The sequence below is a fragment of the Cyprinodon tularosa genome, unplaced genomic scaffold (assembly GCF_016077235.1).
Source record: "Cyprinodon tularosa strain WSP-4 unplaced genomic scaffold, ASM1607723v1 ctg572, whole genome shotgun sequence".
Taxonomy (NCBI): domain Eukaryota; kingdom Metazoa; phylum Chordata; class Actinopteri; order Cyprinodontiformes; family Cyprinodontidae; genus Cyprinodon; species Cyprinodon tularosa.
In genome coordinates, this window is record NW_024039310.1 from 448,647 (window position 1) to 592,825 (window position 144,179).

The 144,179-nt window shown below is 38.4% G+C and overlaps 2 protein-coding genes across 2 annotated transcripts in view; both read left to right on the forward strand.

Moving 5' to 3' along the window:
- The first annotated feature begins 1,359 nt into the window (after window positions 1-1,359).
- Window positions 1,360-109,419, forward strand: opn5 (opsin 5). Its single transcript, XM_038306109.1, has 7 exons — window positions 1,360-1,717; window positions 25,033-25,179; window positions 61,926-62,045; window positions 98,510-98,680; window positions 100,241-100,575; window positions 101,341-101,582; window positions 108,268-109,419. The coding sequence occupies exons 2-7, from the start codon at window positions 25,047-25,049 to the stop codon at window positions 108,332-108,334; spliced, it is 1,068 nt and encodes a 355-aa protein (XP_038162037.1). The 5' UTR covers window positions 1,360-1,717; window positions 25,033-25,046; the 3' UTR covers window positions 108,335-109,419.
- A 33,171-nt stretch (window positions 109,420-142,590) lies between these two features.
- Window positions 142,591-144,179, forward strand: part of LOC119797163 (piggyBac transposable element-derived protein 4-like) — a 1,732-nt gene continuing 143 nt past the window's right edge. The window contains exon 1 of the mRNA XM_038306121.1: window positions 142,591-144,179. This exon is cut by the window's right edge and continues 143 nt beyond it. Coding sequence (XP_038162049.1) covers window positions 142,591-144,179 — 1,589 coding nt within the window.

Here is a 144,179-nt window from a genome sequence, read left to right on the forward strand (position 1 = left end):
CTCTGTGAAGGAACTCATTTGTGTGCTTTGCTCCCAAGGAAACAGATGAGCTCTTGGATTTTATTCCAGGTTCAGCCTATCTGGAAGCATTATTCCAGTAACCTACCCCCCAACTGCATACTAACCCTTTATTCTTTTAGAGCTCTTGTGATTATCAAGTTTCTGAACCATTTTGTAGCAGATCCCAAAATCATCTTTTCACAATTGTAATAAAATTCTTAAACCCTTTCTGAGTCTCCTGTTAGATGTTCATGCATGTGGATCAGACAGCTTACTAAAACCATTACAATTCTAATAGACAGATTCCATTTTACAAGGTACAAAATGGCAAAAGTCTATCAGGGAGATGAACAGAATTGCCCTAGATGTACCGTAAACAAGTGCCAGCCAACACATCTCATATATTCCAGTCTTGCCCCAGACTCAAGCAATTGTGTCAAAGTCTTAAAACTTTATAAGAAAAACATTGAATCTGTCCCTCTGATAGCCACCAGAAGAAACACAATTAACGACTGCTCAAAGGAAAGCATTGGTATTTTCTTCATTGTTGGCCAGGAGACTGATCTTATTTAATTGGATAAAGGCAGCGCCGTCAACTCACAAACGATAGCTAGAGGAGGTGATGGCACATCTTAAATTGGAACATCTTAGATTTACTTTACAGGGCAATACTAAGAGATATTTCAAGGTCAGTCAGCCTTTTCTTTCCTATTTTGAATGTGAATTTCCATTTTCTCTTTTCCATAATTATTATCAGGGTGTTCATTATTGTCATTGAAATATATGTATTTGGTTTCAACCTAAGAGAGTCTGGAACAGTGGTAGAATCTGTTTTGTTGCTAGTTTGTCTGTTTTTGACTTGTTTTTGTGATGCAAATTTTGAACCTACTATTTTGTTCTGTATGTTTTGGATGGGATGTCTGTTGTTTGAATATGAAAAATCAATAAAAACTTTGATTATTATTAATATTTTAATAGATTCCTGACTCTTTTCTTGCTTCATGATTCAATGATTGTAAAAAACAACATATCTGAAGAATAATCATGTGATACTTAGTGTTTATCTTATTGCATTTGGGATCTGTCTCATGTAATCCATTTAAGTGGGTTATCTAGCCTAAAGTAAACAGTGTTCCATTTTTGTTTTAAACAAATATTTCTGCAGAACATCTGGAAATGGAAAGCAGATCATGTATTTCTTCAAAAGGCGTTATTATTTATATAATTGGCGTTTAAACAGACGTGGTTATTCTCTTATAGGCAAACCTGCTCTGTTTGGTTAGATAATCACGCGCGCGTTACCACGTGAGAGCTATAAATGTAATTTTCTGTTTTAACCCTCCTACGTGACGAAGTAGCAGCAATGATGATCTTTTCCCTTTTGTCAAAAGGAAAGAAGATTTCTACTTTATCGTCTAGTTGTTTGGATTTGAGGCGCACTCAAAGAGATCCGCTCGTCCTGCCCAGTGCGCGCTCCCGACGCAGAGGGGAATCAAACCCTGCCGGGGATAAAACCGCCTGGCGCGGCGCGCAAAGCTCACGGTCCGCTGCCGCTCATCGGTGAACTGCCACGGCGCGTTTTGTGCTCAGGAAGAGTTCCACGGAGATCCTATCACGTCATCCACGCACTTTTCATTTCAGTTTAACAGAGAAAACAGGCAGCCAAAGGGAGGACACTAAAGTTACCGCGGAATGACAGCTGAGCGATGAACAGAGGGTAAGTTATAAAGCCAAACCTTCACTTTTGGACAGTTTTACTCTTTGCTTTAAATCATGCTTTCTTTTATTCAGTTTATGTTTTTTTACTAATTGAGAGAAAAGATAAAGAATATATTATATTTGTTTTGGCAGATAGTTTGTACTGTATAAAACAGAAACATCAGATCACATAATAGACCAAACATGTAGTTGTTTTATTTTTAAAAAGAAACTCTCAACGATTAAATAAGGTTAAGAGTCTCTGTACTTTAAGCTGATTAATTATTATATATTTTTTTGTTATTTGTAAAGACTAAGAAGAAATACATTTTGTAATGCAGCTGTAAAGGACAAAAAGTGCTATACCTTTTTGTCTTCATATGGAGATTCTCTGTATCAACAGAATATTTACTAACAGGTTGGCTTTATGCCATCTGTCTCCATGTTTAATGTTTTGCTGCGCAGCTGGCTGTAATACCTTAAAAGATGATTAGTCACAGTTTTGTCAGTTTGGTTGCTGTTTTTAAGGTTTATTAAAGATTTAATAATATTTGGCTTCAAAAATGATTCCATGTTCCATCGCTAATGATTCTTACGGAAAAAGTGCCAGACTCAGGGGAATTTCCTTCAGCTGTGTGACGGCTATGGTGCACCAGAGGATAAAGTCAAGCAGTGTTCCTGTTCACACACCCTGTCATTATGCACTGCTGGTCAGATGGCTGAAAGAAGGGATCTGCATGTTTCGGATTCATGTTTGAAAGATTTAGTTGTTTGGAAATATAAATACATTAAAGTAAAGATGGCAGATGGTGGGTTGTTGTGTATTTAACTTAAACTGTCTCCTGTCTCAATTCATCATAATGCCAAATCCTTATTCCACTCATGAAAAAGGTCATATTACAGGCATGTGGGAGTTATGTCCTAATTTAGCTAATTTGCGTGATGAATGCTTTAATGCATGTCAGTCGTGTGCACTACTTAATTTGCATCTGCCTGGCAGGAAAAAACTAGGCTACTTAAAATAATAGCTTACTGTAAGATATAAAGCTAAAGTCGACCAGTTACAAGTGACACATCTGATGGACTTGCTTTTTTATTTGCAACCTCTGGAGATTATTTCACAAAGAAGATTTCTTCATAAAATGATGAATATTGTGGACAACAGTGAGCGTCCTCTTCAGAAGATTTTTTAAACAACAAGAAAGTGTCTCAAGTAAGATGCTTCTCTGGATGCAGTGAAAGACAGACCGATACAGAAGATTCTTCCTGCTTACAGCTATCAACAACTGTAAAAACTCTCTGAAAAGAGAATTACTGCAGCAATAAATTCCCCTTTGGGATTAATAAAATATTTTTGAATTTAACTGAATTTCAACTGTCTTTACAACAGCCGTTAACATCCAGAACTTTATTGATTTTTTTTGTTCAATGTCGATATTATACAATCACTATTACAGCGGGTTGCATAACCACACAGTCATGTAATTCGGTGAATAACTAAATAAATGTTTTTTTAATATCAGCAATCCAAATTTGAGATCGAACTGAATGAGGCTCGATCGACCTCGGTTCGAAAAACATTGATTCTTAATCATGGGGATGGGATTCTAATTGATGTTTGACATTTTAATTGATACTAGGGAACTAACAATTGTTTTGCAAATAGATTAATCTGTCGATTATTTTTTCGATTAATCAATTAATAATCAGATAGCCAGAGGTTCCTTAAAGAAAATTTAAATAAACCAGGTGAAACTAAAACTTTTGCACATGAGGAGTTTTGGATAGAGCATATTGATAGAGGAAAACATTTTTTTTTTTTTTTATCTTAAATGCAAAATTATATTTTATTTACAATTTTTATATAATTACTATTCTAAGTGGGTCTCAGCTAAAGGCATGTTTTAGAGTTTCTATACTCCAGTTAACGATTACTCGATTCCTAAATTAGTTGACAATTATTTCAATCGATTAGTCACAATTAATCCAATACATTTTGTTCAGCCCTAATTGATACCTAATCATACAAATAGGTTTGAGGAATGTACATATCTAGCTATATTACAAAAAAAAAAAAAAAAAAAACTGAGATTAGTATAAAGTCAGAAAAGAAATTCAGAAAAACAGTAAATAGTTTTAATCAGACAAATTCCATCCTGAAAACAAATATCAACTGTATTAAACTGACTGGATTTTAAAAGTCAAAGATGTCATAAAGGGAAAATCTTTCCTGTTCACAAAACTTTTAACCTAACTTGAATTCATTATTTATTATGCCAATTCAATTCATTTATTTTTATAGTGCAAATTCACAACACACGTCATCTTAAGGCAGTTTACAGTTCACCAGATCATACAGTGAAATTGTTTCAAAGTTTTATATCTATAGTAAGGAAAACCAGTTGATTGGATCGACTCATTGACTCTTCAGCAATCCCTCACACTAAGCGATGCTTGTAGCAACAGTGGAGAGGAAAATCTCCCATCCAGGAAACACACAGCCAGGCAGATGAGCTCTCATGTCAGAGGATGAAGAGAGAACAGTCACAGTCAGAGAAACAGGACTACACTGAAAAACAGACAAATTACCAACATCTATAAACAAAGGTGTTGATGGCAGCAGAACAGCTGATATTTCTCTCCAGGATGGAGTCACAGCCAAACAGGAACAGACCAGATGAAGCTACTATGAGAAAAAGCAGAGAGAGCAGAACGTTAGAGATTGAACTAACAGATTCTGCAGAGTGGGAGAATAGAGATAGAATGAAGCAGAATGATGAAATAGGGGTCCCTATGTCCTCCAGCAGACTAAGCCTATAGCAGTATAACTATAGAGATAGCTCAGGATAACCTGAGCCACTCTAACTATAAGCTTTATCAAACAGGAAAGTTTTTGCCAGTTTGCCCGATATCATTCTGGAATTTTCTCCAATATCCGGACATATGCAGATGTTGAAATCTGATCAGTGTATCTGGACTGCAGAATAGCAACTCGAGCTGGAAGCCCAACTAATAACACTCCAGATATACGTTAATGCTGCCAACAGCAGGTGATAGTAGGTGAAAATAAATGTTGAGGGTCAGCTTGTACATATCAGATGTTTTTTATAAGCAGGAGCGTTACAGAACTCCACAAAGGTCCTGTAACAGAGAACCTTTGAGAAGAGCAGAAAATGCATTATCAACGCTGTAAAGGGGCTCTAAGAGCTAACAGAGGCTCCTTTCAAAAAAAGAGTATTTAGAAGAATGGAGTCTGTTGCCTAAACCTTTCACATGAGATCCATATGATGAGATAACCCTTTAAAACTTCTAGATATTACTGATCACATTGAAGTGTTTGAATCCACCGGAATGATTTAGGGTCAGGCTGATAGGTGATACCTTCAGTTGAAGCACCGTGTTTTTAAGTTGTTTCTCCGTACGGTGCTATGGAGATTTAGGGAGTGAATTCCATTTCCTTATTTCATTTCAAGGAAAGAAAATATTTTCAAATAGAAATTTGAAAAAAAAAACAAGTGCAATACAGAAATGAAACCTCGAAAAAGGTTTTAATTAAAAAGATTTAAGAGAGCTTTGCTGTTTTTTTCAGATTCTGTTTTTCCAATTTCAATTTTAGTTCTACAAATTGCATTTTTTCCAAATTTTATATTTTCAAAATTAGTTTCTATTAATTTTAGTGGATTATATATTTTCAAATTTTACTTTTTCAATTGGTCTTTTTACAGATTTCATAGTTTCTATTTTTCATATTTCTGTTTTCAAATTGTGCTTTACAAATTGCATTCTTATAAAAATGGGTACTACAGATCACATTCTCTCCCCTGGGGCTGGCTTTCATCTGCAGTAACGAGTTACATTCCTATTGGTCTGCAAGAACGACAGCAACATTTTCATTGTTTAGTGGGCGCGTCCAGAGAGCACATGATTGTATGGGGCTTGAAGTGAAGAGAATGTGATCTGTAAAAGCAATTTGAAAAAAGTAAATTAATGAAAAATGTAAAATCTGTGTAAAGATAAAAAAAATATATATATATAATAAAAAAAATTATGAGAATAAAGTCGTGATCTACGGGAATAAAGTCCTAAAATTGCGAGAAACAAGTTGTATTTTACTCTTACAAGAAGCACTGTCTTTCCTAAAATGAGGAATGTTGAGCATCATGTAAAGTTATACTTTGCCTCTGGTTTCATAAATAATGAAATCTTTAAGCACACCAGCATCAAATTGGGGGAAGGATGTCAAAGTGGACACAGGTTGCTGTTTGGTGGAGCTGGTCGGCCGTCATCTGTTGGTCGGAGCTCAAAGCTTTCTTTCTGGGCCAGGTTGTTGTATGAAGACTTAATTTTCATAAATTGCAACTTTATTCTCGTAATGTAAAAACTTTATTCTTTTAATGTTACGACTTTATTTAAAAATAATAATAATCTCTTATCTGGCCCTAATACTCCATCATAAGATGCTTGCATCAATAATGCAATTAAATTTCACTCCATAGAGTTTTACTGATAGTGGTAGAAAAATGGAGGTAATACAGAACAAAGTGAACCTTCCTAGATGTAGTGATACATCCTGTGACAGCTATGTATTAACCTGAGAGGTGTTCCTGATTGAGGCTTAGTTCTTCAGCTGGAATCAAAAGTAATTAAGCTTTTAAAAACACTTGAAATTGAAGTATTTTGTTTTTATATGGCATTTTTTTATGATTATGTGCTTTAGAAGTCTATGTAAGCACTGAACAATAAATTTGATTGTATATGCAGATCAGATGTTTAGTCCATCTAATAAACACAACCTGCAGTATGTGCTTCTTTGTAATCGGGAGCAAGACTGCATGGCCAAAATAATCATCAACTGGGATTAGGTAAGCAGATAGGTAAGAGTGTCCCAATGGAAAAGTACTGCAGTGATTTCATAAATGCCAGCTGTCAACAAGGTGTTTAGCCCTTATGCATACTAAGGTAGTGAGCTTCCTCTCTAAGCCTTAACGTGTGCAAGGAACATTCTTATATTTTTGGAGGATGCAAGGATAAACACAGCTTTCATTTTTAAACAGTCAGTGTATTGACAGTTATTGCATTGTAGCGGTTATTAGGAAATGTTCTTAGGGCTTTGACTGGTTTAAAAATAGTTGCCTTTTCTGAAAAAATCAACATCTGATTGGACGTTTTATATTGTTTATTTTATCGGAATGATACAACAACCAGTGTATCTGGAATAAAAGCTATGATATAATATGAATGGAAATTGATTATTTTCCTTTTGTGTAAGGGGTTGGTGGTGGTGGTGGGATTTAGTAGTGTTTTTTGAAGCTGGATGTACAGGAGTATATTGTGTTAGAATTAGAAATAGAAAGATATTCCTGCTGGATACATGTAGCCACCACCTGTGGTGTGAACCAAGACATGGGTCTAACCCAATCCTGTCCCTTCCCTGCTGAGAATGATTTCCTGTGTGCAATATGAATGTTGAAAGTCTAAGCTCTTCATACAGTATGCATTAAAGGCCTTCAGAGAGTCTGAATATGTCAACATATTTTCATATAGAAATTCCAAAGGGGTTCATTCGAAGACTTAACTGTTTCCAATTGCCTCAAACAACACTTTGACATGGAAGAAAGATAGAGTAAACCCAAATCATTTATTATACAGACTTGCTTAAATAATATAAAATGCCAATTATTAGTCTTAGTATGTTATCCATGCCTGCGATGGACTGGCGGCCTGTCCAGGGTGTACCCCACCTCTCACCCGTAGACAGCTGGAGGTAGGTACCAGCACCCTTCCTGACCACAGCTGGGATAAAACGTGACAGAAAATGGATGGAATGGATGTTATCCATGCCATTTATTTTAGTTATTAGTCAATTAAGGCAGAGTTTTGTTGAGTTCACACAAAACTTGGAAAGTCTATGGGAGACAGAATAGTGGATCGTCCAGAGGAATGATTTGAACTTTACTATTATTGAGTCCTGCAGCGTTTCCAGCATCAGGAGAAATCCTCAACCGACCCGTGTTCGAATCTGACCTGTGGTCTTTTGCAACATGTCTCTCCCCCTCTCTCATTCCCCTTTACTGTCAGCCTACTGTCCAAAAAAATTGCCATTAGTGCCGTAAAAACCTCAAAAAAAATGTATCCTATATTAATGGCCTACCTCAAAAAACAGGAGGATTGATGCTTTTATGTACAAAGAAAAGTGACAGCTGCGATCATTTAAAGTACACTCAAATATTCTCTTAATGAGCTTTGGCAAAACACTTAAGAATTCCTACATTGACTAGAAATGTCAAAAACCTGCTTGGGAAAATATATATAAAATATATATAATTTAAAATATTCAATTTTATATTCTGGTACTCTCAGTTTTTTTTTACCCACAAACCTTTGAAAAAAGGTTTGTATTAAAAAAAATTGTATATTCCCTTTCAGCCACTATGAACAGCAGTGAGAATTTCCCGACAGACTGTGGTTTTTCTATCTGTGCTTTGAATATAATGGTTTTATATTTACTGAATTACATTTATTTATTTATTTTTTAGTAGAGTCCATTTCATTTAGGTTATATGAGTCTTGTTTTGGAGGAAGAAAATCTCCCCTGGAAATAATAGTTTAGGCCTAAATTTATTGTCAGATGATGCTGAAAGAGAGCGACAGTTTTGATAAAAACCTGCAGATAAAAATGATTTATTTGATAACTCCCTTCCACTGCAGCCTGCCGGGATCTCCTCCTCTGTTATCTCAGCTCTTTGAGTTGTGTAAGGGTTTCCAGCTGTGGCGTAACGACCTCTCTGTCTTTGCCTCTGTAAGTCTCAATTATCAAACCAATAAAGACGGAGTCTGGGATCCCCTTCGGGTTTATTTTGCATTAAATATTTATCTCAAAGTGACTGGGGTTACAATTTTAACGTCATATCAATTTGAAAACAGGAATTGGTCTTCTAGATGTTTGATTGGGGGCTGTGAGCAGTGCCGCGTGCTGCCGCGAGCTGTTAAGCATCAGAGAAGACGCTTAAGAGCCCTCGTTTCAAGCCCACGTGTGTCGACTGGCATTAAATCATACTGACGGAGACATCACCTCCAGAGCAGCCTAATTGATTCCACCGAGGAAAGGCGCTCTATGTTGACAACTGTTGTCACCTTTCCATGAGTTTAAATGAATGTCCTTAATTGAACATCACCTTTAAAACTTAAAGGGAGTTTTATATTAATGGTTTAATAGTTAGGACAGAGATGGATAATTAATCTAGGCCTTTTCTTTATGGGGATGCAGGTAATCATTGCAGTGGTCAAGTTTTGCTTTTTTTTTATTGCACATTCATAAAAAAACAATTACAAGAAAAAGGTCAGCTTCCACATGCAGATAATTTGGTGAGCTAATTGGATAAACAAAGATGTGTTCTTTGTAGCACTACCTAGTTGCTAGTACACAAAACAGAGAGAGCTTGTGTGTTTAAATTATACAGTTATATAAAAAAGAAATATTTGTTTTTTCAAAAAGAAATGTTCAGATTTATATAGCTAATCTTAGCTGTGTTTACCTCAACAAAAGAATAACGATTTTTTTTGGGCAAAATAGCTGTCTGCTATCTGAGGAAGAAATATGATATATAATAAGAACCCTGCTGAGGATTTTTCTGTCAGTCCTCTGCAGCGGTGATGTCTGCGTTTGGTGTGATGATTAATGCCAATTTAGCCTTTAGCCTTGTCCTTACTGAACTGAAGGAAATTCTGTGCTCTTTGTGCTTTTATATTTACTAGACAGCCATCAATTGGCAGCTTATTGAAGCTTTATGTTTAGCAGATAAAGATTATTCGAGACATTGTCCATTGCAACCTGTCCTTCTGTTCTCCACTGTCCTTGAACTAATTTTCCTTCCCACAACATTTGATCACTAGATTTTTTCTCTCGGTTATAGAAATATTCTCTGTTAATCCCAGAGGTGTTAGTGCATGATTTGCTTTGTTCCCTTTTCTGATGCCTTCAAATTTTAGGAAGTCATCTGCATCCCTTTCATATAGCTAAAAATGTTAAATTGCTGCTATATGATTGGTTTAAAGGTGTATAAATATTTCTATACAGAAAAAGACAGAAAACTGTTTGATTGTTATAAAATAAGGTTATATACATCAAGTATCCATCCTGCAATGTGTCATGGTAAAGCGAGTCAAAGACCAAAGTAAGCTCTCACTTTTTTATATTATTTGAGCAAAGATTAGATGAACTGACCTATATTAACAAAGTTCTAGAGAATCCTCCCTATAGCCTCCTATCAAAACTTAAAGGAAAACAAAAATTCAGCATCCTACCAAATTCAAACAGAGAGAAAGCATGGAAGTAAGATAAAATAAATTCATCAGTCTACTGTTTAGACCATAGAGACTAAGAGTGGGATTTTTATCGATAGTATCAATATTAACAAAGGCGTTACTGTATCTATCAACGTAGCATCCATATTTAAAGGCTTTGGTAGCTTTAGTAGTTTCAGGAAACACATTCGCTCATACTATATTCCATAAAGCTGTACCAGTCTAATCCTGTTTGTAAACAACATTTTTTTGGTTTTTTTTTCATAATGGATCTTGAACTTTTCTTCAATATTTGTTACACTTGCGGTTGAGGTGCTAACTGGCTTAAGCTGAGCTTATTTGTTGCCCTTTTCGGGACGATTTTCCAGTCGTACGATCATTTTTTGATCGGTCAGACTTTCAGCCAGATCGTGTGTCATGTAGTGTACAGGGGGAAACGAGGGGCGATCAGCCTCGCATGACCACCTCCCGATCAGGAATTGTGAGGTCCGGAGAAAATCAAACATGTTTGAAATTCAGTCGGCCATTATGGGCAAATCACTCAGTGGGCAAACAAGGATTCTTCTTCTTCTTCTTCATCTCAGATGAAAACACAGAAGCATGACGGGAGTGCGAGTGAAATTGAGTTATTTCTGTAAAATTGACAGACCGTAGTAGCCACGTTTGCTCAGCTATTTCTTCGTCCAAATACGTCATCGCCTTTTCTTCTTTTTAGGGCTTTAGAGCATAAAATTGCACAAATAGCCAAGGCAGTACATTTCACTCTAGTGAGCTTCATATTCCTTTTACTCATTTGGCTTTCGGATAGACGAGTCCGAGTCGCTAATCTGACTCCACCAGATGGATTTGCTCCACATATCCATCTGGAAACCTTCGGTTGAAGTAATTTTGGGAAGGGGCGAAAATACTGGTTAGCTGATTGGCCTATGTTGGTGATAGAAGGGCCAAATAAACCAATCAGATTAACGAAGCATATGACATACTAACAGCCAGGCTACTCTTGCCGAAACCAGTCAGGAGAGGAGGAGCAACAACATCTTTTCCACTGAGAAAAGCCTCTAGAGCAGTGTTTTGCTCTTCTTTCAGTGAAGAAATACTCTGTAATTCCGATAAAACTTGCTCGATAGCCACACTAACGCCATGTTCTTTAGACTGTCTCGTTGCGTCACACCTAAACCCGCCTCAAAGCCAACGCTGATTTGATGTTTATTTGGTGAAGGGCCCCCAATTTTCTTCAAAGGAGAGTCTCCAGACTGATTAGCGAGTGAAATCTTGAAAGCTTGCGAGATCAGGATGGTCTCTTGAGGCTACCGAGTCGCGCCATCTCACTGCGGACCTGAGTCCGATGTTGTTTTTAGACTTACCGTGTGAGCAGGTAGATCGCATCAGAGCGTCGGGCCGCACAGTGAGAGAACATACATTGTAAGCTGTGAACTTTTAAACCCTGTGGTACAGTTTGAGCTGTAGTTGCGTGTAACGATTGAAAATATCGCACAGTGTATGCCCGGCTTTAGTGGGCTACAGTACCTCCTTGTTTACCCCAGTATCTAACATTACCATTGTCGTACCTCAGTTAGTTAAATGTATAGGAAGGACTTTATTTATTTTACAAAAATGAGCAAAATCAAAGTGAAAAAAAAACTAAATGAACAGAAATTGGCTCAGCAGGGTACAAAAAAACTTTGTATATAATCAGTGTGATAATTCTGTCCAGTTTGATTCAAGTTATTCAGTATATTTTTATAGTACCAATTCATCTCACGTTATCTAGAGGCACTTAACAGAGACAACTCAATCAGATCATTTATTAGCATATAGATTTAAAGAATGTTGAATAACTTGGCTTTGTACCCTTTACGACCACTTGGACATTTACCTGATTAGGTGGCCTGTGTGTGTGTGTGTGGCCACTGCAAGTAATAAAGGCTGAAGTGTTACAATTAGAAAGTTAATCTTTAGATGTGCTTTTACTTTTAATGCTTTTCTTTGAGAGGAATAATTTTATTTCCCACTCCCTCCTTCCTACAGTAATTTTGAGAGGACATTGATTACTTGATTGACGTATGCTGTCGGTGCTAATCTATACAAGTCATTTGTATGTCATCATGTGAGGCACTTATGTCAGATCAGGTGCTAGGTAAATTTAGGGGTGTTAGAATAAGAAAAAAGACATGCCCTTAATTACTGTGTGATGACCTTTCAGGTTTTTTTTTCCTTTGGTTTGGTAGAAGCTTGATTATCTACCTTGCACCAGAGGCGTCTGTATTTTAGTCATTCTCACCCCAAACTTTAATTGCCCTCTCCAACAGTTGCACAAGAGTCAGAGAAGGTGTTTGCTGAGTGCTGCTCACTTTAATTAGTATGACAAAGAAAAAGGAAACGTCTGTGGCAAGGTAAATTTTTAGGCTGATATATTTAAAAAGTGACAAACTGCAAGGTGTTTTTACTGATGTCACTTTGACACTTCAGACTTAACTGTATGAATCATACACCCAGAGGGCTTGGGCTTTAATTGACTCGATGAAACTGACATGCTGGCATAAGCTTCAGTGACACATTATGAAATTTACCCCCATTTACCTTCTAAACAGAGATTCTGTGTTGTGTGCTGTTGCTCTGGGAAACACTTCGAAGTTGAGTTCTGTTGTAAAGTTGGTTAGCTGACAGGCAAGAATATGACAATTTTTGCCTTTTTTCGTCAGCTGTTATATTTTTCTTTAACTGTTGTTTTGTGTGTAGTGGTAATTAGGTATAGATAGACAAAACTGAGCAATTCACCTCTGTACACTGTGTGGCATTCCACAGGGTTCAGTTGTGGGTCTGTTGTTATATTTAAGATCACTCTATGAACGTGAATTATTAAATCATTGTCTGATATCAAACAATGTGTTGGTTAATGTTATCAACCAACACATTGTTTGTTTAACGTTCTCAACAAACAATTTGTTTGATTAGGTAATGGCCATTCAGCATTATTCTAGTTTTAATACCACAATGACTATGAGCAAAGCTTCTTTTAAATCTGTTACTCATTCCTGCTTATCTTTTAAGATTTCAAAACTACCATAGAGGTATTCCCTTGTTATATACATGTGTTTGTATATCTCCACTATTATTTACTGTAGCGCCCTAATTACTAGTGTGGACAAATCATCAATATCTTGCCTTCAAGCCATGCAGCATTTAGACTCCTGACCACATCTAGTAAACAAGCTTTCTACCGTCCCAAATACTCAGAGGCGTTTTATTTTTTGTTATGGATCCATTTTAGTATTTTGTACAGATATTTTTTTAGTGACAATTGTTTTAATAAAATGTTGATAAATTTAGCAATTTTTTATTCACCCAAGATTCTATTTTTCATAATTAAATTACATTTGAATATTTCAAATGTTGATGTAATTGATTGATAATATTCTACATTCTACTTGTGTTTGCTCTTCAGATTCTACAGTAAATCATTTTTAAAACACAAAAATTCCCAAAAGGGTGGAATCTCTATTCCCCAATATTAATGTGTAAATGAGAAATATTGAATGTTTTTGAAAAAACTAAATATATTGAAAGAGTTGACACTAGTGAAGAGTCTGGATTTTGATTAACATTTATAGCGTGATCATATGAGACATGGAAATATATGACCTAAAAGGAGGATATTGATCTCATCTCATGATCTCTCGGTTAATTTGTGGATCCACAGGGTGTTATTGAACAGATAAATCTTTACTCTGGGTTTTTCCACAATACTTCACCTCTCCACAAACGCTTAGTGTTTTCTGTGTGATGTGCGTTGCACATAAACAGTCTGGTGGGTACAGATTTTAACTGTTGGCTTTCCATTTATTCCAGAAAAAGAAAATTAAAAACAATCCACTTGACTTTGTTTCCAAGTTTGAAGACGTTTTGCTTCCCATCCAGGAAGCGTTTTCAATTAAAAATGTCAGGAATAGCGTTGAGTTCAAGGTTTTATACAGCAGCCCAACAAAGCCTTGTTTTTGTTTTGAAAACATGCAAATTGTAACAGATGAAGGGGTCCACCCCTTTGGAATTGTCATTTGACTTCTTTGTTAGACTGCAATACCCCATACCCATCTAAGTGTATGAAAGGTCGTTGTTAAATGGGATTGTTGGCCTGGCTGGACAAGGTCCTCCACTCTCCTGTACAGGGGCTGGGGCTGAGATGATAGCCGGAAGGGATCAACTCAATTACTGTATTGTAGATTTTTGAAAGCTGGAACCTGAGTCCACCCACTCTATTTAATCTTGGTTTTTCTTTCTTAACATATGGCTTCCTTTATCCCCCTCTCAAACCACCTATTTTCTTTATCCAAAATGTGAACATTCTGGTCCTCAAAAGAATGTCCTTTGTCCAAAAGGTGAGTTATTTGTGCCAATGAAGATTCTCTGTCATCCAGGTCATAGTCATTCCGTAACAGTTTAAAAACAATCCACTGGACTTGGTTTCCAAGGTTTAAAGACGTTTCGCTTCCCATCCAGGAAGCTTTCTCAGGAGGGGAAGCGAAACGTCTTCAAACCTTGGAAGCCAAGTCCTGTTGATTGTTTTTAAAGTTTTACGGAGTGAGTTATTTGGTTTCTCCAATATAAAGATCAGAGCGTTCCTCACTGCACACACCTCTCATATTTGGTCTGGGGGTTTTGTCCTTAGGATGCACTAGGCTCTGTCTAAGGGTCTTGTTAGGTTCGAAATGTACTGGGATTTGGTGTTTGGAGAAAATCCTCCCAGCAACATCTGTGATGGCGATTTTCTTTTGCGTTTTAACTTCTCACCATTATGGCTACTGTATAAAACTGTTTAAAACCTTGAACTCAACACTATTCCTGACATTTTTAATTGAAAAAGCTTCCTGGATGGAAAGTGAAATGTCTTCAAACTTGGAAACAAAGTCCGAGGGATTTTCTTTATTGTTGAATGACCTGGATGACTGAGAATCTTCACCAGCTTTTGATTTACGATAAAAAAATCTTCATATTGGGCTGTCGAAGGTGCATTGTTAGCTCTGTTGCCGTGTGGAAACTAGGTTTTGAATCCAGAAGTAGACTCTAGGGCTGCAACTAATGATTATTTTGCAAATCTATTAATCTGTATATTATTTTTTCGATTCATTGATTAATAATCGGTGTCAAGCTCAGAACAGAAGGATCCAGTATTCAAGGCAGACAAACAGTTAGATTTTTCAAAACGTTTATTAAAAACTTAACCGAAGTGAGCCTTAATACCTTGATAAGCCCTAAGATATAAACAGTTACACAAAAAAATAAATGAATAGAAAATAAGCTGACTGTCTTTTGATGAGGACCAGATGGAAAGCTCACATTACTCTTATCTCAAAGTCTGACGATTGGCTTCCTGTTTCTTTCAGGATTATTTTCAAGATGTTCTTATTGTCTTAGATCAAAGTATTTGTATTTCGTGTTTTTCAGCAATTCTACTTCAAGACCCCTAAGGTCAGCAGATATGAGTTTGTTTGATCTCCAAAAACTGTGTGGAGAGCATCCTTCAGTCATTCTGGTCCGTGGCTGTAACTGCCTTCCTATTTATCGGAGGGACACAGAGATTTTTCAAACTAGAAAGCAAATTGTGACATGTTGCAAATCCTAATTTTATTTTAGTTTGTTAAATTTGTTAAAACTTAGGATTGTTTATTTAGCCACCAAATTGTCATTCCTGTTATTTTAATTGTATTCTTAAATTTAATAATAATAGTTGAACTTTATTGATCTCACAATGGAGAAAGTCGCTTCTGCATACTAACTCATCCGCTTGGGGAGCAGTGGGCTGCCACTGTGCGGCGCCTGGGGAGCAATCAGGGGTTGAGGGTCTTGCTCAGGGGCCCAGAGTGCAGGCTGTTGGGATCAAACCGAGTACTTGCAAACTTTTTAGAACACAGGCGCACTGCTCTAACCACTAGGCAAACACTCCCCAAAATATTCATTAATAAATAATAAATATTCATTATCTATCTGTTTATCTAAATTTACTTGTATGTTTAAATTCATTCTAATTTATTAATTTGATCTTGCTTGCTTAATTCTTATCAGATGTATTGGGTTGTATTGTTTTATTTTGGCTCCCTTAGTAACCTTAAGTTCGGTGGTTTTTGCATACAGGTGCTGGTCATAAAATAAGAATATCATGAAAAAGTAGATTGATTTCAGTAATTCCATTTAAAAAGTGAAACTTGTATATTATATTCATACATTACATACAAACTCATATATTTCAGATGTTTATTTTGTTTAATTTTGATGATTACAAATGACAACAAATGAAAATCTCAAATTCATCATATCAGAAAATTAGAATATTGTGAAAAGGTTCAAAATTGATGGCCCCTGGTGCCACACTCTAATCAGCTAATTAACTCAAACCACCTGCAAAAGCCTTTAAATGGTCTTTCAGTCTAGTTCTATAGGCTACACAATCATGGGGAAGACTGCTGACTTGACAGTTGTCCAAAAGACGACCATCGACACCTTGCACAAGGAGGGCAAGACACAAAAGGTCATCGCTAAAGAGGCTGGCTGTTCACAGAGCTCAGTGTCCAAGCACATTAATAGAGAGGCGAAGGGAAGGAAAAGATGTGGTCGAAAAAAGTGTACAAGCAAGAGAGATGACCGCACCCTGGAGAGGATTGTGAAACAAAACCCATTCAAAAATGTGGGGGAGATTCACAAAGAGTGGACTGCAGCTGGAGTGAGTGCTTCAAGAACCACCACACACAGACGTATGAAAGACATGGGTTTCTGCTGTCGCATTCCTTGTGTCAAGCCACTCTTGAACCACAGACAGCGTCAGAAGCGTCTTGCCTGGGCTAAAGAGAAACAGGACTGGACTGCTGGTGAGTGGTCCAAAGTCATGTTCTCTGATGAAAGTAAATTTTGCATTTCCTTTGGAAATCAAGGTCCCAGAGTCTGGAGGAAAAGAAGAGAGGCACTTCATCCACGTTGCTTGAAGTCCAGTGTAAAGTTTCCACAGTCAGTGATGGTTTGGGGTGCCATGTCATCTGCTGGTGTTGGTCCATTGTTTTTTCTGAGGTCCAGGGTCAACGCAGCCACATACCAGGAAGTTTTAGAGCACTTCATGCTTCCTGCAGCTGACCAACTTTTTGGAGATGCAGATTTCATTTTCCAACAGGACTTGGCACCTGCACACAGTGCCAAAGCTACCAGTACCTGGTTGAAGGACCATGGTATCCCTGTTCTTAATTGGCCAGCAAACTCTCCTGACCTTAACCCCATAGAAAATCTATGGGGTATTGTGAAGAAGAAGATGCAATACACCAGACCCAACAATTCAGAAGAGCTAAAAGCCACTATTAGAGCAACCTGGGCTATCATAACACCTGAGCAGTGCCACAGACTGATCGACTCCATGCCACGCCGCATTGCTGCAGTAATACAGGCCAAAGGAGGCCCAACTAAATACTGAGTGCTGTACATGCTCATACTTTTCATGTTCATACTTTTCAGTTGGCCAACATTTCTATAAATCCTTTGTTTTTATTGGTCTTCAGTAATATTCTAATTTTCTGATATGATGAATTTGAGATTTTCATTTGTTGTCATTTGTAATCATCAAAATTAAACAAAATAAACATCTGAAATATATGAGTTTGTATGTAATGTATGAATATAATATACAAGTTTCACTTTTTAAATGGAATTACTGAAATCAATCTACTTTTTCATGATATTCTAATTTTATGACCAGCACCTGTATCTTCAGTATTTCATTATTTTAGACAGCTACAATTAGATAGCATTTCCTTTGTGGCCGTAACCATTTGTTAGTCCTTGGGGGATCATGTGAGGTCCATGTGTGTGTGTGTTCTTTGGGGGCACTGACTTTTATGCATGTCACTGATTGGCTGAGAGGTTTTTATCCTTTTTACACAACTTTTGTAAAGTATTAGGGAATGATGTTATTAAATATATGATTGATTGATGCTGTGTTAAATATAAAGATAAGGATTATGAGTTATGCTTTTTGTAAGATCAAAAAGACGAATATAAGAGTATTACTTCGACTGGATCTCCTCTTAGTACTGCATTGTTCTTGTTTTAAAAGAGCACAGTAAAATCATTGAACATCATACTTTATTTAGCCTGAATTCCTGCCAAAACCCAAGGGCAGACCCTTTTAAAAACTGATTGCATGATCATCTAAACCTCCTTTTAACTGTATAATGTTCTCTTCTTCAGGGATCTTTGCACCATCCTTTTTTTAACCCCACTGTCATCTTTTTTAGAGTTAATTTCTGCATGCAAAGAACATTTCTTTAAAATTGAAATAAGAAAAACCCAATACATTTTGTTAATTAAAAATACAGAAACTTTGAGGAAAAACAAAAAAAAAAAGGTTTAAGAAATAACTTTGCTATTTTATCTGATTTCTTTCATGATTTGTATTTCAGATTTACCGTTTTCACATTTTATTATAAAGAAGACAATCTATTTTTGAGATTGAACTTTACAAATTGTATTTGTTTCAAATCAAGATCATATTATCTTAACTTCTGGGGTTGGGCTTTCTGCTGGAGTGACTGTGAATTAGTTTGGCATTGGTATCGGTTCGATTAGACGTTAGACACAGCATTGTATTTGTCAATATGCGCATCAGTAGAATGTGATCCTTAAAACTCAAACTCAATCTAAAAGAAAAGAAATGTGAAAAGAAAAAAAATATATAAAATTTCATAAGCTCAGAATGTTGGACTCAGAATTCAGCTGAGACAAACAGTTGGATAATTCAAAGCATTTATTTATAATATCCCAGGCAGATTAGCATCGACTGCAGAAAAGATCAGAACAGGAAGGCGCGAAGTTCCAGGAGTCCGAGGCGTTGTCAGGGATACCGATGAGAACAGGAACAGGTTGGTTCCAGGAGTCTACAGAGAGTTCAGACGGAAACATTCAGATGGGAACAGGCAAGCTCAGTGGTAGAGAGGCAGAACAGGTCAGGATAACAGGAATACTACGGAAAGCTAAAAAAATGCTCTCTCCACTTGAGCCAAGATAAGAAGAGGGCGGGCTCAGTGGATTAGAAGCAAATCAGAATCAGGAACTCAGAAACAATACGAATCACAAAAAAACCCTCTCTCCACTGGCCACGGTGAACAAGAACATGAACTACCATAGAGCATCAGCATCAATAATCTGGCCCCGATGGCTGGGACAGAGCCGTATATATAGAAGCAGGAGCAAATGGATTAGATGAGTGGAAATTGAAAACTTGCCAGAGCTAGGCAGGTGAATGAAATGAGCAATTAGGCCTGCCCTCAGAGCCATGATCATGACATAAAAGGTATTTGGAAAATATTTTTAAATGATTAAAATTTATGTGAAAACAAATTAAGTAACATTTTAGAAAACAGAGAAGTTACTATTAAAACATTTTTCAAAGTTTAAGTTTTGAATTAGATTTTACAATATGTGCTTTTTATTCATTTACAAAATATGCTCTCTCCTTTCAACAATAATGGAATAATTCACTCCATTTTGGAAGTCTTTTTATGTCTTTTTGACAAATAATACTGTTTTAAAGGCAACTTTTGGTTGGATTATCCACATCTGTAAAGTATTCAAACAGTTTCTAGGAGTCGTTTTTTTTATAATGTCATTTAAAATCAATTGGTGTTGTTCACTACTCAGACAGAGCTTTTCAAAAAGTCAGAAACAGAATGTTTGCAGTAATAGGTTCTTATTCATGAGTCAGCCAGAAACTATTCATATTCTTTCCTTCTGAATTTAATAGACCTAAAAATGTTGTTTACCCCAAGCCACAACAACAGTTATCCTACACTGTTGAGGTCCAATGGAGCAAGTGATGCAAATCTTGAAAACGATCTTATCTAACCCGGTGTTTTCACCAGGAAGGAAAGGCTCATTCCACATGCATCCTCCGATTTTCTCAACAGATTTGCACACCTACATAGCCAGCAAAAGGAAAAGTTTTTCCATACTTGTGTTAGGAAGAAAGTATTTAATGACACAATATATAATAGTTGGTTTTCTTGACTATGACAAGGAAAGCAGAACCTTTACATATTAATGACAAATATTAAGGTATGAACTCAGAGGCCAAGGAATTTGGGGAAATATTTGAATGAAAGGGCAGCGGGTACACCTCATAAAATAGGCAAGACCAAATCACTGACAGATGAAGAGGACTACATTTCTATACTTGTCTATACCTAATTGTTTGAACACATTTGATCCCTCATTGTCTTCACACAGTCCCAACATGTAAACATAGAATAGAATAGAAAATCCATTTATTGTTCCACAATGGAGAAATTCTGGTGTTTACAGTAGCAAAAAGATTACATAAAAAATGGTCATACTTATTTAAAAGTAACTCATGCATTAATTACTTTTAAATGATCATAAAACACCTCAAATACTCAATACTATTCTATCACCTCTCATGGGGTCAATATAGAGCACTATCCAAAGTAGAAAAGGAGCTCCGGACTGATAAATCCAGACTGTCTTTATCTTTACATTTGATTAAGCAACGAAGACACACATGAATGATGCTGATCAAATTGGGACAACAGCCTTCAGGAAAAGAATAACCAAAAATTACACAAATGTAATGTACACTATACAATTTGAAATATACAAAGCTCTGTTTGACCTTCGTTGTCCTCCTTCATCTCTAGCAGTTAACCTCTAGTGCAGAGGTCTTCAACAGAGGGTCCGTGACCCCTAGGGGGTCCACAGAGGTACTGCATGGGGGTTGCAAAAGTTTTGGTTTGATAAGACTTTTTTTTTTTTTTTTATTCCCCCCTGCAATTATTTTCACTACTTTAAATGTCTTTAAATCCACATTAACATGAATTCAACACAGATAAATGGAGGCAGAAGATCAGTCAGTCATCAATGCACACATTCAGCGACACACTGGAGCTCTTTCAAGCTGGGCGCCATTTCATTCACAACACCTGTCCCATCAACCAGGAATCAGAATCAGAAATACTTTAATAATCCCAGGGAGAAATTACTTTCATTACATTATTCCATCTATAATAGAGTGACTATAGGACCAGTTTGATATAACACAATTTCATACAATATGTATAATTAGGGGGTCCCCACTCCATCTCGCTATCAATTTGGGGGTCATTTGCCTGGAAAACGTTGAACACCCCTGATCTAGAGGACAGCCTTAGCCAGTTGTAGCCTCTTCTTGCTTTATTTTCCATGGGGCTTCTCCTTCGTAACGCTATTCTCCCTCTGGTCACCAGCAGCCTTTCCCCCGCCATCAGCAGTGCTATCTGAAGTGCAGACCTATCCGATCTCTCGCTGTGCTCCTTCAATCCTCTGCAGTTTCCCTCTATAGCTAAACCCAGCTTGCCATAGCATCTCCTAGCTCTGCTGCTGTCTCTTCTTGGATCTACTGCTGTGCTCCTCCGTTCACCTCCTGAACTATTATCGGTAAACACAGTCCATAAATAGTTCTACTATAGAGCTTGCATCAAGACTACTGAATTGATATGACATCTACGTGGAAATGCAAGCTGCTGCATGCACATTTTTGACGAGTGCAGGAAAAGTTTTAACGTAAAGCATGCTTTTAATTCCAAAATAATCAGTGTCTCTATAAATACTTGTTGCCCATTGCCTTGGATGCTAATTGTCACAATATGTGTTCATAATTTCTTAGCAGCACATTCTTATTTCCCACTAAAGATAAGCGAAGAATGTAAGTAAGATAAAAACAAAATGTAATAATAGCCACCTTTGTACAAATGAATAACTGGTTGCTTCAGTTGATTACTGTCAGCTGATCACAGTAGGCATGTCCATCTTTAGAATTTATTCTAAAGCATTGCTGTTTGTAAAGTTCACTTTGCAACTTCCTACTCTGACGATCTTACTGAGCTTAAAGGAGAATTCCGGTTTTTAACACTTTTAGCCCATTTTCTGTAGTGTCCAGGATGAAATCGAATGATCGACACCAAAATTTTGACAATTGGTCCTGTCTCTGCTTTTTGGCTCATGCAGAATCCCCCCCTGGCTGCTTCAGAATGGCTTCCATTGTGCATGTCCGATAATGTCCTTAAAACAACCTTAAACGTTCTTTTTAAAAAATATGCTACTCACCGGGTCGTCAGCGCTGTTCAATGACATTCCAAAAAAAGTTTTGTGAAGAAAAACCGTTCCTGTCTTGTTTTATTTAGCATTTTGTAAATCCCAGAACTATTTTTTCCGATACATCACAACCGCTTATAAACTTCCGCTTCCCGTTCGAATCTGAAGCGTTGCACACTCCAGACCACTAGTTGGCGACGGTATCCTCTACCGTCAAACTCAAAGTCCAATATGTCCTCCTTAAGAATCCACCTTTCGTATTCCATTTTCAGAGTTTTTTAAAGTGTTTAACAGAGACGTTAGCACCTCGACGTCGGAGTACACAGAGTGAAGCAGAAACACTTGGGCCTTGCGAAAAGACTACAACTAAGTGTAAACAGGCCCCATTTCCGTTTCCGGTGGCGGAGGGATATTGACTATTCCAACAGAACTCAATGGGATTTACAAAATGCTAAATAAAACACTACAGGAACGTTTTTTCTTTACGAAACTTTTTTTGGAACATCATTGAACAGCGCTGACGACCCGGTGAGTAGCATATTTAAAAAAAGAACGTTTAAGGTTGTTTTAAGGACATTATCGGACATGCTCTATGGAAGCCATTCTGGAGCAGCCAGGGGGGGATTCTGCATGAGCCAAAAAGCAGAGACAGGACCAATTGTCAAAATTTTGGTGTCGATCATTCGATTTCATCCTGGACACTACAGAAAATGGGCTAAAAGTGTTAAAAACCGGAATTTTCCTTTAAAGTATCTTTGTGATCAACCTACAATGCTCTGGACATCGGTCTCAAATCAACTGCCTAAAACACAGTTTAACACAATTATTAAGAAGGATTGTTTTTCTCTTGTATTTGAAGACTCATTGTTGCTTTTAAAGCACTTCTATTCTGAATTTGCACTAGTGTTGGAATCATTGGTGTTAATCTTAGTGTTCAGCAACATGAAGGCTTGGTACATATTGGGAATAAAATCCACCGTGATCCGCCCCTAAATACTTTGAGGTAACCATGTTCCCCACTGACATCATTTAGCTTTTAATTAAATGTTTGATTTGACAAAATTGCCATGTCTGCTTTGCCATTCTAATGCAAAACATTCAACACTGTCAGACAGATTAAGAAACAAAAGCGTTCCTGTAGAGGAGTGCCATTTCAGTATGGTACAAATCATGAACGCTGGTCAATCGCTGAAAAGTCTCCAGGATTAATTGACAGGTGGCCTCACATTAGTTCATATCTACAGACTCTCCCTGTCCATTCTGAGTAAGCTGGAGTTACATTACATTGACAATAGGGCAACAAAAATATTATATATGTGTGAAACTGGTATAAATTTCATTTGAAATATTAGTCTTTAACTGCAGTGAAATATTTGGTACATAATTTTCATTCATTTATGCATTTTGTTCTGTTTATCCGGGGCTGGGATTCCCAGATTTCCCGATCCACACATACTTCCTCCAGCTGCTCTGGGGGGACCCTGAGGCGACACCAGGGCAGCTCAGAGACATAGTCCCTCCAGCGTGTCCTGGGCCTTCCTCCCAATAGGACATGCCTGGAACACCTGCTAAGGGAAGCGACCAGTAAGCATCCGGAACAGATACCCGAGCCAACTCAGCTGGCTCCTTTCCACGTGGAACATAATTTTATTTATCAGAATTTTTGCAGTTCTGCATATTATTTTGTTGTTCTTTAACAAAAAAACTTGCTTGTGATCAATAGAGAATATTGGTCCTTTTCAGAAGCTATCTGGTATTCAGTACATGCAGCCTACTGATTTTTAAATAATTTATTCTTTAAGACACTGTCAGGGATGAGATAGCTCCTTAAGTTTAATCATAAAAGAAGTAATGTGGACACTCGGAGCATTTGTCACCTCATTTAACCCACGAGTTCAACCCAAGAGAGACAAATAGCCAAGACATATTGGAAGGCAAGTCCAGAAGGTGACAGAGTGTATGGGTCAATTCTTATGCAACAGCCTGGGAGACCAGTGTGTGGGAAGAAATTCTCACAACAAGATGTGGGATAACATAGTATGCATATCTGTGTGCACTTATATGTGCACATAGTTTCCAGCATTTGGCATCTGTGATTTCTGCACCCCCCACATGACAGGCCTCTTCACCTTTTGCCCTAGGCTAAACAATCTAACCCGCCTTGAACTCTGCTAAGTGAAGTATTGCACTCTAATGGATACTGTTCTTCAGCAGAACCAACTTTAGTTACACTGATTTATACACTGTATCCAGTGCATTTGTCTCTGGTAAGGAAGGCAGTGTTAGAACAAGCTCCTATTATGCGATGAAAGGCTGCATGAAGAGTTTAACTGCCTGGAGATTCAACATTTTCAAGATTATCTTCATCCAGCCCAAGTAAAAAAAAATTACCACTAACAAATAACAAGCTTAATGGAGCTGAAACATACAGCATTATGAAATTACATACAGTTCCTGTTAATCTCAGAGACAAAAAATATTGTATTTTTTCTTGTGTCTATGGCATGCAACATTTATATTTTCTATAAAAGAAAAAAAAATCAAAAACTCCTACTTGCAGTGATATATCATATCTTCCATTTTACATCTTACAGTCAGTATAGAACTCCTTACAAAGGTTGTATACACCATTTGCTGTTGGGCTGCAAAATGTCAACCTCTTCAGTTTTGCTATATATTGACTGTCCTGACATATGTTTGTTTTTTTGTTTTTTTATGCCGGCTCTAAATCATGTATGATGGATGTTTTCTGAGAGAGAGACAGAGAGAGAGAGTCATGACCCAATCTATGTTTGCCAGAAAAGGAAGTTTTGCTTTTCTGCAACACTTACCTGCTGCCTTGTATCTTTATGAGCTGTTTTCAATTTGAGGAAGCTGTCCCATTGTTTCAACCGTCTTCCTTTCACCTAACAGGATATTCCCCACTGATGGCGGTGATGGAGAACACAACATGGCCATACCCCTCATACGTCCCCCATTATCTCCTGCGTGGTGACCCTTTTGCTTCGAGGCTATCCAAAGAGGCGGACATTATAGCAGCATTTTACATCTGCATTATAGGTAAGTCTTATATAGGTAAGGAATCCATACCTCACATTTAAAACTCATCTTTCACCTGAGGAGACATCCATTATCATACAAGAAAGAGTTTCCACGTCACCTCAGATAACTATGTCAGGCTATTACAACCTTTAGAGTTTTGAATGGTTATATCCGAACTCTCCATAAAGACCTCAAGGTCCAGGAACATTTCCACATTTCCCCGATCCACTTACACAGCCCCCCATTCAACATTCTCTTAAATCCTGTGACCTTATTGTAATACAATTATTGACTGACCTAATTACATTAGTTTTTCAAATAAATCTATTGACATTCGCATATGACATAAAACGCTGAATAGTCTCATTATATTCCTATATAAAAAACAAAACAAAAAACAATTTATCCTTTTACACCAAGTGTCAATCCTGACAGTGCTTCAATTGTCCTTTTTGAGCTTATATAGAATTGAGGCAAAGGGCATGATGGGCAAACATAAACAGACATGTCACAATCTGCTTCCAGTAGCGGAGAACTAACAGAAGGCCAGATGGTAACTACTAAACAACTAGCTCAGTTGTAGTAGGCTGCTTCCTTGTTTACCCCCCGCACACATGTATCGTACCTCCATTGTTTTTGTAAATATAAACTAAAAAAGCATTCTGGGCGCGCAGACCTTCAACAAGAAGCAATTTTTGTCCCAAATTGTGAGTTACAGCTACAGCTAACACTTGCGAATGATATGGAGGATTACCAAATTCAAATGAATTTTTCAATGGCATGAAATGTAACTATGGTTGAAAAAAAAAAAGTCCATAAAATCTTTTGATTGATTGGTTGATTGGTTGACTTTATTGACCTCACAGTGCAGATATTTACTTACATCAGCTCAAATAGTCAAAGACGAAGAATGTGCCAAAGGAAGAAAAAGGTGCATGGGGGGGGGGGTTAAGATGGATATTCATAGGTTGGATGTTCATAAGTTTGCATTTGGTCCTTCTATCAATCCAACAATGTTCCCTTTTCTTGTGTTTTCATCTTCATTAAAATACCTCCAGACATTTTGAGTCTGATGCTGAGGCTGTCAATTATCACTGCTGCCACCCTCTGGTTAAGTGAGGAACTGCTTATTCGGCCAAATATCCCTATCTCACTACGTCAGAGAATGCTTTAAAAAAATCCTGTATCCAGATTATGATCTGAAACATCACCAAAGTTTAATGGATTGGTACTTGGCATTAGGGTCATCTCTAATAAAACTTTCATTAAAATCAGTCTATAACTTTTTAACATAGACAGACAGACAGACAGACAGACAGACAGACAGACAGACAGAAATTCTCATAAAAATAAAACCTTCTTGGCGGAGGTAAAAAAAAAGGGCTTTATTTACTAGCATATTGATCCAAATGGGCATAATGGTCTCTCAAAAAAACTTTGTAAGTTAACAGAATGAGCTACTGGTTTATAAATAAAACAATCTGAAATAACTATGATTATGAACCTTTAATTCATAGTTTTACATTTTTTTTTCAATTGTTCAATGGGACCGGTGCTCATTTGAATTTTGCATTATTTTGTTTATTATTGCTTTTAGTGTTTGCCTTCATATGCAATAAATGCACATCTTCACATTTCAGGGTACATCTATTTTTTTTTTATGGGACATTTGCATTCATTTTTATATTGCTATAATTTGACCCTCCATATATTACAGGAATCACATCACAATGTCTTTGAAAATTTTCTTGTGGCCCCACCCTGCCAAACTTAGTATCTCACAACCCCCACTTTGAGAGCCTCTGTTTTAGATTGCTCCCTTTCCTGGTTTTTAAGCTGGCCTAAGAACCACAAACAGATTCTTCTTTTAGATTCAGTTTCCTAAATTTATATTCAATTCTTTTCCCTTCCACAATTACTATTCTTTCTTTTATTCTGTCAAACTTTACAAAGATACAAAAAGGCTTTCAGCAGCACTTTTTGGCTGTGGCATCGCTATTTTCTAAAACTTTAACATGGCCTTTCCTGCAGCTCCTCCAGAGTTACCATAGATCAGTTTTTTACTTCTTTGATTAATCCATTCCTGACCAGCGACTATGATTGAATAACACTTTATTTTGGTTATTTACAAGGTAACTGCCAAATCTTTAGTTGCACAGGGTTTTATCTGGGTGTACAAGAGGACCTGGATATGGAGAATAGGTTTTATACCAGTCTTGATATTTCATTTTTATGGCCCTCATACAGTTGAAAAAATTCTTGATTTCCTAGAGCAGACTTTTTTTTACACATTTCCTGAGGGTCTATTTCCTTACTACGATCCCTTTTTAAGTGGTTGGGTTAAGGCTAGTTCATGTACATACTATATTGATTCAAGTGGGCTAATAAAGAGGCATTACAGAGTTTCCTAATGATACTGCCACCTGTTGCCAAAACAGAGCTGCAGCAATCTTCTGCTCATTCTCGGAGCTTGCGCTATTACTTAACAAGGTTTCTCTTACTTTTTTCAACTTACATGGAATTACCATTGGTGTCTGGTTTGAGCTGGTTGCCGATTGAGTCTGAATATCCATCTTGAATAGAACCCTTAGATTATGTTTTAAGTAGGAGCCTTTTAACAGTGAAGGGCCTAAAGTCACATCCGTTGAACAGTGCGGGAACTTCAGACTCAAAGTAAATTCAGGAAAATAAGCTACGGGGTTGCATTGGTGCTGAACCACTGTGGAGTCAGCTTGCTCATCAGACGCTGTTTTAGTCATAAAGGGGGTAATGAAAAGGCTGTTATACAGATATTTTTCACCCAAAACTCACATCCTGTTTCTTTAATACTTTAGTGCTAAAAATATTTTGTAAAATAGCATTCTTCTGCCAGGCGAACAGACACACAAGTCTAGCACACATCACGACAATGGAGGCATGTGAACTGAAGTCTGGGAACTTTTAATCACAACCCGTATAGGGTCTTCAAAATCTATGGGCTTAAGCATAGCACCCCTCTTCATTCTGGTGTCTATTAAGTAGCACATTCTTTGTGATATGTTTTGTTCCAGAACCACCTATTGGTGGGTCCCACCCTAACCCCAGTCTCACCGAGTGGTAATGATTCTGGTCCAGAGTATTTAGGTATTCACCTGTTCACTGGGTTAGTTTAACAGTGCATAACCAAAGCTCTATTCCATGTACTATGCTTCAGTCATCTGGTCAGGATGTTATTCTCTACGATAACCTGGCTAGTTGAGTTTCCATCCGTCCATCCATTTTCCATCACGCTTATCCCATGCAGGGTCCTGAGGGGTGCTGGTGCCTATCTCCAGCTCCCTACAGGCGAGAGGCGGAGTACACCCTGGACAGGTCACCAGTCCATTGCAGGGCAACACAGAGACAAACAGGACAAACAACCATTCATGCACACACTCGCAGCTAAGGAGAATTTAGAGAAGCCGATTAAACTAACAGTCATGTTTGTTGACTGTGGGAGGAAGCCGCAGTACCCAGAGAACACATGCAAACTCCATTTAGAAAGACCTCAGGCTGGGAATCGAATCCAGAACCTTCATGTTGCAAGGCAGCAGTGCTACCCACTGCTGCACTGAGCTGAGTTTCCATTTTAGAAAATATCTTTGTAATCAGTGATTCCTCCACTCATAAATTTGTTTGGTTTGGTCATTTGAACATGATCTGAATATTGATGAAGGCTCATGCACAAAAATGGGTTTGCACATGTCGTCTGCTGAAGTGAAAACACAAATTAATTTTGCACCATTATAGAAGCTCTGTTCTGTGTCTACTGTTTGCACCTATTTTAAGGTGCGTTAACATTCAGAACATCAGGCTCTTAATGTATTAAAAGGTAGTTTCCTGATATTTTATCTTCAACCTTGGGATGTGAATGTACTGAATTTAATTTATCTGGTGTATTTTTTAATTATCAGCCATGTTCCCTGATTCCTTACCCATATTCATTACTCAGATCAGTGCAAAATAATCTCACAGACAAGCAGCTAAGTGAAAGACATACCTATGGGGTATTGTCTTTCCACAATAAATTAACATATAACTGGAGATACTATCATAACAAGACCAAAAAAAGGTCTGAGATCCGCTGCGAAGATAAAACTAATTTACTAACAGGAAAACTTCTAGTTTTGATCCTCACAAATCACTTCTTAATTAAGCTTAGAAAAACCCATGAGACCTATTTTTTGTTTTTTTTCCCACCTATTAATAAATGCAACTTGATGGTGGCAGCATCATGCTGCACATTTTGGATAACATTAACTTCACCATCATGCACAATCTTAGTCTCTTTCATAAAATCCAAATTAAAGAAAAAATAAGTGAAGTTAAAACATTGAAAAGGGTTTGCAGTATTTGTAAGACACTGTCAAAGTTTGCAAAAACATGAACATATCAAATCCTCAGATCTCTTTGAAGGTCTGAAGTTTTGAGAATTTAGACGTCCCTGTCTCCCCTCATATCCTGTCAGCGTTCCATTGCCTATGATCTCTCTGAGAAAAAAACAACAACTTTGTGTGGTCAGTAGGGAAGTCTGCTGGGTTCCTGACGGAGTGGAGATTTATTTTGGTGCTTAACTCTTGTGGTAGTGCAAAGAGAACGTTAGTAAATCTAATAGGGAGGGGGGCTAGTTAAAGGGGACAGATTGTAAAAAAGACAACTTTATGTGCAGTTTCAATGCGATGAAGGAATCAGCTGTGCAACTAACTACATACACATATAAAACCCCCACCAAGCCTTCCTACTCCCTCTGCACACTGTTTGTGAAGAAAGATAAATAGGAGAAATGAAATGTGCTCTGATAACATCAGCTAGACGTCCCATGGGACCCAGAAGCCTTAAACTGTATCACAACACATGCTCTGCCGTTAGAGAAAAACCTGCTATTAATACGCCGCGCAGTCGAACAGAAACTGGCCCATCAAAAGAGAAAATTTAAACTTGGGGCATGGAAGCAAGTGGAAACAAGCTGTACACATTTACAGGGTTTGTAGGCATTTGTTCAACCATCCATTGTTCCTCTTGGCAATCTGTGGATTTTTTTTTTCAATCACTATTTCAGTAAACCTGGAGGATTTGAACAGAAATAGGCTTTAACTTTCTGTATTAAATGATTTTTATAATCAAAACGGTATGGCCTTAAATATGAAATCTAAGTTCTTAAAAAGAACTGGTTTTAATACAAACTAAAGGAACAAATTGTACTAATTAGTAGGGCTGTAAATCAGCAAGAATTTGTTGAAAAAATATGTAGCACCGTACATGTGTCACAATAGGATTTAGATACTTTAAGGAAAGATGCAATATTTCTGGATGGTGCAGAGCAGCTGAATAATAGGCACATTGGTAGTGCACTGCTAGCTAGTGGCTGGGTGTTTAAGAGTAGTTTAAAAGTAAGACAGTAAATTGACATCTGCATATAAATACTTATTATCTTTAAGATCCATTGAGCTGTATTTTAACCCAATTCCAGCATCATACAGCATAACCAAATATTGTAAATTTCTTTGTATAATGTTTATAATCATAACAATGGATGTTAAATTGGAATAAACCAAACAATTCATTCTTTCAATCTGGGCGATTAGATATGAACTGAATAATGCTACACAGTAAAAAAAAAAGGCAAAATAAGGCAAGTTTATTTATATAGGCTAATTCAGTACAAGGTGCTTTGAAATAATAAAAGCAGAATAAAAGAAAGTGTCATGATGGGTTCACTGAAGGAGACCCAGTTATGCAGAACACCACTGACGGACAAAAGGATGAAAAGTTTAACAGTTTATTTAAGCACAACACAAAGAATGTACTGATTCTGGTTCGGTCCTGGATTCTGGTTCACCGGAGTCTGCGTGAGAGACAGCACAGTTAGAGACTGCTGACAGGGTTTGATTTCCAAAGGTTCACTGATAGTACCTTGAGGGTTCTTGAGGTTTACTTTGGGAGAGTCACTGTTGGTTCTGGAGAAGAGTTTATCAGCAGAGTCCGTTTGCTGCTTCAGCGTCTCGCGTCTTAGCTTGAACAGACCTTGGCTTAGATTTCCCAGCTCTAGTCCAGAGCTGCTTGGGGGTTCTCTGTGAATCTTCAGGGTTTGGCTCAGAGGGTCGGCTCGGCAGGTTAGCTCTCCCAGAGCTTTCACAGAGGAGGCACGGGTTTCCTGGAAAACAGAGACAGTAGTTAGAATGCAACCTGGATTCAAAGTCATGGAGATACACTGAGGATCTAGGCTTTAGCGCTGACCAACTGGAACAACACTGCGGCGTTGAGGCAAGGTCTGAAGACAGCTTATGTAGTGGATCCTCTGATGATCTTGATGAGCTGCAGCTGTGCAGGAGGCTCCCTCAGAGGATCCACGGCGGACTCTGCTGGAGAAAGATGGGATTTCTCCAGCTCCCAACAGAAAGTAAAGTTTAAAACATGACAAATGCAGTCAGTAAAGAAAATAGAAAAGTTGGACCTGAAACTTAAACAAATAATACCTCGGTTAACAGTTAACAGTCAAAGGCAGTTCTAGAAAATGGGTTTATAACTTTAACTTAAGCACTTTAACCATCTCCTGGGAGTTTCTTCTATAATAGTGGAGCATAGGAACTAACTGCTGAAGACCTGAGTGGTCTGGGAGGTTGATACACTGACAACAGATCTGTTAAGTATTGAGGTACTGATCCATTTAGTGATTTATAGACTAACAGAAGAATTTTAAAGTCTATTCTCTGAGCTACAGGGAGTCAGTGGAAGGACTTTAGAACCGGGCTGAGTGTTCTACTTTCTTACTTCTATTGAGAACATGGGCAGCAGCGTTTTGGATCATCCGTCATATCATCAAGAATTCAGTCATAATCGGTGGTTTCTAGCTGTAGTAGTTGCACCAATGTGCTAACTCTGGATTTCTGCTCCCTTGGTTCAAAGTTTTTTACTCAGTTTTGTACTTAAAAAAACACTTTAAATTCAAATAATTATGCTTTAAAAGAGGCAGTTTTGTGTTTTTAAATGGATTGTAGTTTAATTATACCACTATAGTTTGTTCAACTGTGAAAAAGGTTGGCCGAAGGGGAATGTAAAACATTTTTTTTTTTTAAATCAAAGTGGGACTCACCAACAAAGTGAAATTTCTTGCTGGGCTCCATTGACTGGATGTGTTCTTTCCTTTTATCCAAGGTGATTCTGAATTGATTGTTAGCTTATTTTTCAGTGAATCAGACAGCAAAGAGCAGAAGACAAACCTAAAGAAATTTTACGTGCGGATGGGAATTAGGGACATGTTGTGCTTCCTATTGATTACTAACCCTGCTGTTAATGAACTGCTCACTTTGTTTGATTACTAAAGCTCTAACTACTCCTATTTGGGACCCATTATTTGAGTCTGGAGAGCAAACTTAGTGGTGTATTCATGTGTTGCAGCTAAGGAAAGGATTTCACATTGATGATAGATAGGTGGTTGATGTGGTGTTTCAAACCAGTTAATAAGATAAAACTAGGGACCTATAAAAGAGGCGACTATTGCACAAATGAAGTCTCATCTCATTTACTGTCCTGGATCTTTTTTTTCCATCTCCAGTTCTTTGTTTTTGGGTATACAAATAGTGATTTTTGGGCTGGATAATTTCATTTTCACATTCTTCAAGTGTTTTTGTCATAAACATGAAAGTAATTGAACAGACTGTGTCCTGTTTATCTGTGCCATTGACTTTCACTCGAAGTACTTCTAATGCACTACCATTAAGATCTGGGCCCATGTTTCCTAAATTTTATGAAAAATGATATAATATATATTTATATATATATATATATATATATATATATATATATATATATATATATATATATATATATATATATATATATATATATATATATATATATATATGTATTTGTAGAATTGCATTATTTTGAAACTGAATATACATTGCTAAAAATTGTAAAGGGAGCATGTAAACCACACAATGTAACTTGAAATAATAGAATAGGTCTATGCAATCAAATTGTATACACTGCCAAAAACATTCTGAAAATGAGTAAACATTTCTTAATATCAGTGTTGTTACCCTTAATTTCAGTAGAAAAAACAGATGATCTGCCAATGCAATTAGCATTTTCCCCTTAAAATAAGATAATCAGATATTATGCACTTGTAATAATTAACTGAGAATTGTTTTTTTCACATTTTAAATGTAAATTGTCTTATTCTATTGGCAACATGTCTCGCCTAACTGCTCAATTCAAGAAAAAATGCACTTCTTTTAAGAAAAACGGACCTACTTAGATTTCCATTTTTTGAAGTGCCTTTGAAGTGTGTAAATCGAATAGACAACAGGTGTAAAATATTGTCAAGTAGCAAGGCAAACTCAATAAAGGACTGGTTCTGCAATTGGGGGTCTGTCATGATGGGTTCACTAATAGCGACCCAAGTATGCAGAACACCACTGACGGACACAGGGATAAAAGTTCAACAAGTTTATTTTTGCACAAGCACACAGAATGCTGGAGAAAGGTGGAACTTCTCCAGCTTCCAACAGTACCCCCCCTCAACGACCGCCCCTTGGCGGTCCGGAAGAGGTCGAAGGGCAGGAACGCTCATACTCCTCGATAAGGGCAGGATCGAGGATCTACGAGCCCGGAACCCACTGGCGATCCTCCGGTCCGTAGCCCTCCCAGTCGACGAGGTACTGCCATCCGCGACCTCGTCGACGGGAGTCCACGATGCGACGAACAGTGAAGGCTGGGTGACCGTCGACCTCCAGGGCGGGTGGAGGGGAGTCGGAAGGTGGGCACAGAGGGCTCGAGGTGACAGGCTTGACTTGGGACACGTGGAAGGTAGGAAGGATTCGGAGGGACTGAGGTAGTTGAAGACGGACGGCTGAAGGATTGATGACTCGGGTGATCTTGTAGGGACCAATAAACTTTGGAGAGAGCTTTCGAGACATCCCCTTGAGGGGAATGTCTCGAGTGGACAGCCATACCTCCTGGCCCTCAGTGTACTCGGGGGCGGGACGTCTCCTGGCGTCGGCGAAACGTTTGTTGGACTCTGAAGAACGGTTGAGGGTGGCGATGGTTTCTCTCCATATTTTCTGACAGCGGCGGATGTGTTGGTTTACGGACTGGACCGAAATCTCTCTCTCGTCTGCGGGGAAAAGTGGAGGTTGATAACCGAGACTAACCTGGAAGGGAGATTGACCAGTGGAGGCAGATCTGAGGGAGTTGTGCGCGTATTCGATCCAAGGGAGAAATTGGCTCCAGTCCACGTGATTGTTAGAGGTGAGGCAACGAAGGGTTGATTCCAACTGCTGGTTCATCCTCTCTGTTTGTCCGTTCGATTGAGGATGGTAACCGGAGGTCAGAGAGGGTTTACAGCCAAGAGCTGAACAGAATGCCTTCCAAACCTGGGAAATGAACTGAGGACCCCGGTCCGAGAGGATCTCTTGGGGAATGCCGTGTAAACGGAAGACATGCTTGATGAGGAGCTGGGCTGTCTGGAAGGCCGTGGGGAGTTTCCTAAGGGGAATGAGATGACAGGCCTTCGAAAAACGGTCTACAATGGTGAAAATGGTGGACATACCTCGAGAAACGGGGAGGCCAGTGACAAAGTCGATGGCGATATGGGACCAAGGACACGAGGGAACAGGAAGCGGCTGAAGCAGGCCAGAAGGAGGTTGGTGTGAGGTTTTATTACGGGCACATGTTGAGCAAGCCAACACATACTCCTTGACGTCTCTATGGAGGGTGGGCCACCAGAAGCGTCTTGAGATCAGAGCTATTGTTCTGCTGACTCCTGGATGAGCAGAGAACTTGGCGGCATGCATCCAATTGATGAGACGGGACCTGACGGAAGAGGGTACATAGGTTCGGTTAGTGGGACCGTTACCTGGATCGGGGTTCAGTTGCCAGGGCAGAATTGATGAGGTCAGTGATCTCCCAGTTGACCACTCCCACAGTGCAGGAAGCCGGAAGGACAGGTTCAGGCGTCTCGGGATGATCGACGGAGTAAAGACGAGAGAGAAAATCGGGTTTGACATTCTTGGATCTGGGTCTGTAGGAGATGATGAGATTAAACCTTGAGAAGAAAATGGACCACCTGGATTGGCGAGGATTTGCTTGCTTGGTTGACTGGATGTAAGCCAAGTTCTTGTGGTCGGTCCATACAAGAACCGGATGCTCAGCTCCCTCCAGCCAATGTCTCCATTCCTCCAACGCTAGTTTGATGGCCAACAGCTCTCGGTCTCCCACATCGTAATTCTGCTCAGCGGAGGAAAGTCTACGGGAGAAGAATGCACAAGGGTGGATCTTTTGATCCGTGTCCAGTCTCTGGGATAGGACTGCTCCAACTCCTGAATCTGAAGCATCCACCTCGAGAATAAACTGTTTAGCTGGGTCTGGTTGCATTAGCACTGGTGCTCTGGAAAATAAAGATTTTAATTTATCAAAGGCAGCCTGAGCCTCAGGAGTCCACTGAAAGGTGCGTATGACAGAGGTCAGAGAAGTTAATGGAAGGGCGGTCTGGCTATAGTTTCTGATGAACCGACGATAAAAGTTTGCAAAACCTAGAAATCTCTGTAGCTGTTTGCGGTTCTCAGGAACTGGCCAGTCTAAAACTGCCTTTATCTTGTCCTCAGATGGTTTTACCTGGCCGCCCTCGAGCACAAACCCCAAAAAGGTGACTGAAGGCTGGTAAAATTCGCACTTCTCGGCCTTTACGAACAGCTTGTTTTCCAGCAGTCTCTGTAAAACAAGGCGGACATGTTTCTTATGTTCATCGAGGTTCTTGGAGTAAATGAGTATGTCGTCAATGTAAACGAAAACAAATACATTTAGAAAGTCTCTGAGAACATCATTCACGAGGGCCTGGAAGCAGGCTGGAGCGTTAGTTAGACCAAAAGGCATTACCAAATACTCAAATTGGCCCAATGGAGTCTTGAAGGCTGTTTTCCATTCATCTCCTTCTCGGATCCTAAGGAGATGATAAGCGTTCCTTAAATCCAGTTTCGAGAAAACTGTGGCTCCCTGAACGGGTTCGAATGCAGAGGCGAGGAGAGGAAGTGGGTATTTGTTCTTTCTTGTGATCTGGTTCAAACCTCGGTAATCAATACATGGTCTCAGAGAGCCATCTTTCTTTCCAACGAAGAAGAACCTGGCGCCCAAAGGAGAGGAAGAAGGGCGGATTATTCCTGCACATTCGTTGATGTATTTCTCCATGGTTTCTCTTTCAGGCTTGGAAATATTATACAACCTGCTGCTAGGTAGTGGTGCACCAGGTAAAAGTTCAATGGCGCAGTCATATGGTCTGTGTGGAGGTAGGGACGTCGCACTGACCTTACTGAAGACAGGAGCTAGGTCATGGTACTCGGAAGGAACTGAAGAAAGGTCAGGAGAGTCCATCTCCCCCCCACCTCTAGGAGACCCCACCAAGGGGGCAGCTGAACGAAGGCATGTCTCATGGCATGAGATGGACCACGATTCCAGGTGACGCTCTGTCCAATTAATGTGAGGATTATGCTTCTCCAACCATTCGAAGCCAAGCACCAGAGGGGAACATGCAGAGGGAAAAACAAAAAATGTTATTGTTTCTCGGTGGTTACCTGACAGAAGTAGCTCGAGGGGCTGAGTTTGATGGGTAACTTGATGGAGTCTCTTTCCGTCGATCGCAGAAACACTAAGAGGCTGAGTCAGAGGAATGGTTTCTATTTGGAGTTGTTGGACGAGGTTTGAATCGATTAAGTTCCGTTCACAGCCTGAGTCGATGAATGCAGAAAAGGAGAGGCTTTGGTTAGCACAAAACAACATGGCTGGAAGTAACAGTCGAGGAGATTTCTTAGTGTTAATTTGGCCCGCCAGACTCCTCAGATCCTCTGGCGGGCCCAGGCTTTTGATTTAGCCGGGCAGGAAGCGATGAAGTGTCCACTCTCACCACAGTAAATGAATAATTTGCTTAGAAAACGTCTTTGTCTCTCCTCTGGAGTGAGCCTCGTGTGTCCCACCTGCATGGGTTCGACATCTATTTCGCCCGAATGAGAGGCCTGAATGGGCAACGGTAGAGACTGGGACTTTGGTCTCTGAATGGGCAGCTGCTCTGTGGAGGAAGAACAAACAGTCACGTTATGTGAGGCAGAAGAAAGTGTCCCCTGCTTTTTAGAACTGTTTCTGGCACGAATTCTATTGTCCAATCTAATGGAGAGACGAATTAGATCTTCGAGGGTAGCTGGTTCGTCGAGGGTTGCAAGCTCATCTTTAATGTGCTCATTTAAGGCCATGAAATAGGCTCCCTTCAGAGCGCTTTGGTTCCATCCGGAAGCTGCCGCTTTAACCCGGAAGTTGATGGAGAATTCAGCCACAGAGGAATTTCCCTGTTTTAGATTAAAAAGAGCTCGAGAATCAATGGTTTGGTCTGTTTCTTGGTTGAATACCTGAGTAAATTCAGAGATGAAGTCAGAGTAATAGCAGTTTAAGCTATCGTCGGCGGCAAATCTTGCCTGAGCTCACTCCAAGGCTCTTCCTGTTAGCTGAGAGAGGAGGAAGGTTACTTTCTTATAATCCGTGGAAAAGCTGCCAGGGGAGTTCTGAAAAATCAAATGACACTGAAATAAAAATCCTTTGCAATCTTTCATGTTACCAGAAAATCTTTCTGGAAGACTAGGACGGAACTCTGATGACGTCACTGCTGGTGACCTCGGAGGTGGAACTGGACCCGGAAATGGTTGAGGTGCTGGTGCAGCATTAGCGCTGTTCATGTAATTAGCATAGCTTTGGATAGCTTGATTTTGTCTTTCAATGTGGGAGTTTAACTCACATAGCGCCAGGCCGTGCCCATGGATCTGGGCCGCCTGTTCCTCCAATCGACGGATGAAGTGATCTGCTGGGCCTTGAGTTTGGCCGCAGTGTTCTGTCATGATGGGTTCACTAATAGCGACCCAAGTATGCAGAACACCACTGACGGACACAGGGATAAAAGTTCAACAAGTTTATTTTTGCACAAGCACACAGAATGTACTGGTTCTGGTTCGGGCCTGGACACTGGTTCACCGGAGTCTGCGTGAGAGACAGTTCAGTTAGCGTTGCAAGCCGAAGCTTGATTTCCAGAAGATTACTGATTGTACCTTGAGGGTTCTTGAGGTTAGCTTTGGGAGAGTCACTGTTGGATCTGGAGAGGAGTTCATCAGCAGAGTCCGCTTGCTGCTTCAGCGTCTCACGTCTTATAATGAACAGACCTTGGGTTTGGGTTTTCCAGCTCTTTGTCCAGAGCTGCATGGAGGTTCTCTAAGATTCTTCAGGTTTGGCTCAGAGGGTCGGCTCGGCAGGTTAGCTCTTCCTGAGCTTCACAGAGGAGACACTGGTTTCCTGGAAGACAGAGACAGAGATTAGAATCCAGGCTGGATTCAAAGTCCCAAAGTTACACTGAGGTTCTAGGCTTAGGCGCTGACCAACTGGATCAACACTGCGGCGTTGAGGCAAGGTCTGAAGACAGCTTATGTAGTGGATCCTCTGATGATCTTGATGGGCTGCAGCTGTGCAGGAGGCTCCCTCAGAAGGATCCACGGTGGACTCTGCTGGAGAAAGGTGGAACTTCTCCAGCTCCCAACAGGGTCACACACCACTACTCGGCACCTATGATTGCTGGCTGATGTTTTGGTCACTTTTGAATGTTGGTGGTGCTTTCAAACTTTCGGTAGCATGAGTCAGACTCTACAACCCACACAAGTAGCTGAGGTATTGGAGCTCATCCAGGATGGCACGTCAATGCGAGCTGTGGCAAGAAGGTTTGTTATATCTGTCTGCGTAGTGTCCAGAGGCTGGAAGCGCTACGAGGAGACAGGCCAGTACACCAGGAGATGTGGAGATTGCCGTAAGAGGAGAAAAAAAACAGCAGCAGGACCAATAACTCCAACTTTGTGCAAGGAGGAACAGGAGGAGCACTGCCAGAACCCTGCAAAATGACCTTTAGCAGGCCACTAATGTGCATGTGTCTTCACAAAGGGTTAGAAACTGACCTCATGAAGGCCAAACGTCCAAAGATTGGGGCCGTGCCCAACAATTCATACCGAACGCTTGGCATTTGCCAGAGAACAGGATTGGCAAATTTGCCACTGACGCCCTTTGCTCTTCACAGATGAAAGCAGGTTCGCCAAGCACATTTGACATACATCACAGAATCTGTAGAAAGTGTGGAGAGTGGTCCGCTGCCTGCAACATCTTTCAGCATGACCCGTTTGGCATGGGTTAGTAATGGTGTGAGGTGGAGGCACAGCCCTCCATATGCTCACCAGAGGTAGCATGACTGCCTTCAGGTACCGAGCTGAGATCCTCAGACACCTTGTGAGACCATATGCTAGCCCAGGGTTCCTCCTAATGCAGGACAATGCTAGAGCTCATCTGGCTGGAGTATATCAGCAGTTTCTGCAAGATAAAGGCATTGAAGCTATGGACTGGCCCACCTGTTCCCAAGACCTGAATCTGATTGAGAAAATCTTGGACATTGTGTATCGATCCATCCACCAATGTCATGTTGCACCACAGACTGTCCAGGAGTTGGCGGATGCTTTTGTTGAGAAGATCCCTCAGGAGACCATGGGCCACCTTATTAGGAGCATGCCCAGGTGTTGTAGGGAGGTCAAACAGGCACGTGGAGGCCAAAGACACTACTGAGCCTATGTATGTTTGTACCTTTTTAAGGGCATTACATCAAAGTAAGACTGTAGTCTTATTTTCCACTTTAATTTTGTGTGTGAATCCAAATTCTAGTCTACATTGTTTAATATATCTGATCTCCATTGATGCTTTTTGTGTGATTTTGTTTTCAGCACATTCTACTTTGTACAGAACAAAGTATTCAATGGGAATATTTCATTCAGATCTATGACATGTATAAGTGTTCCCCTTTATTTTTTTTAAACTATGTAATATTGAAGTCATTATCAAATTACTTTAGGCCTCCAGAAAGCTTCTGAACTAAAAAAAAAAAAGAAGAAAATAATGAAGAGGTCAGTGAACACAGGGGTGTCTTAAGCAGAGATGGTGGAAACAGTTCATTGGTAGTTCTATCATGTAACAGTGAAATAAATTAGCAGAGGAATTTCTATAATAATCACACAATTTTTTATATGGAGATAGTTTAAGTGTGCACATTTACCTAAGAAATCACCAATACAGTTATAGATTGATTCCCACATATTATGCAAGGCACCTTTTGATCCAGGGCTTAAGTGTAACAATGACATTTTTAAAACATCTTTTTGCAAACAAAAGAATTTTAAAATTTTTTCACTTATGATGAAGTTTCAGATTATTTATAGCTTTCTTAAAAGAATACTAGAAAAGTACAAAAATCCACATTAAAGTAATTTATTGTGAATAAAAACATGAAAAGTTACAAGGACTTCACATAGGATAAGGAATGTTCAGACTTTACCACATACTTCCAGGGTAAAATAGGTATGCGTATGTATTTTAAAGCTTCTAAAAAAATCTAAACATTTACTTACAAAAAGGAAAATAAGTAAATCTAACTTACTTAGATATGGCCTGCTTTTTAGAGTTTGTTTTTTTTCTTATGTTTCTATATTTCCCAATGCAACAGCTGAAGCATAAATGGAGGAACCCCAGAGGCTAAGCAGTTAATTAATCAGTTTCTGACCATAAATTCAGCTTCTGTGTCTTTTGCTAGTTAAAAAGACTTCAAATTAATAGAATGTAACAGAGCGTCTCACTAGTGCTTGAAGGCAGTCAGGAGAATCACATGATTTTTTTTTTCAGAGCATTGAGCTTCAACCCCAGGTGGCAAAACTCTGTATGTACATGTAAAAAAAACCAAAACAACATAAATAAATGATGCCAAGGTTGAACATTCTGGGGTTTGTGCTCCTGAATTGGGGTAGTTACAGACAGAAACAGTTAAATTCAAAATAGACCAAAAACCAATCAAACATATACTAAGTTATCAGACCAGTATTTTTATGCCAACAACAAAAAACATAATTCTAAGTGATTAAAACACACACACACATATTTATATTTATATATATATTTGAAGTTCGAATTCCGACCTGGGGTCTTTCTGCATGGAGTTTGCACATTCTCTCTGTGCATACATGGGTTCTCTCCGGGTTCTCCCCTCCTGACCCCAGCAGGGATAAATGTGTCAGAAAATGGATGGATGGATATAGGATCTTTCATCAACAATAACTATTTTTTCTATAAAATATTGAATTTAAAACAACGAAACACAAAATTATTTCCGAAAACTGTTTATTGTCCCTGCTATATTAAGTACCGACTGAATGAACTGAAGATGTGGGGTTTCTTACACGTGTTTAATGACATTTTAATAGAATATAATAAAACAGAACTTAGTATGTCACCTTAGAAATGACAAAAAATTAGATGAATAAAAGAAAACATATGAAACACTTATAATCACAGATGAATAGAGATGTAAAACTAACATTCAGAAACAGGATATGTTGCCTTCCTGTTTGTGAAGCAGAAGCTAACTGTGATTTATAGTTAGGCTGCTCCAGTAGATGAACTTTTACCAGCATCCATCCTGTCTAATCATTACATCTTCACCAATAAAGTGCATCTGATCAAAGACCTTGTGGAAATGTGCTAAATACCTAAGGAGGGTTCTTCCTTGGCTGCAGCTCCCTCTAATCATCACATCCTCCACCTTGTCTGCCGACCTCCCTGCAAAACAACAAAGCAACAGTTTCATTATCCCAGCTGCAAAGTCAAATGGAAACAGCAAATGTAATGATGGATAACACAATAAAATGAGATGTTTTAAAGGGATTAAGTGGAAGATCATTTAAAATGTATCTGAAAATAAGGCCTTTATATGTCGATTTGTTACAACGCCAGCCTGAGAAAGGGATCAGAATCAGTGGGTTATTTAAGGACACTGATCCATCAGAATAGCAACTCCCCCCGACTGATAGAAAAGCCCACTTGAGTGAGAAAGCGTATTTTCACATGTGTCCCCCATTAAAACAAAACAAAACACTGCCTTCCCACACCTTCCTAGGTATGCAGTCGTCCTGTCTTTGAAGGACCTTTATTCAGCGGAACAAAGAGCATCCCAACCACCAATGTTTTTTACTCATTAGTCAAGTTATTTAAAGAAAAGTTTAAATATGTTTTTTCTTCATTTTACTTCAGTTTGAACATCAGTCTGGGCAATAATTTTTCAGGACATTTTTCATTGGAAAAAGTGAAGAAATTCTTTCATTCAAGGTCCTGGCTCACACAAAGAACCAAGGTAATAAGCATTGAACGATATGCTGAAGCCTTATTTCTATTTACCCTGTATGAAAAGGACTTTAGATGAACTGTTGGATGAAGATGTGCAACGCAGAAACCCAATAGTCTGACATGAAAATTAATAAACAAACAAGGTTAGTTCTCTGTGACTGGAATACAGAGTTCAAAGATAAGCAGATGTGGCTATACCTCAGTGTGGATTTAAATAAACAGTTTCTTAGAAATCTCGCACTCATACTCTGGTTTGAAACTTTCACCCCCTCGACGTTTGTGTTGTGCTCCTATTTTATTACTTTGTGCAGCCTTCTTGTTTTTGTCTACACCAGCTTTACAAACCAGAGTCTGAATGTAAAACTTGTTTATAGTTGTTAAGTAGCTAAGTGAGGAGAGCAGCTGCAGGCCTCCATGTTCAAGTCCTGGCAGAACAATTGGATTTAGTTTTGTTGTGGTTGTTATAGTTTTCACTATATGTTTAATGTAATTGTCCTGCTGGACTGGGAACCTAACATTTCAGGTCTTTTTTTTAAGCCTCTAGCCAGTATGAAGCCTGTATTAAACTTCATCCATCTTCTGATCGACTTTGACCAGCTTCCATGGTTGCACGGCCGACATACATCCGCCTAGCATGAATATCACACACGACAATCACTTACCTTTCAGTAAAATTATTCTCGACCCTCCTCGACTAGTTTACTCTCATAATTCCTATTTTTCTATTTAATCAGGGTATACAATTTTTTATTTCATTTCCTTTTGCAATTAGTTCATATTTTTAATAAGTTTCTGATTTTTGTCATCGTTGCAGATCTAATTTTTTATAATCAGTCCATATGAGGTGATTCCAAAATTATAGGTGGTGTCAAAAGAGCAAAACTGGGACGTAAGTAGAAAAAAACGCAAATTTTTACATTTCATTCGTTTAGTTCTGTAGGCATTGCCAGAGTTGGCTGTAAAAAAAATAATACTAACCCCTTGGAAGTTTCATTATGTAATGTCAACAACTGCTTTTCTGATGATAACGTTTTATTCCATTATCATATTATTTTCATATATTTGTTGCAAACATAGAACGCATAAAAAAAAGGATTAAAAAAAATCCAGACCAGATCTGTAACACTTTTTTTTTAGAAACACACAAAAAAGAGGTTTTTGAGAGCAACTTTGTTGTTTTCTCAAGTTTTGTTTGTCCAGAAATGTTTTGCATATTTCATTTTTTCCAATTGCATTGGTTAGGTTGAGGTTTTGAGGACCCAAATACAAAAGCGAGGAGGCAGAGATCAGATTTGTAGATTTGATGAAGTACTCACAGGCAACTCAGGCAGGAACCGAAAAATACAAAAAAATGACAAATACAGAAAAAAACAAAACCTTGGAGACATCAGGAAAAACATACATGAGGAGCCAGGAAAAGACGAGGAACCAGCACTGAGGAACTGCACAGGGAGAGTATATATGGGAGACAGAACAAAGACAGGACTAATGAGCTGATTGGGAGCAGGTGTGAAGAGAGGATTCTATAAAGGAGCTAAGGAAAAGGAGACCAATATAAGAGGGCAACAGAGGGCAGGTAAGAAATACCTAGAAACTCAAATACATTCTGTCATGTTTGTCTTCAGGGATCTAACCCACATGCAGAACACTCAGAGGCTGGGAAAAAGTTCACAAAGTTTATTTGAACAGTTCACAATAAATGCACAAATATTTCTGGGATTAATCGGGTCCGGGTCTGGTCACGACTGGTTTCACTGCAGAGAGGGACAGATTGGTTAGCAGTCTTCCAGTGAACTTGCAGATTGTGTGTTTGCAGGTCTATACCTGATCAGAGATTAAGCAGAGCGGTAGAAGGGGTGAACCGGGAGGGTCCAGAGGCTGAAAGCAGGCAGAGGGCTAGGCAGAGGCAGGGCTGAGTTGTAAATCTTACAGAGCAGGTTCAGAGCTTCTCTCTCAGCTCTTTCTGAGAGCGGGCAGGCAGGTATCAGACTGATTCGGATTTCCAAGGTTCTTCAGAGAACAGACTGCTTGATTTCACGCTTGAGAAACTTCCAGGTTTCAGGTTTCCAGGCTGGTTCTTCCTGAGAAGCAGAGAGGACAAAAAACAGATTAGGTTCAGATTCAGGCTTCAGGGGAGTCAGAGATTCAGACAGGCAGGTTGGCTCAGGCTTGCTAACCATAACTGGCAAAACACTCTGGCGTCGGAGTGTTGCTCTGCCTCTCCTAAATGCCGGTCTCCTGATGAGCTCATGAGCCGCAGGTGTGGTGGTCAGCTTCAGCTCCAGGAGACCTAGAACGCCCTCTGCTGGAGAAAGGTGGACAGACCTCCAGATCCCAACACATTCAGAGAACACCACAAAATAGGAATTAAACCAATAAAAGTAGAAAACAAAGAAAACCATGGATCAAAGTGAAACTGAAAACTCAAAAGACTTAAACAAAACCAATTTAAAAACAAATTTTAAAAATTTTTTTTTTTTAAAAACAAAGATTTTTTCATAAATTTTAAAAAAATGTATTTTTAATAATACTTTTTAATTTTGGGGGGGGGGTTTTCCCCTTGGGTTGGGTGAAAAATTTTTTTCCTGTTTACCCATCAACAAAATTTTGGGAATTTTACCCCTGGGGTTTTTTGATTGGGGTAAAGGTTGGGGGGTTTTAACACATTTTTTAAAAGCCCCCCCCATTTTTTTGTATTGCCCCCAAAAAAAGGGGGTTTTAATTTTTATTTTTAACCCAAACTTTTTTTTTGGTTTATGCCCAACAAAAATTACCCACCTTTTCCCCCTCGAGGTTTTTTTCCTGTAGTTTATTGGGGAGCATCACGCTGCAGAGCCTTTTGTTCCCTGTTTTTATTCTTTTTTTTTTTTTTTCTCCGCAAAAAACGGTTTTTTGGGGGCTTCATGTTAAAAATCACCAACTTGGGGCAAAAATTGCCCCCCTAGTGAAATTTAGTTTGTTTGGGAAACCCAAAAGGGGCGGGGCCCAAACCTCTACAGGCCCCAAAGTGATTTTGGGGAAAAACCGTAAGTCCAGAGAAATTTGAGATTGGGGCAGGTGTAGATTTTCAAATCATGAAAAAAGTTACATTTTGGGTTGCTCTAAAACCCAGGAAGACCATTGGGCAAAGGGATTTTTGGGACTTTTTCCCAAATTTTTTTGACCGGAACTTTCGCGAAACCCTTAAAAGTGAGCCATCGGCTTCAAACTTTGGATGAAAACAATAAGGATGTAGATCAAACTTTTTAAAACTTTTGATTTTCCAGCATTTTAAAGGGGGGGTGGCCGGCCCCCGAAAGTTGGACTCCCAACATTTTTTTAAAAAGAAAAAATTTTTCTATGAAACTGAAAAAACACGAAACCTGGTATGTATTTTTGGTTAACAAAAGTATTTAAAATTTTAATAATGAAGCACGCCCCCCGAACCCGGGAAGTCACGTTTTTTTATTTGGGAAGGTCCCTTCGTCCTCTTGACCTCATCAACCCAAAACTGTTCAGCAAAAGACAAAATTTGTCCAAATTCGTTTAAGGCACAAAACTTTAGTCAAATGGGTTGCCGTGGGCCCTGGGAATGGGCGTTTGCCCTGAAAATACATTGGCTCTATTTCCTTTAAAATCAATCTGCCCAAAATCACAAGAGATAACAAATCCAACTCCAAACAGAAAAACCAGAGAATATTTTTTTGGGGGGGGCTTAATTTTTCCCACACGCCCCCCAGAAAAAAAAAATTCAAACACCGCCCCCAACCCTTTTGTCCCAGAATATTAAAATTTGAAACATTTTCTCTCATTAGGCCCCAAATAAAACCTCTTGACCCAAGGCTAAACCCCAAGGGAAGTCGGCCCCTTTTGAATTAAAATTTTTTGTTGGAAAACACGACCTCTTTTCAAAAAATTGTATAAAATCGATTTTTTTCCAAAAAAGCTAAACTTTTAAAAACTTCTTTAAAAGCTGCTGTAAAATTTGGGTTTCAAAGCAAAGGCTTCTTTTAAAAAATCGTCACTCCCGATTTTCAAAAGTTTGCGTTCGCCAGGTTGGGCCCAAGTGAAGATAAAGCCGGGAAAAATTTTCAGCCCCTAGCCTGCTCATTCCCAGGTTTGAAATTTGGAACATCTGTTGAGCCCCCTACCTACAAAAAATTTCATTGGGCCCTGGTCAAACCTTCATAAGTCGGCCATTTTGAACAAACGGACCCCTTTTGAAAAAAGAAACATAGTTAAAATATTTCAAAAAAACAGTCGATTTCTCAAAAAAACTACGACTTTGGAATTATTCCTTAATGGCTTCTTGTTTTGATGGTAAACCAAACTAGTCTTCTTTAAAAGTCCGTCCTCTATTTTCAAAGGGTTTTTGTTTAAAAGGAAATTGTTTTTTTTTTCCCAAAAGTTTTATAAAAAATCCCTAACCAAAATTGGAACAATTATTTCCCTTGTTTTTAGAAAAACTGCCAGTTTGGCTGAATCTATCATGTTGGCATTTATGGGGGTTTTAACGGGCCCATATAGGGATTTAATTTTAAAAATTTTTTTTTCTTTTAAAAAATTTTTTTAAATCATCTAAAAAAAACTAGGACACAAAAGGGTTTTTTTTTGCATTGGATTTTTTTCGGGGTTTTATTCAAATATGGATTTTTAAGATTTTTTTTTTTTTGGGGTGATCGGCCATTTTTTAATTCAAAAAACCTTTGGGGAAACACGGACCTCTTTTTAAAAAATTTATAAAAAGCCTTTTTCCAAATGAGCTAAACTTTCAAAATACGTTCTTTCCAAGCCTGCTGTAAGCTGGGTTTCAAAGCAAAGCGCTTCTTTAAAACGTCACTTGATTTTTCAAAGTTTTGTGTTTAACAAAATTGTTTCCTTTTAAAATGTTTATACAATCGTAGCCAGTTTGGAACATTTTATTTACCATTTTCATTATACTAAAGATTTCCAATTTTGGTAATCCTATGAATGTTTGAGCATCTTATGGGATATTCCACTGCCCTCAGTATATCGGGCATTCAAGTTTAAAGGGGTTTTTTCGTTCTTTTTAAATTTTTATAAAAAATCTCAAACAAATTCTAGGGATAAAACAGGAAGCCTTTTCCTGGGGCAAAGTGTGATTTTTTTTTTCCCTTTTTCCGGATTTTTAAAGCCAAACTATGGATTTTTAATGATTTTTTTTAGTTTTTGAGTAGGGGTTTTTTTAATATTAACCAGGATTAAAGGGGGCTTTTTTTTCTATTTTTTGAATATAAACTTTTTTTTTAAAACCATTGGAAGGGGGCCCTCTTTTTTCCACAATGGATTTCCCCAGGAAAAAATTTTCTTTTATCCCAAATTTAAAAATTCCACCAAAAATGTGTTGTCTCGGGTGGGCCAAGGGGAAGGTGGTTTTCCGTGGCCGGGAAGGGCAAGGGGCGGGTCGCTCCCTCCCCCGGGCGCGATAGCCGAGGGAAAGGGAGGAGAAGAGGGCAGCACGGTGATGAAAGGAGAGGGGGGGCACGCAGGCAAGGGAAGAGCGGGGAAAGGGTGGGAAGGAGCGTAAACCGGGGGTCCCTTTTGGGTTTCCCGGGTGCACATACCAGGCGGGCGGCTGCGAGGGCCGTCAAAACCGCCCGCGGTTTTTAAATTCTATTTTTCTCCCCCAAAAAAAAAAAGTTTTTGGGGCTTTAGATGTTCAAAAATAAAACTTGGCAGTAAATTGTCCCCCTATGAAATTTACTTAAATGGAATCCCAAAAAAGGGCTTTTCAAAAACTCTAAAAAGGCCCCCTAATATTGGGGAAACCCAAGCACAAGGGAATTTAGTTTGGGGGCTAAACCCCCAAACTGAAAAAAGTTTTACAAGGGATGGTTAAAACCCCGGAAGGAATGGCCAGGTCAAAAAAGTTTTGGCACTTTTTATTTTTGTTTTACATCAACCCGAATCCCCTAGGGACGGTAGCCATCGGCTTCCCCTTGCATAAATGAGATAAGGATGGAGTCCAAAATTATCAAACTTTTTGAGTTTTTCCCGCATTTTTTAAAAAAGGGGGGGGGGGCCCGTCAAGTGGGTATCGCCAAATTTTTTAAAAAATCAATAAAAATTTTTACATTGAAAAAAGAAATAAACGAAACCTTATTTTTTTTTTTGTTTAACGATGAGGGGAAGCAGCAGCAGGCATAGGCTGAAGAGCAGGAGAATAGGCTGGGAAGGAGCGTGGAGCCGGCGGTCGCTTGGTTCCCGCGGTCGCGACATACCAGGCGGTGCGAGCTGCGAGGGCCGTCAATACCGCTTGCGGTTTTAATTCATCATTGGAATGGTTCATGCAGGATGATTGTAATTATAGATAAGATAAAGTTAAATTAAAGGCCAAAACCTTCAGATTTCTGTTTGTGAAAAAATGTGAAAGCCATGGATGCTGTCCCTTTCATTTTGTATTTATGCACTTTTCTGTGTCATTTACTCCTATTTGAATGTGTTCCACTTAAGCAATGGTTATACTCCCGCAGCAGTGTGTTGTAGTGAGCTTGTCGCAGATATTTTTCATTTATGCTCAATTTTGAAGTGTGGTCTGCGCTATGTTATTCCATGCCACAACGCAAGAGGGACAATCAGGAATTAGCTGTGGATCTAGATACGGCCGAGGTGGTAAGGAAGTGGGGGCAAGTTTGTTCAACAACGGAGGGACATGAAGTTGAAAAACAGCAGGGAACCACGTGGAAAAAGGGTCCCAGCGTTCTCGCGTACCTCGCTCTTCTAGCTGGTCCAACTTCACGAGTCGTTTTCTCCAATGGCGGTCATACAAACAAAACAAGCCAGTAAGGTACCAAACAGGAGAAACGCATAGTGTATAACGGATGTAGATTTGGCCAATCAGAGGCCTCTTGTCTGCGGCTCCGTCTGCAGTCACCTACAGTTTTGAAGAGGTGCGCCAGAGTGTCTGCGGAAGGGTCACATCTGCTTTCACTGCAACACACATGCAGACGAACTCGTTTCTGAGTATAAATCAGCCTTTAGTGTTTGTAAGAACAAATAAAGGTTTAGAAGTCACTGTTTCTCAAATCACTTAGATAGACTGAAATATTTCCTGATCCCTAAACTGTATTTTAATTATGAAATCAAACTTTTTAACCCATCTGTTTCCTCAAAACCAGACATTATTAACTGAAACAGCATGAGCTCAGGAGGACCGGAGGAAGACTTGGAGTAACTTTCCTTTATATCCGTATCAGTGCGTTATCAGACTCATTAAATTAGCCAAGCTAAATGAGAGGAACAGATGGATAAATGTGGAGAATGTAGATCTTTGGGGGTTTGATGCTGTCTGTGCAGTGTTTATCCATTTTAATAAACAACTTTCACATCAACCCACTGCATTTGGGAATGCTCCCACAGCCCAGTGTTGGCAGAGAGCCTCCATTCGCTATTATGTTTCTTCCTGGTGCTGTGTATCATATGAGTACATGGAAATGGGGAGATGCACAGTCTGCTCATTGTGGTAGTTATTAAATTGATTTCACCGCGAGTGCCCCTATATAGCCACACAGATGAATTTGGTTTGTTTAGTGAAAGGAAAGTCTGTGTGGATGAAAACTGGCTGAATGGGAAGCATCTGATGGGAAACAGGTTGGAGTTGGAGGCTAAATTGCCCTTAACCTGTGATTATGATGTTATCGGTCAACTTGTCTTGCATTTGAAAAGATGTTGGTTCAATTCCAGCACCCTCCTGACCCACGTTGACGTGCTCCTTGGCAGGACACTTGAACCCAAGCTGTTTATCAATCTGTGTGTTGTCATATGGATATATGTATGACTGAGAATAGATGAATTTACAAATGTTGAAATTTAACAGAAAAGGCCTAAAGCAGTTTTTAAACGTTGTCATTTATTCAGGAAAAATGTTGCAACTTTGACATCACTGTGAAGGAAATTTGTACGACTCTTGAATGAATGAATGAATGAATGAATGAATGAATGAATGAATGAATGACTACTTTATTTTGGTTTAAAAACAAAACAAAAAAATAAATAATTTTTCACAAATGAATCCATCAGACAGCTACTGAAAAAGGAATAGGCTGAAGCCCCAGGGCTTATTTTTGTCTATCCTGTATCATCATAAGAATAATTCACAATAAAAAATTATTACTAATTACAAAACACATAATAACTTAAGCTAGGCTGACCAGACGTTCTCTCTTTCCCGGACATGTCCTTCTTTTTATACCTAAAAAATGTCTGTGGGAATTTCAAAATTGTCTGGGATTTTGGTCGACTACAATCGACCGGTCCAGTCCAGTCAGTGGCCCAGCACCTTAATCTCTAAAGGAAGCTTCTTGCTTTCTGTTTGGACCTGTTCACTTCCTGTTTGGATTAACTGAGTGTGCAACTGAGTGTGCAGCTGTTCAGAGGATCTCCATCTGAAGTTAAGTTATTTTCTCTGTGATATCTCTGTATCTAAGTAACTCTAACTGACTACTTTAAAACATAGCACCTTCTGCTGCACTTTTCTACTGAGCACTTGTCAGTTTCACACGGTTTTATTTCTGATAGCAAGAAGTAGCTAGCCTAGGCTAGCGCTAGCTTAGCATTGCTATGGCTTCTCTCTCTCCCTCCCTTGACTCTTTTCCAACTCTTCCTTCTTCCTCTCCTCTCTCCTGCTCTCTGTGTCAGATGTTCAGTTATTCCTCTGCCTCCTTTAGTGATAATGGGATGTGTAATAAGTGTAGTATTTTTGTAGCTTTGGAGGCGAGGGTGTCAGAGTTAGAATCCAGGCTTCAGGCTGTTGAAGTAGGCCCCCCACGTAGCTGTCCTCCAAAAGTGCCTGAGCAGCCAGGCGATTGGGTAACTGTACGCAGAAAGCGTAGTCGTGGATCTCTGCCCACTGGTCACCACCAACCCGTTCACGTTTCTAACCGGTTTTCCCCACTCAGTGACACACCCACTGAGAAGCCCACTCTGGTGATTGGCAGCTCCATAGTCAGAAACGTGGCATTAGAGACACCAGGGACCATAGTCAAATGTTTGCCGGGGGCCAGAACGGGCGACATCAAATCCTACCTGAAACTACTGGCTAAGGATAAGGTTAAATACAGTAAGATTGTTATTCACGCTGGTGGTAATGACACCCGGTTACGCCGATCGGAGGTCACTAAAATTAGTGTTGCTTCGGTGTGTAAGTTTGCCAAAAAAATGTCGGACTCCGTAATTTTCTCTGGTCCCCTCCCTGATCTGACCAGTGATGACATGTTTAGCCGCATGTCGTCATTCAATCGCTGGTTGTCTAGGTGGTGCCCTGAAAACAACGTGGGCTACATTAATAATTGGCAATCCTTTTGGGGAAAGCCTGGTCTGATTCGGAGAGACGGCATCCATCCCACTTTGGATGGTGCAGCTCTTCTTTCTAGGAATCTGGCCACATTTATTAGTCCTCCAAAACCCTGACCACCCAGGGTGCAGACCAGGAAGCAGAGTTGTAGTTTAACACACATCTCTGCAGCTTCTCTACTGTTACCCACTCTTTACTCCATCCAGACAGTGTCTTGCCCACGACCAAAATCTAATAAATTAGCAAAGATTCCCAAAGGAGTAAATCATGATAATCTAATTAAAATCAAAATAACTCCAATTGGGGAAAAAGTTAAAACAATTAAATGCGGTCTGTTTAACATAAGATCGCTTTCCTCTAAAAGTCTACTAGTTAATGACTTGATTTGTGATAATCACATTGACTTGTTTTGCCTTACAGAAACCTGGCTGCAGCAAGAGGATTATGTGAGCATAAATGAGGCAACTCCTTCAAGCTATTTAAATTTTCACATCCCCAGAAGTTCTGGGCGAGGAGGAGGAGTAGCAACAATCTTCCAGTCTGACTTACTGATTACTCCCAAAACAATTAATTCCTACAACTCTTTTGAACATTTAACCCTTAATTTCCCTGATCCAAATTTCAAGGCAAGAAAACCTCTTCTTTTTGTAACTTTGTATCGTCCACCAGGTCCTTACTCTGAATTTTTAGATGAGTTTTCAGAGTTCCTTTCTGATTTGGTATTAAATACTGACAGGGTCATCATAGTGGGAGATTTTAACATCCATGCTGACATTGAAGGCGATAGCTTAAGAGCAGCCTTTAATGCTATCTTAGACACTATTGGCTTTGTTCAAAATGTGAATAGTCCCACGCATTCTCATCTTCATACTTTGGATCTTGTGCTGACATACGGCATAGAATGTGAAGAAATAACAGTATTTCCTCACAACCCTGTCCTCTCTGACCACTTTCTAATAACCTTCAGGATTACTTTAACAGAGTTCTCCTCCCCCAAAAGAAGGTTCAATTTTAGTAGATCTTTATCAGATAGTGCAGTTATAAATTTTAAAGAATCTGCTTCACTTTCTCTCTGCTCTGTGTCACTGAGCAGTGCTGCAGAGTGCAAAAGCTTAGCTTATTCCCCTTCACAGGTTGATGATTTTGTTGAGGGGGTTGCTAGTTCTCTGCGTATTGCCTTAGACAACGCAGCTCCTTTGAAAATGAAAACCGTTAAAAATAGAAAGCTTGCTCCTTGGTTTAATGCAGAGCTGCGTACTTTGAAGCAAAATGCTAGGAAACTGGAGAGAAAATATCGCTCCACAGGCCTGCGAGAGTCCTTCCTAGTCTGGAAAAATGGTTTACTGCTGTATAAGAGGACCCTTTGTAAAGCAAGAGCAGCATACTTCTCCTCATTAATAGAGGAGAATAAGAATAATCCTAGATTTCTTTTTAATACAGTTGCCAAACTCACCCAGAGCCATAGCTCTGTTGAACCGTCCATTCCACCTGCTCTTAGCAGCAATGATTTTATGGGATTCTTTATAAATAAGATTGATCTTATTAAAAATAAGATCATAAGCACTCCTCTATCCGCGATTGTACCTGAGGTAGTCATGGAATCTGAACCGGGTTTAGACTGCTTTGATCCAGTTGAACTCTCTGAATTAGCAAAATTATTGTCTTCATCTAAGCCTTCAACCTGTATGTTAGATCCAGTTCCAACCAGGTTATTTAAGGAGGTATTCCCTTTGATCTCCTCCTCCATTTTAGATGTGATTAATCTATCTCTGTTACAGGGATATGTACCTAAAGCTTTTAAGATTGCTGTAATTAAACCTCTGCTTAAGAAACCGTCTCTTGACCCAGATGACTTGGTCAATTATAGACCTATATCCAATCTTCCTTTCTTATCCAAAATTCTTGAGAAAGTAGTTGCCAAACAAGTTTGCGATCACTTCCACCATAATGAACTTTTTGAAGAGTTTCAGTCTGGCTTTAGAGCTCATCATAGCACTGAAACAGCTCTGGTGAAAGTCACTAATGATATTCTCATGGCCTCAGATAATGGACTTGTATCTGTGCTCGTCCTGTTGGATCTTAGTGCTGCATTTGATACAGTTGACCATAATATTCTTTTAGAAAGACTTGAATATTTTGTTGGAATTAAAGGAACAGCACTAGACTGGTTTAAATCTTATCTATCTGATCGAATTCAGTTTGTTCATGTTAATGATAGATCTTCAACACGCTCAAAGGTTACCTGTGGAGTACCACAGGGATCAGTGCTAGGACCAATTCTCTTTACTTTATACATGCTCCCAATTGGTAGAATTATTAGACAGCATGGGATTAATTTCCACTGTTATGCTGATGATACCCAGCTATATCTGTCTATAAATCCAGATGAAGCTAACCCATTACATAGATTACAGGCATGTCTTGAAGACATAAAAACCTGGAAGACTCTTAATTTTCTGCTTCTGAATGCAGACAAAACAGAAGTTATAGTCTTTGGACCAGAGTCTCTGAAAAAGAAACTGATTAGCCAGTCACTTCATTTGGATGGGATTAAACTGATTTCAGATAATAAAGTAAAAAATCTTGGTGTTATTTTTGATCAGGACCTGTCATTTAAATCCCATATCAAAGAGGTTTCTAGAATTTCCTTCTTTCATCTGAGGAACATTGCAAAAATTAGAAATATCCTGTCCAGGGGTGATGCTGAGAATCTAGTCCATGCATTTGTTACTTCAAGGCTGGACTATTGTAATTCTTTACTATCAGGAAGTCCACAAACTGTAGTTAAAAGCCTTCAGCTGATCCAAAATGCTGCAGCCAGAGTTCTAATGAAAATGAAAAAGAGAGATCATATCTCTCCTATCCTGGCTTCTCTTCATTGGCTTCCTGTTAAATCAAGAATAGAATTTAAAATCCTCCTTCTCACATATAAAGCCTTAAATGGCCAAGCTCCATCTTATATCAGAGATCTGATTGTTCCTTATGTTCCTAACAGAGCACTTCGCTCTCAATCTGCAGGTTTACTAGTGGTTCCTAGAATTTCTAAAAGTAGAATGGGAGGCAGATCTTTTAGTTATCAGGCTCCTCTCCTGTGGAACCAACTACCAGTTTTAGTCCGTGAGGCAGACACCCTGTCTACTTTTAAGGCTAGGCTTAAAACTTTCATTTTTGATAAAGCTTATAGTTAGGGTGGCTCAGGTTATCCTGAGCTATCTCTATAGTTATGCTGCTATAGGCTTAGACTTTTGGAGGACATAGGGACCCCCATTTCATCATTCTGCTTCATTCTCTCTCTGTTCTCCTATTCTGCAGAATCTGTTAGTTCAATCTCTAACCTTCTGCTCTCTCTGCTTTTCCTCAGAGTAGCTTTGCCTCGTCTGTTCCTGTTTGGCTGTGACGTCATCCTGGAAAAAAAACATCAGCTGTGCTGCTTCTATCAACACCCTTGTTAATAGATGTTGGAGATCGGCCTGTTTTCCAGTGTGGTCCTGTTTCTCTGACCGTGACTGAGTGGATGTGCTCTCTTCATCCTCTGGCATGGGAGCTGCCTTGGAGCTCGTCTGCCTGGCTGTGTGTTTCCTGGACAGGGCCGCCTTTTACAGCTGCTTTTTGTATCTCTGCTTCTGTCTCCTTTAACCCCAGTCGGCCTCGGCAGATGGCCGCTCACACTGAGCCTGGTTCTGCTGGAGGTTTCTTCCTGTTAAAAGGGAGTTTTTCCTCTCCACTGTCGCTACAAGCATGCTTAGTGTGGGGGATTGTATTTGAGTCAATGAGTCAATGCAATCAACTGGTTTTCCTTAGATAGAAAACTTTGTATCAATTTGACTGTATGATCTGGTTGAACTGTAAAGTGCCTTGAGATGACGTGTTGTGAATTTGGCGCTATATAAATAAACTGAATTGAATTGAATTGAATTAAAGACGGGCATACAATGTAAGATATTTTTTGGCCTTTTCAGGCCGATTTTCCAGTCTTGCGAGAATTTTTTTCAGTCAGGCCAACTTTTGGCCTCATTGTGCGTCCTGCGTCGTGTAGTATACAGGGGGTAATAAGGGGCGATTAGACTCTCACAACCACCTCAAGATTAGGAATCGTAAAGTTGGGAGAAAATCAAACATGTTTGAAATTCAGTCAGCCCTAGTTAGGTGTTTGTTGACATATCCTGCTGTTGAAGCAGAGCTACGAGCCGATTTACCAGAACCTCGAGGACTACGCACGTGCAAACAAGGGAGATCTTAGTCCTCTTCCAGATTGACCAGTCCGACCAGCACCTTCTCTCAGCGCTGAGTCCGACGTGTTTTTTTTAGACATGCAGTGTGAGCAGGTAGAATGCATCAGTGCGTCGGGCCGCACAGTATGAAAACATGCATTGTGAGCCCTGAGGCTTAAAACCCTGCAGTTTCCTCCTACAATTTCAGCTGTAGCTGCGTACAGCGATTGAAAATATTGCATAATGTATGTCCGGCCTAACTTGCACAGAATATAACATTTAACAAATATACTTAGTTTTTTTGTGTTTAGGTCCACATAATTTATTTCATGTAAAGCCATAACTTCAGGAAATAAGAAAGAAGTGACAGTATCTAAAAGAAAAAAAGTTTTTTAAAGCAACTTTGATAAATTAAAACAACCAGAATGTTTGGGTTTTTACTAAATTTTAATTATAACATTGATTAGTTAAGTAAAAAGTATGGTTCAGCATGAGTTAAGAGTTCTATTTAATTGTTGGTTTTATTTTTACTTCACTCACCCTTTCCATTGTAGTGCAGTAATTGCTAAGAGCAAACTAACAGCATTACTGCTTCAATAATCACTTATGTTTTTTCAGTGCACACTGAAAAGCATCAACATCCATTTACTAAGTGTCAGGCCTTAGATGTAAGCATGAGTGATAATTAGTTGGTCTTGCTGTTATCAGGCGGTTATCCCCTTGAGGCTTTTTACTCTTTCCACTTCAACAACAGCAGGTCTACAGGAAATAAAAGCACGGATATTCTACATAATTACAACAATTTAATCTGGAATTTACGTTCGCTGAGTGGTGTAGACGCGCTGCAAATACATTGATGTGAAAAAAGAAAGAAAAGTTCAGCACACAGTATTGCAACTTGAAAACTCATACAAGAGACATCCATTTAATATATTTACTAAGGGTCTGATCTGTGGTTTATCACACCTGCGTAACTTAAACAAGGTGAAGTTCTGATTATTGCCACAGCTCTTCTCAATCTAGGTTTAAAATATAACTTCCTTAAACAGGTGAAGAACATGTGCTAAAAAGAAGGATTTTGTAATGGTTGTGGTAGAAGTGGTCAGTTGTAGTGCTTAGAAAAAAATTAGTGAAACTGCAGAAAAGTATCTTGAAGTTAGAGATTTAAACTGGGAAAACTGGAAAGCATGATGGGAAAACGAGTAGGACCATCAGAAACTGGCAGAATTACAATAACTTAAAGATAAATTAGAAATCCCGAGGACAAATTCGATTAAATATTTTATATTTATTATGTTGGGTTACATTAAAGAGTTTGGAAAGCTAATTTAGTAATTTGATACATTTATTATTTTTTTTGGGAGAGCAAATCTTGCTTCCTGTTTCCTTGTTTAACTCCTTATTAGTTGGTGGCGGTAAAGCATTTTAACAATTTTGCCAACCACCATAAAAGCTTACATGAACAAGAAGAAGAAGAAGAACATCAAACAATCCTCAAAAGCCAGTCAACAAATCAATATCCAGAGAAAATCAGGACTAATGCTCCTATTGATTTCATTTAACACTTAACTGGGACAAAAATGCAAAAAAAAAACAAAATAAAATGTGTTAAGGATGTCCAAAATTGGGAGCAGCACTGATCGAGAAACAAAACAAGATTAATTAAAAATAATAATTCCCTCCTTAAAAAACTACAATATGTTCAAAGTTTATGCAAGCCATATGAAAACATTAAGTGACGCAACAATGATATTTATGTAACACCAAAAATGTCATGTTTCCCCAAAGCTAAGTAGATGGTTCCTCTCATTCTCTATTTTTTAGCAAAAAAAAGCTTTAACAGAAACCTCAGGCAAAAGAGCCAATGTCAGAATAATCATTTTTTTTAATTCACTTTGTACAGTGATTCTCTTTCTATAATATATTCTTTACATGTAACATGAAATGTCCAGGTTGAAGCCAGATTATTCCCTTGACATCAGCTCAGTGCAGCTTTGCAGCTCCTTCATTTGGTTTCATGGCTCTCTGTTGTATTCCCAAATCTCACAGGGCTCATTAAACCCCTGGTATTTTCAGGCAACAGCAGCTAGTAGAAAGACTTTAATAACCCTTTGTTCATCACACGCCCTCCACTAATTAATGCCAGTTCGTCAATGTGATGCATAAGATTAAGATTCAACTTTATCGTTAATGCATGTCACAAGTGCAGAGCAGCGATATGCAGATTACATCCAACCAGAAGTGTTAAAGCACTGATAAGGTAATATGTAGAGCAGTGGATCAAATTATTTATCAATGTGCCTAAACAAGGGCAGTTACTGTGCATACTGGCAAACTGTGACTAACAGTCATGATTAATTGTTGTTTATACTATAAATGAAGAAAAGAGTGATTTCAGAAATGGATAAATAAAAAAAAAAAATGAGGTGCAGTAAGGTATTATAGTATGTGGTGTTATATTACCTGCTAAAAAACAGGTACATGCCTGTTAAAAAATCAGCAATTATTAAGATCTAAATAACATTTTCTTGAATAAAGTTTGATTTCCTTGATTTGAGCAGATCAGTAATACAATTGGCAAATAGAATAAAATATCCACATTTAAGAGAAAAACACTACATTATCTCATTTCAAGTGCATCTTATGTCAAGGCAAAGAATACTAATTTTATTGGCAGATTGTCTCATTTATCTGCTTAAATTAAGGACAAATTTCCATCCATCCATCCATCCATCCATCCATCCATCCATCCATCCATCCATCCATCCATCCATCCATCCATCCATCCATCCATCCATCCATCCTCTTCCACTTATCCGGAGTCTGATCGTGGGGGTAGCAGCTTCAGTAGGGAGGCCCAGACACCCCTCTCCCCAGCCACTTGGGCCAGCTCCTCCGGGGGAATCCCAAGGCGCTCTCAGGCCAGCCGAGGAACATAGTCCCTCCGCTTGTATGCGGGAACTCATTCTTTCGCTCATGACCCAAAGCTCATGACCATAGATGAGAGTAGGAATGTAGATCGAGCAGTAAATCAAGATCTTTTCTTTATGGCTCAGCTCTCTCTTCACCACAACAGACCGGTACAGACCACGCTTCACAGCAAACGCAACACCAGTCCTTCTATCGATCACCTGCTCCACCTTCCCCTTCGTGAACAAGACCCCAAGATACTTAAACTCCTCCACTAGGGGCAGTACATCCTCCCCAACCCTGAGAAGGCACTCTACCCTTTTCCAGCTCAAGACCATGGTGTCGGATTTGGAGGCACTGATCCTCATCCCAGGTGCATCACACTCGACTGCGAACTGCTTCAGTGTGATGCAGTAGATCATGAAGCCAATAGAACCACATCACCTGCCGATTACAGAGATGCAATCCTGAAGCCAACAAAACAGATCCCCTCAACACCTTGGCTGCGCCTACAAATTCTGTCCATAAAAGTAATTTTTAGTTATGAGTCATTTATAGAACCGTTTTTGTAGTGTAGTTCCACCCTTTCATAACATTGATCCCTATATGAAAAAAGCTGTACATTTATAAACTTTATTTTTTTGGCCATCAGATTGCTTTATAACTGAAAATAAAGGGTGATGTCTCCCTGCTGGGAATTGCTGCCTGATGCACCTCCAACAGTTCCTAGAACATGGTAATTTTTACAACCCGGGGTTTGAGCGAGTCACCAGCTGGGACCACCTGTCATGGATGTTTCACTCCTTAAACCCCAGTACATCTCTTGGTGGTGGAGCGAGGGCAGGGATCTCTCCATGTCACCCCCTGCTGATGCCCTAGGTGTAATGCCCCCACCCTCTATCTCTCCTCATTACCCACAGCCACAAACTGCGTTTTTGTGCATCCTCCACCAATTCCCTGATTGCTTTGCGACGTACATATAGTTTATTAGACAAATATAATAGCTTGGAACAGCTTAAAAAAAAACAGGTTGCATAACTTGAATTCATTTGTCCTTTTTTACAGTGTGGAAAGTTAAATTTAAAATATAGCTGATCTTATATGCAATATTCCTCAGACTTGTTTAAAAAGGGGAGAAAAAAGATCTCTGCACTGAAAAATAGATCACATTTCAATGCTCAGGTTACATGTAGACTATTTAGAGATGAGTTTGTGCTTTACCTTTAGATATAATCTTTCTTAAGGTAGGTAATAATTTTACAGTTTATTTTATGGTGTTATTAGTTGTTTTTATTTGTACCTAGGGTTGTCACGATACTAAACTTTTCAACTCGATACCGATACTAAGGAAAATATTCGATACTCGATACCATTTTCAATACCACAAGGATAACATTTCAACAGAAATATTTTGATTAATAATTAAAATACAATAAATAAATAAATACAATAAACAATAAGAACAACATTTTGAGTTTGTTTGCTGTGCACAGTATTTAGCAAGCTTGATAAAAAAACTTACAAAATTAAAATGAAGTTTTCCTTACTTGGCTATGCTTTGCACACATAACAATGACACTAGCCAAACCAGTTAAGAAACAAAAATAATTCTCAGCAGCTGCACTTCTTACAAAAAAAGTCTGAAACTGAAAAGTGCACAGAATTATTCAATCACACAGTGTTCAGAAAGTGCATTTTCCTCTATTCTGCACTTTAGATGAATGACTGTTTAGGTGCGACTGGTACTCGATACTTTTGAAAATGAGTATTGTATCCGGATACAACGTTTCAGTATCGATACTTTTTTGAGTATCGATACTTTTGACAACCCTATTTGTACCTCTTAAAAAAGTTCCTTCAGGAAGTGCATCCCTCCACTTTGGGAATCTAATTATTAATTAATTTAAAATTTGATTCTGTTCTATGACTCCAATATTGGAGATAATTACCTTTTTACGTCCCAACTGGACTATTGCAACTCTCTCCTTTTTGGCCTTCCTCAAAAATCACTCGATAAACTACAACTGGTCCAGAACTTCCTCTATCCACCACATAAACTTGGTCCTCCGACAGCACCACTGGCTCCCTGTGCAGTTCCGCATTCCATATAAAATTGTCATGTTGAAATTCAAGGCCCTTCACCACCTTGCCCCCCCCCCCCCCATATCTGTCAGGCCTCCTGCATGTTCCCACCCCCTCCCGTGCTCTCAGATCCTCATCTGCTTTACACCTGTCTTTCCCTTCTGCCCGTCTCACCACCATGGGGAGCATAGCATTCAGCCGCTGTGCCCCCCGCCGCTGGAACTCTCTACCACCCCTACTTAGAAATAAAGACTCACTTCTCCATTTCAAATCACAACTTAAAACTAATCTGTTTAAAATTGCCTATTTTCTTTAATATTAAGTTCCCTCCCCCAGCCTGTGTATTTTTTTTTATGTTTATTTTATTCTTATATTCTTAATGTTTTTTTACTCTTTGTTTCTGCCATTGTTTTTATCTTTCCTTGTGTCCAGAAAGGCGCCTTTTAAATAAAATGTAATATTATTAGAATTATTATTATTAATTGTTTTCCTAGTCAGATTGATGTCAGGTGTGTGTTTCACTATGACATTTAGCCTGAGCTAATGCACAGAAGTTGCTGCACATGTTCCTTGCAGGCTAAGGTAGTGTGCATCAAGCTGTTGTCTTCAGCTCTACATGAATGTCCAATCTATGGAAGCCTGCTGGGGAATTGGTCTCCATCTCCATGGAGCATACTTTGGCAGGTGGTTCAGCAGCAGCCCTTTTCTTGTTGTTGTCTAGGTAACAACTTTATAGACTAGGTGTACTTCGACCTTTAAAATGAACGTCAGTCTCATAATTTCTCTTCAATTGATACTCTGAGGTTGGTTCCTATTTATTTAACCCTTGTCTGGTTAAATTGGTGTTTGGGTTTAGTCATTGAAAATGGTTCTTGCTGCATTGAATGTTCTTTTCAAAAAAGTTGCCTTAAGTATAAAAAACATCAATATTGTACAATTTTAAATAAAAAAGTTAATCATACAATGTACAAGAATGAAACCATTGTCTTAAAGCAAAACTGTTTCTTTCTCCTTAACAGGAATCCTGTCTGCTACAGGGAATGGTTACGTCATTTACACGACCATCAGACGGAAGACCAAACTGAAGCCTCCTGAGCTCATGACTGTTAACCTGGCCATCTTTGATTTTGGCATATCAGGTAAATTGAGTCTCATTCAATGCATACATTTAAAACTATCCTAAAACTGACGATTGGGTTCAAGCATGAATGTTTCTAGGGGTAATCTTAAACTAAAACGACATTGTGTATACAGACAAAAATACATCTTTTACAGTTGATATAAAACGTTGGTCTCTTGAAATGAAAAAAGAAGATCATTCCACATTTATTTTGCAAATATTATCTGTTTAACCAAGTCTTTCAATCTTAGATCTACCAGAAGTCTTTTTGATTTTGTTTTGAGATAGATGTACTATTAAAGATTAGATTCTGTTAGATTGTTAATCTTCATTTGAGATAATCTAACTCAACAATAAGTGCAATGATATGCTAGTGCAGGGGTCTTCAACGTTTTCCAGGCCAAGGACCCTCAAAGTGATGGCTAGATGGAGCGGGGACCCCCTAATTATATATAGTATTAAATAGTGTTACATCAAACTGGTCCTATAGTCACTCTATAACAGATGGAGTAATGTAACTAAAGTAATTTCTTCCTGGGATTATTAAACTATTTCTGATTCTGATTCCTGGTTGATGGGACAGGTGTTGTGAATGAAACGGTGCCCAGCTTGAAAGACCTCCTGTGTGTCGCTGAATGTGAGCATTGAAGACTGAAAGACATCTTCTGCCTCCATTTATCTGTTTACTACAGTGTGTTCAATTCATGTTAATGTGGATTTAAAGACATTTAAATTAGTGGAAAGAAATTACTGTGGGGAACATGAAAAAAAAAAATTGAATCAACCAAAACTTTCGCGACCCCCATACAGAACCTCTGTGGACCCCCAGAGGTCGCGGATCCCCTGGTGAAGAACTCCGCGCTAGTGCAACTGATAAGACTTGTTTTGAGAATATACACTCACCGGCCACTTTATTAGGTACAGCTGTCCAACTGCTCGTTAACACTTAATTTCTAAGCAGCCAATCACATGGCGGCAACTCAGTGCATTTAGGCATGTAGACATGGTCAAGACAATCTCCTGCAGTTCAAAGCGAGCATCAGTATGGGGAAGAAAGGTGATTTGAGTGACTTTGAACGTGGCATGATTGTTGGTGCCAGAAGGGCTGGTCTGAGTATTTCAGAAACTGCTGATCTACTGGGATTTTCACGCACAACCATCTCTAGGGTTTACAGAGAATGGTCCGAAAAAGAAAAAACATCCAGTGAGCGGCAGTTCTGTGGGCGGAAATGCCTTGTTGATGCCAGAGGTCAGAGGAGAATGGCCAGACTGGTTCGAGCTGATAGAAGGGCAACAGTGACTCAAATAAGCACCCGTTACAACCAAGGTGGGCAGAAGAGCATCTCTGAATGCACAGTACGTCGAACTTTGAGGCAGATGGGCTACAGCAGCAGAAGACCACACCGGGTGCCACTCTTTTCAGCTAAGAACAGGAAACTGAGGCTACAATTTGCACAAGCACAATAGAAGATTGGAAAAACGTTGCCTGGTCTGATGAGTCTCGATTTCTGCTGCGACATTCGGATGGTAGGGTCAGAATTTGGCGTCTACAACATGAAAGCATGGATCCATCCTGCCTTGTATCAACGGTTCAGGCTGGTGGTGGTGGTGTCATGGTGTGGGGAATATTTTCTTGGCACTCTTTGAGCCCCTTGGTACCAATTGAGCATCATTGCAACACCACAGCCTACCTGAGTATTGTTGCTGACCATGTCCATCCCTTTATGACCACAATGTACCCAACTTCTGATGGCTACTTTCAGCAGGATAATGCGCCATGTCATAAAGCTGGAATCATCTCAGACTGGTTTCTTGAACATGACAATGAGTTCACTGTACTCAAATGGCCTCCACAGTCACCAGATCTCAATCCAATAGAGCATCTTTGGGATGTGGTGGAACGGGAGATTCGCATCATGGATGTGCAGCCGACAAATCTGCGGCAACTGTGTGATGCCATCATGTCAATATGGACCAAACTCCCTGAGGAATGCTTCCAGCACCTTGTTGAATCTATGCCACGAAAAATTGAGGCAGTTCTGAAGGCAAAAGGGGGTCCAACCTGTTACTAGCACGGGGTACCTAATAAAGTGGCCGGTGAGTGTATATCATGAATTGAAAATTCAATCGATGTGAAATTAAGATCAAGATTACTTTTTGACTAGATACAAGATCAATAGACTTGGTTAGATAGCAATCTTTGCACCTTTAATGTAGAATATGGCCTCTTAAACCTAATTGAAAAACAAAACAAACAAAAAATTGTGTTTAATGGATATAAGAGTACAGAATTTTGTGGTTTAATAGGTTTATATACTGTTTACAAAATACCTCATCAGTCATGTGTTTAAAGTAAACTTATTACTTGGTGTTTAATGATGTTTTCCTCATGTTTTAGATTTTATTGAGTTATTCTGTCTTCTCTAGTATTTTTTATTTTTTTGGGTAAAAATCAAACCACAGAGATCTTGAAGAATGAAAGGACCGAAGGGTTTTTTAATCTGAAAAACTCATGCGGAGCGAAAAGAAAAGTGTTATTGATACAATTAATTTAGTCTTTGAAGCGTAGACCTTGGCAGGAAACATAGCGCTGAATTTGGATTGATATCAATGAACAGGAGTGAAGAACAGGACTGGTTCCCCCCCAGGCCTGAAACTGGTGTTATAATGGAGATAGATGAAGTTGGTCAGTCTGTAGACTGCTGGTTAGTGAGACGGTCTGCTGAGCTTTATGGGGAGATCCAGTGGACTGCATGAGCTGATACTAGAGCTTCACTCAGGGAACTGGAAGATGGAAGTCCAGTTGGATAACACAGGCTGAGAGAACCTGTCCATGATGAGCAAGTATGAAGTGACAGTGGAGAGGAAAAACTCCCCATTGGGGACAAACCTCTGGCAGAACCAGGCTCAATATGGCGGTCTTTTTCCAGACTAGTTGAAATGAGACATGGAATGCAGTAAGAGTCCGGGAGGAATGGAACTCTGTTGAAGTTTTAGCTACGATGGTGGAGGAGGGGCTGGAGGTGGGTTGAAACATTGTCATCTGAATGAAGTCAAACTGCGCATCTGCTGCCTGCGCAGCAGGTAACAGTTGTGGATTGGAGGCCTTTGCAAGATGATCTTTGGATGCTAATTGGCTTTTATTGGAGTCGTGGTTCATAGCTGATTGGCTGTGTCATAGGTGGATGAAGACAAGTATTCAGTTTATTCAGTTGTACTTCCACTTAGGCTCCATTTAAAAAAAATAACCTAACCCAGGTCTAAACTTATCCAGTACAGATGATTTGATGGGTCCTTTAATTCTCCTAAACCTTGACATAGATTTGGATAAATTAAAAGGATTTTTGGAACAAAACTTCCAAATAGCAATTGTTTACCATGAACAATTAATAGCTTACATTACCATCAAGGTTGTCTAACCCAGATATAAAGTTTAGGGGGGATCATTTTTTTCAAATATGTTCAGGTTAGTATAAATAATTTTTCTTCTTAATCTTTATCTCTAGTTTTTCTTTCAGCTTTTACCTTCCAATGATCCCTGAAAAGGAAAAGGTTGAATACATGAAATCATAAAAAAAGGCTACAGGAAATCTAGTTGCTTGATATTAACATCTGATTCTGGAACATTTCACTATGTCAAAATACAAAATGAAGGAATATATTTAAGGGGGGAACTATTTTTTCTGATTTCAAAAAGCATTCCCCTGTGAAGGTTTAATATATTCGTATTTCCAGAACACTCAGCGAAACGTTTGCATCACCCAGCTTTCATACTGTGCTGCTGATGAGCTAAGTGGAGACAGCTATGCACTATCATTTACGTAAAGAAATAGAGTGGGACCACAGGCACGCTGTGGAGAAAACTCACACAGTCCCAGGCTCTGGCCAAGAGAAAAAAGGAAATGTGATTTGAACACCTATTGTATTTATAAAAATAGAAAATAAATTGAAATATGTGTGTAAAAAAAACAATCAAAAGAATCAAACAATCAAAGAAAAACGTTTAACATTTTCATAACTACATGAATTTCAGTGAGGAGATGTTTAAAATACATGCACATTTATATCCATTTAAAATGGCTATAACTACTCATCAGTGTATTACATTACATAACCCTATATTTGACCGCCCGCTCGTCTTTGAATGCCCCGTTTTTATATTCCAACTTTTAAAGAATTGTAAAGCAGCAATCTCAAATGTTTTGTGAATTAAGGACTAGCTTCTGTCTTGTCTTAGAGTGTGAACAAACCGAACAGGTTCCAATGTGATTGGAGTAGGTCGTGGAAAGTGCCTGATGAGCCACAGCTGGGCTTTCAAAGCTGTGCCTGAAGAAAATTCTCTGAGTAAAACACTTTACCACATGAAACGTCCAGCAGTCCGGGTAAAAGCTTTGCTGAGTCCGGACCTGGACCAGAGGATGGCAATTGGTGACCCCTGCCCTAGTGGTATGGAGGAGATTTTGGTCCACTAATTTTAAACACATTTTATAAATGCAAGGTTTGGTAACCACTGCATGAGTTTGTTCCCCAGGGACTGGCAGAAATTAAAGTAATTAAAATGTGTGATCTTAATCTTTACTAGATGTTGCAGAGTGACTTAAAACAGGCTTGGGAGCAACTCCATGTTATTAGAGCTTAAGGTGTTGTAGCCTTTTCCTAGCTAGAACAGATTAGTTTAAGGTTTTTTCTGATAAGAAGTAAATTTTTTAAATTTTTGTTCTTTCCCTGTAGTTAAACTGTTGTCTCTTTTAGCGATAAATAGATAAAGGACACCACTATTATAAGATTTCCTTTAAAAAAGCTGGATTTTTAACAGATCTTTAATTTTACACCTGCATCTTTCGTACCCACTGTTAATGATTAAGCCTAATTTTTCAAAACCCTTTCTGACTAAATACATCTGATTCCTTCCTTGAGCTAAGCATCTATGGAGAGCACCTACCCTGCTTAGGCTGCTCTCTGGTTCATTTCCTGTCACAAGCCCTGCTAGAAAGCCCTGGATCCGAAAGAAATTCTGATCCAACCTCCTCTGACAGAAACTCTGTGAGTGACGAGGAAAACGCGTTGGGATTGCTGGACTTTTTTTATGTCCACATTTTTTTATTTTGTTTCGTCAACAGATGACAGACTGTCACACCTTTGCTTAAAACAGGAGAAGTAGTTAAAAACAGCCTGCGCAAAGTAGAAGCGGTCTGCATTCTTATCAAGTCATATATATCTATATATATATATAGATATACAAACCGGATTCCAAAAAAGTTGGGACACTAAACAAATTGTGAATAAAAACTGAATGCAATGGTGTGAAGATGGCAAATGTCTATATTTTATTTGTAATAGAACATAGATGACAGCTCAAAAGTTTAATCTGAGTAAATGTAACATTTTAAAGGAAAAATATGTTGATTCAAAATTTCACAGTGTCTACAGATCCCAAAAAAGTTTTGACAAGTAGCAATAAGTGGCTGGGAAAAGGATATTGAGCATATAACGAACAGCTGGAAGACCAACTAACACTAATTAGGTCAATTGACAACAGGATTGGGTATAAAAAGATCCTCTCAGAGTGTCAGTGTCTCTCTGGAGCCAAGATGGTAAGAGGATCACGTATTCCACCATTGTTGCGCAGAAAGATAGTGCAGCAATACCAGAATGGTGTTGCCCAGCGTAAAATAGCAAAGACTTTTAAGTTATCATCATCAACCGTGCATAACATCATCAAAAGATTCAGAGAATCTGGACCAATCGCTGTGCGTAAGGGTCAAGGCCGAAAAGCTTTACTGGATGCTCGTGATCTCCGGGCCCTTAAACACCGCTGCACCTCAAACAGGAATGCTACTGTTAAGGAAATAACAGAATGGGCTCAGGAATACTTCCAGAAAGCATTGTCAGTGAACACAATCCGCCGTGCCTTCTGCTGTTGCCAGCTGAAACTCTACAGTACAAAGAGGAAGCCATTTCTAAGCAAGCTCCACAAGCTCAGCCATTTGCACTGGGCCAGGGATCATTTAAAATGGAGTGAGGCAAAATGGAAGACTGTTCTGTGGTCAGATGAGTCACGATTTGAAGTTCTTTATGGAACACTGGGACGCCGTGTCATCCGGACCAGAGAGGACAAGGATAACCCAAGCTGTTATCAACGCTCCGTTCAGAAACCTGCATCACTGATGGTATGGGGTTGCATGAGTGCTTGTGGCATGGGCAGCTTGCATGTCTGGAAAGGGATCATACAGGTGCTGGTCATAAAATTAGAATATCATGAAAAAGTAGATTGATTTCAGTAATTCCATTTAAAAAGTGAAACTTGTATATTATATTCATACATTACATACAAACTCATATATTTCAGATGTTTATTTTGTTGAATTTTGATGATTACAAATGACAACAAATGAAAATCCCAAATTCATCATATCAGAAAATTAGAATATTACTGAAGACCAATAAAAACAAAGGATTTATAGAAATGTTGGCCAACTGAAAAGTATGAACATGAAAAGTATGAGCATGTACAGCACTCAGTATTTAGTCGGGCCTCCTTTGGCCTGTATTACTGCAGCAATGCGGCGTGGCATGGAGTCGATCAGTCTGTGGCACTGCTCAGGTGTTATGATAGCCCAGGTTGCTCTAATAGTGGCTTTTAGCTCTTCTGAATTGTTGGGTCTGGTGTATTGCATCTTCTTCTTCACAATACCCCATAGATTTTCTATGGGGTTAAGGTCAGGAGAGTTTGCTGGCCAATTAAGAACAGGGATACCATGGTCCTTCAACCAGGTACTGGTAGCTTTGGCACTGTGTGCAGGTGCCAAGTCCTGTTGGAAAATGAAATCTGCATCTCCAAAAAGTTGGTCAGCTGCAGGAAGCATGAAGTGCTCTAAAACTTCCTGGTATGTGGCTGCGTTGACCCTGGACCTCAGAAAACACAATGGACCAACACCAGCAGATGACATGGCACCCCAAACCATCACTGACTGTGGAAACTTTACACTGGACTTCAAGCAACGTGGATGAAGTGCCTCTCTTCTTTTCCTCCAGACTCTGGGACCTTGATTTCCAAAGGAAATGCAAAATTTACTTTCATCAGAGAACATGACTTTGGACCACTCACCAGCAGTCCAGTCCTGTTTCTCTTTAGCCCAGGCAAGACGCTTCTGACGCTGTCTGTGGTTCAAGAGTGGCTTGACACAAGGAATGCGACAGCAGAAACCCATGTCTTTCATACGTCTGTGTGTGGTGGTTCTTGAAGCACTCACTCCAGCTGCAGTCCACTCTTTGTGAATCTCCCCCACATTTTTGAAGGGGTTTTGTTTCACAATCCTCTCCAGGGTGCGGTTATCTCTCTTGCTTGTACACTTTTTTCGACCACATCTTTTCCTTCCCTTCGCCTCTCTATTAATGTGCTTGGACACTGAGCTCTGTGAACAGCCAGCCTCTTTAGCGATGACCTTTTGTGTCTTGCCCTCCTTGTGCAAGGTGTCGATGGTCGTCTTTTGGACAACTGTCAAGTCAGCAGTCTTCCCCATGATTGTGTAGCCTATAGAACTAGACTGAAAGACCATTTAAAGGCTTTTGCAGGTGGTTTGAGTTAATTAGCTGATTAGAGTGTGGCACCAGGGGCCATCAATTTTGAACCTTTTCACAATATTCTAATTTTCTGATATGATGAATTTGAGATTTTCATTTGTTGTCGTTTGTAATCATCAAAATTAAACAAAATAAACATCTGAAATATATGAGTTTGTATGTAATGTATGAATATAATATACAAGTTTCACTTTTTAAATGGAATTACTGAAATCAATCTACTTTTTCATGATATTCTAATTTTATGACCAGCACCTGTAAATGCAGAGACCTATGTTCAGGTTCTAGAACAACATATGCTTCCATCTAGACGTCATCTGTTTCAGGGAAGACCCTGCATTTTTCAACAAAATAATGCCAGTCCACATTCTGCAGCAATCACAACATCATGGCTACGTAGGAGAAGGATCCGGGTACTGAAATGGCCAGCCTGCAGTCCAGATCTTTCACCTATAGAGAACATTTGGGGCATCATAAAGAGGAAGGTGCAACAAAGAAGGCCGAAGACGATTGAACAGTTAGAGGCCTGTATTAGACATGAATGGGAGAGCATTCCTATTTCTTAACTTGAGAAACTGGTCTCCTTTGTCTCCAGACATCTGTTGAGTGTTGTAAGAAGAAGGGGGGATGCCACAGAGTGGTAAAAATGGCATTGTCCCAACTTTTTTGGAATTTGTTGACGCCATGAAATTTGGAAATAACATATTTTTATCTTAAAATGATACATTCTCTCAATTTAAAATTTTGATCTGCGATCTGTGTTCTATTCTGAATAAAATATTTGTTTTTGACACCTCCACATCATTGCATTCAGTTTTAATTCACAATTTGTATAGTGTCCCAATTTTTTTGGAATCCGGTTTGTATATATGCTTACAGTGGCGGTTCTACACCAAATGTACCAGGGGGCCAGCATTTTTCATGGGTGCAGAAAAGCATGAAATACAAAAACAGGGCAAGGGATTCAAATATATTAAAGGAAAATTCCGGTTTTTAACACTTTTAGCCCCTTTTCTGTAGTGTCCAGGATGAAATCGAATGATCGACACCAAAATTTTGACGATTGGTCCTGTCTCGGCTATTTGGCTCATGTAGAATCCCCCCCTGGCTGCTTCAGAATGGCTTCCATAGTGCATGTCAGATAATGTCCTTAAAACAACCTTAAACGTTCTTTTTTAAAAATATGCTACTCACCAGGTCGTCAGCGCTGTTCAATGACGTTCCAAAAAAAGTTTCGTGAAGAAAAACCGTTCCTGTCTTGTTTTATTTAGCATTTTGTAAATCCCAGAACTATTTTTTCCGATACATCACAACCGCTTATAAACTTCCGCTTCCCGTTCGAATCTGAAGCGTTGCACACTCCAGACCACTAGTTGGCTACAATGTCTCTATATACTCCTCCTCAGTATATTCCGGTTCAAAACGGTATCCTCTACCGTCAAACTCAAAGTCCAATATGTCCTCCTCAAGAATCCACCTTTCGTATTCCATTTTCAGAGTTTTTTAAAGTGTTTAACAGAGACGTTAGCACCTCGACGTCGGAGTACACAGAGTGAAGCAGAAACACTTGGGCCTTGCGAAAAGACTACAACTAAGCGTAAACAGGCCCCCTTTCCGTTTCCGGTGGCGGAGGGATATTGACTATTCCAACAGAACTCAATGGGATCTACAAAATGCTAAATAAAACACTACAGGAACGTTTTTTCTTTACGAAACTTTTTTTGGAACGTCATTGAACAGCGCTGACGACTCGGTGAGTAGCATATTTAAAAAAAAGAACGTTTAAGGTTATTTTAAGGACATTATCGGACATGCACTATGGAAGCCATTCTGAAGCAGCCAGGGGGGGATTCTGCATGAGCCAAATAGCCGAGACAGGACCAATCATCAAAATTTTGGTGTCGATCATTCGATTTCATCCTGGACACTACAGAAAAGGGGCTAAAAGTGTTAAAAACCGGAATTCTCCTTTAAGAAAGCTGCATGAGCTGAAATTTCCATTCAATTGAGTTTAATTAAAATTCTATGTCTTATTAGGTCAATATACATTCATGATTTAGGAATTTTACATATTTTTTCCTTAATTTAAGTTAAAATTACTGTTTCCTATTAAATCTGAATTAGAACTCAAGAAAAACTGATAAATTCCCCTATAAAATGTATTTATTTTTTTCATTTGGTTTAAAAAAAACATTTAGCAGATGAATGGTATCTCAATACCACTGAAGCTATAACCTTATTGTTTTTAAATAAGTAAAACAGAACTTGCAAAGAAAAAAATTAAATAGATACAAAGGAACTATCAGTAACCATGTCTGTTCCAGCACATATCATCATTAGAATTAGTTTGAGTATTATGTCCTCAGGGACAGGGGCCATAACAGGACAGCCAGGACATGTTCGACAGGGGCACTTTATGTATATATACATAAAAAAATTATCTTTTCAATATAGGCTAAGAATGCCCTTTGTATTATCGACCACAGTTTTGCTTAAACTCGATCGCTTGCTCTAAGTAATCTCTGTTTCTGCTCATGAAGGACACTCACAGAATATAATTTACCCTCTTATGCTAATCCTACTGCAGCAAAGGATTTTGAATTTCATAATGACAAAAAAGTTGCTCTAATCTGCTGTTCCTTATGTAAAACACAGAGGGAGTTGAATAGAGTCTGGAGCAGAAAGAAACTTGAATCCAAACAGGATGTGCAAAATTACTTCACCCAAGATGTCTGTAGCTAGGAAATAGATTTATTTTATTATGCATCTCAGCTGGTGACAGCGGTTGCCAGGAGCAGACTATGTCTTGTATTTTTTAACATCCTTTGTAAAAACAATATATCAGATCAGCTTCAGGAACTTTCTGTCCTTTTTTCCCCCAGACGTAATTACTGCTGCAGTAAAATAGAGAGATCTGTTGGTTTTAGGCTTGCAATCACAGTGACCACACAACATAACTTTTGACCAACATCGGCCAGCCTTAATTAAGGGAAATACACACAAACATGATTTAGACATACATACAAAAACTTTCATCCAGTACCTGGACCACTTTTAAACTGTGTTTAGGACTTAGTCATATATCAAATGGAATAAACTAGTTTAAATTAAAACTTCCAGAAAAAACAAAATATTAGAGGTTCACAGTCTAAGATGTATGGAAGAGGATTAGGGCCACTTAAAAAATAAAAAAAATGTTACTGATTTTTTAAATTTGATTTCAGTATAATATCAGAAAAAAGTTTTTTTCTCAGAATTCTGACTTTAATCTCAGAATTCTGACTGAATTCTGACAGCTAACAAACGTGTTAGCATCAAGCTATCCAAGTCTGTTTTAGAGATTAAACCAGCTTTGTGTTTTAATTACCTTCTGCTCTTCCAATTATGAAATAGCATCACCGGGGACCCCTTCGGTACATAAAAAGTTGCCAAATTCCGTCATTTTCCACCAATGTGTTAATGGCCCTCCCAAACAACACACATATTTGTCAGTGGAGCTGAGTGCTTCCACATCTCTTCCTTCATGGTGCCCATCTACAGGTGCTGGTCATAAAATTAGAATATCATGAAAAAGTAGATTGATTTCAGTAATTCCATTTAAAAAGTGAAACTTGTATATTATATTCATACATTACATACAAACTCATATATTTCAGATGTTTATTTTGTTTAATTTTGATGATTACAAATGACAACAAATGAAAATCTCAAATTCATCATATCAGAAAATTAGAATATTGTGAAAAGGTTCAAAATTGATGGCCCCTGGTGCCACACTCTAATCAGCTAATTAACTCAAACCACCTGCAAAAGCCTTTAAATGGTCTTTCAGTCTAGTTCTATAGGCTACACAATCATGGGGAAGACTGCTGACTTGACAGTTGTCCAAAAGACGACCATCGACACCTTGCACAAGGAGGGCAAGACACAAAAGGTCATCGCTAAAGAGGCTGGCTGTTCACAGAGCTCAGTTTCCAAGCACATTAATAGAGAGGCGAAGGGAAGGAAAAGATGTGGTCGAAAAAAGTGTACAAGCAAGAGAGATAACCGCACCCTGGAGAGGATTGTGAAACAAAACCCCTTCAAAAATGTGGGGGAGATTCACAAAGAGTGGACTGCAGCTGGAGTGAGTGCTTCAAGAACCACCACACACAGACGTATGAAAGACATGGGTTTCTGCTGTCGCATTCCTTGTGTCAAGCCACTCTTGAACCACAGACAGCGTCAGAAGCGTCTTGCCTGGGCTAAAGAGAAACAGGACTGGACTGCTGGTGAGTGGTCCAAAGTCATGTTCTCTGATGAAAGTAAATTTTGCATTTCCTTTGGAAATCAAGGTCCCAGAGTCTGGAGGAAAAGAAGAGAGGCACTTCATCCACGTTGCTTGAAGTCCAGTGTAAAGTTTCCACAGTCAGTGATGGTTTGGGGTGCCATGTCATCTGCTGGTGTTGGTCCATTGTGTTTTCTGAGGTCCAGGGTCAACGCAGCCACATACCAGGAAGTTTTAGAGCACTTCATGCTTCCTGCAGCTGACCAACTTTTTGGAGATGCAGATTTCATTTTCCAACAGGACTTGGCACCTGCACACAGTGCCAAAGCTACCAGTACCTGGTTGAAGGACCATGGTATCCCTGTTCTTAATTGGCCAGCAAACTCTCCTGACCTTAACCCCATAGAAAATCTATGGGGTATTGTGAAGAAGAAGATGCAATACACCAGACCCAACAATTCAGAAGAGCTAAAAGCCACTATTAGAGCAACCTGGGCTATCATAACACCTGAGCAGTGCCACAGACTGATCGACTCCATGCCACGCCGCATTGCTGCAGTAATACAGGCCAAAGGAGGCCCAACTAAATACTGAGTGCTGTACATGCTCATACTTTTCATGTTCATACTTTTCAGTTGGCCAACATTTCTATAAATCCTTTGTTTTTATTGGTCTTCAGTAATATTCAAATTTTCTGATATGATGAATTTGAGATTTTCATTTGTTGTCATTTGTAATCATCAAAATTAAACAAAATAAACATCTGAAATATATGAGTTTGTATGTAATGTATGAATATAATATACAAGTTTCACTTTTTAAATGGAATTACTGAAATCAATCTACTTTTTCATGATATTCTAATTTTATGACCAGCACCTGTACATTAAGATCCAAAATTCTGAGAAAAAAGTCAGACATTTTTTCCCCTATTAAACTGAAATATTTAAAAATCAGTTACCTTTTTTTTATTTCTTTAGGGGCTCTAATCCTCTTCCATAAAGATTAAAACAGTTTATAGTTGACAAAAGTTTTGACATGAAAAGGTCATTTTAATCTTTATTTCCTTGTCCAATGTGAGCAGAGCTATATAAACAACAAGGCAATGAACAGCAACAAATTTCAAATAATTGTTAAAACATATTATATGTTACTATATATAGCTGTACAGTTAGAGAGTGTAGTTGTAGAGTATATTTTATCGGTAAAATGCCATCATCTGCTTGCTAGATGTGGAATCTGGATCTGAGGTGGATACTGACCTGTGTATGCCCCGCTGATCCAGACACACTCAAAGTTAAGTCAACAAAGGACGTGTGTGTCCAGAAAGTGAACAAAGCCCGGTCATCAGTCCATGTGTTTCCCCTGCAGCCTCTTCCGCAGCGGCCCAGCTCACAATAAAGGTTTTGAATCCAGGCTGATGTCCTCACATGCCTTGTGACATGAAGTAACGCGTCACACTGTTTTGGAAAAATGCAATGTTTTAATTACAAAACAAATCCTTCCATTGGTTGAGGATTAGCTCAAGGTTCTGAATGTTCAAGGAAAACTGCATCAACCAGCTACGGATTCTGCTGGTTTGATACAACAGCTTTATTGAAAACTAATTACTTCATTCTGATGTTTATCTCTGTTCTTTTTTTGTATAATACCACAATACCATATATAATAAAATGGTATCACAATTCTTCCTAAACAGTTTTCCAACTTAAGGTATCCTCCGGAGCTACATCTAAATGGACATAAGAGAAGAGAATAAACGGCTGATCGGCTTAAAAATGTCTCATGTAAACATACAAGCAGGTAATAGTCTTATCTAAAAAATGATGTTCTTATCCACACTTATTTTCATTTTAGTATTAAAGTCGAGACCAAAATAATATCACAAATCTAAATGTGTATACGTAATGTGTAGAATGTTTCAAGATTTAATCAGAAAACATCAAACACACATCTTATGCCTGGCAGTTGAAACTCATCTCTAACAGACTGCATTCATCCTGCACATCCTATGTATGCTTTAGCTCGTTATTCTGAATATAAGCTGAAATCATTGCATATAATATGGAAGAATAAGGATCTATATCGAAGCTGTAAAGAAACCTTTAGATGTTAATAAAACATTTAACCCTGCTTTATACATTTTAACATTTAGTTCATTGATAATCCAAAGAACCATTGAAAACCATTTTTTTTAAACCCTACAGCTTGTCACAGAAAATTAAGCATAGTATTTCTATATAGTATTTAATATTTTATTCTAATCCACTGTGCATTGAAAGTGATGAAAATGTTTTCATTTTAATTTCTAAGAATGAACAGATTGTCACTTATTCCCCCCTTTAGCCTGAATATCAATGAATGAAATATTTCACCTCTGTGGGGATCTTTTTGTGTCTAATGTGTCTGGAAGTATTTGTGTGTAACTTGGTATGTGAATGTATGTGTGTGCAGAGCCCTATGTTGATGTCAGAACCCACACTGCGACTGGTCAGGAAAAGTCTCTCTTGGAGCATTGATCCTCTTCAACCCGTCAAAACAGTTTAGTGTCAATGTTAAGATATTCTTCAGGAAAGGGTATCTACTATCCCACTGTCACCACAGAAGCTCATCATAGGAGTCTTGGGGCCTGAGGATCTCCACACCCCCTGATCAATAAGTCTTACCTGTGAAATCAGCTGTATAACACAGAGGCATAGAGTGTTGAAAAATGGGAACCTCCCTGCAACTGGGTTGCCATGTTTAAAGGAGATGTCTGGTCATAATCAGAATTCAAACTTATGAAAGTACTTCAAATATAAAATTATTACATACTGTTCAATAAGTTATAAGTGTTTTTAATCAAGAGTAATTTTCATGTGAATGTGCTTTAATGGAGGCATCCATGTTTGTCAAAGAACACTACTGCCACCTACCGGTCTGTGACGTCACGGTGCGGTATCGGCTGTTGATCAAGTCCCAGTGCTATATCTCTACATCCAAATTCTGGCTATATATTACACGTTTTTTTCTCTGCTATGCACATGGGCATTGTCAGTTTCACTATAGCTCTGGTGAATTTCAATGGTGAAGTCCTCGGGAAATCTTCAATAATTGTTGTTGATTGCAGATGTGTCTAGTAGTTCCCATTGATTCTGCTTGTAAAGCGAGGAGAATGGCGCTAGGCTTACCGCACCTTGATGTCACTGCTGGAATATGGCAGGAGGGAGGTGTTACCATATTTGGGCAAAAATGGCCGCTCCCAGACTCTGATCACCATGAAAATTATTATTTTTATTTTTTAACTGATTAACGCTAAATTCATTAAATCACCGCAAAGGTGTTGGTTTTAGGTATAGATAATGATCCATTGATTATTCCCTGCTGACTGGACTTTTCCTTTAAATGTTCCTCCCTTCAGAGCACAGGACCGTACCCCGGTTAGGTTCGCTGTTGAGAAAGCTCTGCAGTTCATAATTCCTGAAACTGTTGAATTCGCCTTCATCTCCTCTATGCAAAGCATCCAGGCATAGCCCATTGAAAATTTTCAGTGTTCTCCAATGTAGAACGAAAACTGTCTCAACATCCGCAGAACCAGTCAGTTGTCAATTCTTAGGACCGGTGCTCTTCTTGTGACCCTCACCAAATGCTGAATTAGATAAACTGCTTGGGAAAAAAATTGCCTTGACACTTAACAGGCAGGTAATATTAGGGTTTAAAAAGTACATACATGAGTAATAAAAAATAATCCTAACACATGCGTACTAGGAAGGATTACAGCAAAGTCACACACATAGGGTAAGTTAATGTCAACTACCATTATGCTCATCTACGAGGATTAGATTTGGCAAAGTTAATGACTTGATAAAATATACTGGGTTTTCTCAGATAGGAACTTTCAACCTTATCTAATTGCATGATTTGATTGAATTGATTCTGTGAAACTGAACTTAATAAAAACAACTGCAAAGTAAAACCATAAGAAACTGATGCTGAATTTGAGCAACTATTTGCTGGAAAAAAAATGCCCCTCTGTATTCAGTGCAAATGACTACAGAACAGAACATGACTGTATGACTCATTCTAACCCTACCTTGCCCTTTGTTGTATTTCTGAACCAAAGACACTTTGCTCATTTGATTTTATGACTTTTTTTTTTTTGAAGAAACTGAAGAAATGAACACAAGCTCACTGTGGCATGTAGCACCTTTTGAACTTTCACAACCTCTGACTTTTGGCTATACTTTTTTTATAGTCAGATTGCCAAGAGTGGCAAAACACATGAAGCTTAGAGATGATGTTATGGGACAATAAAAAAAGAGAATTAACTGTTCAGAGAGTACTAGTTGAATGGGGTGTTCTTAAATGTTACAGCAGGTACAAAATAAATACTTCCATTTGTTTCAAACATCATATCCTCCCAATCATTTTTTGCATGCACTGCCTTTGTATTTTCTGATTATCCTTTTCCTATCAACTTTAAACAATGAGTATTTCCTTACAGTTTGCAATCTGGCCCTGAGTTAAAGTTTGAAGCTCTGTAATAAAAGGTAAAAGATAAGATCACCATACGCAGGGGAAGTTTGTTTATATATCACATTTCAGTAGCAAGACAATTCAATTTCTGTTCATGAAAAAACATAATAGAACATAGTACATTGCAGGGGCATGAAAGTGATTAATTATAAATTAAGAGAATGAAAATCATAAAAAAAATGATAGATAATTATGACAAGGGAGTGATAAAATTCTTAATAAGAAAAGGAAGGAAATGTTGGACAGTGAATTTAGTTAATGATACATAAGTTATTAAAGAAGAATTTAAATCTGTAACTAATTTATAAAACTGTAAATAAATACTGATTCTTTAATAATTACACTCACCGGCCACTTTATTAGGTACCCCATGCTAGTAACGGGTTGGACCCCCTTTTGCCTTCAGAACTGCCTCAATTCTTCGTGGCATAGATTCAACAAGGTGCTGGAAGCATTCCTCAGGGAGTTTGGTCCATATTGACATGATGGCATCACACAGTTGCCGCAGATTTGTCGGCTGCACATCCATGATGCGAATCTCCCGTTCCACCACATCCCAAAGATGCTCTATTGGATTGAGATCTGGTGACTCTGGAGGCCATTTGAGTACAGTGAACTCATTGTCATGTTCAAGAAACCAGTCTGAGATGATTCCAGCTTTATGACATGGCGCATTATCCTGCTGAAATTAGCCATCAGAAGTTGGGTACATTGTGGTCATAAAGGGATGGACATGGTCAGCAACAATACTCAGGTAGGCTGTGGCGTTGCAACGATGCTCACTTGGTACCAAGGGGCCCAAAGAGTGCCAAGAAAATATTCCCCACACCATGACACCACCACCACCAGCCTGAACCGCTGATACAAGGCAGGATGGATCCATGCTTTCATGTTGTAGACGCCAAATTCTGACCCTACCATCCGAATGTCGCAGCAGAAATCGAGACTCATCAGACCAGGCAACGTTTTTCCAATCTTCTATTGTCCAATTTCGATGAGCTTGTGCAAATTGTAGCCTCAGTTTCCTGTTCTTAGCTGAAAGGAGTGGCACCCGGTGTGGTCTTCTGCTGCTGTAGCCCATCTGCCTCAAAGTTCGACGTACTGTGGGTTCAGAGATGCTCTTCTGCCCACCTTGGTTGTAACGGGTGGTTATTTGAGTGACTGTTGCCCTTCTATCAGCTCGAACAAGTCTGGCCATTCTCCTCTGACCTCTGGCATCAACAAGGCATTTCCGCCCACAGAACTGCCGCTCACTGGATGTTTTTTCTTTTTCGGACCATTCTCTGTAAACCCTAGAGATGGTTGTGCGTGAAAATCCCAGTAGATCAGCAGTTTCTGAAATACTCAGACCAGCCCTTCTGGCACCAACAATCATGCCACGTTCAAAGTCACTCAAATCACCTTTCTTCCCCATACTGATGCTCGGTTTGAACTGCAGGAGATTGTCTTGACCATGTCTACATGCCTAAATGCACCGAGTTGCCGCCATGTGATTGGCTGCTTAGAAATTAAGTGTTAACGAGCAGTTGGACAGGTGTACCTAATAAAGTGGCCGGTGAGTGTATATAGGTAATTATATGGACAGCAGTTAAATATATTGAGTTTCTTTAAAGAAATCAGACATAAGGGTGTCTATGGAAACAACCCTGGTTCCATCCACTGAGTTTGATGCATAAATTTGACAGTTAAAGCAATTACCCGATGAGTTTGCTGCGCAGAAGCCATGAAATAGATTAATATAGAGTAAAATAATGAAATGTAAAGATAAATCAAATCATTTAAAAAGAATGGTGTTATTAAATCTTATAATTTAAAAAGTATATTTCTTTATTCCACACAGATTCATTTATTCTATTTAAAATTCTATAACCTAATGGCACATTTAATGGTGCATTTATTCATATCATTTTACATTTCACTATTTTATGGTACATTAATTATTTAGTAATAAATTTACACCTGTTTATTTAATGATACATTTTTTATTTCATTTTTCTCCCTTTACCCTTCAGTAGGTTTTAAATCTTGATTTAAAGCAACTTAGGATTTTGGCACTTTTACTGTTTTCTGCAAGTTTATTCCAGATTTTTGGGGAGCTGCTTTAATAAAAGCTGTTTCTCTATAGCCCTATTTCCACCTCTCTGAAACCATGCCAAGAACGGTTCAATCACGATAACCGATATAACCATTGAGCGTAAGTGGAGCGCAACTGAACTGGACAATGTCAGAGGCAACTGAACCGCGCTAAATCTAGTACTGTTTCAACAGTAGGGCTCGGCACGGATCAGTTGTGGCTCCGTTCTCTGATAGCAAGGCACATGAGCAGAATGGGTCATCTCCTATTTATTGTCAGCTGACTCATTTTGCGCGTTTTGGGCGTGTACGGCTTCGTAATTCACAGATCTCTTCACCTGTTTACGTACAACACAAACTTCTTCTCAGCCTGTTAGCAATAAATGGCATCAAAAGAGCGTAGTGTGTCCCGGGATGATGCTGAGACTGAGGCTCCTATTTAAATTTGGGAGGAGGACTCTATCCAGCCACCTAAGTTCCTGAATGTTACTGGTGCCACCATTTTTGTTCGTGTAATTCCTGCCTTGAGAGCTGTAGTATCATGGACCGCCTATAGGAGGCGAGGAACCATGCTAGCGGGATGTGTAGACGGTTTAAGGAACCAAGTTCAGCACGGTTAACTAATCCAAGCTCCTCTGAACTCAGCACAGAACGGTTTCAGAGTGCTTGTGTAAATGGAGTATATGTTTGGTTCTGGGAAGGCACAGTGAATTTAAACCAGAAGACCTGAGGTCTGGGTGTTTCATCCACTGAACACAAGTTTACAATTTATTTTGGAGCTAAGCAATTCAGTGATTTATAGACCAAAGGAGATATTTTAAAGTCTATTCTGACACACAGAGCCAGTGGATGGACATTAGAACTGAGGCGATGTTCTCCACTTTCCTATATTTAGTGAGGATATGAGCAGCAGCATTCTAGATAAGCCAAAACTGTCCGATCCACTATTTATGAGACCTGTGAAGACACCATTGCCTTTATCAAGTATACTAAAGGTCCTTCAGATATATATACAGGTGCTGGTCATAAAATTAGAATATCATGAAAAAGTAGATTGATTTCAGTAATTCCATTTAAAAAGTGAAACTTGTATATTATATTCATACATTACATACAAACTCATATATTTCAGATGTTTATTTTGTTTAATTTTGATGATTACAAATGAAAATCTCAAATTCATCATATCAGAAAATTAGAATATTGTGAAAAGGTTCAAAATTGATGGCCCCTGGTGCCACACTCTAATCAGCTAATTAACTCAAACCACCTGCAAAAGCCTTTAAATGGTCTTTCAGTCTAGTTCTATAGGCTACACAATCATGGGGAAGACTGCTGACTTGACAGTTGTCCAAAAGACGACCATCGACACCTTGCACAAGGAGGGCAAGACACAAAAGGTCATCGCTAAAGAGGCTGGCAGTTCACAGAGCTCAGTGTCCAAGCACATTAATAGAGAGGCGAAGGGAAGGAAAAGATGTGGTCGAAAAAAGTGTACAAGCAAGAGAGATAACCGCACCCTGGAGAGGATTGTGAAACAAAACCCATTCAAAAATGTGGGGGAGATTCACAAAGAGTGGACTGCAGCTGGAGTGAGTGCTTCAAGAACCACCACACACAGACGTATGAAAGACATGGGTTTCTGCTGTCGCATTCCTTGTGTCAAGCCACTCTTGAACCACAGACAGCGTCAGAAGCGTCTTGCCTGGGCTAAAGAGAAACAGGACTGGACTGCTGGTGAGTGGTCCAAAGTCATGTTCTCTGATGAAAGTAAATTTTGCATTTCCTTTGGAAATCAAGGTCCCAGAGTCTGGAGGAAAAGAAGAGAGGCACTTCATCCACGTTGCTTGAAGTCCAGTGTAAAGTTTCCACAGTCAGTGATGGTTTGGGGTGCCATGTCATCTGCTGGTGTTGGTCCATTGTGTTTTCTGAGGTCCAGGGTCAACGCAGCCACATACCAGGAAGTTTTAGAGCACTTCATGCTTCCTGCAGCTGACCAACTTTTTGGAGATGCAGATTTCATTTTCCAACAGGACTTGGCACCTGCACACAGTGCCAAAGCTACCAGTACCTGGTTGAAGGACCATGGTATCCCTGTTCTTAATTGGCCAGCAAACTCTCCTGACCTTAACCCCATAGAAAATCTATGGGGTATTGTGAAGAAGAAGATGCAATACACCAGACCCAACAATTCAGAAGAGCTAAAAGCCACTATTAGAGCAACCTGGGCTATCATAACACCTGAGCAGTGCCACAGACTGATCGACTCCATGCCACGCCGCATTGCTGCAGTAATACAGGCCAAAGGAGGCCCAACTAAATACTGAGTGCTGTACATGCTCATACTTTTCATGTTCATACTTTTCAGTTGGCCAACATTTCTATAAATCCTTTGTTTTTATTGGTCTTCAGTAATATTCAAATTTTCTGATATGATGAATTTGAGATTTTCATTTGTTGTCATTTGTAATCATCAAAATTAAACAAAATAAACATCTGAAATATATGAGTTTGTATGTAATGTATGAATATAATATACAAGTTTCACTTTTTAAATGGAATTACTGAAATCAATCTACTTTTTCATGATATTCTAATTTTATGACCAGCACCTGTATATATATATATTTTTTTTCTTTTGCAAGGTTCTGCTGAGACAGTAGTCCTTTAATCCTGGAGACGAAGGTATTACAAGGCGAACAAAGATCTGTCTGAACTAAGATTGCTCTATACTGCTAGTATACTGCTGAATGTTGAAAACCCCATAAAATGGGGTTTAAAAAAACAAAAAAAAAACAAAAACAAAAAACCCCACTGAATGTTAATGTCTTGAGAGCTGTACTGAACGAAATTTCTTTTTTTCCCTATACATTCTGTGTGTACAAAATGACAATAAAGTCTGTCTAAGTCTATTCTGAACTTTCCCCATTTATCCTTCCTTGTTATACACCCCTCCAACCTTCATGTTGTTCTCAGACCAAACTAGAGTATAATCTCATTTTATATATAAAAAAGTGCCTTTAGGACATCCTCCGCAACCAGCTGCTGTAATACAACAGTTAAAGAGAAAAAAATCAACTTGTAAATAATAATGTCTCTAACATGAGCTTTGTGGTTTTGACAGTTCAATTACACAGAGATCACAGGCAGTAACTTTAGAGATTTTGGGTAAATTCACTGCTCGGTTTTAACTACCACACAAAGCCACAGTTTGATTCCGAGGAGCAGCTGCTCTTGACCTCCTCTCCTTATCTCCAAACTTCCCAACCTCTCTACATAGGAAGCTAACCCAAGCAGTTGTATCCAGAAACTTGTAATAGATATATTATCTTATGACTATAGCATAGGTTTGGACTTTAAAAGACCAAGAAATCAAGAGGTGTGGCAGAAATCTTTCTTCACATGAGAGACCTGAGAGTCATGTACAAAACAGCAGATGATACCCCAGTCTGTCGATCCATAATCCGAACCATCCTTTTATCTTCCAGACCTGAAGGTGTTTGACTTCCTCAAACTTAGACAGAATGATTCCCCAACTTAAAAGGAGCCCCAGACATTTTTCCATTGAGGAACAATGGCTCCAGTCTTAAAGGAACAACATCATTGTGGATACTCCTGCTCAGCTTTGAACCACTGAAGGCTATGGTATTGACAGGCCACCAGAACCACATCAAAAACCTTTAGATTCTGTCCATTATCTTTCTTTGTTACTTTAATGACTTTATATATTTTTTTTAACGTTCTTCATAAGGTTGGTTTTATGGTAGAGAAAAATACTTGTTTGCCTTTTTTTCCAACAAATCTCTATTGGTATATGTTGACCTAAAAAGCCATAGACCTTACTATAATTACCAATGCACAGTTTAATACATCCATGGGTAATTGTATTGGTAAATCCTCTATTTATATTGGAACACCTTCTGCTGGAGGCATCCAGAGTGCATCCAAAACAGATTTCTGAGCCACTTCAGCCGAAACCTCTAGATGTGGAAGGGAAATCAGCTTTAATCCAAGCTTCTCCTGGTTAGCTTAGCTTCCCACCTCATTATCTAAGGAAGTGCCGTGCCATCCTCTGGAGAAAGGTTGTTTTAGGAGTTGGTATCTAGAAACTAATCCCCCCCCCCACTCATGGACAGGACCCTAAGATACTTGAACTCCTCCACTTGAGGCAGGAACTCTCTGCATACCTGAAGTGGGCAAGCCACTGCTTTTTGGGTCAAGGACAATGGCTTGGTGGAGCTGATCTTTATCTGAGCCAATTTGTCCTTGGCTGCAAATTGTTCTAGTGTATACTGTTGGCAGGAGGAAGCAAGCAGAACCATGTCTTCCACAAAAAGCAGGAACAAGGGGATCAGGAAGGTTAACAGAAATTTGGTGTTACAGAAGTAAATAAACTTTATTGAATAGATGCACAAAAATTCACATGGACACCTTCATCAAAAGACAAGTTATAACCTCCAGATGATCCAGCATGCTTGTACTTGGATTGTGCCTGAAAATGGAATTTATTATGCTCCCTTTGTTGGGATTATGTGGGGTGAGGAGAATATAGCGTTTTACAAATTGTAAAAAAAATTGCAATTTTAATTAATGGACAATGATTTTCCTTCCTACTATTGTTATAGTACAATTCTAAACGTTGTTTTCCACACTGATTATGCAAGATAAAGGATGAATACTTAACTTTGAAAATAATCAATGTTGCTTGAGTAGAATTATGCAACCACAATACTTTAAAAATTAAAAATACATTTCAGTTTCTTCAAACATCCTATTATTCTTTACATCTTCCTCTGTTGACATTTTCTCTCAATAAACCTTTAGAGAGGCCTTTTCCGGATACAAATATACTATAAAGTAAATTGCAGAATGCATTTACATTTTTGTTTTTGTTTAATTCATTTAATTTCAAAATTAAAAATGGCTTTTAGCAAATTATAGAAAATAACTGTCACTTATGCACACTTTGTAGTTGATATAAGCTTAGGTTATCCATAGATGTACAGGATAATCCCGATGTCATGCAGGCTGGATCAAGCTAGATCCAATACATTACCATCATGAGTATTCTCCATTTTTAAAATTAATCTTTGCCCTTTAGATACCCCGAAGACTTGGAGTCAAAACAGGACTGATCCTTTATATCAAACAATGATGGTATTATTCACATTGGTCTACAGCTGTTGCAGTTTTAGTGTTTTCTATAGTGGCTACAGGATTCTTTTTGATTTTACCTTCACTTCATCCATCCATGAAATTGTTCAAAAGCACACATCTATTCACTTTTGTAACACCAGGCTTTTTCTGAGTTTCTCACATTCTTCACCTTATGCAGATTAGTTTCTACCGAGGCTGCAGGTAACTTCAGTTTGAGAAGAGCCCAAAACCAAAATTGATCTCCCCCTTGAAACAACCAGTTTGTATACAGAGTCTGTATAAAAACTGTTTTTTATATACACAATGGCATCCAACCACTGACTTTGCAATAATCCCTCTTCTAGAACATACATGTGGCAATAGTCGATGGTGAAGTTTTTTTACTTTGTAGTATCCCTCATTTCAATCCTTTATATTTTAACAATGGAAAGACATTTTAGCATGAAAAGATGAATTCAATTCAGTTTTTTTATAAGGCGCTGTGTCACAATTTGGTGGTGTTGGTTAGAGAACCCAAATGCAGAGATGAGTAGGTTGAGATGAATAAAGTAATTTAATAGGTAAACAGGCTCTGAGGCAGGAGTCAAAAATCCAACAAAAATATCCTAAGAACCAGAATCTAAGAGTCATCAGGGAAAAAGCAAAAACTAAGAACCAGGAAGAGACAAGGAAGGAACGACAGAGAACTGACCAGAGGTTTGATGAGAAGTAAGACGAGGATCCAGCAAACAAGAACTGAAGAGGGAGGATTTTAAAGGGGACAGAGACAAGGAGAGAGCTGACGAGGAAATTGGCAACAGGTGCTAGCAGCACAGAGAAAACAGCAAGGGAGGACAGAGCAGACAACAGAGCTAGGGATAGAGGACACAAGAGGGCAGCAGAGGACAACAAATGGAAAACTGGAGGACAGGAACTAACAAGAAAACAACAAAATAATAATAAGACATTAAAACAAGAAGCAAAGTAAGACTGAATACTCTAAATAAACATAACAAAACCAAGTCTGTGACACGCTGATTCACAAAAAGTAATCTGAAAGCGGTTGACAGAGACAATTCAGTCAGATCACACATTGGTTAAAAGTTTTCCCATCTAAGAAAACCAGCTGATTGAATTGAGTCTTTAAATTCATAGGATTTGGTTCCCCTGCTTGAGCATTTAGCGACAATAGACATCAAACTGCATTATGTCTTTGACTCTGCAGCAGTCCCTCACACTGAGCATCCAGCGAAAATGTAGAAAAAGAAACTCTTTCAACAGTTATAAACCTCCTACAGGACAAGGCTCATGGTGATCGGCCTTGTGCCGAGGCTGACTGAGGGTACAAGGAGATAGAAGCAGACATACAAAAGACACATTGAAGCACTGATCTATAAACACTTTCTATATTAGAGAAGGTAATAGCAACCTAGCTCCATAGGCAGCTCTGCCTATGAAAGAAACAGTTCAACAGATAAACTATGAGGTGTTATTTATGTCAAAAGATCAGCTGCATAACTAAAAGAGGTCCAATGTGTTGTAGCTTACGTCAGACCTGCAAAGGAAAATGTGACAGCTACACAATGGCAGAGGAGACATTATTCAGATTGATGGAGAAGGAGAGAAAAGTGCTTTAAATTACTTAGAAGATTCCTCACAAACTTTTCTTACAGCTTGAATCTATCATGTGACAGTTACCTATTTAAACTGGACATATTTCCGTACCATAGTAAATAAGGGGAATTTCTGAGAAAACAACATAAAGGATAAAAATATCTTCCTATTTTCCTACATAAAGAAAAAGTCCAGTCAGCAGGAAATAATCAATGGATCGTTATCTATACCTAAAACTAAGATGTTCGGGGTATAATAGGTAAAAAAAAAATAATTATAATTTTCGTCGTGATCACTGAGTGCGATAGAGGCCATTTTTGCCCAAATATAGTAACACCCCACAACTGACATTTTCAGTGACATCACGGTTCGGTAAGCATAGCACCATTCTCCCTGCTTTACAAGCAAAATCAATGGGAACTACTAGACATATCTGCAACCAACAAAAATTTCCTTAGGACTTCAGCATTGAAATTAACCAGAGCTATAGTTAAAGTTAAAATGCCCACATGCATGGCAGTCGGATGTTGTAATACATCGCGTAAAAGTGAAAAAAAATTAGTTATTTCACCTTTCTGATTCCTGATCCTCCACCGTTGGATTGCCAACTTGAAGAAGCAGGATTTGCCATCGAACTTCTGGCCAAAGAAAAAATATGTAATATGTTGCCAACATTTGGAAGCAGAATGTTTAAAAGATGACTTGGATAATAGCGCGTTGTGACAAACACCAGATACAGCACTGGGACTTGATCAACAGCCGATACCACACCGTGACGTCACAAACCAGTAGGTGGCAGTAGTGTTCTTTGACAAACATGGATGCCTCCAGTAAAGCAATTTCAAATAAAATGACTCTTAATTAAAAACACTTAGCATTTATTGAACAATATTTAATAATTTCGTATTTAAAATAATCTCAGAAGTTTGAATCCTGAATATGACCGGACTTTTCCTTTAACAACGTAGATCCAGTTCCTGAATAATCACACAATTGTTTCTGCACAGTCTTTGAGAAAAAAGTTTAGCCCAGACGATGTGCTTTTCTGACCCTTTTTTGAGGGCACAAAGAAAAAAAATCATATTTGTAATGAAATATAACTACTTAATCAATGTCGCAGGATCTGAATGAACGCCAGCAGAGGGATCAGCTGATAACTGATCTGTATAATGAAAATAGCTTTATGAGCTGGAATGGTGAAGAGAGGAGAGGCAAGAATATTTATATTATTATGACAATATGCTCTGTTTACTAGGAGGCAACAACAACTAGTCATAGGTTACTTCAGCGTAGACTCTCCTCTGCTGCAGCATATATTGCATCTATTGTTTCAGCTTTTTGTATCAGAAAGATGGCTACATTTTATGTTCATTACATTTACATAGGTCTTTGTGTGTTACAAAAAGATGACAGGGAACAAAAAATGTGCAGGAGTTTGAGTGGTGCAAAGCTGGAACAAAAATATTCATACAGTAATGATAAACTTCAGCATTTACTAGGAAACAACTAAACAACAATTTTTGGAGTTGTGCCAGCGTAGTCTCTGATTTGCTGCTGGAAAAAAAAATCACCGGACCGGTTGCACACATGCAATGACCGTGTAGTCTGTTTTTACTGATTTAATAAATCAAATCAAATAGTAAAATCATAACTGCATTCCTCTGTAAGAGAAGCAAATAACAGTACCAAACATTTTGTGTTAAAGATGAACAGAAGGTGCAGCAACATGCTGACATTAAAAAACTGCATAGAGGAAAAGAGTGGATCAGTATTATTAATAATACAGAGTAAACTTATTTTTAATTAATGCGGAGGTAGGAAGGAATTACCTCTGGTTTATGGAGAATGCTAAATGTAACAATTTAGTCTAACATATTAAGCCGTACATACTGTAACCCAAGGGCGTAGGTTTGATTTCAACTTTGGTAGGGACACTATTCTTCAGTTTCATTGGTCCTTTGCAAAATATATGCATGCTCTTTTTTATGCTTAATGTGAGTTTCAGGGCTCATTTTGTTAAAAGAGAACAGCAGCATTTCTTGCTACATTAATACAAATCTTATAAGCACTACATGCACTAGATGCTGTTTATCAATATTTAAAGCATCACCGGCTCTGATGAATGTGGAATAAGGACTTTTTCCACTTTGAAAAGGATTGCATTTAAATTTACCTGCGACTAAGACAGTGTCTGTTTAACCAAATATAGTCTAGAATATGTGGATTTATCCTGTGTTTTCTTCTGAAGATATAGAATTGTGCAGAGGTAAAACCCACTCTTTTTTTTTTTTTTATCTAATATGCTCTCTCTGGATCATGCAAAATAATACATTCAAGGGATGGCAAATAAATGTATTGTATTTACATGTGCACTGGAACTAGAAGAGGAACTGACACTGAGCATTTAAAGTATTAATATTAGAAGTTGTACATCTGGGCTGTAGTTACTCTGTGTAGCTAATTTCATGTATTTTATCTATGGCTGAAACAATTAATCATATTAACAAATTATTTAAATAATCGTGAACTAATTTAGTAATTGATTATTTGTAAACTGGAGTATAGGGCCACTAAAATGTGCCTTTAGCCGACAGAGCGACCCACTTAGAGCAGGAATTATACAAAGATTGTAAAAAAATATGTAAACATTTAGCGTTTAAGAAGTAAAAAAAAAAAAAAAAGTTTTTGTCTGTCAATATTCTCCATCCACAACTCCTCCAAAGGAAACGTTTAAACGTTTCTGTTTCACCTGGTTTCATTTCATAAAAGATCTTCTTAAAGGAGCCTTTGGCTATCTGATTAAAAGATAAAATAAAAGAAATCCTAACGTTGTTAACTTACATTTCTCAAGTTCCACAAATCAAAAAACTCTCTCCTGCTTCTTTACAGAACTCCAATCAGAAGCTTTCGCCTGTTTTAGCGTAGATAATATTTTTTTTAATTTGGACTAGTTTCGTAGCCCAATATTTATTGTGCGCGCACATACAGACTAGAAAACTTAAGGCAGAATAATCAGAGAGTTAAACCGCGCAGCACAGTTGATGCGCTGCTATGTGAAAGGGACAGGAAAGAGCAGGCAGCTGCAGCTACCAGGCAGAGAAGCTGCGAGAGGAAAAGAAGCGGCTGCTGTATAGTAAATTATAAACATGTTGTTCACATCCAATTATTGGTAGGGACAAATAGGTCCTTCCAAAATTTTGGTAGGGACATGTCCCTATGGTCCCTATGCAAACCTACGCCCATGCTGTAACCTATATTTGTATCAGCACACATAATATAGACAATGGTTGGATATTATGTTACATCTTTGGCTTAATATACAGTTTGTTTTGTTGTACAAAATAAATGTTATTATAATACTGATGTCAAATCATTTCTTTGTAACTTTCTTAGATGAATTAGTTAAGGATATGATACGATGATTATTTCATATTTTGAGCTTTGCAATGTAGTGTCTCATTGAGAAATAGTTTCGTCTTCCTATCAGTGGACATTATAAATAGGCCCCGCCTTAACTTGCTACAAAAGCAAGGTGGTTATGATTTATTTATTCAGCTAAGAAACAAAGTCTTATATAAAAATCTTGTTGCTCAAGTTGTCTAAATGAAAGATTTAGATAAGACTGCAAGGGATGATGCTGCATGGGCAGTTGATGAATAAAGTCCTTGGAACATGATCTTTTTCCCAGCTTTTATCGTCGTTACACTATCACAAGCACAGAATGTAGTGGGAAAAAAGTATTCAACTATTCACCCCAATTAAATAAACGGAGATCGATGGATTTTACTCAGTCGGCACTTTATTTGTTGTATCTTTGCAAAGAGAGAACAGTTCATACAGCCCTTAATGCTCTGTAATTCAGCCCTGCTCTGCCTGAGCAGAGTGTGTTCCCTTTACTTACAATAATGGAAAGTAGTCAGAGTCAAAACAAATTACAGACACTTTGGTTAAAAGTAACATGTTATGAATAAACCTTGAGAAAGAATCTGGCTTGTTATGCCTGGTCTAAAAACACCCTCATGCAGGGGAATTGTGTGGCCTTGCAGATTTGATTGAGTGAAAACTTTTATAGTATAGTATATAGTATAGTATAGCAGTAGGCTGCCATTGTGCGAAACCCAGGGAGCAGTGTGGGGGTTAAGGGTCTTTGCTCAGGGACCAAGAGTGGCAATCTGTGGGAGTCGGGCTCGAACTCATAACCTCTGGATTCCAAGAGCTATGCCCTAGTATTTTTACCTTTTTTGTTTTTGCTGTGTCAGAAATACCCCCTCATTGTTAAGAAAATAGTTTGTTTCAGCCTTTCTCCAAACTCATGTAGTGGGGCTGTTAGAATCAAAGGACTTTGTATTGTTGTAGGGACAGTTAATACACTGTAGGGAGTGAATACACAAACCTGCAAGGGGGGTGGCTTGAAGGAAAACCTGAAATTCCTGGGACCAGCATTGTAAACTGCTACAAGAAGGGTTGACTGGAGACCAATGCATCAGAGGGAAACCTTGTTCATGCAGTTTTTAGTAAAAAAAAATAAAAAATAGATGGATTTATTTGAAATTGTGTTATATCAGACTGGCCCTATAGTCATTCGATTACACATGGAGTCATGTTACGAAAGTAATTTCAATCTGGGATTATCAAAGTATTTCTGATTCCTGGTTGATGGGACAGGTGTTGTGAATGAAACGGTGCCTAGCTTAAAAGAGCTCCTGTGTGTCGCTGAATGTGTGCATTGATGACTGAAAGACATCTTCTGCCTCCATTTATCTCTTTACTACAGTGTGTTCAATTCACATTAATGTGTATTTAAAGACATTTCAATGAGTGGAAAAAACTACAGGGGGAATAGAAAAAAGGTCTAATCAACCAAAACTTTCACAACCCCCATGCAGAACCTCTATGGACCCCCTAGAGGTCGCGGATCCCCTGGTGAAGAACTCCGTGCTAGTGCAACTGTTATGACTTGTTTTGAGAATTCATATCATGAATTGAAAATTCAATCGATGTAAAATTAAGATCAAGATGACTTTTTGACTAGATATAAGACCCCCTGTTGAAGAGGTCCGGCGTAACCTTATCCTATGAATAACTTTAAGTGTGTGATTGTTTTATTAATTATCCAGACAGGTCTATTTATAGAAAACGAAGACCCTAACTAAGTTACCTGTTATAGCTAAAATAATAACCGTTAATGACCTTTTAAAAATATTAACACTCAACAAAATGAGCAATCCTTCTAAGAGCTGGAGATAAAGCAATGACAGCAGGCTTCATAAGCCTAAGGGTAAACCAATCTCCCTGATTTGTAGAGGGGATTTTGCTGTAATCTAGTGTTTGTACAGTAAAACTCTGTTAAGTCCTTGAACATGTGAGCAATCATGTGCATGTGTATGTGTGTGTTTTTGTTTTTATTACCAACAACCTTCTTTTCAATTCTAATTAATGACTGAATTTGGATTATTAGTAAAAAGAGCAGATCACAATTTCTACGAATCATGTCACAAGGAACATTTAGGTGATAATTGATATGTTAGGGTTCGATTAGGAGTTTGTGAGTAAGGAATACACATCCCTGCAATCTCTCTACAAGGGATATTGGCACAGCTCTGTATCTGTTTTTCTCTATACCAGCCCCCTTGATTTTCAAATATTCCAAGAAAACATTTGCCTCATCATGTCTGCGGTCTGCCCTGGAGACAACTAGATGTTTATGCCCGTCATTTTTGATTGAAGTTTGCCACACCACATGACTTTTGTCAGTACGACTCTCCAGGAACTTCAGGGTGAAGAATAAACGGGGGCTTTGTCCTGAGCTTATTAACAATAATACTGTTAAAAAAGGGCATTCCCACTGTAAGCTGAGACACAGATAGAAAAACATCAAACTCTCCCACAATAAACTGTTTCCTGTTGTTATTTTTCTTTTTGCTCTCCAGGAAATAGGAATGTCATAGATACAGATAAACAATTCAGAATTACAGCTTGAGGTTTTCATGACCCTCTGGTCACGTGCAGTTAATCAGCTCTGCAATGCTACTGTAAATTGCCATGTCACATTAGTTTCTTGGTTTTCCCATAGGCTGTTTTTGCAAAGTTATTAGTTGCGCCTTAGAGGGAGCTATTTTTGTTGGTCTTCCTTTCCTTTTTACTACATACCTTTTGTGCTATGCCTTTGGCTTCTTCTAAGAAATACTCTGTCATTAGTTGCCACAGGAGTTGTCACATGGATTCCTGATTTTCAGTTTTGTGTATTTAAATTCTGGGAAAGAAGGAAATGTTTTTAAAGCACATCAGAAGGCTAAAAGCAAGACAAGGGACTTTTGTTGGTATTGCTTTAGATATGAGAATGTAGCCTTTTTGATAAAAACAAAACAAAAAAAACAACAACCATGTCATAGAGTTTGTTAGGTTTCCTAAGACCAATTTCTTTTTTTCCTTTTTTTGCCATCGAATCAAACGATTAACATGTTATCCCTACATAGCGCAGAAGCACAGAAATGCAATGCGACGCAATGGACGCCTTTCTAGTCAACGCCATAACTGCGATGGATGTAAAGGGACATTCACACGAGTTGACAAATTGTACCTTTTCTGTCTTGTTGTGTTGCGACAACCAATCAGGAAGTAGATGTGGCTGCGTAGAGGGTTAAGGTTGTGCAGCAGAGACAAACTTTATTTTAGTCCAACTGAAGACAGATAAAATAATGTTGACATAGGATGAAGTATGGAATGCTTTGAAAGGGTTGGTAAGTGGCTTCTAAAAAAGCCTTTTAAATTTAGCTCTTAAAAAAGCTCCAGTCATGAGAGAATTTTTAGATTGGGCTGAATTGTAGCCTCATCGCACGTTGTGCATCATGTAGTTTACAGGGGGTAACGATGGGCGTTCAGCCTCTCACGACCACCTACCGATCAGGATAAAAGTTCGGGAGAAAATCAAAAAGTTTTGAAATTCATTCAGCCATCGTAAGATTGCATCAGAGCGTCGGTTGCACAGTGTGAGAACATGCATCGTGAGCTTTCAACTTTTAAACCCTGCAGTTTTGTTGCATTGTTTGCATTGTAGCTACATGCAATGATTAAAAATATCCCACAGTGTATGTCCTGCTTTAGCTCTAGAGCTGGCCCCGGCAGCCACTGCCTCTCTTCTGCTGTGGCAGTCTCTCTACCCAATATATCGGTGTCCTCCTTTTAACTCCCGCTGTTAGGTTCCTTTGTTCCAGGGTGGGGCACGGCCGGCCTCCTCTGCCTTGTCCTATGGCACCTTTGTTTTTTATTGTGGTGGTTGATCTAGTCTACAGCCTTTACTGTCTAAGCTCCAGAGTGGCTCATTGTAGAAGCTCCCGGAGGAGGTGATGGTGCTCTACAAACTAGTTCTGTCTCGGTAGAATCTAGTGAATCCACAAATATAGACACAGGTGGTTTATTTGGCTTTCCAAAGATAATTTGGGTTCCCCATGTTTGGTGGAACCAGCAAGTAGCAGATTTAATGAGGCAATGGAGCTGGACGTTGCACCTAAAAGAGACAAATTTGTTGCATGAATCATGTTTTTTGTTAATACACTTTAAGGCTACGTTCAAACTGTAGGTGTAATGCTCAATTGCAAATTCTTTTTCTGTAATCTCAGCTTTTTGTTTTGGTCTTTTTATGCTACTGACTGATCCGACAAATGTGGAAAACATTCAGGACATCCCTTAAAGAGCATGTAGACATCATACAGCATACAGCAGTGCACTGTTTACAGAAGTAATGATGGATGTCATAAAATTTGTTTAAAAAGCTTTTGAGCAATCAGACCTGACAGTATAATGGCCCCATCATTAACAAAGATGTAAGGTAAGAAAAAAAGGCATAACTTCTAACACTATCTGTGATACTCCTACTGTAGAGAAGTCTCTGTGGATGTGTAGTGACCGCCCCAGCAATGACGTTGGATAAAACACGGACTGCAGACACTTTCTGTATCTGATTTAGTACTGTAAAGGTACTCTGTGTTTACACATTAAAGCTGTCTCTCCCTGATTCGTTCCTGAGAAGAGATCACTTGGGAAAAACTCTTTAAATAGCATTTCTTAATCTGTATGTATTAAATACCCATTATACATTACAGCAGATTTTAATGAATTGTAATCCTATTCAGAGTGCAGAATTTGCTTAGGGTTATAGAAGTCAGCTCTTTCTAACCGGGCTTGCTTCTCATTGAAGAATCAAAGTTAAGTCTACATCATCATCACGTTTGTAAATGAGGAGACGTCCATGGCTCCAGCCTTATCAAAATATTACACTGTCCTTAAATCAAGAACTCACACTTAACTTAAAACAGACTCACACATCATCAATAAAAATATGTTTTTTGGGGGGTAAAATCAGAATCAGAATCAAGTTTATTGCCAAGTAGGTTTGCACTTACTAGGAATTTGACTTGGTGTTGTTGGTGCAGACAAAAAAACAAAACAAAATTTAAAAAGCATCAGAATTTGGATTTTCAGACTGCTGCAAAAAATTTGGAAATGAGTTATTTTATCTTCTGTCTGAATTTAGTTCATAGATTCTGCTATAGATCCTTCTGTTCTTTTTCCACTCTCTACATATACTCTATACATGGATGTCTAATAATGCTGTCCTCATGTCTTAACCATTAATCTGGAAATGTAATGCATGCTTGTTGAAATCTTCATGTTTACCAAGCAATCTGTCGCTGAATTATGTATCAGGTTTGGAATTGAGTTGAAGAATATTGTGACCAAAGCCAGAAAGACATCTAGCTCTGGTGGGTAAAGTCTCACACATGTCTAAATAGCAAGATGAAGTTGGAATAGTGAACTTTGGTTTTCTATCCATTTTAAAGGTGCAGTGGAGGATTTTCACAATTTTTTTTAAAAGATCTGCCTTCTCCACTTAAAAAAAACCCACATGCACAACCCTGTACCTGCTTCCGAGAAAGATCGCCTATTAAAAGTGTGCGAGAGCATGCACAAGCCCATTTCCTGTGCATGCATTCTTGTGCTGTTCTCATAGCTCATACAAGCTTACTGTGTCCCAACTCCGCCCCAACCCCTAAATCACTATATAGTGTGGGGACTATATAGTGGACTTATATATGTATAGTGAACTCAGTTAACCGACCTTTCGGACAGACGATCACTGCTTTTTGCTCCCTGTTGGTCACGTAACTCCTCCTACACCGCACAGTACCTGCGCCATCTTTGTTATTAGTCAACGCTGTCAGATGGCAACAGCCTATGGCGACAGTGAGCCGCTGTGACAGTGAATCCCATAATGCTTTGCGAGGAGAGCTCTCTGCACAAAGCAATCCCGGAAATATCTGCTTCTTCTGAGGCCTTTCTTTTCGTGTCATACACTTCCTAGACACTTTTCTCTTACGACCATCATTTTCATTGAAACATAGCTTACCACAGATATACGCCTGAAAGTGTGCATATGCAGAAAAAGTTGGATAACGGGACAAGCACGTAGGACGGCCTTACGTAAACATATCAGCAGAATGATGGAAAATTAGGAGGACCACTTATTTAGATGATCCACGATTAAAAAGAAAATCCTCCTCTATACCTTTAAGGTTTGAAATGTAATAGGTTGTCCAACAGTGGCTTTAATTAAAATGTATTTACTCTACCAGACCATGAGCAGACCTCATCCCCAGAGTTAAAAAAAGTTTTCTATAGTGGTTGAACATGTTCCCTAAATGTTAACAATTTTCTATGTGCAAGTTATTCTAAGTCGCCGCCTTACATAGAATTCATAACAGGTAGAGGTATATAAAAAATAAACAAAAGAGAGTGACATATGCAAATAAAAACAGACAGACATCAAAAAAAGTGTCATTCTAATTTTTCTAATGACCACTCTTGGCCTATCATCCAGAACGGCAGCAATCAGAAGCTCCTCGCAAGAGGTGTCAAAAAGCTGTTTGTGAGAGATTCAGTTTTTTATGTAAATAACAATAAATAATACACTCAGGCTTCATGACAGCACAGCTCTTCTGTGCTTACAAAATAAGAAAATCGAAAAAGCTGGAAGGCTCTTCAACCTTTAACATAACGGGAGGTTGTATTGCAAAGAAGAGCACATAACCTCCAAGATTTAAAGGAAGTTGATGTGGTTTCTGGTCTCCATTAGGAGGTGTGGGTTCAACTCCCACTCCTGATAGTGATGGGGATTTGGAAGAATGCTACAAGGAACTTTGGATCAATGCTGTAGACTTTGTTCAGGAGATATCCTCAAGTTTATTATTACCCAATACTCTTTCTTCCAAGTGTTTAGTAATTTTAAGAAAGCATTTTCAGTACTTATTCCCTGTTCACTCCTACCTTATTACTCATAATTTAGGCGCTTCCTTGTTTTGATTGCTTTGTATGTCTGCATTGATCAGCTGTTAGACATCTGGTGTGATTTTTCCTTTTAGAGCCTCATGAGAAATGTAGATATGGAGAAAGGAAATGTTGTGTTCAATACCTGTTTTCCCTGGTGTATGGCTAATCTTTTGATATTCACTTGGCTGTGGCTGTGCCTCTGCTTTTATCATAATGGTATGCTATGCTGCACATGTTACAAGCACCAAAAGAAGCTCTGATATGAACTGGCTACTCAGCGCTGCATCTCTTCTCTGATTGTATTCCTGATGAAAATCTCTGCGTGATAGCAATTCCCAGCCAAGAGAATGCGTCATGTATGCAAATTATTTGAGTTGTAGATTTGTAATGCGGCCAAAGAACATCATGCAGGTATAATTTTACATCCATATTTTTCTGATTTGTGTCCCATCATTGAGATGTTTCCTAAAATCAAGTAAAATATTTACATAATTCCATAAACTCTTTATAGGGCACTCATTAAAATACTTTGAAAATCAAAATTTCAAGCCAGTAGTGTTATTGGAATCAGGACAAGACCTTATTACCTTAGTAACATTAAAAACAGGGGTATTTTGATGGCAAAAACTAATATAAATGTAATAATAAGAAACAGCAACTTGCATGAATATATAGAGAAAAATAACAAAAGTGCTTCTATAAGAATTTTTTTTGTATAACATTTTCAGCTGTTTTATGTTAAAAAAGGGAGTTAAATTTTCTTTAATAGATGCATGCCGTGTAAGGAAAGAAAAAAGTTTAGTTTTCTTGTAAAAGCGGAACTGGATTATTTTCACCAACAAAGCTACAGAAAAAAATTATATAACTTTGTTTTTTTTCCTTTGCCCACTTCCTGTCCATCCATTGTTCTCTGATTTTCATAATATGTTTTTTTTTTTTCCTATTTTTACTCTTTTCTCTCCTAACAGTGGCGGGAAAGCCCTTTTTTGTTGTGTCCAGCTTCTCCCACCGCTGGTTGTTCGGCTGGGAGGGCTGTCAGTTCTACGGCTGGGCGGGCTTCTTCTTCGGCTGTGGGAGTCTCATCACCATGACTGTAGTGAGCCTGGACCGCTACCTGAAGATCTGCCATCTCCGATATGGTGTGTATATAACTGTTATAACTGTTTTTGGGGTGAACTGAATCGTTCATTGCATTTCCAGTGTGGTTAGAACTTCAGGAGAAACTAATAGCATCAATTTTATCCTGATTAATCAGGATAAACAATTAAGGGGCATTCAATTTTACTGTAAAGATCAGCTATATTTAGCATATGAAAAAAATCAATAAACAAACAGAGACTTCTATGCAATAGTTATGCCACCCTGGCACAATTAAATGCTGAACTTTATCACCATCATGTACTAGAGCAGAGGTCACGGATTAGCGGACCGCGGTCTGGATCCGGACCCACATGCAGGCTAATCCAGACCCAACCTGATTTAAAACACTTATATATTATAAGTTTATATATTATATATTATTATATTACAGCATTACAGCTAATTTCACTTGCGCCGATTCTCCTGTTAATATGGTGAAGCCATCCAGAGCGACCAGGACCAGGCTACACGTGATACAAATGATCCAATGAGCTGCTGTCAGTCTGGGTTGCTGCTGCTGCTACTTTTAGATGCAGCAGGCAAACCTGTGGCAAGCCGGGCGATGGGAAAGAAGGAGAAGACGATGAGAAAAAGAGAGCAGAGAAAGTGTGGATTGCGTAAACAAATGCGGTTAATTTGTGACAGAAAAGTGAAATGGCATGCTTATAGATGATCCTGCACATTTTGAGTATGTTTGGCTCAGCCTGTTGCTGTGAAGCAGGATTCTCCACCATGAACAGAATCAATCTCATTAAGACAGACAAAAAGAAAGAAAAAAAAAAATAGCGGTCAAAAATAGCGGTCAGTTCAGGTGTTTTATAAAATATGTGAATCAGGGAATTGTCTATATACCAAACTGAACGATTGTTGTTCTCTACTTCAAAAAACACTTTAGATTTTAAAATTGAATTTTTTTTTTTATTTTCTTTAATATTTTTTATTTTAAAAAAATTCAATGTATAACATGGAAGCATAAAAAACTCATTTTATTTCCGTGTTAAATTCTGTTTAAAGTAATGGATTATAATTAAAATAGTCTCTGGGCTTTTACTAGTCGATGATTTTCTTTATTCGGACCCCTCTGATTTTCAATTAGTTACCCCTGTACTGGAGGTTTTTAGAACAGAATTATAAAGAAAGTGTCAGACAATACAAAGACATAAAAGGTCTTATTTAATTTTATTTAAACTACTCTTAAAACATTTAAGATTCACCAGTGTAGATTTTTTCAATATGGCAGCACACGACGAGAGATGGGAAACTTCGGAATGCAGCTTTAGCCTGAGATTGTGTCTCCTGGCTGTTTGTTAACAGCCGACAAAGCAGTATCATAATGTAAATGAATGAGTTAATATCAGGTTTTAATTTCTCGGAAAAGCGCGATCACAGCTCTATATTTATATTTTGTGAAAATGATAACAGGATTAAAATTCAACATTTCATGTCAAAGGGGTTAAAAGTGGACACACATTTATTCAGTTTAGTGTTTTTTATAACATTTGTGTTGGGTTTTGGAGGTTTTGTATGGTAATATTGTTTACATTTTCTTCTTTTTCCAGGCACATGGTTAAAACGCCAGCACACCTTTATATGCTTGGCCTTTGTATGGGCGTATGCTGCCTTCTGGGCCACCATGCCACTGGTTGGCTGGGGCCACTATGCTCCAGAGCCCTTTGGAACCTCATGCACCCTGGACTGGTGGCTCGCACAAGCCTCTGTGTCAGGCCAAAGCTTTGTAATGGCTATCCTGTTCTTCTGCCTCATCCTCCCTGCTGGCATAATTGTCTTCTCCTATGTCATGATCATTTTTAAAGTGAAGTCATCTTCGAGGGAAATTTCACACTACGATGCCCGCATCAGAAACAACCACCACCTCGAGATGAAACTCACAAAGGTGAGCTGTAAGAAGTGAATTTTGTTCCATTATTGTTGCAGCAGGGAAACAGTTTTTTTAATGGAAATGTAAAAAATATGCAATCCAGAAATTAAACTGAAAAGAGCTTAATCAAAATAAGGTTTTGAGAGTTACATTTTATAGATGACATTCACTTTGCTTCAAACCAAATAAAAATGCACGCTGTTGATCTATAGAAATGTTTTTGCTAACCTCCATACAGACCAATTGAAATGCATCTTTAACCCTTACTACAAAGCAAAGCCCGCCCACGGAAGTGAAGAGAAAGTGATCTGTAGAAACCCAGTCTGAGAAACAGAAATAAGAAGAAAATTTAAAGTACATTTGAAAAAATGTACTTTAAAAAAGTAAAGAGGATACTTGTAAAAAATAAAACTATTAGAAAAACAAAATGTATCTAATAACATATAAAAATTGCTAAATTAATATCTAACATTGGGAAGAAAATGAAATAATTGTTGAAAATTTTTTTTATTTTTTCTTCAAATTTGTTCTTTTTGGATAGATTTTTTATTTTATTTCCATTTACAAAGTTTGTGCATTGACTTCAACAATAATGGATAACTTTCACTCTATAAAGTTGGATAAGAAAGGAACATGTTTGTGAATGTAACAGGTCGATATTAGAAACTACTAGAGTGAGACACGAAGACAAAAGTAGCAAAACAAATAAACCTTTATTTGTGTTCAGAAATATAAAACAATGTAAAAGTTCAGTCTGAATCCTGGTTTGTTTCATTTCAGGTGGCAATGCTGATTTGTGCAGGCTTTTTGATTGCCTGGATTCCCTACGCCGTGGTTTCAGTGGTGTCAGCGTTTGGGGAGCCAGACTCCGTACCCATCCCCGTGTCTGTCATTCCCACATTGCTAGCCAAGTCCTCAGCGATGTACAATCCAATCATCTACCAACTTGTGGATCTGAAAAATTCCTGCTCATCCTGCTGTATCAAGGTCATGAAGAAACGGAGGCATTTCAGGAAGTCAAGGTAAAACTTGTTCACCTTAGTTTAGCTATTTTAATTATGTTATAGGGTTCTGACTTTGTTTGTTGGCATTAATCCCTTTGGTACAGTCTATTATACTGCATAGAAAGAATTAAGAGTTTTATTCTGCATATCCTAATGCTTTAGGTATTCTATTTTCTTTTTCATGTGTAAACAGTTCTAGCTCAAACAGAAGTGTCGTATCCCTTTTATTATAACAAAACAAAGGTTCTCTATAATTACTGGTGAGCTCTGCTTCTGCTCATTCACACTGTAGGTACATTTTTGAAAGTCACACGTCAACCACATTCATATGTGGTCCTGAATCCAACTCGAATCTAAACTTTGGAAATGTGATGTCAATATTGGGGGTGAGTTTACTTGAGGACCCAATTGCAGAAATGAGTGAGGCAGAGATTAGTTCTTGTAGGTTTAATGAAGAAGAACATCCAAAAACACAAAATTAATAAGAACCAAAAACCAGCAACTAGTGATGGTTCCAGTAATACCGATGCATCGGTGCATGCATCGGGCCCATAGAGCAAAACAAAGTATCGGTGTGCATGTTATTTCAAGAAAATCATTTGAATGACTGTGAAGAAGTTGTTTCTAACTGACTGACACACTTAAAGGAATAGTACACCCAAAACATGATTAGCCTTCATTTTCTACTCACCCCCATGCTGAACAACACTCTGGAGTACTTTTTTGATATCTCAAATGCATCTGGAGATCTGGGAGGCTTCTTGCTGTCTGCTGACATTCAAATAATGGAGGTCTATGGTGCCCGAGGCAGAAAGGTCCATAAAAGTCCACAAAAAACGTGTCAATATTCCTCCATACTGCTCGTCCAATGTATTCCAAGTGTCCTGAGTGGGTAGCATCCAGAATTTACTCGAAACGAAGTCATTTAGAATGTTTTTAGAGCATAAACAGTAGTGTATAGGATTTCCTGAAAGCGCGTTCACGAGTCTACGGAAGCCGGCAGACCAAACCAGATGAAAGTGTGCATTCAGCGTCTGCTCTGCCGATAATGCAAGCGTAGAAGAAGAAATGTGCTGTTTACCTGTGCAAAGAAAGAAACAACGAAAGAAAAATGTCTGAGGACTTCAGTGTTGAGGAAGACCATGAGTTCTTTGCTGAGCTGAATGCGCACTTTCATCTGGTTTGGTCTGCCGCGGTTTCCGTAGCGTCGTAAACTCGCAGGCGCACGCTTGTGTATATTTATTATATTGGATGGATATTTATTATGTAAACAACATAATAAATATCCATCCATCTTCTCACGCTTATTCCATTCTAAACAAAATTACATTCTTCACATCCAAATGAAACATTCTGGATGTCTAGACATTCATTTCAGATCTCAATATTCTTAATATTACTGGTCAGCCTTTGTATTATTTTAACTATGAAGAAATGTATTCAAGATATCATAAATACATATTCAATCAAGTTGATAAATGTCTAAACTTTGGTCAGCTGGCATGACTCTGAGTCATGGTGTTTATGTCACACGTGACTCCATTAGCTCCAAAATCCTTTTACCCAAACCACAAGGAAATAATTATATTATTATACTATTTAAACATTATTGAACAATTCTCCACACCCATTACACAAAGTATACAAGATCAAAATAAATCTAAAATACTATGGTTACATTAAACTGCATGAATACATATTAAAGTGCGTGTCGGCACCACGCTCTTACTTTGAGCTACAGGCAGTGTGCCCTGGTTGCAGGTGTCCAAATGTTGAGGTGTGCTCTGGGGTCGTGGAGATTTAGGCCGATTCCCAATTCACTAGAACGCGAGTACGGACTTCTGTTCTCACCAAGTATGTTCTTGAGAAGAACACAGGAAAGTGTGGACCTGGGGAGAACGGGAGCACGCAGCATAAATATGGGTCAATTGGAACAGAAGCCTAGTCATGACATCACCACATGCCCGGCTCGTCTGGAGCTGCATTTCTCCTCTTGTTATTAATGGTCTCTAGATAATAACAAATTCTAACTTTTTTTCATTTAGTAAGGGAATAATAATTAACACAGTCAGATAAACAAATATCAGATGAACATTTGACCAAATACAATCAAAAAATCGCTATCAGAGCCAGCGGTCCTTCACACACAGCTAGGCCAGTAGAGGGCTGCTGCAGACGGGCTAAAGTTAGATCTGGCTGCCGTTACTCTCGGAGCTCCACTGGTTGCCGCGGTCCTCTCAACTTCGGAAAAGCTTTTTTAATTACGCATTAAATTGGTAAATGGGCCATATAGTGATGCTTAAAAGTATAATGTTCTCGCCTCAAACGTACTTTTATTGAACAACAGCAACAGAAAAGAGAACTTGTAGCTTAATACTGAAAGCTGCCACAGTGCCTGCTGGGACAGCTGTCAATATCAATTACGGACAAGTAAGCTCTTATGGTTACTCGCTAAATAGGGAGAGGCGATAACAACATTTGGGGACTTTGTTCTCGGTTTGCTATTCTTGTGAATTGGAACAGTACTAGGGCTGAGGCTCATGACGTTTCACGAGTACACAAGCACATGAGAACACACAAGTACACATATTGAGAAAAGGTCTCTCATGAGTGGACGAATACGAGATGTGTTTCTGTTTCATATTTCCTCCTCGTTTCTGTGATTAGACTAAGTAAATTTACTAGTTACTAGTCTGACAACGTAACTTCCTTGCACTTGTTTTGATTAGGCCCTCAAAATAATTAAATTAAAATCCAAATAAATGTGATAGTAAAATAAAAAAAAAAGTCAAAACCATTTCCCAAAATATGCATAAGAAATTTATAAATTGTGCAAAGTATTTTTAATACATTTTTTTTAAAATCTCCCTATCACCACTATGGCATGCTGCGGCATCCCCACTTTCTGCGGCCATGTATTGACTTGTTATGTTTTTGGCCTGAGTGGATTTAACTTACTCTAGTTTGTTTTTGTTTGCCCAAATACATTTGAGTGTGTTAGTATTAGTTTTATTGTGTGCGTCTGTTAAACCCCAATATTACCTGCCTGTTATTTGTCTAAACTAATGTCTTTTCAAGCAGTTTATCTAATCTAATCATGTTCATTATGTACATAACAGAGATTTGGAAATGAAATGAAAGTGTATGGACTTATATACATATATATTATGAAGTGTTATTCAAAGAGTTTTTTCCTGAGTGATTTCTTCTCAGGAAAGAATCAGGAAGAGAAAGGTTAATAGTGTGAACACTGAGCTTTCTATTACAAAGTGTTTTTTCTGCCCTTTTAATTTGATTAAAGAGTAGTGTGTTTGGTTTTATGAAACCTTTTATTTTTGTAATAAACCCTGTTAAATTCAACCTCTCCTTCTGGGTATATTCTGATGATGCCACCCCCTAATTCTCAACTCCGGGGTCATTACATAAGCCTCAAAACAACCTTGCACGGCTTCTTCAGCTACATTTAACAATCTTTTTCTCTTTTGTACAGATTGCCTGTTATAAATGGTCTTTTAGTATGAACAATGAAAAACAATATTTAAATTGGGAAATAATAAGGACAAAACCCACATACCAACAGTTTAGTATCTGTCCTTCAAAGTAACATGTCCTGGATGATAAAAGTCTGTTGTTCACAAACACTACTTACCCACCTCCCTTGAGTTTTCAAGCTACCTATTTAAATCTCTGGCTGTTTCTCAATTCACAATACGGAAACTACAGACTTGCGTCCTCACCAAGTATGTTCTTGAGAAGAACAGGAAAGTGTGGACTTGGGGAGAACGAGAGCACGCAGCATAAATATGGGTCAATTGGAACAGAAGCGTACTGATGACGTCACCACATGCTCCGCTCGTCTGGAGCTGAATTTAACCTCCTGTTATCAATAGTCTCTAGATAATGATAAATTCTTACGTTTTTCCTTTATTGAGTGAATGATAATTAACACAGTCAGATAAACACAAATCAAATAAACATTTTGCCAAATAAAACAAGAAAACTTGCTACCAGAGCCACACACAGCTATGCAGAGAGAGGGCTGCTGCAGACAGGCTGCGGTTAGCCCTGGCTGAAGTTGCCCTCAGAGATCCACTGATTACAGCGGTCCTCTCAATTTTGGAATTTATTTTCTAATTAAGCACTAAATCAGTACATGGGCAATACAGTGACGCTTAAAAGTATAATGTTCACGCCTCAAATTGTCTTAAAAATTTATTTTTTTTTAACAACAGCAACAGAAACTTAATACCCTGATGTCTGTGAGACAGCTGTCAATCTCAAGAACAGACAAGTCTATTCTGATGCATGCTGGGTAAAGTGGGAGGCATGAGAACAACATCCGGGAACTTTGTCCGCTCTCAGTCTTCTTGTTCTTGTGAATTGGCACAGTACTAGGGCTGAGGCTGATTATGTTTTTCAAGCACAGGAGAACGCACAATTACACATATTGAAATGGCCCCTGTCTGCTCATATGGTTCTGCAGCCAAATTTCAATAAAACAAATATTACAGTATTGTCAATATGCTGACTGGGTACCAACTAGGACTCAAAGTTCTCCAAAATTGTTCCTAAAGACCTCAGATTTAGTGTAATGATCAGTGGAAGACATGGATTAAATTTCTCGCTCGTCTCCTTGCTCCTGTTCTGCATACTCAGTGTGTCCTTTTCGACTTAGCTGGTACGTTCAGAAGTGTTAGTCACCTTCTGAAATGTTAATGAGCTGCTTACAGGTAAAAAATTGCTATAGTTACACATCAGAGCAAATATAAAAAAAAAAAAACAAGAGACTGCCTAAAATCCAACCAGCTTCACAGCAACACCTAAGACAAAAAGAAAGAAAGAAAAAGCAGAGAAAGAGTCAGATCCTCAAACAGATTAACTTAAGTAATGTTCAGTATGATTTTATATCCATGTGTTTATGTTGTTTTATATTTTTACCTTTCCCAGGTATCTATAGGCCAATATTAAAGTTAGACTTTATTGTTGAGATATGTAGATTTCTCCAATAAAAAGCCAATTAAGAATATTTAAATTCTGTTCAAAATCTGAGTTTACATTATATTTTAGTAGCTTTCAAAATCTTTTCCTTTAATCACACTTGGGCACTGAAAGCTTATTTATTCCTGTTTATACATGCATGTCTTATGTTCACAAAAAAAAAAAAATCACAGTGCAATGGCCTTTTGATAGTATGAAAACTGTATTTTGAATATGAACCTAGGAGGGCACAGATAGGGGTGTAAATCACATCCATCATGGCGATTCGATTCAGTATCGATTTCTTGACCCAACGATTTGATTATTTTCGATACTCAAGAATACACCACGATTCTATTTTATTCGATTAATCGGTTAATCTTTTTTTTTTTTTTTACACCTTACAGGCTAAACAAAGTTTCAAGTTTGAAATAAATCAATGAAAGCTGTAATATCGTTATGCATTTTTTTTTTTTGAAACAACAGCAAATAACAGAAGTAGAAAAGTTGCATGAAAAAATACAGCAAAAATACTGCACATAATCAGTGCAATGAGTACAATGCAATACCTCGGCTCCAGACGTCCCCACCCCCTTGAGAGACGCTCCGCTGCACCTCTCCCAAATTGTAGCTGACCGTAAACAAGAGGCCGGCTTGTTTTGTTTTTATGACCAAAATTGAGGAAAACAACTCGTGAAGTTTTACCCGCTAGAAGAGCGAGGTGCGTGAGAACGCTGGGACCCTTTTTCCACCTGGATCTCCACTCTTTTTTGCCCTCATGTGCCCGCACTTCCTCGCCGCCTCGGCCGTATCTAGACCCACAGTGTTTAGTGCAGACCGCGCTTCAATATTGAGCATAATTTCAAAATGTCTGTGTCAAGCTTACTGCAACACACTGCTGTAAGAGTATAACCAGGAAACGAGTTAGGAGGGCAAAATAAATTTAGCGCCACCGCAGCACTGGAGGGAGAATTACATCCAGGAGCAAATGGATAAAAATAGACCGGAGGGGGAAAAAAAACATGAATCGATTCTCTTGCGGATGTGTCGATGCATCGGATCGTCGGCTGTTGGATCGATGCATCGATACAAAACGATTATTATTTGCACCCCTAGGCACAGACATGAATGATCTATACTTTAAACTTAGATATACAGGCAGTCCTTTACCTCTTCTGTGCAATGCAAAAACTACCTAGAAATAAGTTAAAAAATTCTTAAATTAAGTAATTGTAGACTTAATTTGAGCAGGTAAATAACATGATTTGCCAATGGAATGAGTATGTGTACTCATGAAATAAGATAATTAGATAATATGCACTTGTTATACGTCAAAGCAATTGTTTTTTCCTATTTTAAATGGTAATTGTCTTGTTCCATTGGCAAAGTGTGTCACTTACCTCCTCAATTCAAGAAAAAAATGCACTAAGAAAAAGTGACTTATTTAGATTTCAGTTTTTTGCAGTGTGCTGTTTGTTTTGACTTGGGAATAGCACAGCCCTATCACAGTGTACCAGGGACATGTGAAAGACGTGGCCTTTCTTATTTTTCCTGTTTCAGAGAATTGAGTGATTAGAATGTTTGTTTTAGATGGCTGACAAGATCCTGAGCATATATTTTTTAATAATGTATTTTATGAATAATGAATATCTGTATTTGTTGACTGGTTACTCATAATGGCAATGAAAATGTTTCATTATATCGTACAATGTCCATGTTCTTGCAGGTTATACACAATCTCGGGCTCAGTGAAGGACACAGCACCGGCCAAAGAAGCTCACATTGAGATGTAAAGCAAACAGTTGAGACTGTGTGATCTTTACCTGTTGTACCATGGACATCTTGCCTTGTTCCCCGCCTGCTGTGCCCTATACCTAACCGATCACATGCTGCCTGCAGTCACATCATCTTCTGCTCACCTTTGCTGCTGGTTCCTGGATATTGCAGCTCCCTTTCCTCACTGAATACCAACCCTTTACGTAGCTTGCTACCTCCTTGTGATTATACTACTTTATCCTCACAAGGACTTCCTATATCTGTAGTGTACACTGGTTTAAACATACAGATCACATGTTGTGTAAACATTTTGATTTTTCACCTCCAGTATTAGACTTTGCAATAAAATGCCTGACACAGGAATGGGAAATTGAGAGTTTTCCAATACAAGTCACAATTTAAGTTAAAATGTCTTTGTATAAAATGTAGTGACAAATCAATAATTTGGCATGTTTGACATTTTTAGCTGAACTGGAAATTACAATTTCAAAGAAAAAACTATTATTATGTTATTATTTTTTGCTGTTTGTACAGGCTGTTGGTGTTTGTAGTTTTACACTTGTGTGTTTTGGTGAATTTATATGTATTGGACAAAGCACTGGATCACATTATCTCACTAGTAAAGGGCACTGACAGAGAGATCTTTCAATTATTTGGGTACTGGAAATCCATACCACAAAAAGTTGAGCATATATTGTTTGACAGCATTGATAAAAAAAAGACATGAGGTCAATAATTCAATGTATAGCTATTTCCAAGAAAACACATAAACAGTATAAAAGCACTTTATTTTGCAAACCATTCAGAATGCACTGATGATTGTTGTCATAGTTTTGTATCTGGTCAATTGTTGCAGAAAATGGTTGCATTAATCTAAAGACAACAAAATACATAAATTCCTACAAGAACATACAATTCAAGAAAGAGTTAAAGTTAATTCAGGGATGACTAAAATGTATTTATTTTTGCTATATATTTTCTAGTTTTTTTGGGGTGGGGTGGGGCCATATCTCTAAGAATGAAAGTTTTTGTCTTTTCTTTCATAATCCACAAAGTGTGCATTTCTGTTTTGCCAAGAGTTTGTGTGGTATAAACTGAGCAATACCTTTGTTTGGGTATTTCTTCATTTCGAAATTGCTTTTAAGTAATGAATCTTCCGTGTTTTAAAGTGTATCTATTTCCTCATAAACAGTTCCACATTGTAAGGAAAATGTATCAGTTCGTTGAGGAGCGGACTTGAGTATGTAGGTGTTGCCCATTAAAAACTCACCAAAGCAAAACAATATTCTTTCAGTTATGGGCTCTTCTTCGATGCCTTTATTGAATTAGATGATTTAACTTTATTGATATAACACATATAGGCCATCTATCAATTTGTCAGTCAGTGTTGTTTTCGTCAACGATGAGGATGAAGAAATTATTTTGTTGACACTCTAACTGACGAGCTAAACATGCTTTGTTGACGAAAGCTTCAGGGTTATGAGTGTGAGTTTTGGTTAAAGAGACAAGACAAAAAATTAGCGGGTTAGATATTTAAACTGCATCATCGTGCGGTAATCTGCTAAGTAGTATCAGCCGTGCAGCAGTGCACATTCTGCATGACCACAAATGGATCATGGCAGCAGCGGCAGGATGAAAATAATCCAGAATGGTTTGGGTACTACGCGCCAAACTCAGCTTGTGTAGAATTGCGTCTTTGCGTGTGCTTAGATTAGACTCTGTGCTTTACACTCCACACAAATGGTTCGCTTTCAGCAGTATGGCTATTCCTGCTCTCACTACTCAATAAACTGTATGTGGCTGATCATCCTCTAACCAATGTAAAAATCCCTTGGTCTAACTATAAAGATTAAATTTTTTCCAGTTCACGAGAGGTGATACCAAACATTCTTTAAGTTCTTTTAAAAGGAATCCCTAAATTATATCCAAAGAAAATATTTCATTGAATACTGTTTATTTTTTGATAAAGACCCAGGTGAAAAGGTGTATGGATCTTTGTTTATTTCTCTCTCATATTTCTCTTTCTATCTATTTAAATATGATGTAAATGTTTCTTTGTATTTAATTAAAAAGTTTTCTTTGTTTCCTTTAAATATTTCAACATTTTATTTAGCACACTCATTCAATTTTGGTCTGGATTGCCATGGCATTACAAGGCAATTATGTAGGTTCTCTCTGTATTTCTTCCCCCTGTGAATTAAAATCTTCTTTGACCCCTGAGGGGCAAAATTCTCAGAAAAAAAAAAAAATTACCAAAGTAGGAAGAAGAATATTTTTGTTTTTTGGAGCAATGAAGATTTTATTGATCTGTGTGTAATGCATAATTCATAGTAGATCAGGAAGTATTTGCTTTGGGATGGAAAACTTGTATGTCTAAAAAGCATTCCTTTATTGTACATTTTGTCATTCTTTTGTATGAAGTAGGGTATTATTAATTAAAATTTGAGTTCTATAAATCAAATTTTTCTGCCCAAGAGCAATGATGAACTCCACAGCAGCATTCTATTTCCAGCAATTGTAATATCTAGGCGAGAGCTCTTAGTCTGGTAAAGAATCTGGTTGTTAATCGAAATTGTAAAGGTTCACCTTTTCTGCAACAGAAAATTGACTAAAACCTTTTTAAGTTTTAGTCTACTGAAACCGACTAAAATCATCACATATCACAATGAATAAAATGTGGCTAAGACTAATAATAGTTTTTGTCCTGAAGGCAAGGACTAAATCTAAGATGGCTGCCAAAAACAACACTGTTATCAGTTTAACAAACTTGGGCCATGTCAGAATGTTTTGGTTCATCTAGCATAACCTTTCAATAAGGCTGAAGTCAAGACTGAACATAGGTGTCGGATAACCTAAATTCTATGAGGGTAGGTACTGACATCTTTGAAGATGGAGATATTGACTTGGCAATGGTTAGAGAACTCCATTCCCACATCCCTGCAATTGTTTTTCCTGCAATGATACCAAGGATTGTTGTCACATATTAAACCAACCCATATTTATTAAACTACTTCCTCGAAATCCTGTCTGACATTGGCTAATACAATTCAGGGAGTAGGGCTCAGGGGCTAGAAGACTAACTCGTCTGTTCATGAAGTTGTTTCCTAGTTTGTGAAGTGTTTCTGGAGTCTTCATATCAGAGACATTTGGTGCCATTTAAAGAGAAACAGACCTGCTTTCCACGCATTTAAAGGAAAAGTCTGGTCACATTCAGAATACAAACTTCTGAAAGTACTTTGAATATGGAATTATTACATACTTTCAATAAATAAAAGCGTTTTTGGTTAGGAGTAATTTCATTTGAATGTACTTTACTGAAGACATCCATGTTTGTCAAAGAGCAGTACTGCCACCAACAGGTTTTTGACGTCACAGTGCGCCATCGGCTGTTGAGCAAGTCCTAGTGCTGTATCTGGTGTTTGTCACAACAAAGGGGAAAGGTGAAATAAGAATTTTTTTTTTACTTTTACCTGACGTATTACAACATCCAACTGCCATGCACGTGGGAATTGTCCGTTTAACTATAGCTCTGGTGAATTTCAATGGTGAAGTCTTTATCTTAAGTAACTGTTGATTGCAGATGCGTCTAGTAGCTGCCACTGATTTTGCCTGTAAAGCAGGGAGAATGTCGCTAGGCTTACCGCACCGTGACGTCACTGCCGGAAAATGCCAGGAGTGAGTTGTTTTAATATTTGGGCGAAAATGGCCATTCATGGACTCAGTGATTGCAATGAAAAATATAATTTTTATTTTTTTACTGATTACTGTTAAATTCATTAAATAAACATATTAGTTTAAGTTATAGATAATAATCCATTGATCATTCCTTGCTGACCGAACTTTTCCTTCAAGATTTTTTCTAAGAGTCTTTGTTACATTTTGTACTAAAAACATTTATAACGCTCTATGTTCTGCTGCAAGACGGCTGGAAGCACTGGAAGTTTAGACAAAAAAAAAAGCCTATTTGCATTTGGGTGTCTGAGTCTTATTTTTTTAGGACAAAAAGTGAAGGTAGAAAGGAAAGAATAAAAATTACCTTGATTAGAAAGTTGTGCTAGAATGTCATGTACATTTCATATCGTTATTTTCCATTAAGTATATCTGTTTATCTGTGCGGAATCAAATTATTTTTAAGCTGAACCTTTACAATTTCGTGATGTAAGGAAATTTGTTGAATTGTTCTGATCAAAAGGTACTAAACACAGATGCATACAACAATTTACTACCACACGCAATAACAGATGTGAAATTAAGATTTTAGTTGTAATTTGACTTAATAAAAAGTTAAAAGGATGTGAAAAATGTTGCACTGTTTTAAGAGGTAATCAGAGCAAGACATTGATAGAAGAAAAACCCAACACTTTTTTTTACAAATTTGTATCGACAGTAAATATTTGGATTAGATCAATCAACTCCAAGTAGAACCACTCAGAGTTTACCACAGCATAACATGTATGAAAAACCATCAGGGGAGCACAGATTTGACGAGTCACGATGACAACAGGAAACAGGAAGTGCCGATTTCACACCACTGGAACTAGAGACATTAATGCGGAAAATAAGTTGGGATTTAATTTTGGACACTCTAAAGTCAAATGTACGAGAAGGGGATGGTAGAGATATATTTACTTGGAGATAGGCAGATAGGGTACAAAGTACTGTGATGGTCTTAGTTCTGGAAAAGCTTAGAATGCAGGAAATATCACTTAGATATGTCACAGCTCTATGTTACAGCACTAAATTGAACATGAAATGAGTACTCTTGCAAGGCTTATTATAAATACTTGTAATTGTTATTTAAGAAAACCTTAATAATGAACGAGCATACACAATAGGTGTTTGAAAATCATCAGTGAGCTGAAGAAGCGCTGCTCAATTCAGTTCTGACACAACTAGGCCTAGACTGGAGCCATTCATGAGATGACTTATAGGACAATTGTCTCTTTAATAAGAGGGCTCTTCTTCATCCTCATGTTGCTTCTTTTTGTGGCTTTAATTTCTGAAATGTAACAGCAAGAAGAAGCGATCTCTCAGAGCTATCACAGAGCTCTTACATTCTGATAACAACTGAGTTACTTCTTACATGACTTCAGTTAACCATATCAATCAGTGCAGCATCCTTTAATCTTATTTTATCATGACCAGAAAAAATATATATTTTGTAGCCTATCAAATTTTTAAAACAGTGATTCATAAACATTGAACCTGTTGTTTCCCGCTTCATCTGGGACCGGGTTGTCGGGACATCAGACTCCCAGACTTCCCTCTCTGCAGTGACCTGCTCCAGCTCTGCTAGGGAGAGCCTGAGGTGCTCCCTGGCCAACTGAGAGCCATAGTCTCTCCATTGTGTCCTCAGTAATCCCTTGCACCTCCTCCCCGTGGGACTTGCTTGGAAAAGATCTGAAAATATGAAAAAAAGTCCGAGCTTCCTCAGCTGACTCTGAGAAACAGATCTACTCTGTGCTTCTCATGAATAATTGACCTCCTCACCCTATGTCTAAGCGTGTGCCCAGCCACCCTGTGGAGAAAACTAATTTCAACCTCTGGTATCCAGCATCACGTTCTTTCTGTCATGATCCATGTTTCATGACCATACTTGGGCGTAGAAACGTAGAGCGACCAGTGAATCGAGAGCTTTGCCTTTTTGCTCAGCTCTTCCTTCACATGACAGAGCAGTGCAGGATCTGCATTATAGCAGCAACCGATCCATCTATTGGTCTCATGCTCCACCAGGACCGCCAACTCCTTCACTCAAGGCAGGAACTCTCCTCCGAACCTGAACGGCACAAGCCACTTTTTTCCTATCAGGAACCATGGCCTCGGATTTGATGAAGCTGATTCTCATCCTGCTTCACACTCTTCAAGCAGGTTGCCTCAGTGCATGCTGTCGATCTTGGTGGGAGGCAGCTAGCTTAACCTGCATAAAGCAGGGATGAGATCCACTTGTTCCCAAACCACACCCCCTCTGGCCCTTGGCTGTACGTAGAAATTATGTCCATAAAAGTTATGAGCAGGATCGGTGACAGAGGGTAACCAAGTAACACTCCAACATGCACAGGGAATAAGTCAGAGTTAATGTCTGCAACACGGACCAAATTCCTGCTCTGTGTTTATACAGCTGGGGTCTCCAGGAATTTATGGGCCCCATGAAAATAAAATAAAATTAGACAACCTTTAAAACTGCAATAAAGTTGCACTGAAGATGATCTTTTACATTGTCAATGTAATTTTTATTGTAAGATTTCTACAAAGGAAAGTTATCAGAACGTGAAAAAGTTAAATATACATTAACTTTAAACTTTACATTTACATCCTATCAAAATAATAACAGCTTATTTTAAAACACAGCTGTATTTATGTAAACATGACTAGAATATAGGTTTAGGATTGTGAATATATATTCCTATGAAGTTTCACTATAACTTTATAAAAGGACAGATTATTTTTATGCTGGCCCTGAACATTTTTTATTCACCTGATGTAATGACAAAAAAACATATTTCTTATTAAAAAAAACGAAGTAACATCAAACGATACCAGGTGTCTGGTGAAGATGGAATTAGATGGAAGCCTAAACATTGAAGTGTACAGTATAGGAAACCTACTTACACAGACCATATATATATATATATATATATACATATATAAAAATGGTAAAAAGAATGGGACTGCTGGTGGATCATCTTCTTACATGATGAAGGAGGGACAAATACATTTATTTATTGTAAATATCCTGCTAGCGTTTAGCTGATGTTAACTCTCTGATAACTATGGTGTTTTCCTGTTCTGTGGTCTGGTTGATAAATGTAAACTCTCAGCTCTGTGAGTTTACTGGCATAGTTATTTGGCCTCTGTGTTATTTGGAAACACACAATAGGCTCAATAAATGCTGTATTAATACCAGTTTATTTTTCTTGAAAACAAAAAATGAAAGACAACAAAATAATAATAAAAAACTTGCAGTCAATCTCCATTTCAGACAGCACCCAGCTGGGCGGCATTATTAACGATGTGCTTCTCCTACGATATTAACGAAGAATAACTAAGTAGTTGTATCCAGCAGATAGCTATCTTATTTTAATCAACAGGTTATTAATCTATCCTTATATTGAACTATTCAGTTAAGAAACCTGTCTGAAAAAAAAATGAGAGGGGTGTCGGATGCCTTCTCCCTCTCTCCTCTTGCTCCTTTATTTCTCTTATTTTTGGAAACCAAGACTTTGAGGTGCTGCATTTTTTAGCCACACTGTTGCTAAACATTTTCTTGTTAATTGTATTCTTTTGTTTTCACTACATCTAATGACATGTGTGGCATTTAATCCCCAGTACGAGCTAACTGCTGGTGACAGACGGGGAGACCTGATGTGATGCAGGACCCGAGGAACAAACCTTTGTTGCAATTTCAAGAGAAGGGGGGTTTCAATTTATTCATGGTCAGTTTCACTGTTTACTGCTAAAAAATATAGATTATTTATTTTACTGCTGGATTTTCTTTTCAGATCAGAAAAATATAGCATGACAAATCTTTTCTTCTTCTTTTGGGCCCCCTTCATTCAAGGGCCCTTAGAATCGTCCTACCTTTTCGCCCCAATACATCGCCCCTGGGTTCAGCAGCAAGTTTAGGTCAGTAGGAGGAATTAGATGTATCTGTCAAAAAAACAACAACAAAAGAATAGAACAGATGACAAGAAAGGAATAATTTACTTCTTACAAATGTCAGGGTGTAGTAATTATTTCTGGAAAAAAGGGACATAGAAGTATCTGGCAGCATGGGTGCTGAACCTTAATGAGTTCTGAGCCAAAAGGGGAGACCATAATAGGGTTAAATATCAAATGTATACTGGCATGAGCTACTGAAAATGCCTTAGTGTTGTGTTTTGTTTTGTTATCTCCTACTTTACATTTAATCATCTATATCCTTGAACTTTATAAAAAATGTAAATGTCAGAAACGTGACACAAATGTGATGATCACAAATGTCTATTCAACAATGTATGTAGTTCATAGACTAATAATAAATGAAGTATTATAGTAAATAAAATATCGTCTTTATTGTTTATTTATATTGACAAAATATACATCAATCTGAAAGTGACATCTAAAGAGAGAAACTTATTGTAATCATGCTTTGGGATTGCCTTTCTTCAACAGGCCCAGAAAAGCTAGCTAGAGTGATTTATGGCGCTAAATACAAAGAAATCCTGTATAAAAGCATGTTTGAGACTGTAATATATTGGAGACTACAATTTAAAGGATTCATCATATTCCTTCAGCTTCACTTTTACAAATGACTTTGTTGGTCTATCACAGGGATTTGCAACTGCTCTTCTGGACCCTCTACAATAGCTCCTAAGAGTGGCTAAAATTAAATACCTACTTATGTAGTAAAATAAAAAATTGTGTTAGAAGGTTTAATGGGTTTTATTTTAACAGAATTTTATTAAAAGAATGACATCAAAAAGGACACGGAATATGCTTTTAGACATATTTTTCTTGTCTTTAGATTGGAAATCATTATTACTGATATTTATGCAATACAAAACAACAGGAAATGCTTGTTCTGATATATCCAGCTGGTAAGACATTTTTCTGATTGTTAACATTTACAAGTGCAACCTCCAAAACAGAATGTTATCTTAGCATGAACTAGACTACCAACATAAACAGCCCTCTTTAACACAAAACTAGAGAAAAATTGTGATGTTTTCCCCATCATCACATTACCCAGCAGCCCTTGTGGCTACTTACACCTTATTAAAATGAGTGCCTGAGTGACTGGTGGAAAAAAGGAGAAATAAAGTTTGGACTGACTGACGCAAAGCTACTGACTAAACAGTTCATCATCACCTATTATGTACGCCTACAGTTCAGAATTCATGTTTATCTATAAACACTTATTAAAAACAAAAATGATCTAGAAATAAGTAAATATTTCTTAAATGAAGTGTATTTATCCTATTTTAAGTAGGTAAATGAGGTAGTTTGCCAATGGAATGAGTATTTTTACTCTTAAAATAAGATAATTAGATAAAATGCACTTGAAATAAGATAATGCAATTGTGTTTTCTTATTTTAAATGTAAATTGTCTTGTTCCATTGTCAAAATGTCTCTTTTACCTCCTCAATTCAAGAACAAATGCACTTATTTAAAGAAAAGATTACTTATCTAGATTTCCATTTTTTCCAGTGTATTATTTATTTTCATCATCAGTTATCATAGTAGAAAAGCTTTCTCAAGCAGTCTGTGATGCATTTTGGAAACAGGAGATGTGCCCCTAGTGTAACACACCACCTGGCTTGAGAAGCCTTACTTACTTTTCTTATTATTTAGGCAGCACACACATATCATCCTTATCTTATTTTATTCTTATCATTATCTTATTGTATTTTTTTATATCTTATTTGTACTCACAATCTTATTTTTCACTCTTCTGTAAACAGTTGAACCCCCCAAAAAAAAATTTCCCACAAGGGATTAATAAAGTAATTCTGACTCTGATTCATGAATCCCTTTGGTAGATTTCAAATGAGCCATTTTAATCTAGATTAATCTAGATTTAGGAAATGGAGGACATGATGGAAGAATCCAGGATCGCACCTTTGTTGAAAGATGCTTCAACATCCACAACCCTAGACAAAAGATCTGTGTCGTCGAGCGGAACATCTTTACTATCGGAGACGTCAATTTCTGTATTCCAAGCTTCGAACCACCCCTCGAAGCTCCCAAGAAATCAGCAATGTATTTGTCCCGGGTTCAGCATTCTCCCCTAGAAACACTGCATGAAGAATGGTCTTTAGAGGATTTTGGCATGGTTGGTGCATGGGGATACATCTTCAAATATGAATCCTGCAAGCTCTACCTTTACTAACTGGACCGAAAACAGAAGCTCATACCCTTTTCTGATACATGCAACCTTACCTATAATGATTGGGCGGTGCTGAGGTTGGCCATCCCCTACAATACTACCACAAACGGGTCCTGGTCTCTCCGAGCAAGTAGGCGAAGGAGCTACGATGATTTATCCCCCGACCTGTTTGTTTTAGAAGCTTTCAATACAGAAAGCGGGATCTTTAGGACCATGCTGGTGTTACCCTTTAATGTATGGTGCCAAAAAATGAATGAAATTGGGGTTCGAATTTCCAACCTCTTCCGGAGTTCACGCTGCTTGCTTGATATTCTGACTGTGAAAAAACTCTGAATTTGGGGACACGCCTTTAAAACTAACCCTTTTTTAGACCCATCCTCCACCCTATATATTTAGCGTGAGGAAGCATACAATCAGACATCTCCTCAAGAAGGGACAAACCTACAAGGGAGCCGGCTCCAATGTCAGAAGATGAAGAGAGCATATCCAGCCAGTCACAGTCAGGGAAACAAGACTACACTGGAAAACAGGCCGATCTCCAACATCTATAAACAAGGGTGTTGATGGAAGCAGCACAGCTGATATTTCTCTCCAGGATGGTGACCTAGCCAAACAGGAACAGAGGAGGCAAAGCTACTATGAGAAAAAGCAGAGAGATCATAACGTTAGAGATTGAACAAACAGATTCTGCAGAGTGGGAGAATAGAGACAGAATGAAGCAGAATGATGAAAAAGGGGGTCCCTATGTCCTCCAGATGTCTAAGCCTATAGCAGCATAACTATAGAGATAGCTCAGGATAATCTGAGCCACTATAACTTCAAGCTTTATCAAAAAGGACATTTTTAAGCCTTTTCTTAAAAGTAGACAGGGTGTCTGCCTCATGGACTAAAACTGGTAGTTGGTTCCACAGGAGAGGAGCCTGATAACTAAAAGATCTGCCTCCCATTCTATTTTTAGAAACTCTAGGAACCACTAGTAAACCTGCAGATAAAGAGCGAAGTGCTCTGTTAGGAACATAAGGAACAATCAGATCTCTGATATCAGATGGAGCTTGGCCATTTAAGGCTTTATATGTGAAAAGGAGGATTTTAAATTATATTCTGGATTTAACAGGTAGCCAATGAAGAGAAGCCAGGATATGAGAGATGTAATCTCTCTTTTTTATGTTCATCAGAACTCTGGCTGCAGCATTTTGGATTAGCTGAAGGCTTTTAACTACAGTTTGTGGACTTCCTGATAGTAAAGAATTACAATAGTCCAGCCTTGAAGTAATAAAAGCATTGACTAGTTTCTTAGCATCAACCCTGGACAGGATATTTCTAATTTTTGCAATATTCCGCGGATGAAATAAGGAAATTCTAGAAACCTCTTTGATATGGGATTTAAATGACAGCTCCTGATCAAAAATAACACCAAGATTTTTTTACTTTATTATTTGAAATCAATTTAATCCCATCCAAATGAAGTGACTGATTAATCAGCTCATTTTTTAAAGACTCTGGTCCAAAGACTATAACTTCTGTTTTGTCTGCATTCAGAAGCAGAAAGTTAAGAGTCATCCAGGTTCTTATGTCTTCAAGACATGCCTGTAATCTATGTAATGGGTTAGCTTCATTTGGATTTATAGACAGATATAGTTGGGTATCATCAGCATAACAGTGAAAATTAATCTCATGCTGTCTAATAACTCTACCGATTGGGAGCATATATATATATATAGTAAAAAGAATTGCTCCTAGCACTGATCCCTGTGGTACTCCACAGGTAACCTTTGAGCATGAGGAAGATTTGTCATTAACGTGAACAAACTGAAATGGTCAATCAGATAGATAACATTTAAACCAGTCTAGTGCTGTTACTTTAATTCCAACAAACTATTCAAGTCTTTCTAAAAGAATACTATGGTCGACTGTGACAAATGCAGCACTAAGATCCAACAGGACAAGCACAGATACAAGTCCATTATCTGAGGCCATGAGAATATCATTAATGACTTTCATCAGAGCAGTTTCAGTGCTATGATGAGCTCTAAAGCCAGACTGAAACTCTTCAAAAAGTTCTTGATGGTGTAAGTGATCGCACACCTGTTTGGCAACTACTTTCTCAAGAATTTTAGATAAGAAAGTAAGATTGGATATAGGTTTATAATTGACAAAGTCATCTGGGTCAAGAGACATTTTCTTAATTAAAGGTTTAATTACAGCAACCTTTAAAGCCTTTTGGTAAATATCCCTGTAACAGAGATAGATTAATCATATCTAAAATGGAGGAGGAGATCAAAGGGAGTACCTCCTTAAATAACCTGGTTGGAACTGGATCTAACATACAAGTTGAAGGCTTAGATGAAGACAATTTTGCTAACTCTGAAAGTTCAACTGGATCAAAGCAGTCTAAACCCAGTTCAGTGACTACCTCAGATGCTGCCCCACCCTCCAGAGAAAAACCAATCACAGATAGAGAAGTGCTAATGATCTTATTTTTAATAAGATCAATCTTATTTACAAAGCATCCCATAAAATCATTACTGCTAAGAGCAGGTGGAATGGACGGTTCAACTAAGCTATGGCTGTGGGTGAGTTTGGCAAATGTATTAAAAAGATATTTATTAGGATTATTCTTATTCTCCTCTATTAATGAGGAGAAATATACTGCTCATCCTTTACAAAGGGTCCTCTTATACAGCAGTAAACTATTTTTCCAGAGTAGGTATGATTCCTGTAGGCCTGTGGAGCGATATATTCTCTACAGTTTCCTAGCATTTTGCTTCAAAGTGCGCAGCTCTGCATTAAACCAAGGAGCCAGCTTTCTATTTTTAACAGTTTTCATCTTGAAAGGGGCTGCATTGTCTAATGCAGTATGCAGAGAACTAGCAACTCCATCAACAAAACCATCAACCTGTGAAGGGGAATAAACTAAGCTTTTGCAGTCTGCAGCACTGCTCAGTGACACAGAGGAGAAAGTGAAACAAACTCTTTAAAATTTTTAACTGCACTATCTGATAATGATATGCTAAAATTGAACCGTCTTTTGGGGGAGGAGAACTCTGTTAAAGTAATCCTGAAAGTTATTAAAAAGTGTTCAGAGAGGATAGGCAGTGAGAAATTTTTGGCAGTGTTATTGTTATTGTTAGTGTTATTTCTTGCTTAAAATACAGAAACAGATCTCCACAGCATTATATAGAGTCGGACGAAATTCCACGCCCTATTTTTCATTGGTTAGCTTAGGGAAGGGGGTTGGTGATGGAGTCATAAACTCAGGGGGGTTCCGAAGGATGGGGGGTGGGCTGGAAGTATGGGGAATGGGAGGGGGAGGTCACATAGGTCATAAATCATTCGTGGGGGGTGGGATCGGAAGGGGGGAGGGTCATATAGGTCATAAATCATTCATGGAGAATGGGACCAGAAGGGGGGAAGGGTGAGGTCATAAGGTCACACAGGTCATAAACCATTTGTGTAGGATGGGACCGTAAGGTGGAGGTCATAAGTCATCAATCATTTTTGACAAAAGGTGTCTCTCTTCTTGTCATGATTTTATCTAAGGTTTGGACCCACATGCAGCAAAGCCAAACAGAGAGACACAGTATAAAGGTTCAACAGGTTTTATTGAAGAGTATATGGGTTCGGTGCAGAGTTCCTCCGAACTCTGCTCAGCCGGAAACTGGAAGACGAGGGGAAGACAGATTGTTAGATTCAGGCTCAGAGGGAAATTGGAGTTGTTAATCTTGAAGGAGAGGATTTGATGCGACTCACGTTTCCAGAAAAGAAGAGAAACGTAGACTCCAGTCTGTGTGTTGGTCTTCCAGAGTTTGTTTGTTTGATTCGGTGGAGGGCGGAACAGGTTTTACCCAGAACTCGGACAGAGTGGAATGATGCAGCCGCTGCTTGCAACTCAGTTTTCCTGTGGTACTTGAACGGGTCGTGGTGAAGATGACTTCCTTACTCATAGAGTGATCTCAGCGTGCTCAAAGGTGGCTGGATCCAAACCTCCTGTTTGGAATCCGTCGCTCAGTGTAAGACTCAATTGCTCCCACTTGGGAGAAGGCGGCCCGAAAAGGTCCAGTTTGCAGGAAGGCTTCCTGCCGAAAGGCAAAGAACAAACAAAGGTGAGACTCAGGGAGAAACAAGTGCTCAGTAAAACTCAATGTGATCTCAGCTTGGCTAGAGGACAAAGAACTCAAAATGCAAAAACTCAGATTAGACACAGCATAAACAAGGCTTGGCTAGAGTACCCCAAACTGGCAAATACTCTGGCGTCGAAGTAGTGGCAACCAGCAGCTTAAGAGCAGTCCGGTGATGAGGCAACAGCTTGCAGGTGTGTGAGGAGGCGAACCGGAGCCAGGCGCCTCCTGGTGGTGGAAGGGAGAAACACAAAAGACAAGACAAACAGATGAACACAAAAACTGGGATCCTGACAGTACCCCCCCCCCCCCCCCCCCCCCTCAACGACCGCCGCTCGGCGGTCCAGAGGAACTGGAGGGCTGAGAGAGGCGGAAGTCTCGACAGCGGGTGGGCACAGAGGACTCGACAAGACAGGCTTGATCTGGGACACATGGAAGGTGGGATGGATGCCAAGAGTGGACGGAAGGCGGAGATGAACGGCAGATTCCCCAATGGTCCTTTCCACCTCATAAGGACCAATGAATTTAGGGGACATCTTCCTGGACATGGATTTAAGGGGGTAGAGAGCCAGACCTTCTGGCCCGGGCGATAGCGAGGGGCAGCTCCAGAAGGTCTGGCAGCGGTGGATGAGCTTTTGTACGGAGGGAATGGCGATGTCTGCCTCTTCTGAGGGAAACAGGGGTGGCTGGTATCCAAGGGAGAGCTTGAAGGGAGATAGACCAGTAGCTGTGGAGACATTAGAATTATGGACGTATTCCACCCAGCTCAAAAGCTGACTCCAGTTCAAAGGCTCTGATTCAGAAAGACATCTGAGGGTGGTTTCTAGCTCCTGATTTAACTGATTAAAAAAACTGGGATCCTAACACTTCTGTGTGTGCCTTCACATTCGAACCCAGAAAATAACCTTCCGCTGCCTTAGGAGAGCTTCACCTATGTTTTTTATTGGGTTGCAGGAAGTTCTTTCAGTCATCCTATCCCACCATGGATACAGAGTGATTTTTGTTTTTAATTAATCGCTACAAGCAACTTTATAACACTTTATAAATGCAATAAGTCTTTTACATTTTTTTTTGAAAGGTAAAATCTGTATATATGAAAAATTGTTAAAATAAGAAAACAATTTTTAAAAATAAAATCTGAGAAAAGAGCAAAATTGTTCCCAATACCTTGTTTTTAATTGAAATGTTTTCAATGTTTCATTTCTCTGTTCATTTTTTTCTTTTTCCATTTATGCTCTGTTTTTTGTTTCTGTTATTATCCTTTTTGTTTCTTATGAGCCTAGCAGTAGCAAAATTCTGTTTGCAGCTATAAGATGAGGCCATCATCACAACTCTCCACTTATGCCATCAAAAGGGCAGCTTTTACAAGTAAAGCACAAGTAATTTACTTGTAAATTCCTGCTTTGTTCCTTTTGGATGTCACTGGTGTGGTAAGTCATTTAGAAACACATTGCAATAAACCTGAGGCTTGATCCTTATTTATCAAACATATTCGATTATCTCCACCAAGTGTCTCCAATGAATAAGTGATCCACAGTTAATGTGATGGTGGAGTCTGGAGAGGGGAGGGCCTTTACAGTCATTTCGTGTTGTTATGTAAATCATTCCACAGTTTTACATGAAGATTTTCTACAGTGATGCCCAAGTTAAACAATCAGTTCTGTTTTGTATTTTCAACCTCGGTGTAAAGAGGTGTTTGAATTTGTGAAACTTCAATGATTTTAAAAGCAATTTTACAAAATCTAAAACTGCTAAAAGTAAGCATGCCAACAAATACACATTGCACCCATTTAAATGGACAGTCAGTTGAAATTTTGCTCCAGATTAGATCGTCCACAGGATACATAACTACCCTATGAAAATGCTCATTACATAGTTTAAATGAGGAATTCTCAGGGTTAAAAAGTGGGACCCAGATTTGGACCTACTGTATATGAGAATACCTTTTTTAGGCGGTATGGGCTGTGTTTGATCAATTCAAGTGGATGCCACTAATAATGCCCACTGGAAAAGATACAAACTGAGCAAAATAATGTCAACTTTTTCTCATGTCCACACGAGACAGTAGCTGTGCTTCATCAATGTGATTTAAAAAATAAATTAAAGAGTCAACTCTTATATCAACTCATTTCAGCAATCACAATACATCGATTTGTCAACAGCCATACAGAGATAAGCTTAGGCCTGTGATTACAACCAGCATACAATAACTAGATGCAGAAGAAGTGTAATTTCGGCTTTGGTAACAGTTTCATAAATTGGTGAAAAATACTACAAAGCTCCCCAAAAGCACAAATTGCTGCAAATAATCTAACTTGTTCTAGATTTATTTCTACAGAGGGGAACTAGGCAAGTCAGACTTAAAGTCAGTGTTCATGCAAGTGATGTATTACTCTTTCTTAAGCTCTCTCTAGTAACTATATTGTTAGAATGTTTCTGTATCTCACTACAAAATGCTCAGACTCTATGGTGCTACCTATTAATTGTAGTTTCTAAAAGGCCTCCAATATATAACTACATATATAGGTATCAACATGTCTCCGAAAGTGATTGATAAAATACAATTAAACCAGATCCCACTATAGGGCTTGGGCATCATGACGTAATTACTTTGCATGGCCACCATGTTGATGGCCTCCTTTACTGCTACTCAGACTACTGCCTACGACTACCGCATACTGTACTCCCTCTCAGCTGTGTTTTAATTTGATTAATTTCACCTTAACTTGATTTCAACCATGGTAAACTGTTGCTGTATTGTGGGCTGTAACAGCGCAACACATGATCACCATGGGAAAAACATAGAAAATGGGTTAACTTTCCACTGCTTTCCTGTCTGTAGGCGCAACCACGGAGACCAAGTGTCAGAGATAGGGATTAGAACTGCCCAACTTCTATCATTACTTCCTACCAAATAGGCTATAATACATCTGTAAAAGGCTACAAAAAGTCCACAAGATTATTCTTGGTTATATGTTGAACAGCCTCTATCGTCTAAACTTATTGATGCAAATCTTCTATTCATTAACATAAAAATAGAAAGGCATTTATGTTTTAAAAGCATTAGCATTTGCTAGTCTTTAACAGCTTGCTGGGTGTTTCTTAAAATGACAAGATCCTCAAAAATACCAGCCGTAAGCCTATCTTTAACAACTCTGATATCTTAACATTCCATGATAAGCTTTGCCGAATAGAAATGAATTAAATTCTTGGAACATTTCAAGGATATGAATGTATCCCATTCTGCAGCTTTTTTTTTTTTTTTTTTTTTTGTCCTGTCCAGCATCATAGTAAGCAGAATGGTAGTCTGGTTGCTTTATTGTGTTGAACAGATTTTGCTTTGACAAGGGGAGCTTGGGGATTCCCCTTGAGAACCTATTTATAATTTTATTAATTAATTTTATTTCTTTAATTACACATTTTTATAGCAACATTTTACATCATATCGCTGGGCTTGACAAAACGAAACTGAAAGAGGCAATGATAGAAAGTGGAACAGAGAGAGATAAAGGAAAAAAAAAACAAAAAATTCTGCAGCTTAATTTCACGTTATGGGGTTAAAAAAATTGAATTTTTAGACTATCAACAGATTAAGTTTATAATAAAATACATATTTAAAAAGCAAATACCAACAAATGTAGAAGATTTTATCAGCCTTAATCCTCCAAAATTACTTTTAAAATATATAGGAGTTTATCAAAAATAGATTAATCTGTATCACTCCCATTGGAAAATGGCAAGTTGATTTATGAGCTGATCTCTTGTTCTGTCAGAGAACCTTTAATGCGACTAGAAGTCTTAATTTAAAAGTAATTCAACTTAAAATCCTTCAAAGAATACACTATGTAGGCCAACAGATGTTTAAGATGGGTTTCATTGTCTGATATCTGGTCACAATGCCCAAGAAATGCACCAGGTCTCTAAATTATATTTGATGCAACCGCTCCACAGGACGCCATCTCTGCTGCTCTTCACCTGAGCCTGGCAAATCTGGAGGAGAAGAACACCCTTGTGCGGATGCTGTTCCTGGACTTAAGTTCAGCTTTCAACACCATCATCCCACAGCATCTGATGGACATACTGGAACTGCTGGGCTTCAATACACCCCTCTGCTATTGGCTGCTAGACTTTCTCACCAACAGACCTCAGTCAGTCCAGGTCGAACAGAACACCACTGATCTTATCAGTCTAAGCACAGGCTCCCCTCAGGGCTGCGTCCTGAGCCCCCTGCTGTTCACCCTGATGACACATGACTGCATCCCCAGGTTCACCGCCAATCACATAGTGAAGTTCGCAGACAACACCACGGTGGTGGGCCTCATCAGAGACGACAAAGATCTCGAATACAGAGGAGGTGGAGCAGCTGGTGGACTGGTGCAAAGATAACAGCCTGATCCTGAACGTGGAGAGGTTGAAGAAAATTATCTTGGACTTCAGGAGGAACCGTCCTAACATCGCTCCACTGGCCATCAACAGCACCAAATTCCTGGGGGTGCACATCACAGACACCCTCACCTGGAATGCAAACGCCACCTCACTGGTAAAATAAGCACAAAAGCTCATGTACTTCTTGCGGAGGATGAGGAGAGCCCACCTGCCCCCACCCATCCTCACCACCTTCTACAGAAGCACCATAGAGAGCGTTCTGACCAGCTGTCTCACTGTGTGGTGTGGAGGCTGCAGCGCCTCAGGCTGGAGGAAAGTGAGGAGAGTGGTGAGAACAGCAGAGAAGATCATCGGGGCTCCTCTTCCCACCATAAAGACATTTCATCCCAGCGCTGCGTGTCCTGAACCCATAACATTATAAATTACCCCTCACACCCCCACCACGGACTGTTCTCCCTGCTGCCCTCTGGGAAGAGGCTTCGAAGCATTGTATGAAGTTCAAGCAGAGACCACAACAGTTTCTTCCCCACTGCCATTAGACTGCTGAATGTTTTTTAAAATGTGTTATTTTATAATATTTCATTATATTTATGATACTTTATCACTATATATAAAAAATGGAAATGAAAATGTTAGAACTGTAAATTTACAGTCATGTTTATATTACTGTTTTTATATATATATTTGTGTACTATTTTTCAAGGCTGCACTTAAAAAAAAAGATGACATATCCAGAGAGCTGTTCCAAACCAAATTTCTTTTTGTTTTACACGTGTGTAAAACAAAATGACAAATAAATCTGTCTAACTCTAAGTCTATATTGTCAGGCTCAGAACAAAATGACCCAGTATTTGAGACAGAAAGACACTTAGATTTAACAAAATATTTATCAAAGACGGAACTGCAAAGAATAGCATCTGTCTGTAAGGCAGGAACCTCTGCAGGAGGAAAACACAGGTTAGTGAGCACATCTATCTGGTGGGGGATGAAGATACGCAGATAAATCACTGAACGCTCATTTTTGCCCAGTGTTATCCTTTAACTGGTGAACATCTTAACTGGTGAGTGTCTTGTAAATACTCCTGGTTTAGTCTCTAAAGCAGTATAGCTTTGATCTGAATGAATGATCTACAGGAAAAGGTTCTCTATGGCCTGCCTCATTCAGGGAAAAAATACTGTAGATTGATTTCCTCAGAGAAAATATTAATCATTGTTTATTTTTAGATGTTTGATTCTTACTTTAGTTTTGTACCATTCAGACTACTTAGAATTTTGTTTATGCATAATAAATAGGTGCCCTGTGAATTATTGTGTTGTTATTTTTTTTATCTATACCAAAAAGGCAAATTTTAATATTCAAATGATTCTGCATCGTTGATTAACCTGTCACCTGAAGGCAGGGCCATGGTTCCCCTTTCTTCCTCTTGTTTTAATGTGGTAACCCAAAACACTGCCTAATTATTGTCATGGTTATAGATTATGATGTGTGAAGTTTACATTATATTTCTATTTTTACAGAAAGGATGTGTTTGTGTTGTAAAATGTTTTATTAGTTTTAAGTCATAGTTACATGACATGTTGAATTTTTTATCTTGAGAGACAGAATCCAAGTTATGGAAGAAAAGTCATGACAGGATTCCTGTCATCAGTGGGAGTCAGGGCAGGTGATGGGAAAGATTCTCAGAGGTGAACCAGCCATATAATGAACTACATCACCAGGTAAGTTATATTAATCCTATTCATAAACATTTTTTTTATGTGATTTCAATATTAGTTAAATTTTGATTCAAATTTTCATATTAGCATGGGTGACATATTATGGAGATATGGACAGGTAAGAAGCCACCAGATTGCTCAGGTCATCCGGATCAGGTCTTTTATCAGTTTCAAGTCAGAACCACACTTGGAGATGCTGCATTCAGCTTCTATGATCCATATGTCTGGAAAGATTCAGATCAGCTGAAACACTGGTTATTTGCATCCAGATTGAAGAGCCACCTGCTCTCAGCTGCCTTGAAATAGTTTTCATTTAGGAGTCCAAAACTGTGCAGCCTCCAAGGCTAGTGTTAGTAAGATGTCTTCTTTGGTTTTCAATTTTATATCATGTTTTTATTGTTTTACTTTTTAATGCTTTCTTTTCTTCTGCATCACACTAATGCTTTACTTGGTGTGAAGCACTTGAAATTGTGGACATTATAAATACTATACAAATAAAGCTGCCTTGTTAACTTTCCTAAATTTTTGTCTTGTGTTTAAACAGAACCTGCGAGTGGAAAGAATTAGCCAGAGGTCAATAATGGGGTAAATTACCCCCTTAACAGGCTCTGATCCACCTACTGGGTCCGGATTACTCAATATGCAGGATGACCTTAACCAATTTTGTGTGTCCACCCTGGCCTGTCAATGAGTCAGGTAGGACTTGGCAGAGTTGTGCAGTCCTGCAATGCCCATAGGATACCAGGTTAGTTATGGTAATATTTGTATGTATATCATTTTATAACAGCTGACAGTTTTTTTTTTTATTACTCCTTTATTTAACCAGGAAAAGTCCCATTGAGATTAACAATCTCTTTTTCAAGGGAGTCCTGGCCAAGACAGTTTTGTTTAGTAATGAAAAAAAATCTTTACCAATTTTAGGCAGAGGGATCCCAAATCAACTTGCAGTTGCAAGATGCCCAGCAAGAATTCCAGCAGAGCAGTTGCCCAATGCTGCTGAAGCATCATGCATGTATGAACAGGAGCTGCGATCCTCCCTGACTTGGGGATCTGCCTTTGGCTCTGACCCATTTTCACCAGAGCAAGACTGATGCTGTGTAGAGCAGCTATTTGAAGAGACACCTCCAGACATATCTACTCTTTTTGGAGAAGTTATTAACAATGACTACATCGTGTTTCAGGAGGCACCGTTCTACTTGATAGTTGTTACTGAAAGACGTGAGATAAATGTAATGGCTGAATGGATACTAACAAATGATAAGCTTGATAAAAACGACATATTTTAATATCAAAAATACACATGTAACAATTATAAAACCACATTTACTTGAAGTAATTGCTCTGAATTTCCTGAAGAACTGATACTTGTTTAAAAGCATCAGGTCAATATTTTTACTAAATGCCTTTTAAACTTGTAATGTGGAAGAAATGAAAATAATAGATGCTGAATCGAAAAATTCAATTTTTTTTTTAGAATTTATCAAACAAAAACGTTAATATTTAACTGTATGAAAAAAACATTGGTTTTCCAACAGACAAACATTATGGCAGCAACAACTTATCCAGTGCAGGCAATGCCTCAGAGAATCCAGCCAGCTCATGGATGCTGCCCTCTAAGTCCACAGCGAGTCACTTCGGGCAGCAGCTGTTTCCACAATGCATGCCTCTCACCCGACCAGGCTTCATCACCAGGTTGCAAACATGGGCTCATCAACTGGACCTGTAGATTGAAAGAAGGATTAAGAATTATGTAAGCAGAACATTGACAAATTGTTAATATGCAGGGGATTGCCAGCATACAGAATTCTTCTGCAGATATTGTACCACAAAGAAAATAACAAAAAGGATAAAGTATGTTTTTTTTAGCAAGAAGTAAAATTTTTCTTTCATCGACTCACAAAAGTTGATGTTGTGGTGCTACTTGAACTTGTGGCTGTGCTGGTTAGGCATATGATCACCGTCCGATCGGAAAGATATGGCCACGTTGTCATCTGTCAAATAGTTTCTTCATGGACCTCTGGCAGATGTTTAGATTCAGGTCAGGTAACTACAGTGGGTACTGGTTGGAAATGGATGGTTCCCTGCGTGATTCCTGCATGAATTACGATGTATTTCCTGAGGCCAGTTTTTTTTATTTCAAAAGAACTGCAATGTACCCGGACAACCACCAGGTGGCACTTGGGAACTTTTTTTTCTCATTAAACAGGCTGTTAAGATGCTGTCTTTAAAGCAGGTTTATTGGGGATCTTGGTGTGATATTGTGCTATTTTATGATGTTTTTGATTAAAAAAAGTTAATTAATTAATTTAACATAGTGACTGCGTTATCTTATTTCATGAAAATTGTTGCGTATGGGCGCAGTTATAGATACACCTTCCGATCTTATCTGAGAACTGTTTATTTCTATTTATCTGCATCTCTATTATTTAATGAAAAATGATTATAATTAATCTTTTTGGCAAAACAAATAACTGAATCGATGAAGGTCTGTGGATCATCCGTCCATTTGATCGGTCGCGTGCTCATGGACGTAAACTGGATCATTTCTAGGTTATAAAAACGTCCTCAGTGACTCTGAATGAATCAGTCTCATCAGGCCTCTTTTCTTTCATCAGTGGGTTTTTATTTTCGTCACCATCGTTTCCGTCATTAATGCAAAATTGGTCTATGGTGAAGTTTAGAAATGCAGATGAAAAGAAGAAATCCACACCCGCGAGTATCTATTTTTTTAATGCCGTGACGTTTCGGGCGTTCTTCTTTTAACCTTCATTTTCATCCAGTATCCAGTCCTCACTATCTGGGATGTGCATGATACAAACATTTACTTCTGTATGAACTTTAGAAATGCGACCGCGTGACTTCACAGTGCTCGGCTGTCACATGATTATTAAATGATGTAATTATCATATCATGCGTCAGTAACGGGGAGGTTACCTGTTACAGGTGCATGAACACTTTGCTCTTTGAGCTCATTCATGCAGTCTGAGCTTGTTTTGAAATTAAATGTATTAATTAATAGTAGATTATTATAGGCTACTTATAGCTACAGGATATTTGATGCCATGTTATGCAGAAATAATGTTTGTTATATCTTGATCTAAATTCACCAATCTGTGGTAAACTAAAACGCTCGGATCTTTCTTTCTGTCATTTTGTGTGCGTGTGCAGGATCTGCAATCCATTGGGAATCCCAGAGGGAGGGAGGGGGGTTTATGCAACGTCATTCCATCATCGTTTCCAGAAAGGGGTTCCCCAAGCTCGGTATCCAATCAGCGCCGTCATAGGTCCTGCGCACTGTAACGCTCGGATCTTTCTTTCTGTCATTTCATTATATTTTACTTTTTGTTAAATAATCAAATAAAAAAGATGGACTTTAAACTAGCAGACTCGTTCTACAGCATAATCAATAGAAAAATAACGCCAAATGGCATGAACTGACTAATCAGGTTTGACTATGAAAATTCGTAGTTGCGGACACCCCGAGCACAAGTATTTCATTTTTGGCTTTGGATTTTTGCCACTTAAATTTTTTATTTAATTTGAAAAATGAAAGAAATGGAAATGGGGTTTTTACAGGTTTGCTTAAAAAAAAGATTTATATGGTAGCCCATAATATAATAGTGAAACATAAAGTCAGGAAAATGTTTCATAGAAAATGTTTTTTATTTGCATTTCAACTCAATTCAATGCACTACTGATAGCAAATGACATGTATCTGTTGGCCTTGGGAATATTACATGCCAGTCGCTGCTCCATTTAAGGTTATGACTTCATCAATTACATTGTCCAGGTGATCTATGTATTTATTACAGTCCTTTCTGGTGAGTTTGTCCCTCCAAAATGACTCTATAGCAGAGATCAGTTCATCCCTGCTCTTGGGTTTGGCCTCGCAGCGAATGTATCGTTTCATCGCAGCCCAGACTAACTCGATGGGGTTGAGATCCGGCGACTCAGCTGGTGTTGGCACCCAGTTAATCCCCTCACTCTGGATGCAGGCTCTTGCAATGGCAGCCGTGTGTTTGGGATCGTTGTCTTGGAAAAACCGATGTGTAGACATGTGGAAACGCTCTCTCAAGTACGGACCCGCATCTTTTTTGATGATCTCTTCCCCATAAAAGTGTTGATCCATAATACCATCAAAAATGAGAAGCGGGCCAGGGCCACCCCAGACGTGCAGTTTGACTGGGTGTTTCACTCTAGGTTTTGGAATGCCCCTAAATTTAGTCTTTCTCCATCACTGAAAAGCAAAACGTTCCAATGCCACAGTTGACTCGTCAGTGAAGAAGACGTTGTCAAACTTTTCACCAGCAGCCTTCCATTCTTCAGCTTGACGTTCTTTGTTTTTTTTCCCGGGTCATTGGAGTAAATCTGGGCTTCCCAAAATTCCAGCCAAGTTCCCCAGTGCCTTTCTCACTGTGCATAACCCTATCGTAATGTTGTGCCTTCGTTGTAGAAGCGCTCTCACTTTCCTTGCCAGCAATTCGTCATCTTGTTTCAGGATCGTGTCAATTATTTCCAACACCTGACTGGTCAGTTTTCGTGGCTTTCTGATTTGCTTCTTCACAGGAGAACCACGGCAATGACGCCGAATAGTGCCCAATGAAGGTTGAATCCCAATCGTTTGCAGATGTTTGGCGATGGCCAAAGTCGTCCAGCCTTTCTTCCGCAGACTCCTGATGAGCTCACTGACTTGCGCGTTGATCACAGCCATCTCTGACAACAGCTTAGAAACACCACTATTTATAAGAGCAGCAGGCACCATTCCAGCGTTTTGTACCATGCTTTGTTCTATCCACCCCACCCCCTACCCCTGTGCTGAACAGTCTTGAAACATCTTGTTGAGGTCAGCAGCTGCTTAAACTGCCTGCGATCCTGAAGTGATGAGAACACATTAATCATTGCAGTGCATGGTTACATCGAAGCATACTGTATCTATGGAGTGAATTTTGTTCCTTTATTGTTGCAAGTGAAGAACATGTTTTGTAAATGGAAATATAAAAACAATGATTTGGAAACAATTGCAATATTTTAACATTTTTATATTTAATTTTTTAATGTTTCAAATACCGTTTTTTGTGTATCCTTTTTTGTCATATTTTATTTCCTTTTATTTTACAGTTTTTATACTTTCAAATGTTTTTATTTGTCAAGACAATTCATTTGCAGATTTTGTATTTTCACAAGTTTTCTGTTTCATTTTTGTTTTTCAGATTGAGTTTAAAGGAGAAGTTCGGTTTTTTACACTTTAAGCCCATTTTCTGTAGTGTCCAGGATGAAATCGAATGATCGACACCAAAAGTTTGACAATTGCTCCTGTCTCTGCTTTTTGGCTCATTTAGAATCAACCCCTGGCTGCTTTAGAATGGCTTGCATAGAGCATGTCCGATAATGTCCTTAAAACAACCTTAAACGTTCTTTTTTTAAAATATGCTACTCACCGTGTCGTCAGCGCTGTTCAATGACGTTCCAAAAAAAGTTTCGTGAAGAAAAAACGTTCCTGTAGTGTTTTATTTAGCATTTTGTAAATCCCATTGAGTTCTGTAGGAATAGTCAATATTCCCCTGCCACCGGAAACGGAAATGGGGCCTGTTTACACAGTTGTAGTCGTTTCGCTTCACTCTGTGTACTCCGACGTCGAGAATCAAGAATCCACCTTTTGTATTCCATTTTTAGAGTTTTTTAAAGTGTTTAACAGAGACGTTAGCACCTCGACGTCGGAGTACACAGAGTGAAGCGAAAAGACTACAACTGTGTAAACAGGCCCCATTTCCGTTTCCGGTGGCAGCGGAATATTGACTATTCCTACAGAACTCAATGGGATTTACAAAATGCTAAATAAAACACTACAGGAACGTTTTTTCTTCACGAAACTTTTTTTGGAACGTCATTGAACAGCGCTGACGACACGGTGAGTAGCATATTTAAAAAAAAAGAACGTTTAAGGTTGTTTTAAGGACATTATCGGACATGCTCTATGCAAGCCATTCTAAAGCAGCCAGGGGTTGATTCTAAATGAGCCAAAAAGCAGAGACAGGAGCAATTGTCAAACTTTTGGTGTCGATCATTCGATTTCATCCTGGACACTACAGAAAATGGGCTTAAAGTGTAAAAAACCGAACTTCTCCTTTAATCAATTGCATTCTTTTAAAATCGTTACGTATTCTCAGGTCATTCTATTTTAAGCCCTCTTAACCCTTTTAGGCCTGTCACTCAAAAGTCCGCCTGGCATTTTTTTACTTGTTTAAAGTAAAAAGTAGGAAGAAAAAGTCCTGTGGCCAAGTGCTTCAGCACATTTTTCCAGAATCATTTAGAGCTTTCAATAAATGCATTATTTTACATTATTCTTGATACTAAACCACTATTAAAACTGTTTGATATCAAGAAAAAACAAAAATCGAAATTAGATTTTGGAGATTTTATGCAAATAAAACACTGCATTTGAACATGAAGTACAGATTTTGCATCACAAATTGACAATTTCAACACTATAGAACATATTTACAATATTTTTTTCATTCTCAATTATTTTTACAAATAAGAAAACAGACTAACAATTAAAACTATTTACAGGCGATTTTCCCCTCTCTGCATTTCAGTCCAGGAGAACTTCCTCCCTTTCTCCAGGTTCCTGGCTGCCCCCTTGTTTGTAAAATCACAAACTAATGTGAGGACTTCATTGTCAAAAAATTACTCAAAAAAAGTACTGGTTGTGGATTTCCTACATTTAGAGGGGGTTGAACACCAGGGATTCTTTTGGGGAAGAACCTTAGGGGTTGAAAGCCTTTCTCATCAGGCTCTTCGTGGGTCTTCCACCTTGGATGATTTTATTGATGAGCTTTTATTTATAGTAGTAAATAAATAAAGTTGGTCTCAAATCCACACTAAGCAATAAAAAAAGTCATAGTAAGCTACACATGAATACATGAAGAGTGTGGTGCTGTACTTAGGAGTGTCATATATAGTGAGCAAAAGTGCACTTTTACACAAAGTACATATTGATGAATATTATAATAACTTATACTCTTTTTTTTATTATTTATGTTTTTATACTTCTAAACTATTCCAAAAACAAAATAAAATAGAAAATAAATCTATAAATACATCCAATTATGTGTACCAAGTAAAAGCTATTATCACATGAAGTAACAAGCCCCATTCATTCAGAAATAAAATTCAAAAAGTTTATTCATGATCAAACATTACCTTTCTTCAGAAGAAAAAACTGGATCTCCTTTTCAAACACTAAAACATCAGGAATCTCCTCGGTTCTCTTTTTATCTCTTGAAGGACGTTTTTTACTCATATTAATCATGCGCTTCACTTGATCTTCCCCCTTTCGTTTTTAAAAAAAAAACCAATTAAAAAAAAAAAAAAAAAAAAAAAAACCCCCCCCCCCCCAAAAAAAAACCCCCCAAAAAAAAAAAACCCCCCCAAAAAAAAAAAACCCCCCCAAAAAAAAAAAAAAAAAAAAAAAAAAAATTTTTAAAAAAAAAAATTTTAAAAAAAAAAAAAAAAAAAAAAAACCCCCAAAAAACTCCCCCCCCCCCAAAAAAAAATTTTTTTAAAAAATTTTTAAAAAAAATTTTAAAAAAAATTTTTCAAAAAAAAAAAAAAAAAATTTAAAACCAACCCAAAAAAAAAAAAAATTAAAAAAAAAAAATAAAAAAAAACCCAAAACCAAAAAAAAAAAATTTAAAAATTTTTTTTCCCCCCCCCCCTTTTTTTTTTTTTTTAAAAACCAAAAAAAAAAAACCCTTTTTTAAAAAAAAAAATTTTTTTTAAAAAAAAAAAAACCCCCCAAAAAACCAAAAAAAAAAACCCCCGGGTTTTTAAAAAAAAAAAAAACCCCCTTAAAAAAAAAACCCCCAAAAAAAAAAAAACCCCCCAAAAAAAACAAAAAAAAACCCTTTTTTAAAAAAAAAAAAATTTTTCCAAAAAACCGCGTTTTTTCCCCCCCCCCCCGGGTTTCTTTTCCCCCCCCCCTTTCCCCGGGGGAGAAAAAGAAAAGGGGGGCCTTTGGGGGCGGGGGGTTTTTTTAAAAAAAAGGGGGGTTTTTTTTTTTAAAAAGGGTTTGAATTTTTCTGATAGCCCAAAACCGTTCCCGGGGGTTAATTTTTGGGGGGGGGGGAATTTTTTAAAAAATTTTTTTTCCCAAAAAAAAAAAAATTTTAAAAATTTTTTTTTTTTTTTAAATTTTTTTTTTTGGGGTTTCAATCGAAAAATTTTTTAAAAATTTTTAATCGCATCAATGCCTTTTAAAAAAAATTTTAAAAACCCAATTTTTTTTTGATTGAAAATCATTTAAATACTCTCGAAAGACATTTAAAAAAAAACCCTACAGGGAAAAGGGTTTTTGCCAAAAGTTCTTTTTTTTAAAAAAAAGAGAACCCGGTCACAATATGATTTATGCCTTAGAAAAAATAAAGGCAAAAAAAGATGGCATGTAGCAAAAAAAAAAACAAATATGTAGCCAAAAAAAAAGGGCCCTGAAAAAAAAAGGGTGATGGTAAAAAAACAGTCTTTACAGTTAATACAGTCTTTTGAACAAAGACAAGCATTTTACCCTACTGCTATAAAATGTAGTACAGTTAACATTAGATGTTAATTAACCAAGATAATAATGAACAATTTTCAATCAATACATCAAAATCAATAGACCGACATCACTAGATGGAGGTAGTCTATGAAAGTTACTTTTCAGACTCTTAACAAAAATGAGAACACACACACACACCCACCCACCCACACACAGACACACCCACCCATACACACACACGATACCGACCTGTGACAGCAAGAGTGCCGTAGCAGATTCCATTTCACCTCAGTAATCTGTTTTCTCAGCGTATTTCAGGTTGCTACTAGTTACCAGACACTCAACTTGTTTGTTGGTGGTGGGGCTTAAAGAAAAGGCACTAGCGCTACCCAGTGTATGAGCGTCTTTTTTCCTTGAGGAGCTCCGCTCTTGAAGCCTATGAGAAATGCATACACTGGGGGAAAATAGCCCCGCCTTCCCGCAGGCTGCAGCGGGATGTACTTGGAAAATTGTACCATAAAACCTTAAAATGGCCTCGCGTTAACGCGATAATAACGCGATAATTTTGACAGCACTAATTTTTTTGGATTAAAGGGTTTTTTTGGATTCATTTCTGGATAACTTTTTAAAAAAAAATTCCAATCTAAACACTGTGCTTTTTTTTGAAAGAACAATAATGACACAAATTTTACTCTATTTCCAGGTGTGTTGACTAATTTAACTGTTCAGTTGTTAGCATTTTAACTGTAAACTGCAAATCAAAATATAGCAATTAAATATGTTATTGTCATATATTACATTTATTTTTTGGATTAAAGGGTTTTTTTTTTTGGATTCATTTCTGGATAACTTTAAAAAAAAAATTCCAATCTAAACAATGTGCTTTTTTTTTTGAAAGAACAATAATGACACAAATTTTACCCTATTTCCAGGTGTGTTGACTAATTTAACTGTTCAGTTGTTAGCACACCTGTAAGAGAGTCGTCCGCCGTGCCGATGTCTCCATTGTCCCTCTCCGCCACATTCAACAACAGCATCCAAGTTCCTAGTCAACACGCAGACGTGACTTTGCGTGATGTTACCCCGGAAGACCATGCTAGGATACGCCACCAGAGCCACGGCCAGGTGGGCAGATATGGATACCTGCTCTTCAGGTCCATCATCTCAGAGGAACATTACATGGCCTGGAGCAAAACCACCAACTGGGATGGGGTGAGGGGAAAGCGAGCGCTGCCGCAAAATGTGAGAAACTTTGTGGTTTCAACACTGCAGCGAAAGTTTCCTGATATGGGGAAGAGTGACTCGAAGGACTGCATTGATAAGATCAACGAATTTCTCCGCACAACACGCAAATCAGCCCAACGACTTTCAATGTAAACCTGTTCAGCATTCATCACAAAAAATATGGAATAGGGTAAATAGAATTATAAAAATATCTAAACAATATAAGGCATGCAATAAAATAGACCAATATATACACTAAGATAAAAATATGGATATAAAATATAAAAAGTAAAACAGCATCTTACAAGGAGTGCGAATAGAGCAGTTTACCTTATAACTTACTTTTTGTTAAATATTCAAATAAATAAGATAGACTTAAACTAGCCTACAGGTTTTACAGCCTAATCAATACAAAAATAACGACAAATGGCTTTAGCAGGTTATTCAGAGTTGATGCGGTTGTTTTACAGACAATTTACTCTCTTGTTCTCTGACAATAGCATTGAAGCGCCACTATTTACAGTAATAGCGACATTCCTGCATTAAGTGGTTTGCTTAATTAATTGGTGATGTTTAGAACAGGATGAAATACAAAAGAGGAACCCATTATATCCAGATTACGTTTTGGTCATACGTGGTTAAATAGTACATTATTTAAAATGGGAATACTCCGGATTACTGTAGCTCACTGACTTGTGGGTTGATCACAGCCTTCTCTGACAACAGCTTAGAAACACCACTATTCATCTGGGCAGCCATCAGCATTCTTGCATAATGTGCCCAAAAATCTCTGGGGCACAATCTGAAGGGGTCAAACATAGCTTTACAGAGGAGTAAACTAAAACATCATTGCCTTTCATGCTTGTTGTATCAGGCATTATAGCGTCCTTTTTCAGATCAAACTGAAAATTTTTCCAGCTAGATAAAAATAGTAATAATGATAATAATAATAAAAATAACAAAAATAGTATAACAATATGCCTATTATTATCAAGGTAAGATATTGATGCTGTAGAATGATAATCCCTATGGTCTAATGTAATTCCTTAGAAAGGAGGAGCGCACAACAGCTGATCTAAATAAAAGAAAGACGCCATAAAATAAATGTTACGTGTCAAACAGCATAATAGGCTAGTATCCGTAAAATATATAAATAAGTTAAATAAGTTATTGTACAATTTTTGATATCATAGGCCATCAAGTGATTAAAAAAATAGAAAAACATTTAAGGCAACAATAACAAACTCAGCCACAGCTGGGACCGAGCTCTCAACCTTTTGCACTGCAGACTATTCACTCTACCCACTACGCTATCAGCTCTGAACACATAACGCCGCATCCCAGTCTGATACTTGAGCTATCTAATCCTGACTCATGGGACGCCGAAATGGACTCAGACTGCCACCTAGTGGCTATAGTAGTCACACGTTTTTCACGCAATTCGTGAAACACGTAGAGTGTGAGTGAAGTGTCCATTTCCAGCCAGGACCCACTGTATTTGTGTTACTGTTCTCATTAATCAACACACATGCAACACATTTATACACATATATAAAGTCATAATGTAACTTCTTAAATTATGCCATTAATGTCGTTTTATTGAAATATTATTGATTTTAATATGTAAATTTCTTGAATCAGTGCCCCCCTCCTGTAACAACCCCCCCATGCAGGGAAATGACATGATGTGACATGACATCACTTTACTTTGAAATGTTTTGCATTCTAACTGTGATTGATTTATAAGCTATAACTTATGTTGCAGTGTACTGACGTTGCTAACACAAGTTAGCTAACAATATTGTTTTAACGTAAATAGTATAACTAAGGTCAGGGAATTAATCACGTGATTGGTTTGAATATAAAAATACACCAGAAGCGGTTCTGGGCGAGGCATGTTGCCTGAGGCAGCTCAAGGTTAGCGTTACTAGGAGCTGCCTGCGGCGTCTCCAAGCAAACTTTGCATAAACCAGATCATATCCGGGTTATTCAACTTGCTTGAGATCAAAAAAATTAAATAGAAAAAGGATAATGAGCGTTATTCATTTTTTCCATTTTCGATTTTATGCACAAACTTGGAAAACGGATAGTAGCTAATTTTCTGGTTTTTCATTTCGTTTCGAAAGCAAATATTGAAAAAAACGAGTGCATTTTTCCAGTTTTAATTTTCGATTTTAATTTGAAAAACGAAAGAATGAATGATACACGGATTGTGATGAATGCCTGAATTCTTTTAAAGATTAAACACACATTTGTTTGGCATTGCCTTTGACTGTTCTACTTAAACTGTTTTAATAAATAAAAGCCAATAGAAATAATAAATTATATTCAATCCTTAAAGTAAGAAAAATAGGATTTGAAAATACAAAAGAATGACTGATGTTTTAGGATTAAATTAAAATTTGCTTTTAATTTCTACCTTTTAATTTCAAGTTATTTTGAAATGCAGAAAAAAATACAACATGGGGATGTTGTATTTTGCTGCTGGCGCTGGTGCTGGCTCAACCACAGGCTGCTTTTGCAATACTGCCAAGCTGTGCATTTAATAATTCGCCAAATTTCATAGAATTTTGAGTTATCTAATCATATTATGCATTGTGATTCACAAATGTAGAGTCAGAATGGGAGAGTGGTCCAAGGCGCCAGACTCAAGGAATCAATCTTTACCTGCTTAGAGGTTTCTGGTCTCCGTTAGAAGGCTTGGGTTCAAATTTCACCCTTGATATTGCATCTTTTCTCTAATCGACACCAATCGTTTTCAATAGAAACACAACAAATAGATGTAATTTATTGGCCAACAGTTTACTGGTTCTTTTTGTTTTCCTTTTAAATCCCTTAACCTGTATATTTTGCACAACAGGTTGAATTTCCGTGTCCACAAGTTTACGGCACAGTCTTGTCAAAAACAAAAATCGCTGGGTTTCGGTCATTTTTAAAAATCCTTTTCCTTATTGTGTTAGTAGAATAGAAAGAGAAACACCTTTTCAATTAAGAGCAATGGTCCAACACATTGGATGAAGATATTTGGAAGGCTGATCATCAAAAAGAGCTTTGAACTATATTCACCTATTGAGAAAGAAAGCTAGGACCATTATTTTTGTTGTGATGGAATAAAGATATGTAATTTGCCATACCTTGCCTTTAAAGGGAACTCTAAAATGTCTGCGTAGTAAAGGGTCTTTGACATGATATACTTGTCAAAAAGTTTGTTTAACTTTGACTCAGAAGGTGATGAAAATCATCTATCTATCTATCTATCTATCTATCTATCTATCTATCTATCTATCTATCTATCTATCTATCTATCTATCTATCTATCCATCCATCCATCCATCCATCCATCCATCCATCCATCCATCCATCCATCCATCCATCCATCCATCCATCCATCCAGGGCAATCAGTTTTGATATGTTGACAATATCAGTCTTGTCGTCCCACTCAATGACTGCATATATGCACTTGTATTACAGAGCCAACTTTGTGCAACAGATGCTGGTTTTGTGCAAAACTCTTGATCAATAGCATCACATTGTCCTTGGTGCTTGCTCAACCACAGGCTGCTTTTGCAATACTGCCAAGCTGTGCATTTAATAATTCGCCAAATTTCATAGAATTTTGAGTTATCTAATCATATTATGCATTGTGATTCACAAATGTAGAGTCAGAATGGAAGAGTGGTCCAAGGCGCCAGACTCAAGGAATCAATCTTTACCTGCTTAGAGGTTTCTGGTCTCCGTTAGGAGGCTTGGGTTCAAATTTCACCCTTGACATTGCATCTTTTCTCTAATCGACACCAATCGTTTTCATTAGAAACACAACAAATAGATGTAATTTATTTATGTTTATTTATTTATGTTCCTTATTGTGTTAGTAGAATAGAAAGAGAAACACCTTTTCAATTAACCCTCCTGTCGTCCTTGGGGTCAATTTGACCCCATTCAATGTTTATCATTCAAAAAATAGTAGTTAACTTTTTTTTTTTTGCTTCATATTTCATGACTTTTCCTAATTTGATGGGGACAACTGGTAAAGCATAAAATTTTTGTGATGTTATTTTTTTAATGTGCTGAACACATATTACACGCATTGGTTATCCTCTGGGGTCAATTTGACCCCAAGCTGTTTTAGCTGCTAAAACTTGTCAGTGACCTAACATGACCACACCTGCAGGTGCAGAGTTGATACATTTTAGTTGATACATTTGAACTGAGACATCTGGGGATCTGTGTGAACTTCTGAACTCACACCTGCCAAAGTAGAACTGATTTTTCCCGCCTTGTGAAGGGCGGGTTATTCCTACAACGCCATTGGTAGTTCATGCCAAATCAGGGAGGAGCAAACATAAGCTTGCACTACAGTCCTCTATCCAAATCATTCCTCACTGTGCTCTGAGTATACTGCAATCTGCACACTCTCTCTTTGAAAATGTCTTCTGGAATAAGGTTTACTGTCAAAGAGGTTTTGGAGCAGCTCTTTGACAGTGAAAGTGACTTAGAGGAGACTGTCTCTGAGACTGAGGATTGTGTTGAGGAGGACCCTGATTTTGAGGAATTCTCATCTGATGAGAATGAGAGTGTTGACCCTCCTGTTGTCCCTCAACCACCAGCAGACACAGTTTCTTCCAAAAATGGAAAAATAATATGGTCCCTTTCCCCACTGAAACAGCAGGGTAGACATAGCGCAAGTAATATAATCAAAATGGTTCCAGGACCCACCAGATATGCAGTCAGCCATGTTGATGACATCAAGTCATCATTCAAGCTCTTCATAACACCATCAATTAAAAATATTGTGCTTGGGATGACAAATTTAGAGGGAAAGCGTGTTTATGGGGACAGTTGGAAAGACTTGGATGTAGTTGACTTGGAAGCCTACATTGGCTTGCTAATTTTGGCAGGAGTTTATAAGTCAAAAGGTGAAGCAACAGCAAGTCTTTGGAATGCTGAGACTGGAAGGGCAATATTTCCAGCCACCATGTCTCTGAAGGCATTCCACATTTTGTCTCGTGTCATACGCTTTGATGACAAACAAACAAGGCAGGGCCGTCGAGAACGTGACAAACTTGCTGCAGTAAGGGATGTGTGGGACAAGTGGGTGCAGCGTTTACCCCTGCTTTATAATCCAGGAGCTCACGTGACTGTCGATGAGTGCCTGGTTGCGTTTCGTGGGCGCTGCCCATTCAGACAGTATATGCCTAGCAAACCTGCTAAATATGGCATCAAAATATGGGCAGCATGTGATGCACAGTCCAGCTTTGCCTGGAACATGCAGGTGTACACGGGCAAATCTCGTGGCGAAGCACCAGAAAAAAATCAGGGCACAAGGGTTGTGCTTGATATGGCTGAAGGACTGCATGGGCATAATATTACATGTGATAATTTTTTCACGTCTTACGCCCTGGGTGAGGAACTGCTCAAAAGGCAGGTTACGATGTTGGGGACGGTGAGAAAGAACAAGCCAGAGCTTCCCTCTGAACTCCTTTCTGTCAAGAGCAGGAAGGTAACATCTTCCATGTTTGCCTTCACTGAGAAAGCAACTCTGGTCTCCTACTGTCCCAAGAAAGGGAAAAATGTCCTGCTGCTCAGCACCATGCACAAAGATGCTGCCCTGAGCAGCAGAGAAGACAAAAAGCCACAAATGGTGCTGGACTACAATAAAACAAAGGGAGGGGTGGACAATTTAGACAAGGTCACAGCCACATACAGCTGTCGACGCATGACTGCCCGTTGGCCCCTTGTCATCTTCTTCCACATCATTGATGTGAGTGCATATAATGCGTTCGTGATTTGGTGTGAGATAAACAAAGACTGGAATAGGGGAAAACTCAGCCGAAGGAGGCTTTTCCTGGAGGAGCTTGGCAATGCACTGGTCAGGCCTCAAATTGAGAGAAGACAGAGCCTTCCAAGAGCATCACCAGTTGCTGCAGCTATTGTGAGGGACATACAGAGGGAGAAAAACACCCCAACTCCCCCAGTGGCACAAACTGCAGGCAAGAAACGTGGCAGGTGTCAGGT

Bases quoted from the DNA above. Each gene is read 5' to 3' on its own strand.
- opn5 (XM_038306109.1), top strand. From the start codon at position 25,047: ATGGCGGTGATGGAGAACACAACATGGCCATACCCCTCATACGTCCCC. The intron at 25,180-61,925 runs GTAAGTCTTATA...TCTCCTTAACAG, and splicing joins ATTTTACATCTGCATTATAG to GAATCCTGTCTGCTACAGGG. The intron at 101,583-108,267 runs GTAAAACTTGTT...ATGTTCTTGCAG, and splicing joins AGGCATTTCAGGAAGTCAAG to GTTATACACAATCTCGGGCT.